This window comes from Mus musculus, chromosome 14 (genome assembly GCF_000001635.26).
Source record: "Mus musculus strain C57BL/6J chromosome 14, GRCm38.p6 C57BL/6J".
Lineage (NCBI taxonomy): Eukaryota > Metazoa > Chordata > Mammalia > Rodentia > Muridae > Mus > Mus musculus.
In genome coordinates, this window is record NC_000080.6 from 55,030,858 (window position 1) to 55,142,784 (window position 111,927).

General features: G+C 49.4%; 4 protein-coding genes, 1 non-coding gene and 1 pseudogene across 11 annotated transcripts; 3 read left to right on the plus strand and 3 right to left on the minus strand.

Moving 5' to 3' along the window:
* Window positions 1–7,604: 7,604 nt before the first annotated feature.
* On the plus strand, window positions 7,605–12,119 carry Gm10364 (predicted pseudogene 10364; annotated as a pseudogene). Its single transcript, NR_073535.1, has 2 exons — window positions 7,605–7,676; window positions 10,867–12,119. The product of NR_073535.1 is annotated as a predicted pseudogene 10364 (transcript).
* A 17,291-nt stretch (window positions 12,120–29,410) lies between these two features.
* On the minus strand, window positions 29,411–61,524 carry Zfhx2 (zinc finger homeobox 2). 5 transcript variants are annotated; one of them, XM_017316015.2, is made up of 10 exons: window positions 61,151–61,524; window positions 42,356–44,427; window positions 41,690–42,117; window positions 41,002–41,242; window positions 39,704–39,778; window positions 39,282–39,340; window positions 37,251–37,451; window positions 36,628–36,754; window positions 32,948–36,424; window positions 29,411–32,714 (listed from the first exon to the last, which is right to left on the minus strand). In XM_017316015.2, exons 2-10 carry the CDS (start codon window positions 44,376–44,378, stop codon window positions 31,747–31,749), a joined length of 7,599 nt encoding a protein of 2,532 aa, XP_017171504.1. In that variant the 5' UTR covers window positions 44,379–44,427; window positions 61,151–61,524; the 3' UTR covers window positions 29,411–31,746. The 5 variants fall into 5 exon arrangements, with proteins under 5 accessions (XP_017171504.1, XP_030103656.1, XP_011243362.3 ...); XM_030247796.1 differs by having other exon boundaries at window positions 39,252–39,340; XM_011245060.3 differs by having other exon boundaries at window positions 39,252–39,340; window positions 41,690–42,207.
* Window positions 42,234–45,017, plus strand: Zfhx2os (zinc finger homeobox 2, opposite strand). Its single transcript, NR_004444.2, has 2 exons — window positions 42,234–43,506; window positions 43,804–45,017.
* Window positions 61,525–63,926: 2,402 nt separating the features above from the next.
* Thtpa (thiamine triphosphatase) lies at window positions 63,927–68,138 on the plus strand. The gene is made up of 2 exons (NM_153083.5): window positions 63,927–65,149; window positions 66,523–68,138. The coding sequence occupies exons 1-2, from the start codon at window positions 64,603–64,605 to the stop codon at window positions 66,648–66,650; spliced, it is 675 nt and encodes a 224-aa protein (NP_694723.1). The 5' UTR covers window positions 63,927–64,602; the 3' UTR covers window positions 66,651–68,138.
* Window positions 67,978–75,736, minus strand: Ap1g2 (adaptor protein complex AP-1, gamma 2 subunit). Of its 2 annotated transcripts, NM_007455.5 has the most exons (22): window positions 75,651–75,736; window positions 75,068–75,272; window positions 74,449–74,573; window positions 74,171–74,312; window positions 73,974–74,070; window positions 73,725–73,801; window positions 73,506–73,601; window positions 72,955–73,035; window positions 72,552–72,650; window positions 72,346–72,401; window positions 72,080–72,193; window positions 71,785–71,925; window positions 71,651–71,705; window positions 71,454–71,576; window positions 70,741–70,830; window positions 70,538–70,665; window positions 70,214–70,318; window positions 69,794–69,920; window positions 69,562–69,712; window positions 68,845–69,008; window positions 68,383–68,481; window positions 67,978–68,304 (listed from the first exon to the last, which is right to left on the minus strand). In NM_007455.5, exons 2-22 carry the CDS (start codon window positions 75,269–75,271, stop codon window positions 68,203–68,205), a joined length of 2,376 nt encoding a protein of 791 aa, NP_031481.2. In that variant the 5' UTR covers window position 75,272; window positions 75,651–75,736; the 3' UTR covers window positions 67,978–68,202. The 2 variants fall into 2 exon arrangements, with proteins under 2 accessions (NP_031481.2, NP_001290431.1); NM_001303502.1 differs by lacking the exon at window positions 73,725–73,801.
* Window positions 75,737–75,968: 232 nt separating this feature from the next.
* Window positions 75,969–86,078, minus strand: Jph4 (junctophilin 4). The gene is made up of 6 exons (NM_177049.5): window positions 85,134–86,078; window positions 84,039–84,588; window positions 82,550–83,321; window positions 79,220–79,338; window positions 78,429–78,961; window positions 75,969–77,538 (listed from the first exon to the last, which is right to left on the minus strand). The coding sequence occupies exons 2-6, from the start codon at window positions 84,415–84,417 to the stop codon at window positions 77,455–77,457; spliced, it is 1,887 nt and encodes a 628-aa protein (NP_796023.2). The 5' UTR covers window positions 84,418–84,588; window positions 85,134–86,078; the 3' UTR covers window positions 75,969–77,454.
* Window positions 86,079–111,927: the final 25,849 nt, after the last annotated feature.

Genomic DNA, 111,927 nt, shown 5'->3' on the forward strand with positions numbered 1-111,927 from the left:
GACAGCGACAGAGCTTTCTTAGTTGGGTGGCAGCTCTGGAGTGACTGACTTTCATTCTCAGATGTGTGAGCCAAAGCTAACCGCCAAACTAAGGAAGGCAGTTAGCTAAAGCCCTGGAGGAAGAATCAGGAGAGGCCTCTGTAGGAGAAGTGGGGGCTGGAGCACCATGGGCTTTGCTGTCTTATTTGAGCCTTGGAGGTTCTGGACTCTTCTTCCTTCCTGCCAAGCCTGCCTTCCTCTAGTATACAGGTAGAGGCCTTCCTCAGCTGCCTGGAGTTCTGTTCTATGTTGGGCATTCGAGTTAGCACAGTGGTCTCATGTAACAGAGATCCCTTGTAAGATCTGTCTTCTCTGCTTTTTTGAGACACTTCTCTGCTTTTGTTGTTGTTGTTGTTGTTGCCCTGGCAGGCCTACTTTGCTAAATAGACCAAGTTGGCCCTGAAGTCACAGAGATCTGCCAGCCTCTGCCTCTGAGTGCTGGAATTAAAGGCATGCACCTCCACATCAGGCAAGGGCTTTCTCTTAAAGCAATAATCGATAACATTTTTTTATATTTATTTATTTAGTTAGTTATTTTTTGAGTCAGGATTTCTCTGTATCGCCCTGGCTGTCCTGGAACTCACTTTGAAGACCAGGCTGTCCTTGAACTCAGAAATCCACCTGCCTCTGCCTCCCAAGTGCTGGGATTAAAGGCGTGTGCCACCATGCCCAGCTTGATAATCTTTTCGTTGCAGTGAATGACAGAGACTTTGCAACTTTAAGACATTCTGGAATAATCATTTCAGTTTCAATTAGTTCTCTAGGTGCTTTAGGTATGGGAGCTAAAACTGAATGAAATTTGTTTTCTGCCCTTCATTCATAGGCCATACATACATACATATAGATCATACACAGGCCATACATACATACATATAGATCATACATAGGCCATACATACATACATATAGATCATACACAGGCCATACATACATACATATAGATCATACATAGGCTGGTATTTGTACCTAGTCTTCCGATAGTCGCATTTTCCTTTACTCCTTACAAACAAATATGGCCATTTCATCCCTGGGTCACTGAAAGCCTTGAAACATGGTCAGGATGTGTGTGTGTGTGTGTGTGTGTGTGTGTGTGTGTGTGTCTCCATGTGCTAACCTAACTTTTAAAGAATGCACCACTCTGGCCATGTTAGTAAACACTCCTGGGGCTGGAGAGATGGTTCAGTGGTTAAGAGCACTGACTGCTCTTCCGAAGGCCCTGAGTTCAAATCCCAGCAACCACGTGATAGCTCACAACCATTCATAATGAAATCTGATACCTTCTTCTGGGGTGCCTGAAGACAGCTATAGTGTACTTACATATAGTAAGTAAATAAAATCTTAAAAAAACCAAAACACTCTTAAGCTTTTGATAACTGGTAATAACTATTTAAAATCTAGCATAGAGTATAAGCTTAGAAAACATTGCTGTGTTTCTACTTTGGCTGAGCCTGTGGCGGCTTGCTGGGGACAGCTTTGTCTAACCCGGCAGCCTTGGGTTAGCCTCACAGGTGGGCTCTGGAGAACAGAAAGCAGCTCTGAGTAGCTCTTGAGTTCCTTCCTTGCTTGCTTCCAATTTTGATTCCCTCACTGCTGGCTCTCATAGGAAGCCCTGGGTGGTAAAGAGATCAAATCAGGCCAGACATAGTGGCTCACGCCTTAATCCCAGCACTCGGGAGGCAGAGGCAGGCAGATTTCTGAGTTCGAGGCCAGCCTGGTCTACAGAGTGAGTTCCAGGACAGCCAGGGCTATACAGAGAAACCCTGTCTCAAAAAACAAAAACTTCAAAAAACAAATAAATCCCCCCCCCTTAGTTCTTCCTGCCACGTGGGGCTGCCTGCATCCTTCCCGTTCTCTGGCTTTCTCCTTCTGTCTGTCTCTTCCAGCCCAAAGCAGCAGCAGGACCGAATGAGTCCGTGGAGACCCTGCCAGCCACGCTCCCCACTTTTGCCCTTCCCTGCTGGCTGTATGTGTAGGTGGGGGCGGTAAACGAGGGCGACAGCATGGTGCCCGCCAACCCAGAGCCACGCGCAGTGCCTTCTGTTCCGAAGTAGGATCCGTCTCTCTCTACCCTCCTCCTCTTCCACTCTTCCTCTCCCATTTTAAATTAGCTGCTGAATTAATTAAATCCCGTTCGCTGATTAACATTCCTACGGGAAAGAATACAATGGGGATACTAAAGCAAGACTTCCTGTCCAGTCAGGCAAAGCGATTCAGAGATGAGAAGACTGGGATGGGGGATAAAGGGCAGACCAGGAAACCAATTTAAGACTGGAATGAAACCTGGGATGTATGAAAAGACAGGAGAATTCACGGGCCGAGTTAGAAAGGGAAAAAAAAAAGCATTGTTAACACCGGAGAAGTGGGAGTCTCTGGAGCCTCCCCAGGATAAGAGGTAGAAGCTGTGTCTGAGCGCTCACACGACAGACAGCCTGGGACAAACGGTCCAGAGATAGCTTGCTGCTTGACTATCTGCTAAAGAACTGAGTTTAGTTTTCAGAGGACTGCTTTAGGCCGGAAATAAGGGTGTCATTCCTCTTTGCAAGGTAGCGGGATACTACACTAGAAGTAATCGAGAGCAAGGCCTATTCGTCCCAAAAGATGAACAGCATCTTGAGGGCAGGGGCGTTGGCACCCAAGGAGACACAACCACTAGTCCCCTAGAGGCAAAGGCTAACTTACTTTGGCCATCTGGGCTCTACCCTGCTTCATTCTTTCTACATCACCCTTTCCTGGTGCTTCTTTCTATCATCTTCTGTCAGAGCTGGATGGGTGGCTCCTTGAAGACAGAAACCTGCTGCCTTAGGAAGATACAAATTGGCTAGGTGCGGTGGCACATTGCCTTCATCTCAGCATGACCTCTGTAATGTAAGTTCATGGCTAGTTTGGTTTACAAAGAGAGTTCACAGTGAGACCTCCAAAAACAAACAAACGAACGAACAAACAAAAAACAAAACAAAAACAAAACAAAAAAACAAGCAAGCAAGGATGCGAGCAAGCAAACAAAATATAAACAACACAATTCTAAAGATTGTATAGTAGCCGCTATTTAGTAAATTTATTGATTAGTATGCCACCATTTATGGAGCTGGGATCATTGCTCTAGAATCTGCGATATTTTTAAGTTGTGGTAAATATCCTCTGAAGAGAGTTGTTGTATGTTTGTCTTGTGCTAGGGATCAAACCCATGATCTTACTTACACACACTATAAGCAGATGCTACCCCTGAGCTGAACCGTCAACCCCCTACCTTGGCCCCCCTCTCTCTCTGTCTCTTTCTCTCTCTCTCTCTCTCTCTCTCTCTCTCTCTCTCTCTCTCTCTCTCTTCATTTTTCAAGACAAGGTTTCTCTGTGTGTGTAGCCTTGGCTGTCCTGGAACTAGCTTTGTAGATCAGGCTGGCCTCAAACTCACAGATATCTGACTTCCTCCCAAGTGCTAGGACTAAAAAGAATGCTCCCCCATTGCCCAGTGCTCGCCCTCTCTCTCTCTCTCTTAAAATTACAGAAAAGTATGATGACGTATAAGGTGTAATTATGAGTAGAGTAGATTCGGCATCTAAGGAGGAAAAGACTCCTAAAGAGGCCCAGGCTGAGGGGACAGGAGAGCAGGTGGAGGAGGAGCACTGTCCCCAGGTCTGGGCTCCTTTGCTTTGTTTCTGGACAGGCTCTTTCCGTCCGGCTGGTCCAGGCTGCTCTGCTTTCACCTGCCCCATCTGCTGGGACTTTGGGAGTGTGCTCCACACCCCATTTCCCTTTCTCTTCCTGCCATCTTACATTCTGGATTTATAATTTAGGACATGGATACAGATGGGCCTTTTACCCATTCAGCATGTTGCACTTTCCTATGCTATTAAAAAATAGTGAGAATAAAAACACACGTCATAAGCTGTGCGCAGTGGTGCATACTTTTAGTCTTAGCACTTGGGAGGCAGAGGAAGTCAGACCTCTGTGAGTTCAAGGCCAGCCTGGTCTACAGAGCGAGTTCCAAGACAGCCAGGGCTGTTACACAGAGAAATCTTGTAGCAACAAAACAAAACAACAATAACAACAACAAAAAGACATAGGTCACAGGCTGAGATAGAGGATTGCCAGATGTTTGAGACCAGCTGAGGTCTCAGTGTGACGTCTTGTCTCAAAGCAAAACAAAACAAAATACACAAGCAAAAATAAACTATTTTGAGTGAACATATAATACTTTATCAGGGATAAATAATAATTTGTAAAAACTATTTGTTAGACTTTAGAATGTTAGGTTTTTGTTGTTGGTTGGTTGTTATGAGATAGGGTCTTACTATGTAGGCTAGGCTGGACTTGAACCCAGAATCCTGCCTTAGTCTCCTAGGTAGCTGGATTATAGTCCGTGTCTGGTTTATTCCTAGTTTTGTTAGGATTTCTTTTCCTTCTGTGATAAACATGTACATCTTTATGTATAAAATTTCCTAAAATGGAGTTTCTGATGTGTGGATTGACTACAGTAGGCTGGCCTCGGGTGTTTCTTACTCTTTAATTTTGGATACGTGAAAATCTCAGACACTACAAAGGGAGTGCACTGAAACCTTTTTCCATGTTTTGTCCCTCACTGTTCTCTGTAGAAAATTCCATTCATGCATATACATCTGTGTTTTTATACAAACAGAGTGGTCAATCCCATGTTCCTAAAATTACAATGCAATCTACAGTGGAGTTGGGGAATGTTGGTATGAGGGATCCGCCTAACCATCACTCAGACATCGGTTCAAGCCAACTGAAAGTCTTTAATTGCCAGCCTGGGACTACACTGGATGTCCAGGATCCAGTGTGGTACTGAGCCTTTCTCAGGTGAGCTTTTAGGCACAAAATCACATCCTGGGTCGACACACCTTAGTTAACAAGAACAGCTGGCCAGAAGCAGAACTATAGAAGCCAAAGAGCAAGGTCAGTACATTTAGAGACCTTCCCAGAACTGTGGACCTTGTTGGATTAGTCTTTGTTCTTATTTGGCAGGTATTAAGGTCTACATGCTGGTGTCTTGGGTCTGAACGGTGTCTAAATGCCTGAAACATGGCATTGGTTGTGCTAAGGTCTGGCCGTCTGTCATGATATCTTTCCCCAGATTTGAGAAATATTTGGTTAGATGAGCTCGTAGGATTCTTTCCAGCTCTAACATTTAATGACTAAAACTTACAGAACTGGTAGTGTAAGAAAGACTGAATAGCCAAGCAGAGTGGCGCACGCCTTTAATCCCAGCACTTGGGAGGCAGAGGCAGGTAGATCTCTGAGTTTGAGGTCAGCCTGGTCTACAAAGCAAATTCCAGGACAGCCAGGGCTACACAGAGAAATCCTGTCTTCAAAAACAAAACCAAAAATGAACAACACAGAATGAGTAAGAAGACTGAGATTAAATTACCATCAAATATAATAAAGAGCATGACCTCACAGATTGTAGTTTTTTGGAATTGTATGTGTGTGTGCTCAAATCTATAATCCCAGCACCAGGAGATAGAAGACTGCTGTGAGCCTGAGGCCAGTTTAGGCGACATGGGAATCCTGTATATACTGGGCTATATGGGAGGCCCTGTCTTAGAAATTTAAAAGAAAAAAAAACCCAGAAGGTTGTAGCCAGAAGGGAGTGTGGTGGGCATTTACACAGGCACAGGCATCAGGTCTGCAGAGCTGAGGAGAGTAACCTGGAAACTCAACCCCATGTGTGTCTATGTAGTTAGACACACGGGGCAAATGGCAGGCTGATCTTGAGAGAACTTAGTCCCTTCGCTTGCAGCTGAAGATGGCAACTACATCCTAGGATGTTAATGAGGAGTAGAAGTGTGTGCAAAGCGTCCCTCAAAGCAAGCCCAGCCTGTGGGATACAGCGTGTACAGCTATCATAGCAAGAAGCCTCATTTTCATGAACAGGAAGTAAAGCGGCCAGGCCTGAGGCCACAGAGCTTGGGAGACAGGTAGCACAGGTGTGTGTGTGTGTGTGTGTGTGTGTGTGTGTGTGTGTGTGTGTGTGTGTGTGTGGTGGGGCTATGATTTCTTTTTTGTAATTTTTAGTCCAGTTTCTTTCATTCCTTCATGCCACTTCACAATTCAATTGGCTTTATTTTTTTTTAATTATTTTTAATTACATCTATACATTCTGTGTGGATGTGTGCATACGGGTCAGGTGCTCACAGAGGCGGGAGGTTCACAGAGGCTCACAGAGGACCTGTAATCCTGGTGGTTGTGAATCAGCTGATAAGGATGCTGAGGATCAAACCCTGGTTGTTTGGAAGAACAATGACTGCTCCTAACTATCAAGCCATCTCTCCAGTGCCAGTTGGCTCCACCCCTTCTTATTTTTATTCTATTTTTTCATTATTTAAAACAAACAAACAAACAAACAAACCAGCCAGGTGGTAGTGGCACGTGCCTTTAATCCCAGCACTAGGTAAGCAGAGGCAGCTGGATCTCTGTGAGTTCGAGGCCAGCCAAATCTATACAGAGGAATGACCCTGTCTCAAAACAACAACAACAAAAACAAACTAGACGTGCCTACAGTTCCAATACTTGGGAGACTGGGGCATGTTGATGATGAAAAAATGCATCCCTTACCTCAAAGGGGTTGAGAGACAGTTTCTTTTTTGAAGCTAAATATATGTGATCATAACCTGGGAGCACAGATTTTAGGTCACCCCGAATCCCATGTTCTGCTTTGGAAGCTAGTAATAGAACAAAGTGATAAATCAAGTCACTTTCCTTAGATGTTGGTGGAGACCTGAGGAAGGCAACCTCTGATGAAAAGCCTTAGATGTTATCTGATGACAGTCTTGCTTTGGGGTTGGTGGAAGACGCTGTTCTGTGAAGTTAAGACGTTCCAAAGAGAAGTCAGGCTCTGTCTGTACATTCCAAGTGATTTACCCAGGGGACACAAAGCTGTCAGTCAGTGACAGGGGAAGGCAGTGAATGGCTATCAAGAGGGGGAAAGGTGGCTGGAGATCTTTTCTCTCTGGACTCGTGTCATTCTCAGCTCTCCACGGTCACTGAAGCTCCCATCTGTCAATCAGCCTTGTGTCCGAAGGTGCAGCTCATTCCTGGGAACATTCTACAGGCAGGAGAATTTACCTGTACAAGTCTCAGGCTAGTCTGGGCTACACAGTGAAGCCCTGTCTCAAAAAAAGAAAAAGCTGGGGACTGGTGAGATGGCTCAGTGGCTGAGGACATGTACCAGTCTTCCAGAGGACCCAAGTTCAATTCCCACCACCCACATGGTGCCTCACAACTGAATGAGTAACTCCAGTTCTAGGTGATCCCCCGTCTGATGCCCTTTATGCTCTCTGTTGGGTACCAGGCATGCGTGGGGGCAAAATACTCATACAATAAGGTAAAAGCAACAAATCCTTTTTAAAAAAGAAACATTTTTCGTTTGTTTGTTTGCTTGCTTGCTTTCAGAGTGAAAAATAAAAGAAAGGAAAGTGAGCCCATTATCCTTGCACACACCCATGTTTTCACCATCTTCCTTGCACACACCCACCTCTTCACCATTGTCTTTGCACACCTTTTCCTTCTTTAGGGAAGTAATTGGAAAAGGAGCTCTGCTGTTGCACAAGCAGGAGGAACTCTTCAGGAGAGGAGACTTAACCAAGGAGCTTACCCGTCTGCTTCCAGCTCTGACCCTGAGCGGTAAGGAATGTGTTTGGAACTCCTTTCCTTGGGGCTGGAGAGATGGCTCAGTGGTTTGCTTCCTAGCACCTACATAGAGGCTTGAAGCCTTCCGTGCCTGTGGTGTCAGAGACTCTGACACCCTCCTCTGATTTCTACAGGGCACCAGCCACGCATGTGGTGCAAATGCATACATTCAGGCAAAATAAAAATAAATCTTAGGGGACTGGAGAGATGGCTCAGTGCTTAAGAGCACTGATAGTACTTCCAGAGGTCCTGAGTTCAATTCCCAGCAACCACATGGTGGCTCACAACCATCTGTAATAGGATCTGATTTCCTCTTCTGGTATGTGTGAAGACAGAATACTCATAGAAAATAAATAAATAAATAAATAAATAAATAAATAAATAAATAAATAAATAAATAAATAGGTATTTTTAAAAAGATCTTAAAACAAAACTCCTTTCCTGACCCTAAAAGTCTACAGACAAGGTTTTGGCAAAGCCTGTAACACTTAAAGGGCAAAGGATGCGCAGCTTTGTAATTACAGCAAGAATAGACAAAGAATTTGGCTTCCCCAAACCCATGGACCTCCTGCTAACTTCCTCTTTCTTGAAATTATTTTCTCATGTGACACACACTTTTTGTGTGTGTGCGTGTGCCTTTCTTGTTTTTTTTTTTTTGTTTGTTTGAAGTTCCTTAGATATCTTATTGCTGTCTTTTTTTTTTTTTAATAAAACACTGAGTATCAAACCTAGTGCATGGTACACAAGTGCTCAACAGATTAAAAAAAATCCTCAGACCTCCTACTTTTTATTTTGAGACAGTATCTCATAAAGTTTCCTAGGATGGGGCTTGGAGAGATGGCTCAGAGGTTAAGAACACTGGCTGTTCTACCAGAGGACCTGGGTTCAATTCCCAGTACCAATATGGGAGTTTACAGAGGTCTGTAACTCCAGTCCTAGGATGTAGGGACCTTTGTCTGGACTCTATGAACACTGCATGCATGTGTTGCACAGATATACATCCAAACAAAGCACACAGATAAATCAAAGATCAATAAACATAAATCTTCTCTAAAAGATACTCAAGATGACCTTAAATCCACTTTGTAGTTCAGACATGCCTTGAACATGGAATCCTCCTGCCTCAGCCTCCACAGTAGCTGGGTTTACACATCTGAGCCACCAGACCTGGATGGTTTTGGCTTTTTTGAGACAGGTCTTACTGTGTAGCCTTGGCTGCACTGGAACTTTGCCTCTGCCTTCCTCAGTACCGGGAATTAAAAGCACGTACCACCATGCCCTGGGTACCTTGCTGGGTTTGTTTCTCAGGCTAGCCTAGAACTCATTGTGTAGTCCAGGTTGCCCTCAGACTTGTGATTCTCAGTCCTCTGATTCATGACAGTTTCAGCCCCAAGCCCTTCCTTTGTTCTCAGTGTCATCTCACTGAGTGACATCATTTATTTTCCATGGTTTTTTAAGACTTATTTTTACTCGTGTATATGTGTTTGTATGTCCTTGTGAGTATATACTGTGTGTGTTTGTTTGTGTGTGTGTGTATGAGGTGGAGGTGGGGTGGGGGTACCAGCAGAGGTGTTGGATCCCCAGGGCTAGAGGTTGTGATTGTGAGCCTATTGTGGTGCTGGGAATTGAACTCTGGTCCTTTGGAAGAACAGTATGTACTCTTAACCACTAAGCCATCTCTCCAGCCCCATTTCTTCAGTTTTAAATGCATCAATTTCCTAACAGCGCCTAAGACTCAGCACAGAATTTTTCCTTAAGAGCCTCCAATATATCTATCTGCTTAACATTTACTTCTACCTGGGCAATTACACTTTATCTTTTTTATTTTTTATTTATTTATTTTTTAAAAAGATTTGTTTATTTATTATATATATATGAGTACACTTTAGCTGTACAGATGGTTGTGAGCCTTCATGTAGTTGTTGGGAATTAATTTTAGGACCTTTGTTCACTCCGGTCGCTCCTGATCATCTGGTCAACCCCGCTCACTCAGTCCCCGCTCGCTCTGGTCAAAGATTTATTTATTATTATACATAAGTACACTGCAGCTGACTTCAGATGCACCAGAAGAGGGTGTCAGATCTCATTATGGGTAGTTGTGAGCCACCATGTGGTTGCTGGGAATTGAACTCAGGACCTTTGGAAGAGCAGTCAGTGCTCTTAACCTCTAAGCTATCTCTCCAGCCCATCTTTTTATTTTTAAGATGCATTTATTTTTATGTATGTGCGCACACTGTTGCTGTCTTTAGACACACCAGAAGAGGGCATCAGATCCCATTACACATGGTTGTGAGCCACCATGTGGTTGTTGGGAATTGAACTCAGAACATCTGGAAGAAATGTTAGTGGTCTTAACCACTGAGCCATCTCTCCAACCCTACACTTTACCTTAATGTTTTTAAAGCCAGCTTCATCATTTTGGTGTCAAACCCGCTTCTTTTAGTCACTCTCTTGCCAGGTGGTTCCATTGTCTTCCTGCTGCCTCCAAGCAGAGAACTTCATTCCGATTTTACCTCTTAACATACACAGTTGAGGAAAGCTGTTACCACCGTTTGTGTTTTTTGTTTTTTGGTTTTTTTTTTTTAAAAAAAAAAAACAAAACAAAACAAAACAAAAAAAACCATCTGAATCATCAATAGCTAAACCCTGCTGATCCGGTTTGCCTCTGCTTCTGTCTTATCTCAATCTGCCCTCCCAACAGCTACCAAATCACCTGCCGTTAGACTCCTGCTGAAAATGTTTGGGTTGTGCTCAGTGTAACATTTAAATTTTTTTAACTGTCAGCTGCAGGTCTCCAGAGACTAGCTTGTTTTCTTTGACATTAGCAATCAAAATAGTGACCACCTTTTACTCAGCATTGCCTCTATAACACTCGTCCTATTGATTCAGCTAGGCAGCGGCTCTGAGAAGTAGAGGCTGTTCTACCCATCTTACATATGGGGAAACTGAGGCAAGGAGAGGTTCATAGTGAGACCAACAGCTGGCATTTACACCAGGCTGCTTGGGCCCCAGAATCCACTTTTTTTTTTTCCTGAGACACATATCATTGTGTAGCTCAGGCCACTATAAACGCTCAATCTTGCTGTAGCCTCTGAAGAGCTGATATTATGGGCATGTGTCACTCAAGGCAAAATGTACTCTTATTTTAAAGACTTATTCAGCTCTCTGCTCCTCCCTGTTCCAGAGACAGCCCCATCTTCTTGTGCAGTGCCAGCCTTGTCCCGTAGACAAAATGATGAAGGTCAGTGTGAACTGATTTGGCCGTATTGGGTGCCTGGTTACCAGGACTGCCATCTGCTCTCCACTTGGAAAGTGGAGATTGTTGCCATCAACGACCCCTCCATTGACCTCAACTACATGGTCTACATGTTCCAGTATGACTCCACCCATGGCAAATTCAATGACACAGTCAAGACTGAGAATGGGAAGCTTGTCATCAACGAGAAGCCCATCACCATCTTCCAGGAGTGAGACCCCGCTAACATCAAATGGGGTGGTGCTGGTGCTGGTGCTGAGTATGTTGTGGAATCTACTGGCATCTTCACCATCTTGGAGAAGGCCAGGGCTCACTTGAATGGTGGATCCAAAAGGGTCATCATCTCGGCCCCTTCTGTGGATGCCCCCATGTTTGTGATGGGTGTGAACCACGAGAAGTATGACAATTCACTCAAGATTGTCAGTAATGCATCCTGCACCACCAACTGCTTAGATTCCCTGGCCAAGGTCATCCATGACAACTTTAGCATTGTGGAAGGGCTCATGACCATGGTCCATGCCATCACTGCCACTCAGAAGACTGTGGATGGTCCCTCTAGAAAGCTGTGGTGTGATGGCTGCCCAGAACATCTTGTCCAGCACTGCATCCACTAGTGCTGCCAAGGCTGTGGGCAAGGTCATTCCAGAGCTGAACAGGAAGCTCTCTGGCATAGCCTTCTGTGTTCCTACCCCAAATGTATCCACTGTGGATCTGACATGCCGCCTGGAGAAACCTGCCAAGTATGATGACATCAAAAAGGTGGTGAAGCAGGCATCTGAGGACCCACTGAAGGGCATCCTGGTCTACACTGAGGACCAAGTTGTCTCCTGTGACTTCACCATTCTTCCACCTTTGATGCTGGGACTGGCATTGCTCTCAATGGCAATGTTGTCAAGCTCATTTCCTGGTATGACAATGAATATGACTACAGCAACAGGGTGGTGGACCTCATGGCCTACATGGCCTCCAAGGAGTAAGAAACCGTGGACCACCCACCCCAGCAAGGACACTGAGAGCAAGAGAGAGGCGCTCGTTTGCTGAGGGGTCCCTATCCCAACATGGCCCCCCTACACTGAGCATCTCCCTCACAATTTCCATCCCAGACCCCCCATAATAACAGAAGGGGCCTAGGGAGCCCTCCCTACTCTCTTGAATGCCATCAATAAAGTTCACTGCACCCCCCAGAAGATTTATTCATTTTTTAATTTACATTATTTTTATGTGTGTGTTTTGTTTGCATGTATGTATATGTACACCATGTGTGTGCCTGGTGCCCTTAGAGGCCAGAGGTGGGTGACAGGTCCCACAGAACTGGACTTAGAGACAGTTATGAACTACCTTTAGATGTTGAGAACGGAAGCTGTGTCCTGGACACCAGCAGGAAGTGTTGCTAACCACTGAGCCATCTCTCCAGCCCCCAGCTCTTTTCTTAATGTGCAGTATGCACAATAATCTCTTCTGACTTTTCTCCTGGGTATCTTTTCCTTACTCTTCCTGCTGCGAGCAGCAGTTTGCTTTTAGTTCCTTGCGTGGATGATGGGGTTTTTTTGTAGGCCTAGCACAACTCCTTGTGCCATGTAGGTACTTATTAATTGTGCATTTAATGACTATGAGTGATACATATGTAAGACTAGACGAGCCGGGCGGTGGTGATGCACACCTTTAATCCCAGCATTTGGGAGGCAGAGGCAGGTGGATTTCTGAGTTCGAGGCCAGCCTGGTCTACATAGTGAGTTCCAGGACAACCAGGGCTATACAGAGAAACCCTGTCTCGAAAAACCAAAAAAAAAAAAGACTAGACGAGAGGTATTCTAGGTTAGAGCATCTAGTGTAGGATCTAGTGTAGGGCACTAAGATACCACTTTACCTATGTGCCTAGAGAGCTTCCAGCTTCATCTAACTGAGTAGGTACATAAACTATGCTAACTTTGTAACTCCTTCTGCTCTTGGTGCAGTGGGGGGAACTCATTCTCTGTACTGTAGCTGTGTTTAGCTATTTTGTGGGGTTTTCTTTCTTCCACCCTTTCCCCACCCTTTCAACTAACACTAGATAAGAAAGAACAAGGATAGAGAGCAAAGGAAAGAGACCTCTGAGTAAAGTCAGGGGTTGGAAAGGGGGTGACTTTAGAGTACTTCCTGCTGATTAGGGGTGTCAGGTTCCTTGGGGCAATTTTTTTTTTTTTTTTTTTTTTTTTGGTTTTTCGAGACAGGGTTTCTCTGTATAGCCCTGGCTGTCCTGGAGCTCACTTTGTAGATCAGGCTGGCCTCGAACTCAGAAATCCACCTGCCTCTGCCTCCCGAGTGCTGGGATTAAAGGCGTGCGCCACCACGCCCGGTCTTCCTTGGGGCAATTTTGATCTACACTGTCAGGATACTTCTTGTTTCTTCTTTGTGCACGACTACTTAACAAACTGCAACCAACAGTGACCAACAACAACAAACACCAACCAACCAACCAACCAACAATCCACCTTGCCTCTCAAGGCCCTAGTACTTATGCACCCTCTTAAAAGTCCCCAGAATTCCAAAGGTCACACAATTGCAGAGACTATCTGCAGCTGGCGAAACTATGCCCTTGTTAGAGCATGAGGCAAACCATAATCAGCTGCTGTGGACAATCTGAAACAGCCTCATAGCCCACACCTGGGGTTAAAATGAAGCCATTCTTATATTTCTGTGTTTTTTAAAGAAATCAAACTTTCCAAAAATTCTCACTACACTACACTATAAAGTCCTGGAACTGGGGATATTTAGAGCTAGCCTTGGGTTTGCTAATTTGGGCAACAAAGTTTCTGTCTCTAGGCCCAGAGTGAGTAAGCACTGTAGGTAAAAGGGTGGCATGATGCTACAGACATGTTCATTCCAGCACTTCGTAGGTGAGGCAGGGGGATCTAGACTTTGGGCCAGCCTGGGAGACACAAAGAAGCAAAACTGGGCTCCTGAGCTCAGATGACCTGGTCAGTGTCTCGTCTGTTTCTCTCAGTGGTGAACCTCTCTGCCTCAATTTCTCCATATGTAAGATGGGCAGAAGAACAGCTCCCGTTTCACAGGACCATTGACTAGATTAGTTATGTTCCTGATGTAGACAAAATGCACAATAAAAGGTGCATTATAATTATTATAACTATTATAATTTCTAATGCTGAAGGAAATGAAGCTGGTCTTTGGAGACTTCAAGTGACAAGCAGTTATGGGCTTACCTCATGGAGGGTGAGGCCCTGGGCCCCACCATTTCAATCTCTGGTCCAGGGATTTGAACTCAGGACCTTCAGAAGAGCAGTCAGTGCTCTTAACCACTGTGCCATCTCTCCAGCCCACCTTGGGACATCTTGATAACCCTCTTCTCCCTGGCTTGTTTTCCTTCTTCCAGGCCTCTGTCTTAGAAAGTTCTGGAGTCTCTCCACCTACTGTGATCTGAATGGTGGATGTGTGTTGCTTTGTCCCTTTAAGGACTTCTTATTCCTGGAGAGTAGTGGTTACCTGTACAGCAGCAAGCTCCATGGTTGGGATATTGGGTCCCTTCCACTTTGTCCACTAACACTGTCTGAGGGAAAGCCTGTGCTATGCCTGGCACTTGGAGGGCTTCCAGCACAGGCCAGGCCCAGCCTGCTCCCCTCATTTATGCCAGCTTTCTTCGTAGAAAATGAATGGAGGGAATACACTTTTTATTGTTGTTTTGAGACAGGGTTTCTCTGTGTAGCCCTGGCTGTCCTGGAACTCACTCTCTAGACCAGGCTAGCCTCAAACTCAGAGATCCATCTGCCTCTGCCTCCCAAGTGCTGGAAGGAAGGGTGTGCTCATTTTTAACTGCCTGCTTTCTAAGACAAGATAGTTAATTTAAGCTCAGCACTACATTTCTGAATGATGCTGTCAGAATATTACAAGGCACAGAGTCATCTGGGGTGGCAGGTTGATCCATACCAAGTTTGCTCCATGGCAGTGGCTTCTTCCACTTTGTCAACTTCTAAGATTTGTTTAATTTATGTATGAGGGCTGTGTCTTTTTTTTTTTAGATTTATTTATTTATTATATGTAAGTACACTGTAGCTGTCTTCAAACACTCCAGAAGAGGGAGTCAGATCTCTTTACGGATGGTTGTGAGCCACCATGTGGTTGCTGGGATTTGAACTCCGGACCTTCAGAAGAGCAGTCAGGTGCTCTTACACACTGAGCCATCTCACCAGCTCCCGAGGGCTGTGTCTTACATGCTCATCTGCATGATAGAAGAGAGCATCATGTGTATATATGATATATATATCATATGTGAGCCTGGTGATTGGTGTTTTTTAAGACAATTCTCTGTGTAGCCCTGGCTGTCCTGGAACTCTATCTGTAGCCCAGACTGGCCTTGAACTCAGAGAGAGATCTGTCTCCGTCTCCAGAGTGCTGGGCTTAAAGCTGTGCTCTGCCTCCAGGCATCAGGTTTTTCTTAATGCTTATGTTAAAGCTCCTTGGTTCTGGACATTGTGTTCTTAGCCTGACCCAGAGTTGAAGGCTGAAGTCTGTGACAGAGTAAGCACCCGCAAGGAACACAAGTTGAGTAGGAGGCTAAGGTTCATCAGGAAATACTCTCTTCATTTTCCAGGGTCTCCTGGTGGGCATAGTTTTGAAGCTTTGGTGAAGACAGAGGAGGGTATAGGGCATTTTCTAACCATCCATCTTTCTAGAAAACTGAATCCTGAAGTGATCACTCCTCTATCTCTTTGCTTCCAACACCAAATAATGAACTAAACAGCTTGGTCCGTCCGAAGGTGACACATCACAGCCTGGGCTTTGTTCATTTAGTAAACGTTTATTGGGTACCTCCTGTAACAAGAACTATTGGTACTTGGGGTTACACCAGCAAACAAAGCAAAGAACTTCACCCTCGTAGCACACCTACCACCAGTGAAACTGAAGGCAGACAGTAGCAGAACTTATAGAATGAATCTCTCTCTCTCTCTCTCTCTCTCTCTCTCTCTCTCTCTCTCTCTCTCTCTTTCTCTCTCCCTCTCCACACACACACACACACACATACAGGGGGATTTATTACGATGACTTACAGGCTATTGACCAACAAATCCAACAACAGCAGGCTATAAACAGAAGATCCAAGAATCCACAAGTTGCTCGGTCCACAAGGCTAGATGCCACAGTTGGTCTTCTATAGATGCTAGAATCCCAAAGAAGTAGGCTGTAACACCAGTAAAGGAATGAACTTGCTAATAAGGCAAGAGCAAGTAGGCAAAGAGCAAGTGCTTTCTTCTTCAGGGTCCTTGTATATTGGCTTCCAGCAGAATACATGCCCCAGATTAAAGGTATGTCCTCCCACCTCCCATCTTCATGAACTAGAAGTATATTTACCAGATTAGAAGTGCAACCAGCAAACCCAGTAGCCCTCCTGTCATGCAGAAAAACAAGAAAAAAAAAAAAAAAAAAAAACCTCACAGGTGTGCCCTCCATTCTGGATTTTGTTGTTCATCCCAAATGTGGTCAAGTTGATAACCAAGAATACCCATCACAGCCAACAAAGACCGGGAAGGCCAGTGGCCGGCTGTGCAGTTATATAGGAAATATCAAAGTACAAAGGCCCTAACATGGGTGCACATCTGGGTGGGAGGGTGAAAGTAGGTAGTTCATGTTGGGAACCTCTAGAAGTAATGGGCACTGAGTACTTTCCATTCCTCTGTTTGGCCCCTGTGCCTCACTCTAGATGCTCATCCCTTGCCAGCCTCTCCTTCCTCGCCGATGCTGATAGGAAGCTTAGAGAATACTAGTTAGGCCGGGCATAGTGACACATGCCTTTAATCCCAGTACTTGGGAGGCAGAGGCAGGCAGATCTCTGAGTTCGAGGCCAGCCTGGTCTACAGAGTGAGTTCCAGGACAGCCAGGGCTACACAGAGAAACCCTGTCTCAAAAAAAAAAAACAAAAAAAAAACAAAAAAAAAAAAAAAAAAAAAAAACCAAAAAAACCTCACCAACCCCAAAACAAAACAAACAAACAAAAAAGAGAATACTTGTTAGGCAGAGTGCTGGTTCCAGAAGACAATATCCAGTTTATCAGTTTGAATTGTATAGCTGACTGCTACTATTGTAGGGAGCTGGCCAGGCTTCACAGGGTAATTTGATAATTCCATAGCCATCGTGTGTACCGTAGCTCTGTAATGCCTCTGCTACTGACAATGGCTCTGTGCTGAGGTGCCTGAGAGGTAGAATAGACTCTGGAAGGGAAGGTGAACTGGGTTGGAATCCACGATTCCAGTGAGCTAGAGTTTTGCCTTCTCATTCACAGGAAAAGGAATAATTTAGCAGATAGCTTTCTTTAAAACTCTGTCCTGAGGTTTGGGTTGTGGTTAGTGGTAGAGCCCTAGACTATCATGCCCCCATCTTGGTATGAGTGCTCTTCAAGGATGTTAATGAAACAGCTCTCCTAGCTGCTCTTAGCTTGCACTCATGTCTTTATCGGGGTGACCCAGGGACTATATATGAACTTTGGAGAGTGAGAAGGCATTTTCAGGTTGAATGAAACAGTTGGCTGGAGTTTAAAGTCCTGTGAATGCCTATTCATATGGAGAGATAGGTATTCTAGGAATCCCAGGTACTTGCTGGGCAGGCTTAGTGGGAAAGAGGAAGCTGAACTTGTAGGTTTGCCAAGGACTATGTGACATTCCTCTTCAGGTAGAAGATTATGGGTCAGGATCCCCAGATCAGGCAGAGAAATGGAAGCCCCACTAAGAAAAGAGAGTCCTCCATTTTACACGGTGCTCAGAGAAACTATCCAGACATGGTAGACTGTAAGTAGCTAGGTATAACACCCATTTTTTTTCGTGTGTGTGTGTGTGTGTGTGTGTGTGTGTGTAGAACAAACAACTGTATCCTGTGAGAATTTCTAGTTTCTAATTTCTTTTCTCTCACTTCTGAGAAAGGGACTTCACTTTGTCCCCCTTTATCCATGAATGGGCCAAGAAAAGATGAGCTGTACGGAATTGGGTCTTCATGAGAGTGATGTTCCGAAGCTGACAGAGGCCTGGCTTAGTGTCTCTTTGTGCCAGTGGGTCACATGTCCCAGCTGACATAAAACGTCTTCTGGCTGGAGGGATGGCTCTGTGGGTTAGAGCACTTCCTGCTTTTGCAGAGGTCCCAGGTTTGATTCCCAGCGTGGCAGCTTGTAATTGTCCGCAACTCCAGTCCCAGAGGATCCAATGCCATTCTGGTTTCTTTGGGAACTGGGACACACATGATACACATGCATGCAGGCAGGCAAACACACACACACACACACACACACACACACACACACACACACACACACACACTCTCGCACTCACACGGGGTGGGGGCGGGGTTGTTGAATCCTGAGGTCAGTGACACAGAGGTGAAATGGCCTCAGGGATTTAGCAAAGTGAATAGAGAAAGGGAAATTGGTATGAACACGTCTGGAGTCTCAGATACTGTGGGCTTGAGGTTGGGGTAGAGGATAGAGGTATAGTATGAGCCATTCCAGAAGAGAGGTCGCAGAGAGCTAGAACAAAGTTCTAGGTCAGGATGTCCAGGACATTTGGGGGCACTGTGTGAAGCACAAGCTGCTGTTACAGCCTAACACACTCAAGGCGTGTGGGGTAGTCTCCTGAAGCCCCCAGACGCTGTGGGGTCCAAAAGCAAGGGAAGTTAAGGGCAGGCCAGAAAAAAGAGGGGCTGTGGAGCCTCTCAGGAGCTGTGTGTAATTGACAAACTCTCTCCTGAGGCTGAGGTCACTGAGGTCAAGCAATACCCACCCAGATTCCCAGCTGACTCTGTTAAACCTGATGGTTGCTAAGGACTCTGTCCTCTGAAAGTGTTGGTCTGTCTGTGCTGGCTAATTCTTTTTTTGTTGTTGTTTTTTGTTTTTTGAGACAGGGTTTCTCTGTGTAGCCCTGGCTGTTCTGGAACTCACTCTATAGACCAGACTGGCCTCGAACTCAGAGATCTGCCTCCTAAGTGCTGGGATTAAAGGCATGTGCCATCACTGCCCGGTGCTGGCTAATTCTTATGTCGACTTGACACAAGCTAGAATCATCAGAGAGGAAGGAACCTCAATTGAGAAAATGACTACAAGATCCGGCTGAAGGGAGACCTGTAAGGCATTTTCTTAATTAGTAATTGATGAGGGAGGGTCCGCTCCACTGTGGGTGGTACCATCCCTAGGCTGCTGGTGGTCTTGGGTTCTGTAAGAAAACAGGCTGAGCAAGCCATGTGGAACAAGCCAGTGAATAGCACCCCTCCATGGCCTCTGCAGCAGCTCCTGCCTCTAGATTTCTGGATCAAGCCAGTGAATAGCACCCCTCCATGGCCTCTGCAGCAGCTCCTGCCTCTAGATTTCTGCCCCTGCTTGAGTTCCTGCCCTTATGTCCTTTGATGATGAACTATGATGTGGAAATGTAAGCCAAAGAAATCCTTTTCTCCCCAAGTGTCTTTGGCTAAGGTGCCTTGTCACAGCAGAAGTAGCCCTAAGTCACTGTAATTCTAGAGAGTGACAGGCTTCAATGGGATCTGGCTTGGTGCCTCTGCTTTACATCTGAACAACGGAGCCCTGTGCTGTTCCTTTATAGAGCCTTAGAATCCTCTTCACCAGGGGCTGGTGTGATGGCTCAGCAGGTTAAGAGCACTGACTGCTCTTTGCAACCACATGGTGGCTTACAACCATCTGTAATGAGACCTGACGTCCTCTACTGGTGTGTCTAAAGACAGCTACAGTGTATTTACATATAATAATAAAGAAAAATCTTTAAAAAAAAAAAAGGAAAAAAATCCTCTTTACCAAACTGGGAGTAGGGGGTAGGGGATGGGGGGGTGGTGATGGTGGTGATGGTGGTGGTAGTGGCACATGGTAGTGGCATGGCACTGCCCCCCACCCCGCACTAGGGAGGCAGAGGCTGGTAGGTCTCTTCCAATTTGAGGCCAGCCTTGTCTACATAGTTCCAGGATACTCAGGGCTACATGGACAGACCTTGTCTCAAAACAAACAAACAAACAAACAAACAAACAAAAAACCAAAAAACAAAAACAAAACAAGCAAAAACCCAAAAACAAACAAACAAACCAAAACAACAACAACAACAACAAAACCCAAAGAAACAAGAATCCTCTTCACCTTGAGACAGTGGGTCTCCTTCTGCCAGCCTCTCCTGACCGTTTGTTGGTACTTTCCACAAAACAGACTTCTTTGTGGGAAGAAAGGAAAATTAAGGGCTGCAGGTATAACTTATGGCAGAGCATTTATATAACATAGGTGAGGCCATGGGTTCAATCCTCAGAGCTGGAGGAGGAGGAGGAAGAAGAGGAAAAAGAGGAGGAGGAGAATTGCCGTGAGTTTATGGACAGCCTGGGCTACATACTGAGTTTGAGGTCAGCCTGGACTACATAACAAGACCCTGTCTCAAGAAAAGAAACAAAGAGGGTTAGTGAGTTGGCTCAGCAAGTAAAGGTGCTTGTTGCCCAACCTAACAACCTGAGTTCCATCCCAAGGATCCATGGTGGAAGGAGAGAACTGATTCCCTCAAGGCGTTCTCTGGTCTCTAAACATCACACACACACACACACACACACACACACACACACACACGGGGTCCCATGAGTTTGAGAATAGGTAGGTAAAACACTGTTAACAGTATTGTTGTTGCTATTGTTTTAAATGTCACTTGTTTTTAAAAGATTTATTGATTTGAGGACTGACTCAAAGGTAAAGAGCACTGACTGCTCTTCCACAGGTCCTGAGTTCAACTCCCAGCATCTACATGATGGCTCACAACCATCTGTGATGGGATCTGATGCCGTCTTCTGGTGTGTGTCCAAAGACAGAGACAGTGAACCACTACACTAATAATAATAATAGTGAGATTAAAGATGTATTGATTTTTATGCTTGTGAGTTCTTTGTCTGCATGTGTGTATGTGCACCATGTGTATGCCTGGTGCCTATGGCAGCCAGAAGAGGACGACACAGGCCTTGTGGAGCCCAGGACTTTCTTCTGATCAGGTCTGAGGGTCAATGTCAGGCAGACACATCGTAGCTCTTGATACTGATTTGAACCCCCCCCTTTCTCCTTCCTTCTTTCCTTCCTTCCTTCCTTCCTTCCTTCCTTCCTTCCTTCCTTCCTTCCTTCCTTCCTTTTTTCCTTCCTTCTTTTCTTCCTTCCTTTTTTTTCCCTTTGTATTATTTTTTTGGTTTTTCAAGACAGGGTTTCTCTGTCTTGGCTGTCCTGGAATTTGCTCTGTAATCCAAGCTGGCCTTGAACTCAGAGATTCTCCTGCCTCTGCCTCCCAAGTGCTGAGTGGCACATGCCACCACCGTGCATCCTTTTCTTTCCTTTGTTATATTACATTTATTTATGCGTGTGTGCATGCGCACATGCACATGGGCACATATGTTGTGGTGTACACATGGAGGCCAAAGGACACTTGCTGGGGTCCATTCTCTCCTATCACCCCATGGTTCTCAGAGACTGAACCCTTCTTGTTCTGTTTGGCAGCAAGCACATTTATCCACTGAGCTATGCCACTGTCAGAGTCCCTTGTGCGAGGCTCTGAGCTGGCCTGTGGTTGGGACAGAGGTTAGTGTGTTGACAATGGGTGTCATCTCACTTGTGTAGGAAGGAGTGTCATTCACTTGCATCTCCGTGTCTAACACCCCATCTCCATGCCAGTCCCTCTACCTGCAGCTCTGCCCTGTCTTCACCACCTTGCCTTCTTTCTCCTTCATCCCTCCTTTGGGTTCCTCCTGTCTCCTCTGTTCTAAGCAGACAGGCTCCCTCTCTGCCTCCAGATCTCCCCTTGCCTTTCCATTCCCTCTGCCCCCAGCCTGGCAGCCTGCCCTGTAGGAATGTTAATTAGCATTCACGATTTAATTAATTCAGTAGCTAATTAATGATTGGGGACTGGAGGTGGGGAGCCAGGATGCTGGGAGGGGTGTGGGGGGTGCGAGCTGAAGGTGGCAGAGAGAAGTAGCCAAGGCTGCAGAAGGCATCGCAGATGGCAGTGTGGTGGTTGGCACGGTGCCCACTGCCATGGATGCAAGCACACTTGCACGCACGCACACGTACACACACAAAACCGGAAAGGGTGATCGAGGAATAAAATCAAAAGCGGGGCGAGAAGGATGCAGGGGCCCTAGGAACCAGGGCTGAGGGGCTGGGGTGGGGACCAGGGCTGGGGGGCTGGGGGGGCTGGGGGTGGGGAGGACTCTAGATCTATTTGAATCTACTCCGGAAGTGGAAGAGTACGAAAAAAAAAAGAAAGAAAGAAAGAAAGAAAGAAAGAAAGAAAGAAAGAAAGAAAGAAAGAAAGAAAGAAAGAAAGAAAGAAAGAAAGAAACAACCAGAGGCGCAGAAAGAAGAAAGCTCTCCCGGTACCCCACCCCACCCCCGCCCCACCCCAGCCACCCCTCCTCCCTGGCATGGGATTCATGGGCACCAGCTGAGGACAGGGTCCCCTCCCTCTGCCTGCCACATAAATATTGGCACCGAGGACCTAGACTCTGAAGAACAGGGCATTCCAAAGAAAATAGTTTTCATTTTAAGTTGCCTTTTAATGTATATATATATATGTGTGTGTGTGTGTGTGTGTGTGTGTATATATACATACACATATTTATAAAATGTACATATATATATATACATATATATATATATATATATATATATTTAAATTGCACCTGTTTTGGCATGAGGGTGAAGGCGAGTGAAAGAAGGTGACCGAGCCAGAAGGAGAGAGCACAGATGACTTGGTGATGGTATGGTATGGTGAGTTGTGGGGAGAAAGACGGGGGTGGTACAGAGGTTGGGATGGGTGGAATGAGGACTCTGTCTTCCTCTTTTCATTTCACTATGGATGAAGGAGAAAGAGAGAAAAAGAGAAAGAGAAAGAGAGAAAGGGGGTGGGGAGAGAAGCGAGACAGATGGCAGAGTGGAGAGGCGGCAGCCAGTGCCGGCACTGCCCAGCTTGGGCGGACCCAGCTTCCCCCGCCTGCCAGCTCTCCAAATGCCACCCTTCCCCCATCTTCCCCTCTCCCCATCCCCCCAGCTTGGCACTGATCTCAGGGAGAGAGAGGGAGGGAGGCTGGGCAAAGAGCATCTGTTCCCTCCATTCTCCTAGCTCCATCGGCTGCCAACCTAAGGCCATCGCCTGCCTCCATCACCCCTTCGCCTGCCTGCCTACCACCCAATCCCAAATGGGTGCTGGATCAGGTGCCGAATCTGGCTGCCTCCTCGGGTACCAGTCACTGCGTTGCTGTGTGTCTGCCACCGCTGCCTGGCACTCATGGGGCCGTGTGTGTATGTGTGTGTGTGCGCGCGCATGTACATGTACGCATACGCATGTGTTGTATGTGAGCCTCCTGGGCATGGGTGGGGGTTGGCATTGTGGTTGCCACTGTAGCATCCAACTAGAAGGACAGAAGGATGGAGTGGAATAAAGAGGGAGAAGCGCGGGGCCTCGGAGGGGAGAAGAGGGTGCACGAGTTGCTTCATGCTGTATGGTTGCAGGCATTGGCACTGCAGCTGCCACCCTTGTGCCCATGGAGATGGGAGGGGACAAGTGGAGGGGGCAGCGACAGGAGTCCTTGTGCTCTGGGGGGAAGATGCGGCACACAAGAGCTGTTGGCATCACAACTGTAGGCTTGTGCCAGGTCTGGGGTTACAGGAACTAAGGGGACGAGGAGGTAGAGAGGAAGGAAGGACTGGCTGCTGATGCCGCTGCCCCCCTAGGGCTCTGAGAAGTGTGTGGAGAAGGAAGGAGTTACCTCTGCTCCTGTCTGAGAGTGGAGAGAGTAGATGGGGAAGTGCCAGGAAAAACTGGAAGGGGTAGGAGGAGGGACTGTGCCACTACTACCCAGGGAGGACTCGTCTGGGCTGGCCGTGGGGCCTTTTTGTGAGAGAACACTGAAGAAGACAACAGGGAAAGTGGTGCTGCCCATGGAGCCTGGCATGGCTGTGGTGTTGTGTGGATTGGGAAGGGTGACAGTGACCCTCTCAATGTGGTTGGGAAGGCTGTCCTGCCAGGAGTTAGATAGTGAAGATGAAGGGTGTTTCATTTGGGAGAATAGACTGTTTTTTTTTTTTTTTTTCCCTGCCAGGTCCTCCTTCTCATCACTTCTTAGGCATGGAGAGATGAAGGACAGATGGAGTACCGCACAAGGATACAATGGAGGAAGCAGGCCATGACTAAGACCCCAAGGATGAAGAATGGAGAGCCCTGACCGTCCTCCTGGCCTCCAGTCATTTCCCCACTGAAGATGGCCGTACCCTCTAGCCTGGTCTGTATGTCCCCAGCATTGCAGGTGTTGGGGGAGGGAAGGGGCTGCGTGTGAAGCTGAGCTGTGAAACGGGAAGGGTCCCCTTTTGTGGATCCTGTTTGTACTGTCCACTCTTACAAGTGTGGCTGATTTTTTTCTCCCTGGTGCCTCCCTCTCCTCCCCCGCCTTTCTTTTGCCTCCCCCCTTTCATCATCACCATCTGGGTCCTTCTGCTTGGCACCCAACCAAGTAGATGCCGCCACACTTGGCAGTGTTGTGCTGGCATGTGACCAGTGACTCAGATTCTGGCACTGCGGCAAACCCAAAGCCTCGAAAGTTGCTCATGATACCGCTTGGCGGCAATGAGGGAGAGGGGTCATGGGCACATGCGCTGGGTGGAGCTCCGTGTTGTAAAGTGGCACATGACGCTGCCCTTCACAGAGGGAATAAAGCCAGTATTCACTAGAACATCTCCCCTCTGCTCTTCTCCAAACTGGACCCTCAACTCCTCCCTTGACTAATTCCAATAAGGGGGTTGAGTGGGCACCACACTGTTTGAGCAGCCATGCAAAAGCCATCTAGAGTAAGGAGGGATAAGGACGCCATTCACAGCCACAGTGGGCGTGTACTTCTCTCTGCAGTTAGGGCAGAAAGACACCAGAGTGTGAAAAAGGCCTGGGGAAAGGCTTGGCAGCTATGCTGCCCCTTGGGCTTCACTGGTAGGGAGTGGGCTAGGCCTTACATATGTATTTCCTGCTCTCTCATGGTTGAGATGAATTGGTTCCTTGTCCTTTTGTTTAAAACGGTCCTAGAAGGATAAGAGGCACTCTAGAAGTGGAGAGAGGTGTGGTGGTGGTGGTGGCGGGAAGACAAAGGCATCTGGGACTTATACAAAGACGCTAAGAGTTTATGTTTAGAGATTTCTCAATGGCACACCAAATAGGACTGGATTAATTTCTGTCTTTGAAATCTACTCTTGGAAGGGAGGACCATGGCCCAACAATGGCAGTGGGAGAGAAGATGACTCTGTGGAGGACACTCTCCGTTATCTGTGATGACATACACCAGCCCCCGAACAATTTAACCTCAAGCTGCCCTCTGCAAGACTTCGGTAGCACTGGACTTCCCTCATTCCTGGTAGGCAGAGGTTGTTAGCCATCAGCCTGGAAGATCTGAAGGAAAATTTGGCTTTGGGTAAAGTCAAAGGGGATGGCTCTCAGAGATAAGGCCAGTTCATGAGAAGTAAGCAGGGCTTTGCTACCTGTGCAGGGCAGAGCTGCCCTGGGCTGGGGGGAGTTCTGATGTCAACATCTCTGGAGGCAGATGACAACTTCAGAAGAGGCAAAATTTCCCCAGGAGAAAAGAAAACAGGAGGTCTTCAGTCAACATGGTAAGTGGATAGTGTTTAAGAACTGTTTTCTGTTAGATAAAAGCCACTATAAACACATGATACCATCAGATTCTAGTAGGTTGGAAGCTTAAAAGTGTGTCAAGGTCATGAAGATGCTACATCTGAGGAGGAAAGAAACCCAAAACATTTGGTTTGGGTATAGCTTAGTGGCAGAGCACTTGCCTAGCATGTGTGAAGTCTTGGGTTCAAACCTCAGCTCTAAAGAGACAAAAAAGTCCAAAGTGAAGCTAGTGGCTGTGTGGGAGTGTCTGCTGTAGGTCCTAGGGACTAGAGAGCTGGGACAGGTCACAGAGAGATACTGGGGGCTGAGCTTGTTAGGACAATAGCTGTCAGTCAATAGCATAGATCATTTCAGCGGGAGTTTCTGATTCACTTGGTGTAGAGTGTGGTTCAGAAACGTATATTTAATTAATTACTATTTGCGGTACTAGGAATAGATTCAAGGACTTGTGCATGACAGGCAAACACTCTGAGTTATGTCCCCTTTTTGCTGTTATTTTGAGATGGGGTCTTGCTATGTTCAAGGCTGGCCTTGAGCTGACTCTGTAGCCCAGGCTATCTTGAATGTGTGAACCTCCTGTCTCTAGAAATTGGAATTATGGGTTTTTTTCCACTAGATGTATCTTAGGATACATTATAAACATTCGGGAAATCATGATACAGGTGGGCAAACTTTGGGACAGCCTGTTCTATAGTATGGTATTGATCTTGTAGGGCAGTCAGTCTCATAGGAATTTTCCTTCTCTTTGTTGTTTCTTGACCACCTTCATGTCACAGTGATGATATATATGTTGTGGGATTAATGTGTGTGTGTGTTAAGTGAGGGCAGTTGGTAAAAGGCGTGGGGTCGTGAGGTCCAGTTAGGCACATGTAACCTGCTAGAATGGTGACTGTAATGGACAGTAGTTATCACAGAGGCCCTTCCTCGATAGCATCTTCAAAGTCCCACTTCCTTCTCCCCCTAGTTCCAATTGTTGGCTGCCATATGTTTCTGAAACCTTCCTGTGGAGAACCATGAGTTTAAAAGTGTTGCTCACTCGATGTCCTCCATGTCTCTGCGAGATCTACATGGATTTTGTGGTGATAGAGAGATAGATCTTACTCATCTGTCTTTTGGAGACCTGGGTTGTGAAGCAAGAGTCATCAGTGTGCAGGGCAGGACCCATGGCAGGATTGGCAAACACCCCAGAATCTGTAGATAGATTCGCTGCTGAGGTTTGAGTTGTTTGGTGGGATATGTCCAGTATTCTTCAAGGTCAGTGGAGAAGATATTGTGCAGGGTTTGTCATTATGAGAAAAGGACTATGGAGTTATAGATGCGGGGCAACATCTGTGAGCCTCTGCTGACCACTCATATCTGTATGTTAGCCATGGGGTTGACAAGACTGTATGTATGGCTGGATAAGGCTGTATTGCTGCCTCCACTCTCCCCACTCTTGGACAGGTTCATCTTCTTTCTGTCCTACTTATAATCACCCAGGCTGCGTGTCTACTAACTTCTAGCCAGACACCTGTCTGTCACTGGGGAATTGCAGGCAACCCATCTCATACTGGCAGGGAATAAAGCTATCAACTCCATTTTGGTTTGGTGTTTTGGTTAGAGGATTAGCTGGGTCCTTCTGTATCAAGGAAGGTCACAGGGTGGTCACACAATTGAGCTCTAATTTTGTCACTCGATGTTATGCTTTTGGGAAGTATAATGTCTTTACTTGGGTTTAGTGGCACAGGCTTGTAACCTCAGCTGCTCAGGAGGCTGAGGCAGGACGATCTTAAGCTTAAGAGCTGTTTGCACTACAGAGCAAGTTCAGACCCTGTCTCAAAGAATGAATTGAGCTGGGCAGTGGTGGCAAAAGCCTTTAATCCTAGCACTTGGGGAGGCAGAAGCAGGCGGTCTACAGTTTGAGGCCAGCCTGGTCTGTTGGCTACTTCCAGGATAGACAAGGCTACACTGAGAAACCCTGTCTTGAAAAACAAACAAACAAACAAAAATCATGCCTGTAATTTCAGCAATCAGAACATGGAGGCCAGAAGACCTAGAGTTCAAGATCATCCTGTGTTATACAGACAGTTCGAGTCTGGCTTAGTCTACGTGATTTTATATATCAAAGGTGGTAATGTGTGGAACTGAGGCCGTGGCTTTGTGGCAGAGCTCTTGCTTAGTGTCTATGGGACCCTGGATTTGATCACTAGTTCCATAAGAGTTGTAGACTCTCCAAAGAGAATCATACTCCTGGTGTTGTTCTTTTCTCCTTTAAACTTGGCAGACATTGGCCCAGCTTTCCCTAAATGTCCTCTTTCAGTGTTTCTTTATTTCATCCTTTCGTATTGTATCTACACTTTGCTCCTGGCTCCACTGTCCTTATTTGGTAGTAACTGCTGCTGTAGTACTCTCTTTCGGCTTCTCTTCCTAATTCAGTCTCTTAGAACTGGTGACCTTATAGCTCTACAGGTTTCTGATATGTGCTCCTCACCTTCCCAATACCAGGCCTTCCTGTAGAGTCCCAGCATGGCCCACCCAGCTTCAGGGTGATATAACTTCCTTCTCTTCTTTAGAGGACAATCAGTTATGGCCTTTCCCCTACAAGTTGATAATGTTCAACACTGATAGTAGTCCCATTTTCCTGAGACTTGCTGTATTTGAGCTTTCTCTGGCTCCATTCACATGAGGAAAATTAGCATAGGTTGCAGGCAAGTGCCCTTCTGCTAACCTACAACCTCAGTTCCTAGAAAATATGGCTTCTTAAGGGCGTGAAGGCTGTTATCTATCTCAGGACATGTTCTTGTGCAAGTGTAAGCCTGTGTGTGTGTATACATTCATCTACCTAAAGACATCTTGACATCTTGGGTGGGGTCTGTTTCTTTTCAGGATGAACTTGTTTTGTTGGTGGGGTGTTAGGTATTACACACAGAACTGTGCTTCTGTTCATATGTTGTTATTATTGTTATTACTATTATTAATTATTATTATAGACAGCCTCACTATATAGACCTGGTTGGCCTGGAAGTTGTAGGCTGACCTTGAGCTCTACTTCCTGTGTCCTCTACCACACCCAGCCTTATGTTTTGTTTCTAAACAGGGATGAATGGCTAGCTGAGCAATTGTCTTGAAATAGGAGGGTGATAAGAACTTGACCTATTCTAACACGAAGGAACAGAAAGAATGAAGCATCTTGGGCTATTATGCCTAGAACCTTTGGCTTTCTTGCTTCTATGTGTTTCTGTAAATTCAGCCAAGGGTAGAGTTTTGGGGCAAGGACCAGTTTGTTCAATGATCCTGCTGCATATCTTATCTGGCTACGAAGGCTTCAGATTTTTTCCCCCGTTCTTCCTGGTTGAAGGCTGAGTACCTTTCAATCCTCTTACAAGGTTTTGAGCAAAGACAGGCAATACCATCCACACCTCCTGCCTCCCGGCGACGTGGAGCAAGAGATCTGTATTGGGGAGCTTCTTTAGGATGGTGTAGGCTAGAAATCTGAAGCCATGATGGACCCGCCTTATGAGAGCCTAGTTCCAGCTCACTTCACAGCCAGGAGCACTTGTAGGTACCATTGTGCTTGCTTTCCATCTGTGATTCCATAAGATCCTGCTGACGTGCTGGTTGCCTCTAGCATCCTTCAGACACAAGGTCCCCTAGTGCACACTGCTTGCTGTCTGAGGGATTAGCACGGCTCAGTGAGGCCTAAGAGACTTTGGACTGGTGTGCGCTGACCTGTCAGCAGCTCTGGGGCTTCTGGGAAAGTGTAGTTGCTCAGTTTCTGTCTCGCTGAAACTTAATCCAACTTAGTCAGACTAGAATGCATAACACAACACTTCTAATTATCCCAAGGCAGATGTTTACCAAGATTTTCTTTTAAAGTTCCTTTTCTTTTCTTTGTCTTTCTTTCTTTTATACATAAGTCACATTCCCAGAAAGCAGAGTGAAAAAGAAATCCAAAACAAAACAAAACCCAAAACCAACCCTTTTCCTTATACACATGCTGCTAAGAAAATACTTTTATACATAGAATTTCAACAAGTGAGACAAAAGGATGTGGGTCTGTGTAGCTGTAAGAGGCGCCAGAGTGTCAGGGACCAGACCATGGCGGCTCACTTTTCTTCCATTGTCGACATCTGTTAACTGGCATTTTTGGTATCAACAGGACTGGTTTCATCCTACCCTCAATTGGCTGGAGTGAGGAGTTTCTTAATTTTCAAAGTGAAAGTCGCAGGAGTTTAAGATTTAGAATGTGTGGGAACTAAGGAATAAAGCTGACCCTTCCCCCATCTCCCTTCTGCACATAAGCATTGCTCTAGTGTTGACACGAGGCCAGGGAACTCTGCAAAAGCTAAGTTCTAGGGCAGACTGATGGGTATTAAGTGGGCAACTAACTTAGGAAGCCTGGAGGGACTCTTCGGGGTTAAGGGGAGAGATGAAATATCTGGAAGTTATAGGAAATTTGGAGGGCTTTTCTTTGCTAAAATAAAACATCTATTACATCTATCCTGGGCCGCTCCAGCTAGATTTGGGGATTGCCAGGATTATCCACTGGCACTGAGATGCGCATTGGGGGGACTTCCTCTAGGACACTGCTCTCCTGTTGCATCCTCAAGAGACTTTGCTGTGCTTCAGACATTCCTTCCTATACATCTCACTAGACCCTTATGCCCTCCTAACAGACCGGAACTGGCCTTGGGCAACACTTCCAGGAGACGCTGATTAATGGAGGGGCTGGGCTGAGCCGGAGGTGATGAGGGCAATGGTAGAAGTTAGAAGGAGGAAAAGTAGATGGGGAACAGGGGACCCTGCAAAGGGAAAAGAGGTTCCAGACAATCAGAAACATGCCAGGAGCTCTGGGGAGGAAGAGAGTCAATGGGAAGAAAATGGGGCAGGCAAAAGGGAATTTCAGAAACTAGCAGTGGCGCTAAGCATGAAGTGTGCCCTACTTCCTGGGACTCCGTGGACGCCAGGCTTTCTGACAGCTGAGAAGGGGGGATTCTCATCTGTCCAGATACATCTTACCTTAGGGGACAGAGATCATCTGTACCTTACTAGTCCTGTCTGGGACCTGACACAGCACGGGAGGCTGCGTTGCCTCTGCTCCTGCAGCTCCCCGGTACCCAATAAGGACTTAGAGACATCAGAACTCAGATGGCCAGAAACTCTCAAACAGGGAAGTGAGGGAACAAACAGTAAAACAAAGAGAAAACAAAACAAAAAGAACACTTGTTTGATGAGAGTTTTCTTTTTTTTTCTCTCTCTCTATGTATATTCAAAGTTTATGTTTTTCTTTACTTCATTCCTCTGGTCTCTCCATCTCTCTTTTTGTGTCTGTGCACACTCTCTCTTGCTCTTGTTTATTTTGGTGTGTTTCTTTCTTTTTTTTTTTTTTTAAAGAACTTTGGATTTGCCATTGGTGGGCAACGCTGATCCCCGGAGGCTGGACTGCCCTTAGCAAGGCTAGGGCGAGGGGCAGGCCCATGGCTGCTGAGAGGGCCTCTGTGTTTAAAGCCTTTGAGAAAAAAAAGTTACTGCAGTTTCCAGGGGAGGGGTGTGGGTTGGTAGAGGGCTTTCTGGCAGCCGCTTCCCCAGGAGTCCAGGCTGCTAGGGGTCCCACCAGGTGAGGAGAGGGCAGGAGGGAGGGGAGCAGGGGTGCTTCTCCCCCCGCCCCCCAGCCTCCCGTTTGGTTAGTTTTATGGGCTCCTTGCCCACCCCAGGCTCCAACCATAGGAACCAACTGGGTTTTTGGAGTTTGTGAGCGGTCTGTGCTCTGGACAAGGGACAGGAAGAAGGGGGTGGCAAAGTTGATTTTCCACCCCCACTTTTTTGCCTTGGGTTTTCTTTTCTTTTTTTCTTTCTTTTGGTGTTTTCTCAGTCAATATAGTAGTATGGAAAAGGTATGTGTTTACAAGGGAAGGAAGAGGGCTGGGAATTCAATGGGGGAAATGGGGGAACAAAGCAGACATGTATGCCAGAGTGGGGGTGCATCTGCAAGGGGCTGAGAATGAGGGTCAGTGTGTTTGTGGGGCGGGGAGGAGGCAGGACTCTGCTGGAGGTGGGGTGTGTGAAGCCCACGGAAGGTGGGAATTGACAGACTCCCATGAGGTGGGCAGAGCTGAAGGTTGGGGTGAGGGAACCCTGAGGCCCTCTCTTGTCCCCATCTTGGTTTATCTGTTTATAAAGCTAGAAGTGTAGAGGTAGTAGTAGTTTTTGGGTTGGGGTCCGTGTGAGGTAATCTTGCTTCCTCTTTGGCAAAAGCCACAGCAGCCGGGACAGCAGTGGCGCTGTTGGTAACGGTGATGGGAGGGCCTCCTGGGGGCGGGGCTGCCTTGCGCCTGTGGGCTGAGGAGCGCAGATGGGAGGCTAGGGCTTCACGCCCACTCAGCAGCACCTCGCAGGCCAGGCAGTGGTAGGTGCAGATAGGCACCCGCAATGGGGCGGGCATGGAGGCCCCAGAGCCCCGCCCAAAGAAGCAGAAGGATCTCTGGTGGGCAGTAGCTGGGGCCTCGCCGTCAAATGCCATCTTGCACTGGCGGCACAAGTAGCGGTGAGTCACATCCACGGTGGAGATGCCAGTGCTGCCTGTCAGCAGCTCATCAGCCTCACTACTTTCCCCTTCCCCCGAAGCCGGCAGCTCGGGGGGCTTTGGAGGGGCTGTGGCTGTAGGCTCGGGGGCTTGGGGTGGTTGCTGGAGGAGGGCATTGGGGAGCAGCCCAATAAGGGTCTGAGGTATCACCGGGTTCATGGGAAATAGCCCCTTCTTCATGCCGTAAAGCTGTTGGAAGTATGCCCCCTGTAACTGAGGACCAAAGACAGCTGGTGGTGCTGCCCCGCCTGCAGGGGGCAATGGGAAGGGCAGGAATTGGCCCCCCAACAGGGCTGGGACAGTGGCTTTCAATGCTTTCAGGTTCTTGAGGGCATCAGTGGAAGAGTTGGGAAGGGTTGCAACTGGCTTTCGCTCACCAGAGACTTTGTCTCCTGAGGGCTCAGTAGCTGGGCCAGGGGTAGGGTCAGTAGAACTGTTGGTTTGGTTAGATACAGGTCTCTGAGGTAAGGGGCGGCCTGGACCAGCAGTCTGGACCACTGTGGTAGCAGGCAGGACCGAAGTGGCAAGGCCAAGAAGGCCTGAGGAGGCTGCAGGGCCTAGGAAGATGAAAGCCATAATGAAGGGTTAATGGTGTCCAGCCTCACAGACCTTTCTGCTCCAGACTACATGTACTGCATTCTCAGCCTCCCCCCACCCAGCGGCCATACTCTCCAATCTCCTTTTTCCTAGAGCCCGCTACAAGGATAACAGCTTGAGGAGAGCCATGAAGGGCTTGCAACTAGAGGAGATGCTCTCTCAAGCCTAGCTCCTCCCAGCCTCCCCAACTCACCTGAATTGAAAGAAGCTATGCTTCCAAGTGGTGGCTGGGCCAGAGTTGGGCCAGGCAAGAGGACTGGAGCCAGGCGAGGCAAGGTTGGGGAAGCCCCCAAGGGCACGGAGGAGGCAGGTGTGGTGGCAGGTGGCCCTTTGGGGGCCAGTGGGGTCTCGGGTGCGGGAGCTAAGTCATAGCATTTGCTTTCGCTCTTCAGCTGGGCTCGGACTGCCTCCTTGAGCTTGGCAAGGTGCTGCCGAGAGAAGAGGTGGCCTCTGCAGGAGACGTAGAAGTCATACTTAACGTCACAGTAGGGACAGTCGGTGCGCTGGGCTGCCGAGGTGCCCTCACTGCTGCCCCCGCTCCCTGGTGGTGCTGTTCCCTGCAGTTTGGCTTTTTTTTCCTTGGCACGGGCATTCTGGAACCAGACCTGAATGACTCTCTTGGGCAGTCCAATTTCCTCCCCGAGGACTTCACACTCCTGCATAGTAGGGGTGCGGTAGGCTTCATAGCAGGCTTTCATGATCTTCAGCTGAAGGCTGCTCATTTGGGTCCGATATCGCCGCTGCCCCATGCTATCTGGAACTCCGGTCCCACCGCCTGGTCCCCCACTGGTCCCCCCGGCCCCAGGGGATTCTGGTTCAGCCAGGCTGGAAGCAGATGAATCACTTAGGTCTCCTGCCGATGGACTGCAAGCCTCGCTTTCTGGAGACGCTTTAGATGGTTCCTCTGGACCCTCGTCCTCACTGAGTGCTGGGGGCGGGAGGGGTGGTGGGGGCTCTGGTGTTGGTACAGCGGCCTCTTTCCCAGGTGGTAGGAATGGCAGAGGCCCAACAGCAGGGGTGACTGTGGGGTAGGGAAAGGCAGGTGCGTCTCTCTTTGGGGCTTCCTTCCCCGTTTCGTCTTCAATCTTGCTCAACAGGAGGTTGAATTTGGGGAAGGGAGCTGGGGAGGGCGGTACAGTGGGCTTGACTGCTGGACCGGCAACTCCCCCAGGGGTGCTTCGAAACTGACCTTTCCTCTCCCGGGCTCTGGTATTCTGGAACCAGACCTGTACTACTCGTTTTTTGAGTCCCACTTCCTCAGAGATACAGTCGAGCATCTTCCGTGTGGGGTTGGAGTCCTGCATGTACCAGCGGTACAGGATCTCCAGCTGCTCAGGCAGGATGGTAGTGCGCAGGCGTTTGTCTTTGGGGGGTTCACCCTCTCCTCCGCCTCCTGCTTCACTGCCTGTGGGAGACAGACTGCCGTCATCGTGCTTCCGCTTGAGGGGTGTCCCGGTCACTGATGAGGTGCCCGATACTACTGGGTTCCGCTCCCCAAACACCAGCAAGGGTAGATCTAGGAGCTGGGACGGTGGCGGGGCGCTGGGCTGCACAGATGGTAGCAAATGGAGTCGATGGTGAGTGGTCAGGAGGTCCTGGCTGGGGAAAGAAGCGGCACACTGGTCACAGGCATAGACGGGAGGTGAGGGCGGTGCCTTCCCTTCAGACTCTTTGCTTTCTGGCCTTGTTGGCTCCGTTTGGCTCAAGTCTTCCCCATCTGCATGTTCTGGTGATGGGCCGCCAGGTCTTGCTGCTGCGGGTTCCAGGTTCCGTTCCTCCGCCTCCTCTTCCTCCACCTCTTCCTCCTCTTCCCCCCTCTCTGCCTCCTCCTCCTCCTCAGGAGGCTGGTCATCATAGCACTTCTTGAGGTGCCTAACTAACTCAAAAACACAGGCGAAGGTGGCGTGGCAGCGCCTGCAGCCAGAGGCCCCTCCAGAGGCTCCTCCGGCTGTCACAGGCCCACCCTCACAGGCATTTTTACGGGCTTTCTGGCGGGCATTCTGGAACCACACTACCACCACGCGGCTAGCCAGACCCAAGAGGCTTGCCAGGCGCTCCACCTCCCCGTCCTTGGGGTAGGCACTGGTCTCAAAGAAAGACTGTAGAGCCTGGGTCTGGAACTCTGTAAACTTGGTTCTAGAGAACCGGCGGCCCACAGGTACTGCGGGAGGAAGACTCCCTCTAGAGCCTTCTTCTTCCTCAGAGGGCCAGGGTCCTCCTCCTGACAGGCTCCGCTCTTCAGAAGTGTGGATCCCCCCTACTTCAGGTTCTGGGACCACGAAAGGTGGGCCTAGCTGGGGAGGTGACTCCAGGCACCCGTCTGGAGGTTTGGGGGGCTCTACTGGGGGTGGGTATAGGCTATCATAGCTCTTTCGAAACTGAGCGGCGTAACGGCTCAGAGCCTCAAAGGGCAGAAAGCGGCGGTGGACATGTTCCTCATGAGTCTTGAGGATGAGCATGTTGGAGAAGAGTTTCCCACAGGCCCCACAGGCCAGCTTGTCTCCGCCCCCCAGAGACTCTGGAGGCGGAGGAGTTGGGGGAGGGGGCACTGCCTGCTTCCCTTCGTTGTACTGAATCACTAACTCAAAGCCAAAATTTTCTAGAAGGGCTTTGGCTGCTGTGCGGGCAGCTTCATTGGGTGATGTGTGGGTTGGTGAAGAAGGCCCCGCTTCAGTCCCCTCTTCAGCCATGAGGGGCCGTTCCCATTCCTGCTCAGCCAGCTCAGCCTTGGGGGGTGCAGGGAGAGGAGGTGGGTTGGCAGCGGGCAGGGACAGCATGGGCGTAGGGCTAGCCAGTGCCAGCTTGGGCCCCACCTTGAGGTCATGGAGGTAGAAGGGAAGAAGCAGCTGTTGTTGCTGGAGCTTGAGTAGTGATTCTGGAACCAGGGGGAACGGGGGCAGGACTGGTGGGGTGAAGAGAGGGGCTGAGAATCGGTGTAGATCCAAGGGAGGAGGTGGTGGGGACAAGAAAGGCAGTCCAGACATGAAGCCACCAGGGTCAGGGCCTTTCTTCTCAGTACCTGCCTCGCCCTCAGTCTCGCCTTCCTTGAACTCTTCTTGGCCCCGCTCTGCTCCTTCAGCCCTGGCGTCGATCTTGGCCCCCCTCGAGCGTGTCTGGTGCAGAACTGATCGCATGTGAATCTCCAGTGTGGAGCTCTGGTTATAGGACACTCGGCAGACTGTGCACTTAAAGGGCTTGTCTGACGCAGTGGCGGCGGGCGGTGGGATGCCCGCCTCGCCTCGGGCAGGGCCCGATGGGTCAATGGCTGCCTTCTTCATCTTATGAAGGTGAGAGACGGAGTTGTAATGAACCAACAGGATGTTCTTCTGGGTGAAGGACTCCTTACACACAGTGCACTTATAGGGCCGAGCAGGGTCAAGAAACTTGTCCAGGGCAAAGTTTGTGGTCTTCCGATAGGTTAGAGGGTGGCGGGAGTCAGCTGGGGTTGGTTCTGCAGAGCGGGGCTCCCCCATAGCTCCCTCTTCCTCTTCAGACATGGTGGGTAGAGGAGCCAATTCTTCAACCTGGGCATCAAGCCGAGGGGCTGGAGATGGGGCTGGAGAAGGCGGCTGATCAGGGCTTTCTGAGGGCTCCCTGGAGCCCTCGACTGGCGCCAGGGGAGGCTCAAGAGGAGGATCTGGGCTGACTTCTGGGGCCAGGTTAGAGCTTTCTACAGGAGACAGAGAGAGAGAGAGAGAGAGAGAGAGAGAGAGAGAGAGAGAGAGAGAGAGAGAGAGAGAGAGAGAGAGAGAACTATTCATGCTGAGCTCCAACCATTCACTATCCAAAGCTACTGACTTAGTGTCAGCCATCTTCAGACCCCCTTGATCCCCCTTTCTGCCACCTTGGGAGGTATACTGTACACTTCCTTACCTGCTACTTGGTCTCTGTTGGGAGTGGGCTCTGCTCCAGGAGCTGGGTGGTCTAGGCCATCCTCCACAGGGTTTAATGTGGGTCCAGGAAGCATTTTGGTTGCGAAGGTCATCTCTACAGTTGTGGCCTATAATGCAGAAAACATCCCTGTGGCTTCATCACTACCTGCCGCCTCCCAGTGCTAGCCCGGACCCATTTACTGTGTGCCTACAGCTGTGCCAAGCTCTCTGGATCCAGCTTCCTGCCTAGACAAACCTCCCAGTGAACTGATGCTTTTCTTTGGGTGGGGGCTGGGTAGCAAGCTGCCTGCTGTCCCGTCCCTCCTGCCTCAGGCTAAAAGTATCTTACCTCAAGGCTACGTGGTTCTGCTATTAACAACTCTTTTCAGGGTTAACGATAGTAAGGTAATTGTATAGTCATCTCGTCCAGTAGTAAAGGGAATGAGGCAAGCTTGGTGCCGAAATTTTAAAGACACCGATTTTAAAGTCAACTTCAATTCTCTAGAATATTATTTTCTTCACACACCTCCCCACACCCCCTGGCCTGGAGTTCGCTTCCTCTCCCTCTCGTCCTGCATTGCTCTGACAGGACTTTCAGACCATGTTTCCCCAGCCTATACGTACCACAAGCAGCAGCTTCTCGACGCACTCGGGCACCACATTGTGAAGGTGGCTGAGGTGGAAGTGCAAGGCAGGCCGGCCCACCAGCTGCTCCTGGCAGAGTGGGCACCTGTACTTGGGCTGCACGGCATGCTGGGAGAGTGTATGGACCCTCACCTGGTCACACTCTGGGCTCAGGAAGCTACAGTAGGGACAGCAGAAGACCTGGGGAATACATAGGGGTGGAGAAGGAGTCAGGGGAGAGGTGGGGGACCCACTATCTCACTGTTCATAGGCTTCAATGCCACACTGCTCCCATATCCAGAGTTAGGAGACGAAGTCAGAGAGGAAGGCACCTTAACCCACTCGGCCCCCAACTAGCCTTCGAGGCTGGCAACTCCCTTGGGCTAGGACAAAGGCCTACCCTAAGTTGCTACTTGGACTTCCTTCTTTGTCAGTGTCCCCTACCTCATCCCTTCACCCTGGTTTTTGCCTCCCTTTTGGTGTGCCGTTCCCTGTGTCTGATACCCTAGTCAATTTTCCAGCTTTCGAGATGGCCCTCTGCCAGCCTCCACCTCAAATCTAGCTTTCTTATCCACATCCCACTGCCTGCCTTCTCTGTGGAATACCTGCTTTCTTCTGTGCCTTCTCTGGGTCAAGGTCCCTTGTTGCTCCTTCAGGTCCCTCAACGCCACCTCCAGGAGGTCCTGCTTGTCTGCTCCTGACGCTGACTCATGCCTTTCAGGCTCAATGCTCTCTTCCCTCACTACTTCTTGTCCTGGTCTCACCTATAGACCAGGCTGGCCTTGAACTCAAGAGGGAATAGGTCTGTGTCTGCCTCCCGAGTGCTGGGATTAAAGGTGTGCAGATGAAAGTGAGCGCCATCCCACTTACTACTTCTTAATATAAGCAAATGCCACACTCAGGTGGCCCAGGTTAACTCTGGCCTGTCCCTTAGCACATTATGGCCTAGACTTCCAGGTAGGCAGGAGGCAAAAGAAGCCTGCTATCACATGACTGGGCTGATAGTGGGCATTTTCCCTGCTGCCTCAGACCAAGCTTCTCTATCTAGCCTGCTCCTCTCCCGTTGCTCTGCACTTTCCTAGGCCTGCATATCAGAGCAAGGGATCCAGGCATTCACCATAGTGCACCTAACTTTCAGAACAGACACCTGTAACAGACAGACTGTGGGGAACTGGATTTGGAGGAAGAGAAACTGAGGGCAGAGATATCTCTGCATGCCGCAGTGGAGTCTGGGAAGACCAGAGATGTGGGGTCGCCTCAGAAGCAACCCTTCAGAGACTATAAGGCTAAGCTGCTCCTGAGTCTCCTCAAGTTCAAGTCCTGGGGTTCAGAGGCCTGTGGGACTTGTCAGCGAGTCACTTGTTTGGTGCCTCTACTCTAAAGAAGGGGGCGCCAGGGCAGTGCTCTCCAGACTTAACGGCTGAGAGAGCACCTCTGAGGAAGGTGCAGCCTCCTAGCGAGCGTCCCAGGAAGCTGTTCTTGACTTCGCCTTGTTCTTTTCCTTCCTCCGCTCTTCCCTCCCTCCTTTCCTGGCACCGACCACCAGTCTTTCCTACCCTTAATATGATTTCTCTCAACTTTTCCTCAAGTCCCTGCCATCCCTTCTTGTCACCCCTGTGTTGAAGTCGCTCTCTCCCATACGTGCTGAACATATAGACCCGGCCTTGCACGGCTTTTCTCCTGTGATATTCTGAACTAAATCAGCTACATGCACGACAAAAGCCCTCAGAGCAGTGGTTCTCAACCTTCTAATGCTGTGACCCTTTAATACTGCTGTGACCTCCTGTCATAGAGGAGGTCCCACAACTGTAGAGTTATTTTTGTTCTTACTTCATAACTGTAACGTTGCTACTGTTAAGCGTTGTGACATAAATACCTGTGTTTTCTGATAGTTTTAGGCAACCCCCATGAAAGGGCTGTTCAGCCCCCAAAGGGGCCGTGACCTGCAGGTTGAGAACTACTGCTTTGGAGTAAGAGATTTCAGTAAAGTCAGCCCCCCACCTTCATCATTCCAGTCACCCCAGTTCTGACCGTGATCTGGTTGGCACTATCTCTGGGAGGGCCGCTTCTGTCCTCTGTCACTTCGGAAGCTGCAGAGGAGAGGAAGGAGGTTAGGAACTCCTTAGCCCTGTCCCCTTCCTGCATAGCCTCGCTGCTAGCAGAGAGCTTTCAGGGTAGGAAGTGGGCTTCAGCAGATGCAGAATGGGCCAGAAACTCAGCATCCAGGTGAGGCTGGGCAGGGATCACTGCTGGGCGAGCCAGGGCTGGGGTTTCAAAGAGGACAGAAATGCCCGGCCAGATGCAGCCTGTTCTCCCTTCCCCCTCCCTTGGCCAGTTTTGTTCCTTCTGGGAGGGAAGCCTTTTGGGGTGCTTGGGTTTCTGAAAGGCCCCATCAGCATGCCAGTATGCACAGTGAGTCGGGTAGGGGGAAACAGGTCAGAGGAGCAGCTTACCCTGTTGTTCCGTCTTGTTCTGGGCATCTTTCTCAGAGGTGGGTGGTTGAGCTAAGGGGGTGTCAGAAGCCTTCCCTGTGTGGGATGGGGAGAGAGAGAAAGAGAGAGAGAGAGAGAGAGAGAGAGAGAGAGAGAGAGAGAGAGAGAGAGTCAGTGTAACCATGGTGAAACATGGGAGGAGGAGGGAGGGAAGAGGGCAGAGGAGGCAGGACAAGCAGCCAGGTAGTGGAGGAATGGATGAGTGAACCGTGAGGTGGGAAAGGATGGAAAGCCACCAGAAGAAACAGAGGGTCAAAGTGCAAAGTCCCAATACTGGGACCGTAGGACAAGCCTAGCACCCCATCCCTAGGAACAAGCCTCACAATAGTACTGGTCTAAGTGTGGCTTCCTGGCCTGACTGACCCTGGGAAAGGGCGGCCCCACAAGTGGAGTGGGAGGGACACGGTAAACACTGAATGAAGTGGCCGCTGTGGTGGACAGAGGCGATGGGCAAGGAGATTACCACTCAAGTAAGAATTGACAGATGTGTAGGAATTTATTTTCGGTGGCAGCCTAATTAAAGTGTTAAAAGTTCCTTAACTCCATTCAGCCTTGCGCCAGGATCGTTAGCTATTGATCTGGGCCCCTCCAGCACTTAACTCCAGCCAGCGTATTGGCAATTCAATTAGCACCAGTCAATGCTGTTCCTGGTTCCTGCTGCCCTGCCCTTGCCCTCGTCCACCGCTGGCCTCTCTAAAGTCCAGATGCCCATGTCCACCTCTGATGGGCCCTTCCAGGCTCTTCTCCTGCACCCTCTGGATCAATGGTGCCTGACTGGCTGTTCCCAGCCTCTGCTGGTATAACCTCTGCTGCCTAAGGGGCCGGGGGGTGGGGGTGGGTGGGGGTGGCGGTGGGTCTCTAAGTCCAGCCTTGGGGCTGAAGACCTCCTAGGAGACAGAGGCTGGGAAACTTGTTGGGGCCTCTTCCCATCCCTGTTGCCTTTGTACCATGCCCGCGGCTCCCACTGCCTTCTGACAAGTCTGGCCTAGCATGATTGTTTTCTTTTTGCCTGTCACCCCGCACAGCCACCAGGTGATGCCTCCTGTCTTTTACTCAGCAAGATCTCTGCTATTCACTCTCTCCCATCTTCCAGTCGTCTCCTGCCCGCCTCCTTATTCTTCTGCGCCTTCCTCCTTGCTGTTGATGGCTCCCTCGCCGCGCCCGCCCTCCGGTTTCTGCCTCCTAGGTTACTTTGCTGTTAGCCCCGTGCATCTGCTGCCTCCCATCCAGCCCTTACTCTCCCGTTTCCTCTTTCTCACCAGGAGTTTGAAGCCGCCCATGGCTGAAGCTCAGAATACTCTGGAGAGCTGAGAGTCCTTCTTCAGCGGCTGGGCCGTTCTGCAGCAGCTGCAGCCGCCTCTGGGCCTGGGCGTCCCGGTGGGCAGGCGTGCGTAGGTGTTGCAGCAAGGCTAGGCGGGAGGGCGTGTCCCAGGCGCACAACAGGCAGTGGTAAAGCCCGGGCTCCGGCCCTGCCTCTGCTCCCTCCATTTCCAGCAGAAACTAGAAGCATGGAAGAGGCCAGCTCAGATGTAGAAGGCACACCTCCAGACCTCTGGGGGCTGTTCCTCCTCGCTTAGACTCTTTCATGCCTGGGTGGCCTCCCTCCACCCTGCTATGGCTTCCCATCTGCTTCTCCTCTCCATTTCCTTCTTTCTCCCATCAGTCCTGGGTCCCCCAGTGTGTGGCTGGGAGTTGCTTCTGTCCTGGATACCATGATGGCTGGACTGAGATGGCCTCATCCCTATAGCATGCTAGAACAGCTAAATCAAGTCTGTTTCTCCTCCTCGGAGCCCACTGCCCTTTGGCCTCTCTCCAGGTCTGCCCAGCACTCTGCTACCCTGTTCTTCATGTCCATCACCACAGGTTTCTCCTCCACCTCTCTGCGCTGCGTCTCCCACCCTACCCTGTCCCTCCTCCCTCTCCCGCCCCCTCCTGCCTGAACGTCACCTTATAGATCTGGCTGTTTTCTTCGTGGGCTGAACCCCGGGTGTGCAGCTGCATCTTCTCCTTGCTGTTGGACTCGAAGTCACAGATGTTGCAGCGCAGGTGAAGTGGGGAGATGGAGCCGTAAGAAGCCCCATCCCCCAGGGCCAGTAGGGAAGGGGTGCCCATGGCTCCGCCCCCCTCCCGGAGGTGGGCTGCTAGCTGGTATTTCTGAGTGTGTTTGTCGGTCTTGAGGTGGAGCTGGAAGTTGGCCTTGAGCTGGGTGCCATAGCAGCAGAGCTTGCAGCGGTGGGTATCCCCAGCTACCTCCTTCCATTCGGCCTCCGGCAGGCTCCGGCCAATGCTGCAGTGGTACAGCAGCAGCTCCAGGCTGTCTGTGCTGAAAGCCTGGCACACCAGGCAGCGGAACACCTTCAGGGCTGGGCTGTCATCTGGGGATGGCGAAGTGGGCAGCCCATCAGATGAGGAGCCCAGGAGCTGACTTGGTGGCAGATGGGTCTCAGGGGAGAGGCTGCCAGGGGCTGGGGGGGACAGAGACAGATTAGGAAGAAATGAGCGGGGCACTTAGGATAAGCTGTGTTTACCTAAGTGGGGAGATGACCTTTGGGAGAAGGCAGGGAATACAATTGGACTTGGGTACGAAGTGGCAGGAGCAGAGAGGGGACTTACCAGCTGTGGGGAACTTGCGGGCAGGCGCTCCAAGGTGGTGGAAACCATTTAGGAGTAGCTGGGCTTCAAGGGGCTTGTCTGGCCTCAGCCCGGGCCCAGGCATGGGTGTCTGAGGCTGTCCTAGGGCCTGGGGCCCAAAGTACTGGAAGAGTTCAGGAGGGTTGGTGGGGGCAGCCCCTGGTGGGGGAGGAGGTCCTGGCCCCACCAGCCCTGGTGGCAGGCCAAGTGGCAGCCCCTGGTGCAACATCAGGACGTTCTGCATGTGTTTCTCAGAAGTCATGTGGATGCGCAGGTTTCGGGAGATGTTGGTTTCGTAGCTGCACACTTTGCACTGCCAGGATGACTTGGTCTTGGGCTCTTTATCCCCGACAGAGGTGGGTGGGAGGGATGCCTCCGGGGGACTCGCCTGCCCGCCAGGCCCTGCCTGGAAGCCCTGCAGGTTGGCCAGGTGCTTGTCGGACTGCATGTGGATGCTGAGGTTGCCTTTGGTGGTGGTGGAGTAGTTGCAGACATCGCAGCGGTAGGGCTTGTAGCCGCAGTTGTAGCTCTCTCCGCGGGCCAGGCGGGGGTGGGCGCCCCCGGCGCTACAGTAGCTGCAGTGGCTGTTGCTCTCGGGGTGCTTCTCCCGCATGTGCACGTCCAGGGTCTGCTGGTACTTGTAGTGCCAGTTGCACTTGGGACACTTGAGAGTCTTGCAGGAATTGCGTGAGTGTAGCAGGGACATGTGACTGGACAGGCTGAGGCCCTGGAAGGCGGCAGGGGCTGGAGTGTAGTCATCGGCCAGGCGACAGGACGGAGGTGGGTCACTGGTATCTTCGGGAGAGCCTGCTGGAGCTGGGAGCACGGCCACCTCCTTAGAGGTGGGTGAGCTTTGGTTGAGCGGGAGGCAGAGCCCTCCATCCTCTTCCTGCCCCTCAGGGAACCAGTCTGGCCCCGCCTCGCCTCTTGGTACTGGCGAATCTTTGGCTTGGGTTGGGCTGGGGTCCCAGGTGGCTAGGGCTGTGGGTGGGGATGGTGGGCTGAGGGCTATAACCTCTTCAGCGGGGAGAACAAGGGCTTGACCATCTGCCTCTGGGGGGCCGTCCTCAGCCTGGGCTCCATTTGTCTTCACAGTCACTGTGCTGGTGTCCGGTACTTCGGGAGAAGGACGGGTAAGAAATTTTGGTTCCAGAAAGCTTAGGAGGGCCATGCCGCCATCATGACCCTCCTGAAGTACGGCTGGGCTGCCCAGCAGGCCCTGGTGGTGGGCAGGGCTCAGCTTCACTCCATGAGAAAGTGTGTGACCTATGAAGGTCTGGAGCCTGCCGAAACCCAGGCGGCAGAGAAGGCAGATCCAAAACATCGCCCTGTGGTCTTCCCGTCGGCTCCCCAGGGGGCCATCTTTGGGATCTTCGGTTGGGTTTGGAACCAGCTGGTAGCTCCAGAAGGATCCATCCCTTCTCTCACAGGCAGCCAGAGACGGCGCTGAGGTATCGTGGGACAACATTTGGTCAGAAGAGCTAAAGCCTTGGATTGGGTCGAAGCCATGTTGGATGTGAAGGGTGGTAAGGTGTGAGGAGGGGAAGTGGGTGAGGAGGGGCAGGCTGGGCTCTTCCTTGGCGCTTGCCTCATCCCAGGGGAAGCCCTTTGGTAACGAGAGTTCACTGCCCCTAGGCAGGGGCAGGTTGGCCAGTAGGTAGGCCTGGCCTCCAGCTGCGAAGAATAAGTGGCTGCTGAGGTCCAAAGGAAGGATCTCTTCCTCCTCCTTTGCCACCCCAAGGTCCTTTGGTGGGATGTGGCCACAGCCAGGCTCTTCTTGGGGCTCTCCAATCTCCTTTGGTGGGTCAAGGTCACTGCCTGACTCCAGACGCTCTCCCCCCGGCTCTGAGGACCTTATGCTCTCAGAGGTGGAGGGGGCATCAGGGGGATCTTTGGTGACAGGATCAGAGGTGCTGGAGGAGGAGGTCTCTGGAGGTGGTGACCGAACATTGTGCCCAGGGGAAGGAACGGTTCCGGAGGGAGAGGCTGAGTTAAGGGTAGCCATGGTAGACGGAGGACTGCTGAGGGTTCATTTCAGCGTGACAGCCAGTACCCTGCATGGAGGCATGGGGAGAGCAGTGCCGTAAGATCTCGGGGTCCCCAGCAAGGCTGAATGTCTGGACTCTTTAGCCCTACTATGCTCAGACTCAGGTGCCCCCATGCCAACTTGAAGCTCTACTTAGTGTGTCTAAAACCAGAGTTCACGATCGCTTTCCAAACCAGCTCTTCTCCATCTTGCAATCTCAAATGTGGTACCACTCAACCCTCGGCTTATATGTCTATGCTATGCCCTGTAGCTTCCATTCCATAACCAGTTCCAGGATGCATCAGACCCTACACTCACATCTTCCTCACCAGCAGCACCCTGGTCGGACCCACTGGTATCTTTTTGAGCTGATGCACCAGATGGGATACTCTTTTCCTTCCCACCTCTGCCCTCTCCAAGCTGACAGCCAAAACAACCCCTTCATGTTCAACTACAGAAAATGCCCAACATGTGTAGGGAGAACCTCTGTCTGCTGCCCGCTGTCAGTGGCAATCAGCGCATGGGCGGTCTCGTCTTCGTTTGTGCCCTCACCAAAACTGCTTTACTCCCCGCGGTGTTTTAATTTTAGGTTAGAATTAAATATAAATTTTAGGTTACAATTTTCCTTTCTTTTTTAAGACGGGCTCTCGAGTAACCCAGCCTAACTCTGAACTTCGGATGCTCTTACCTCCACATCTGCTGTTTAGGGAGTTCTGGGGATTGAACCCAGGGCTTTGTGTCTCCTAGCTATGGCCTTACCTCTCCCTCATGGCTGTCTTAAAAAATTACTTGTGTGTATATATATGTGTATGCCATGGCACACACGTGGAGACCAGAGAACAACTTGTGGGGGTCAGTTCTCTCCTTTTACCATGTGGGTCCCGGGGATGGAGCTTAGGTTGTCATGGCTTGGCAGCAAGCACCTTATCACTGTGCCATCTTGTTAACCCTCATAATTGTCTCTAAACATGCAGCCCATATTACAGTCTACTTAAAAGCCCAGTAGTGCTTTCTCATCACATGCAATAAAATCGAGACTCCTTTCCCTGATCTGCAAAGGCCTGTAGCTCCCAGAACGTCTGCTTTTTTCTCCCAGTTTTAACCCACTGGCAGCTAGCCAGCCTTCCCGCCTCTGTCTTTCTGCCCACAACACCCTTTCGCTCTTTTTCTTGGTCCTTCCTGTCTCTCACACAAGCCAACTTCATCCCTTGGTCCTTGCCCAAGTGTTCAGCCTGCTGGGGAATCCCTGACATTCCCGTCACCCCCCAGACCACCTGCTCAGACTTCTCACTGGCTAGTGAAAGATTTTTTTTCTGGCTAATTCTTCTAAGAGAGCCTGTCTGTTTTCTTAGCTCTCTACGATTACACAGACATTCCAGTTCACACATAACCCAGGCTATAGCCTTAAGTTCAGCTAGTTGAGAGTAACCCTGAATCCTCCTGCCTCTACTCTCCAAGGTATGTGCTGTCATGCTAATGAATGAGTCCTGGGGAAGATCCCCAGGTCCAGCCCCTCCGCAAAGTCTTTTTGCTTTTCTTGGCACGAACCTTTCTCCACTGTATTCCAGATCCAGACTAGTAGGGACGTGCCAAGTTTAAGGAAGTTCTTTGGCTAGTTGGAAGACAGTAGCTCGCTCCTTTGTAGCCCTCTCTACTCTCCAAATTGAAGATACAAATATTAGTAACAAGTCCTAGTAATAATGGTACTAGCAGCTGTTCAAGTATTTATAGCGTGGTCTTGGCACCAGCTAAAGGACTTATCAGGGTCTCACTGCATTGCACAGCATTCTCAAAGGTTACTGATAGTAACTGGGCTCCAAAATGGGGGAACAGCTTAGCACACAGTAGGGCTGCTTAGCATGCAAGCAGTCCTGGGCTCAGTTCCCAGCTCTGCATCAGTTGGGGGCTGGGGGTAGGTTCATGCTTGTAATTCCAGTACTCGGGCAGTAGAGGCAGGAGGATCAGAAGTCCTGCCTACACAGCAAGTTCAAGACTAGCCTAGGATACATGAGACCCTGTAGAGTTAGAGGGGGTTAGGAGCGGGGAGGGAGGTTGGTTTGTGTGTGGGAGGAGCTGTCAGGCCTTCTTCAAAATTATCAGTTCCCCATGAATCCATCTAACTCCTCTTTCTCTCTGAATCAACAACAATCTCTAATGATAAACTGTCTAACATTCAGGCCACACTGGTTCAGAGAAAGGGCGAGGGGGTGGCCTCTTACTCCTTGGGCCGTCCTTAACCCTCATCTCCAGAGTCCCAGATTTGATATGGGTCCTTGGTCCAGGAGCCTGGTTGCTTTCCCACTTCCCTCTTCCCTCCTGCCCCTGGGAATCCAGCTTGGCCTGAGTCAGAACCTTCAAGAACCTTGAGGGGCAGAACTAGCATGCTAATGAGATGCAAATAAGTACCTGGAAATCAAAGGAAAATGACGAATCTGGGTGGGGCTGGGGGTGGAGCCCTAGCATTGATGGAGAAAGGCATTCCTTCTGAGGATCCTTGGTGGGACAGAGGATGCTAAGTTTGTTGGTTTGTGAGGGTTCAGTCATTTCCACAGGCTGGGCCCCACTAGATAGGGAGAGCTGAGGGTTGACATGGTGGGCCCTTTAACTCACCTGCCGGGGCAGCAGACGAGCCCCGCTTACAAGCATTCAGCTCCCTCTTGGCTCTCCACTCACAGTGCTACATCACAGCTCAGAGGCAGCCTGAATAGGACCCGACCCTGGAGTAACTCCCAGATTCCCGCTCTCTCTAAAGCTTAATTCTCCTACTAGAAAAGGACTGCTGGGTTGCTAAGTAGAAACCAAAGGGGCTCAGCTTTTGGCCAGCTTGTGGGTGAGACCCGTAACACAGCCGGGTAGGTCAGCTGGTGGCTTATTTAAAATTGCAAATCTCTTCCCTACCTCCCAGCCTATCCCTCCTCTTCAGGAGAGAATTTCCATTGCAAATTTATCTCTCCCCTACCTATTTCCCTCGTCCCTTTCTCCGAAGTTTCTCCCACCGCGCACTAGCGATTAGACTTTTGTGGCCAGGGTGTTCCCCACTTTTAATCCTTCTGCCTCCCGCTTCTGACTTCCCCCTCTGAAGCTCTAAGCCCCCTTTTTGTTTTGCCCTTCTTGCCTTGAACTGTTGATGGCACGAAAGCCTCTAAAAAATCGGGGCTCATCTACCTGCTATCCCTAGCCAAGATTCTCAGTCACCCCTGTCCCACAGCCATTTCTTCCTGTGGTTCCCAGCATTTCTTAAGAGCAGCTCTCCCGTGGGCCTGGTCTCACAGGAGGGTAGAGGCAGAAGGCAGCCGCCACAGACCATGACATTACAGCTCAGAAGGAATTGGAGCGAAGGCGGCTGGTGTTCTGGAGGTGGGGGACAGTAGAGGAAAGGGCTGGGCCTCCGCAGAGCAGGCAGTGGCAGCCGTGTGATTAGAGCGGAGATTGATGTGAAGGGGCGCCACAGACCGCAGAGCGAGTCAATAAAACCGGAGGATCGCATTAGAGGCGACAGGGAGAGCTTTAAATTACAAGGCTGCTGCCACCACGGGGAATGGAAGGAGGGAGCCCTGGAGCCTAGGGAGGGCGGAGAGTTCTGAGGGTGCAGTCGCCCCGAAAGATGGATGGATCGACAGCTCTAAAGCGGCCCTCAGTCCTGGGAGCTCCCTCGTGGCCTTCCATTCTTCCCTCCCGTCCCAGCTCCTCACTAGGGTGAGGTGGAGAGGAAGGGATAAGGCAAGGCTGTGGAGAAACAGGCTTTTCGTTCTGGGAACTGTCTCCTTCCCCCTTCCGCCAGGTTTTCCTGTCTGCCTGTTACTCAAGAGAGGGAAGCCTGGGAGTGCTTTCAAGGCTCGACAGGAACTGCTGTCCCGCAAACAGAAGGCAGTCATAATTACTGACCTGAAGAGTAAGGCATATATGTACACACACACACACACACACACATATATCAGGAGGCAGAAACTGAAAGGCTTGAATTTGAGGTTCAGCATACAAGTGGAAGATCTTTAAGGTAGTCTTTGAGACCCTGTAGGATGGGAAACTGACAGACAACTAGAGAAGTCCTGGAGCCAGGGGGCAAGGGCAGAGCATGGAAATGGAGTTAGAGGCGCCACAGAATTTGAAGCCACGGTGGCCCAGGGTGTTTCCCTCCAAGCCCCACCTGGATCAGATTAGGAGAAGCACCACTGCCCCCTGCTGGTCACAGAGGGAACACCACCAAGCCCCAGCTCTGCAAACCGAATAAACAAAACCTGCCCCCCTCCATTTCCTCAGGCCCAGTGAAGGGCAAAAGATTTTGTGGCAACAGCTTGGGCACCAAGACTCTACCAGCCCTGAGCTTTACATCTTCAAGTGTAAGAGACCAAAGTCATGCTGGCCCGGGCCCTCACCAGCACTCAACCTTGCTTATCCAGACTACTTCCTCACGTGGAAACCTGGGAGTAATGGGGTGAGGGCCATAAGGGCAATCAATATACAGAGTGCATGGCCTGGGTGTCAGTGAGGGCCATGCTCTACCCCCTGCTTGGCCATCCCCTCCCTCGGGGCAGAGCACAGTGTTTGGAAGGAGGCTGGCATTCCTCCTGCTCCGCCTCTCAATGGGGCCAGGTTCACACCTAGTCCTCCCACCATTTACTGCTTTGCTTGGCGATTATCCCTCTTTGCCCCTCCTCTAAAGCCCAGGCTGGCAGTAGATTACCCATGATCCTCCTGCCTCAGCTGATAGGTCGAGATTCCCTAGGAGGTTGGCAGAACTCAAGCCTTACTTACTTGGCCTTGGTTTATTGTTCTGCTGCTGGCGATTGAACCGGGGGTCTTGCATATGCTGGACGAGGCTTTACCTCTGAGCTCCTCACTCAGCTCTTGGCTGCTGGGTCTGGAGACACTCATCACCTCAGAGCAAAAGGAGGATGTTTCCCCGGCTCACACGCAGGCTAGGGAAGCAGCTAATACTGAGCCCAAACTGGTATGGCCTCCCCCTGCAGCATTTACATTCCCTTTGGATCTGGAGTCACAGGCAGTTGTGAATCACTAGACATGGGTGCTGGGAACTGGGACCTCACAAGAGCAGTAAGTGATCTCAACGGGCCGGGCAATCCCAGCACTTGGGAGGCAGAGGCAGGTGGATGTCTGAGTTCGAGGCCAACCTGGTCTACAAAGTGAGTTCCAGGACAGCCAAGGCTACACAGAGAAACCCTGTCTCGAAAAACCAAAAAAAAAAAAAAAAAAAAGTGATCTCAATGGCTGAGCCATTTCCCCCGCCCCCCTTTTCCCCTTTGAGACTCGGTCTCATAATGTAGCCCTGGTAAGTCTAGAACTCTCTCTGAAGACCAGGTTTGTCTTTGAACTCAAAGTGATCCTCCTGCCTCTGCAGCCCTAGTACTGGAATTAAAGGTGTGTGCTACCATATCCAAACAGTCCTTTGATCTTATTTTTTTTTTTAAGAAAATATCGATCTTCTAAAAATAATTTTTATTTACTCTGTGTGTGTATGCAGCACACAGGCACTCATTGTGGGTCAACAGGCTTGGGCACAGGTCCTGTGCCTTTATGGACCGAACCATACTACTTTCTGGTCCCTCTAGTGCTTTGAGATGGGATCTGACGAAGCTGCTTAGGATGGCCTTGAACTCTGGAGCCCAAGCAAACCAAAACACCTGTGCTACACCCACTTTAGCCTTCCAAGTGTCGAAGATGACAGGCCGGTGCCATTAGGCCCAGATTCCCTTACATTTAAAATAATAATAATAGTAATAATAATAATTCTCTCTCTCTCTCTCTCTCTCTCACACACACACACACACACACACAATCTTACCTTGAGTTTAAAAGGAAAATTGCAATGCACTATCCCAGAGTCCATTTTGATTCTACCTCTCCTACTGACCTCTCTCCATCCTCATGAATATTTAGGAAGTGCTTACTTTGTGTAAGATTAATTTTGTGAGCACTGAGGAAAGTGAAATAAGCAAGCAGAAGAAATGCCACAGAGGACAAAGAGAGAGACAGTTAAGGCTGGGAAAGAAGGGGCCCAGGAGTGAGGAGGAGCCGGCAATGGATCGTGATTTGCATATGTAAATACTACAGTCTTGCAGGCTGGGTGGTTCGACGTCCCTAGAGAGAGGAAGACTACCAGGAGGCTATTTTATTCCTTGCAAGATGCTTAAGGTGGACTTGAGGGGACCCGGTAGGTTGTGAGGAGAAAAAGGGAAGACTCAGAGAAAGATGGAGGTGGGTGGTAAGGAGCTGGGTGAAGCCACACACACTAATATGCGTATGGGTTTCTAGGCATGTTCACTGCTAGCAGAGGTGGGTGTCCATCACTGAGTTCAAGGACAAACCTGGTCTTCAGAGTTTTAGACTTATCAGGGCTACATGATGAGACCAGAGCATCCTGCCCAGGCATTTTGTTTGATGACTAGACATTAGATGTCCGAGGGTGGTAGCATAAGACTGCTTTGGTTAAATAGGAGTGTTTAACCATTTTAAAAAACTACTTATTATATATATGTGTGTGAGGTTGCTCGAGGGAGCCAGAAAAGGGGACATCAGACTCCCCCCCGGGAGTGGGAGATCTAGGCAGTTGTAAGCTGCCCAATGCAGGTACCAGGAACTGAACTCTGGAAGAACAGCAACTGCTGGGCTTGAACCCCTGTGAGACTTAGAGCTTAGAGCAGCCTGTGTTCCACGAGCCTCAGGCTTGGATGGTTGCGTGAAGGCAGCTCAGAACCTTTCTTTTGTAGGAGCACTTGGAAGTGAAGGGGCAGAGGCTGATCTGCCTTAAATCTGGACTCACCATCTTATTTGATCTAGGCACAGGCTATCCCCGGAGGATTCTCTGAATTTGGAGGACTACCACAGTAAGGTCTGTTAAGTGTCCCTGGTTCTCCAATTTGATGTGAGCTTCTATGATGTAATGATGTCATTTTAATACTATTGTAGCAGCCTTGCCTATGATCCCAGCTACTGGGAGACTGAGACAGGAGGATTATAAGCTTGAGAATGTCTGGGCTACAGACTGTGGGGCCCTGTCTTAAAATAACAAGTGCCAAGCGGTATATGCATGTAATCCCAGCACTCCAGAGTTGGAAACAGAAGGGCCGGGAGTTCAAAGCCAACCTTGGCTATACAGAGTTACAAAGGGATCTGGCTTACAGCTCAGTAGTAAAAACATTTGCCTAGCATGTGTGAAGCCCTGGATTAACCCCAAATACTACTAAACAGACAAACAAACATGAATAAATAAATCATATTAGAACAACTATTGCAGTTTGAACATCTCTATTCTAAAAATTCAAAGTATAGGCTAAATGTATACCGTAGTGGAGTGTTTGCCTCATATGCACAAGGCCTTGGGTTAATATTCAGCACTGAAAGACATAAACAGATTAAACCCTCCTGGGCTTGGTGGCTCATGCTTATAACCCCAGCATTCAGGAGGAGCAGGATAGCCGTGAGCTGGGGACACCCTGAGTTTGATAGTGAGGTTAAGCTAGCCTGGGCTACAGAGTAGTAGGACCTGTCTCAAACAAAGAAATAGGAACCCAAAAGGGAAAGTCCAAAATGTTTTAAAATTAATTTTGAGCAGCAATATGATCCTTGTACTTTATACACCCTATCTATGTTTACAAATCATAGACATAAATAACACAGGTACACTCAAATATTGTAGGAAACTTGCCATTTCCCTAGGGGGCTGTGGAGATGGCAAAATGGTTAAGAACACTTGCTATCCTTCCAGAGGGTCCCAGCATCCACATGGCTGCTACAATCCTCTGTAACTAGCTCCAGGGAACCCAACACACGGATCCCATACATGGACACAGAGGCAGATGAACCCCAATGAGTTTAAGGATAGCCTGGTTTACGCAAACCAGGGTTACATAAGTGAGACCTGTCTTGAAAAACAAAACAAACTTCCAAAACTTAAAAAAAAAAAAAAAACAAAAAAAAAACCCCAAATCCCCTGACTACAATGTTAGGTAACTAGATAGGCATGAGCAGGTGAGCAGGCCTGGGGGCTTCTGACGATGGACTCCATCTCCCATTCCCTTATGGAAGGGTGGAGGGAGCACTTTGTTAAGGGCCACACAGAGGAAAGCTAATTCTCCCTGGTTAGAGGAATGGAATCTGAGTTCTTCTCTGGCCCGTGGTGGAGAGGAAACATTCTGGTTTGCTTTAAATACTAGGACACCACATGCAACTGCCCTCTCCCTTTACAGTTAATCCAACCTAGCCAGACAGTCGCTTAGCCAGGATGCCCCTCCCTTAACCAGGATACCTCTGATTCGCCTGAAGACAAGTGAAGGAAATGGAGAGAGAACTTTCCCTTTAAGGAGACTCCTTAGGTCTCATAAGCCTCTCTATTGTGCAGTTGTTGCACAGGTTCATGGTTCATCCGACTGTGTTCCTGAGTTCTGGCTCAAAAGTCTAACTTTCTTTTCTCCTTCCAGTCTTTTCTTGGGTACTTGCCAGGATGCTAAGCAGGCTTGCTCTAGCTCTCCCCGCTCTCTGGCTGATTTCTCTGAAGTCTTCTAACATCTGCGGCTCCCTGCAGACCTATGGCTGATCTATGTAACTCAAAATGCACAATTTTCTTTCTTTCCTGTCTTTCTCTTAAAGCTACTCGAATTCCAATTTGCCTGTCTTGTTATTTTCTCATATTTTAATAAAACGGCCCTCAAGCTTCCTTTAAGGCCATTACAAAATTTTTTCTTTCTTCCCCAAAGACAGAATCTTACTGTGTAGCGTTGGCTGACCTGGAACTCCAAATGCAGATCAGGCTGGTCTTGAACTCCTGGAGATCCAGTCTGCTTCTGCCTCCTGATGGCTGGGATTAAAAGGCATGTGCCAACACACCCAGCTTCTATCAACGACACCAAGAACCCATAAAAAGGGAATCAATTCCCCAGTAACACATGTTTAAAGGATACATATGCAACATGATTTTCATGTTAAGACTGTGGGTCTCTAAGATAGCTCTTGTGTGCTTCTTGTGTCTCTGATTCTCTTGCACTGGGGACAGAAGATACTCAGCCTGGAGCTATAGCAATCACAATGGCTCAGTGGGTAATGGCACTTGCTGCCAAGCTTCATGTTTGAGTTTGATCTTTGGGCCCCACATGGTTAAGAAGACAGAACAGATGACTTCTGTATTTATGTGTGCACGTACCCCCTTGTATGCTCATATACACAAATGTAATGTATACCTATAAACATAAATTATAAACATGTATTTTATACATATGTATATATACATACACACACATATATGTATATATAATAATATAGTATGTATATACAATAATGTGTATATGCAATAATGATAGTAATAATAAGTAGGAACATAGGATGAGCTTGGAACTTGGGTGCCCTGCCACAGGGCTCTTGCCTAGCATGTAGTTTGAAATGTTCTGTTGCCCTTGTGTGTGCTGCTGTGCTCCTCTTTGAGCTTGAAGGTGCAGAGGAGTTGGAGGCTGGGCGGAGCTATTTGAACGATAATGTGTGTGTCTATGTCTCTTAATGTTCAGAGTTGGAGAGATGGTTCAGCAGGTAAAGATGCTTGTGCTACAAGCTGGACAGTCTGAGTCTGATCCTGAGAACCTACATAAAGATGGAAGGAGGGAACCAACTCCACAAAGTTGACCTCTGACCTCCATACACACATAATAAAAGATAATTTTTTAAAAAGCTAACAGTCTATATGTATATCTATATTAGTGTATAGACTCCAAAGAAGTCTGATGTTACTGAAAAATGGAACGAGACAGAAAATAGACTTTGCGCTGGAAGTATAGGCGTAGCAATACCTCAGCACCAAAAGAGAAGGGAAACCTCAGCTTCTGTAGTCAGACGGGCCCAGTGTCAGGTTCTGGTTCTGTTCTCTAAATATCTAGAGGAGCTGTGTGACTTGGAGCCTCTGCTCAGGTCTTCTTGTGTGTCACAAAGAAAACAGGAAGTAGTATGTCATGGAGTTTTGTCCCTCTTTCCCTTCCTAGCCTAACACTTTGGATGTGATCAATCAGTTGAGATGTACTGCTCTTTGGGGGCTAGTGAGTATGCTCACCTCAGGCAGGCATGCTCTAGGGTCCTCGGCCTACACCTATCTATGCTGGCCCTAGTTTTCCATTCTGCATCATGTGGCACACTGCAGTGTGCCTGCAAGTGCTTGGTGGCCGGCTGGCGGCTGGCTCAGAGTGTTTGGGGTGGTGGTAATTACTAGGATGGCCCATCCCTAATGAGTGTGATCTCGTTACACTCTTGCTGCTTCTAATGGAGCTAACCTCATTTCACAGCCATTAGCGATGGAGATGAGGCTCCGCCCACAGGCCCCACCAGCTGCAGCTCTCATAGCTTTGGCCACGTTCTTCCCCACTGCTCGCCATTACAGTTCACCTCTCCGGCTCCCTCTTTTTTCCCTGCTTTCCTCTGGACTCCTCTCTCCTGGTCCCCATTGTTCACCCCTCTTCTCTCTCCTCTTCTGTCTCCTTGCCTCCACCTCTGGGCTGCCTTCCATTCATCCTCCTCCACATGGTGTCTGTCCTCCCCTTGAGTTTTGTTTCCTTCTCTCTGTCTTCTTTGGCACCCTTCCCCTGCCCTTCACCTCTGCTGTCCTTCCCCTCCCCCACACTGCCCTGTCTGGCCAGAGGACAGATCTCCAGGGGAAACCAGCAAAGGCAAACAAAATGCAGTGACTTCATTATACTGGTTAATTTGCCACTTCAGTTCCTCCCATAAGGGTCATAACCAGCAAGGCTTGAACTCAGGACTGACCTGGTGCTGAGTTAAGCATTGCTGTTTTCATGCAGGACCACACCCTCTCCTTCATCTTGGGCTGTCTTTCTTGGACTGGAAGGGTAGGGTGTCTTTTTCTCTGTCTACATAACCTTGCCTCCCTTTTCATGTAAAATGTGGAATCCCTCTCATCTCAAAGCCACTTCCTCCCTCTCTATCTCTGTCTTCTGGCCCAGTCTTGTCTAGACCTTTTTAAAGGGAGGGTCTCAGGCTGGCCTCAAACTCCCTTTGTAGCTGAGGATGACCTTGAACTGAGTCCTGCTTCCACCCTGCGAGTGCTGAGATGACAGGCGCACATGTGCCACCACGCCTAACGGCCCAGCACCTGTCTCCCACTCTTGTCTGCTCTGTTCTCTCTACTCTCCAGTGCCTTACGTTCCTAAAGCACCAGGATGTATCTCTGGGCTTTCAGAAATGACAGAATGTGAAGAAGCCAGAAGTGGAAGAAGGGTTCCCACGGCCTGCCCAGGCCAGTTTTCTAAACATGGGATGGAGGCAGCAATAGATGGATGAGGCCTATGGGTGGAGAGAGGAGACTGGAGCTAGAGGCTTGGAAGAGAAGGGCTGAGGGCCTTTGGCTTGGACAGCCAACAAAGCAAGGAATGAAAATTTTCAGTATGGAAACAAATTTACTCTAATTTTTTTTCCTCCAAGGAAACAGTCCAATCATCTGTCTTCCTTCATTAAGAAGCCAAATGACTGGCAACTGACCCTTGACCTTTCGCTTAAACTGAATCCCAAAGGGAGAGGGTAAGGGTAGTTAGCTGTGACCGGAGGCTGCAGAGGGGAAATGTCTACACTTGAAGTAAAAATGTATGGCCCACACCCATCCTGCCCCATCAGTTTGACACCTCAGCAAGCTACAAGCCCTATACACATATACCCTGTCCTACACTGGGGCTTCACACACCCCGGGCAATAACGGTCTCCCAATTGTATATTGCATATGTAATTCTGGTGGATGGCTCTACTGCAAATTCCAAGGCCCGAACCTTAGCTCTGAAATAATCCTGTGTTCATGCCCAGACACAGAAGGAATCTCCAGTTCTCTCACTGGACTTTTGGAAGGGAAGAGAAAGTGTTGAGTGCTGAGTGGCCTTGGTAGGAAACAGAAGAGAAACCAGACATGATGCTACATGCCTGTGAGCCCAGGTTAGGGAGGGAGAGGCAAGAAAGGATCAGGAGTTCAAGACCAGCCTTTGCTATGTAGTGAGTTTGAAGTCTGGGCTTATGCGCCCCACCCCCACCCCCACGCCAAAAAAAAGATAAAAACTAAAAAGAATGTCTTCTCAGCATTTAGAGGCAGAGGCAGAAGCGAATCACTGTCAGTAAAGGCTAGCCTGGTCTTTGTAGCAAGTTCCAGGCTAGCCTCTATATAGTAGAATCTTGTCTCAAAACCAGACTTCCCCACACCCCTATTCCATAACCACCATTAAAAACTTAACACAGTAGGTCCACCATCCTTACAACGTCTCCAAATCTTTTACCCCTGCCTCCCCAGCCAGGGGTGGGTGGAAAAGGGATAGGCAGAGCAATTAGCTCACTAAGCTTTCCCAGGGAGCAAAGTGGCCCTGGGAAAGCGGGTGGTGGGATGCCTGAAGCTTAGCGTGAGGAGTCTGCGAAGAAAGATGGAAAAATCAATGAAATGAGTTTCTAACACTGAGGTAAAGGACTGCCGTGTCGACAGCCTGTCACCTGCTGCAAAATATGAGCTGCCCAAGTCAGTGGCGGCTGCTGACAGTACACAGAGCTACCATGTCCCCTCCCTTCACCCCCTTCTGCTGCCAGACTTGCCCCAGAGCTCCTTGCTCTCTCTCTCCCTTGTCTTTTCTGCTAGCTTTCTGAACTCATGAGAGTCTTTTGGTTCTTTATTACAAGATCAGGCTAGGCCGTAAGCCCTGGTTGGCACACCTTTCTCCTCTGAGGTTTATTTCTGCAGATTTGCTCTGAGACTCATAGTGAGCTCTGTATCTCAGGTCTCAGGAATTTTTTTTCCCCCAACAGTGGGCAGTCAATGTGAAGGTCATTTCCAACAGGGTTGTTTACACCACAGTTTGGGCAGCAGCTAACTCCTATCTCTTGCTCTGTGACCCACTCAGCCGAGGCTCACGTCACTGCGATCCCTTTAGACGGGTGTTTAGGATGGGTCTCATGTTCATTTATGAACTTTTGTGGTCATTGTGGATGCATGTATGCGCACATCTGCACACCTGTGTACGAGGATGGCCGACTCAGCTTTAGCTTCACGACAGGGAATGGGGTTTGCCTGCTCTTTGAAAACCCTGATCCTTTTCTGGAATCTGCCTCTTCGTCCTTTGTATCTTCCCGAGGCTCCTAGGATAGTTCATTCTTGCTATCCTCATGTTATTCCAGGTCCACCCTCAGTATTAACCTTACTACCTTCAGGCCCCCCACCCCCCAGCACTGTCTCTCTTCTCTGCCCCCAGGTCTGGCGGCCTTTCCGTTCTGTTTCTGATTTCCTAACGTAATGTATGCAGTCAGGTCTAGGCGATAGGATGAGAGTTGGGATAACTCTTATAGACTCTGAGCACCTGCTCAACAGGTCTGTATACAGCCTGTTCGGTGTGACAGACACTCTGAGGTGTTACAAAACAATTAGAAACTAGAGGTATATATGGTGGCTCAGACCTAAAATTCTAGAACTCGAGACTGAAGCAGGAGGATTTTCAAGTTCTGGGCCAGCCTGGGCTACAGAGACTCTGTCTCAACCCCCAACTCACTCTCCCAGCCAAAAAGAAACTGGATGGAAGCATCCCCGGCTCAGAAGATAACTGATCAGTCCTGTATCTCCCACAGGAGATGCCTTGATCTCTTAAACTCTAGGGACCCTTTCCCCTCCTTCATTTCAGCCGAGTATTACTGTGAGCTGGAGCATTTCAAAACTCTCCAGTTCAGGCATCTGTTTACACTCTGCCACTTCTCTTCTGGATTTCCAGCTTTGGCATTCACTCCTAACAACAAAACCAGCTTCTTGGGCCTCTTCCGACAGCTCTCTTCCTGGCTCACAAAGCCTTTTCCTTTCCTGTTCTTCGATATCATTTTTAGTTCTCTTCCCTTCTCTCCCCCCCTTCCCCCATGCCTTTCTATCCTACCATCCCAACTTCACTGCCTAATGTCTCTTGAGGTCACTTCCTCTTGTTTTTGTTAGGTTTTGACAAGCCTACAATATTCACAAAGTAGTCTGTGACAATTGTCCGGAGCTAAGAATAGCTCCAGAGAAGCAAAGTCACTACCAGAGACAGGAGTCCTACAGTTATGACTCCTTCCAGAAGCCTGTCCCACACGTGACGTGACACAGAGGGGCAAGGTGTTCCTGTACGGGTCTCAATATGGTAACGCCAGCTGCCTCTGACATCATGGAGGAGGGACTCTGTCAGGTTGCCAAGGCAACCAAGCAATTTATGACATCAGAGGCTTGAAGTGTTTGGTTCTCTCAGGGGGCTGGGAAGATTCAAGTTCCTGTCAGTTGCAGTAAATGGGAATTATACTTTTTCATCTCTTTTCTGTGTTTTCCTGGCTTGGCAGTAAAATAGGAAGAAGCTGACGGAATGAACGCTGGTGAGAGTCTCTTCCCTCTCTCTCCATCTCTGCAATTTCTTTCCTCATAAGCATCTCTCTTTGAGGGCCTAGTGGTAGTCTGCCAGGCCATTTTTTCCAAATTGCTCACCCCCTGCAGTGCTCGCTCGCTGCCTCAGTCTTCGTGCTGTGTCCCCTTACACTAGAGGCGTCTGTCTCCTTTGATGCCCCACTCTTTCCTCTTCTCCCTTTCCAGGGCTCTCTGTGGCTCTGATCTGCTCCAGCACTCCTGTCTTTGCCTGTCCACACCTTCTTTGTGCCATACTCTCTCCCACCTCATCTTACTCCTTAGTTCGTCCCTCCCCCCACGGTATTAATTTAATATTGCTTTTGTTGACCCCTCCTCATGAATACTCGCTCATCTTTCTCTCTCCTCCTGTACAGCTATTAACTCATATTTATTTAATTATTTCATTTGCTCAATTTTTCATTAATCGCCTTCTTGGTTCCCGACCTTCCCTACTCTCCCTTCTGCACAGATTTTCACCGTTCTCTTTGGCCAGACATTTCCTTAACTTGTGTTTTTACTGAACCTGGTTCCTCCTTCCATCATCTGCCTCATCTTTCTATCCGTCTAAGCTGCTGTGGTCTGGAAAAACAATGATGGATTTAAACCCACGGATAAACTCTCCAATCCATTATCCACCTTTACCATTCTTTAGACGGAATGAGCACAGCCCTTGCACAAGATAGGTTTTCTGAGAATAATAAAGCCTGTCTCATAAAGAATGTTACTGAATCCAAAGAGAAGAATACCAGGATCCCATGAGGAAAATGAGCTAAAAAGTGAAGAAAAAGCCACGGGGTGACCTGGTAGGGTGGAGCTTGGAGTCCTAGAGAGCATCCCCTTACAGAATTAAAGTTGACAGTTAGCTGGGGCACTGATGGGGGAAGAGTTGTCTGACCCTGGAAGACCATTAAATTGATTTCTTGGCCTGCTTATGAGCCTCCACAAAACATAACCGCTACCTCTCACCCAGCCCTTTGCTTGTGACATCTTCTCCTTGGGTTAAAATGCTGGATGACAGGATAAAGGATAAACAAACAAGCAAACAAAACCCTCAGCAACTTTGGTTGACTAAGGAGGAAAGGAAACAAAGATGGAGAATATGCAAGGAGAATATTCCATATCAGATAAAAGGATATGGAAACAGGGTGAAATAAACTGGTGAGATAATAAATGTATATACAATGGCAGAGTGGGGGAAGGGAGGAAAATTAAGTCAGCATGGATGAGGTTGGCGATGGAAAGCCCCTGGAAAAGCAGAGGACACACTGGAGACCCAAAGTCTCCAAACAAGGGGATCAACAATGTCAGAAGTTCCGAGGCTTTCCTGCCCAGGGTGAATAGCAGGCTGTTGTGCCCACGTTGAAAGGGCACTAGGGTCTTCAGGGGGAGGCACATCGGCTCCATGCCCCCACTTCTCAGGTCCCTGACCCCAGACTACCACAATCATGGCTGATAAGCAAACTCCAAAGTAGCTGAAAAGGCCACAGTTGTACAGACAGACCCTGAGGGAGAGCAGTGGATGGCCAGTCAGGCAGTCTAGGCGTGACACACAGGGACAGGGGTACTCGGAAAGGATCACTCGGATGAGAGGTGTCACTGTCACAGAACTGGATATAGATGGGGTGGGGAGCCAAGTGAAAAATGGCACAACCACAGATCAGTGGGGGCGCAGGCACAGTGAGAAGCGTGGTCCAGAGCTCAAAAAATGAGAGCGGATGGAGAGTCCGGGTGGCAGGAGAAGCAGGGCAGGCATGCTTCGCCGCCAATGGGGCTCCCCTCACCTACTTCAGGCAAAAATGAACATTAAAGATATACACTCCCCCTCCCACACGGCACCCCGGCGCGCTAGCCCATCCATCAGCCCTTCCGCCCGGGTTTCTCCCCCATCTCTCAGCCAGCTGAGATCCTATGCGCTGCAGGCCCCTCCAGGCTGATAGCTCAGAGCCCTCGCACTCACCCGGCCTCCCTTTCCCTCCAGGAACCCCGCTCCCGGTAGAGCTCGGCGCGGTACGTCTAGGCTCTCGCTGCCCTCTGTCCGGCTGGCCCTATCTTTCCCTTCTCCGTTTCTTCCACCTCTGCCTCTTCCCCATCCCCACTCGCGCGCCCTTTCTCCCCAGTACTCCTGTCCCCTTCTCCCCGGCTGTCTGTCCGTCTGAGTCCCCTCCCCCAGCCTCTTCCCGTCCCTCTCCGTCCCCATCCAGTAGCAATCTCCCAGCGCCTCCTCTCTTCTCGATCTCGAGATTCGGAAGAGCATGGAAGGGAAGGAGAGTGAGAGGCAGAGAAGAGGGGGGAAAAAAGAAAAAAGAAAAAAAAAGAAAAAAAAAAAACACACCAACCCAGCAGCATCGGAAATCGATGCACTTACACCTCAGCTGGAAGCAGGGACGGGAGTCGAACCGCGGCCGCCAAGCAGCGCGAGGCGGGGAGGGGAGGGGGCGGCTCTTGGAAGGGACTTCTCCGATGTGTTGATTCCTTTTTTGCCCCTCCTCCTCCCTCCCTTCAGCGCTCGCTCCGGGGCGTCAGGGACGGAGATGGAAAAATAAATAAATTCACGGCGGTGAGGGAAGTGAAAGAAAATAATCAATGCTATTTGGCTGCGGCTGAAGTGTTTTCCCGGCTTCGTGAGTGGGTTTCCATTGATTCACCCTGGGCACTGGCTTGCTCCCTGTCTCCTCCTCCTCCTCCTCGCCCTCCTCCTTCAAGCCCTCACTCCTCCGCCTCATTCACTGGCTGGAGCCAAGGCGTCCCACACAATGGAATAATCAATACCCAGGCGCCCGGGGCAGCCCCACTGAGCAGGTGCAGCGACCCGCCCGCCGCAATGCATACTGGGAATTGTAGTCTATAGGTGTCCGCCCTCTATAGACAGCTAGCGGAGTCAACCGGTGTCCCAGGACGCAGGGACCTGGGTGGGGGCCAAGATCTCAGGGCGGGGCAGACCGTCCATATCCACAGGCTTCTTCCTTGACTCAGGCAGTAGGTCTACCCTATGCCTGCAAAAAGGGCAGGTCCCTTAAAACTCTTGTTCCCTCCTCTTTATCCTGCTTACAGAAGTGTGTTTTATTTTTATTTAAAAAATTTTTTTTCGAGACAGGGCTTCTATGGGTAGCTTTGGCTGTCTAGAACTCGTTTTATAGACTAGATTTCTGCCTCTACCTCCCAAGTGCTGGGTGTTGTTTTATTTTAAAGCACTATTGCTTCGCAGAGCCTTCAGGAGGTTCATCCCTATTTCACTCCCTTCTTCTAGTCTTATCGTCCCCCCCCCCCCCGTTTGATTACTAGAACATTCTGTTTCATAGCAGTTTCATAGTGTTTCTCTCAGTGTTGTTGTGTTCTTAACTCAGTGTTGGGAAGGGAGATGGGAGGCTTTGGTTCCTTCTCCTTAACAGCTCATCAGTGTTTTATATTCTAAATTTTAAGATTCTGAAGCGAAGCTGCGCGTGGTGGCACACGCCTTTGATCTAGCACTTGGGAGGCAGAGGCAGGTGGGTCTCTGAGTTTGAGGCCAACCTGGTCTACAGAATGAGTTCTAGGACAACCAGAGCTACACAGAGAAACCCTGTCTTAGAAAAAAAAAAAAGATTGTAAAGCAGAGTATACAGGACTTTATTTTATATTTTATATTAGAGGAAAATAAGGTTTCCCAGCTCAAGATTGCATGGCCGATAAGTAATAGTCCCATGATGTAAACCCTCAGTGGTCTCCAGAGCCCAAGCTTGCTGCGTGGCATATTTTCTTATGAAACCAATATTTTGAGTTTCTACCATGTAACAGTAAATAAAGTTTGTAACTGGTTCTTCAATCCTCATATAACTGAAGCGGGAGAGGGTGGTTGTACCATGGCCAGGAGCAAGTGGGTCTACAAAAGAGGACGGACGGGTGAGGTTTGGGCTAATGAGAAGAGATGGGGTCTCGGACTTGTTCCCTCCCCACTCAGATCCTTGGCTTTACTTTTCAGTCTTGTTGAAGCACTGGTATTTTCTGTGTTCTATAAGATCCAACCCATAGACCAGAAGCAGGAGTTTGTTTAATGCCTTCCTAAGCTCAAAATGCCATGTCTGTAAGTGCCAAGTTCCCATGATGCTCCCTGCCTGTCTCACTCTTGGCCCAGGAGGGGCTGTAAGTCAGTCTGTAGCTCAGGCTCTCCGCAAGCTGTCACCTCTTGCCTCAGCTTCCCCGATGGTGGGAAACCAGCAGCAGCACAGCACTCTGCCTGTCTACTGCTCGTACTCCCAACAATGCCACCTCCGCGACTGTTGAACTGAGTCTGCCACTCACTCATGGCTTTTCAACCCGCCACTCAATTGCACTTCAAGCCATCGTCAGCTTAGATACTGGCTAGGTGCTGTAGCTAGTTTCTGGGCTTTTACCCAGGCGGTTATTCCCACCTAGGTCTCCAGAAATCCCACCATATTCATTCATTCATTCATTCATTCATTCATTCATTCTCTCTCATACACTCTCATGTACCAGTATTTTGTCTGTAGTACAGTACAGGAGGATGCCAGAAGAGGGCGTAAGAACCCCGCTGTAACTGGAGTTAAAGAGGTTGCCACCTGCGCTTTAAGTGCTGGGAAGGTAATCCCAGCTCTGTAAGCACAGCAAGTGTACTTAAGTGCTGAGCATCCATCACTCCAGCTGTCCCATTACATCTCTAATTCACATTCAAAACATCACTTCCTCCATTGACAGAAAGTTTCCCATTTATCCTCTCGAAAATCCCAGGATAGAGGTAAGGGCATGGCAGCTCACACAGGTAACCCAGCACTCACTCGAAGAGGAATGAGGAGTTCCAGGTCAAATTGGGTTACATGAGATCCTTGTGTCAAAACAACAAGAAGCAACAAAAGACAAAACAACTATAAAAAATATTCCAAGTGACCACTGAATTACTCCACTAACCATTACAACTCCCCACTTAGTGGGGAGCCATAGCTTGTGTTTTATCAGTCGCATTCACTGTCTACACTGGGAGGGGTTGGGAACTACTCTTCCCGTTCGCCACCCCCAAAAGCCTTCCTGTAGAGCTTGAGGTAGAGTCCCGCTTGCTGAAACTAATTCTGATTTCCTTAGTGATCGGTGGGCAGGAAAGGTGAGGTGGTCCTTTGGAAACTACATCTCCCATCATGCACCAGGCCCAGGATGCCAGGCTCACGCTAAGGCTCGAGATCTTGGCCGATTCCTGGGCTCCAGGAAAAATGCAGGATGAACAGCGGGCAAGAGGAAGCTCTCTCTTCTCTTGCCCACCGGGTTGGGTCGCACGTAACCTAACAGACCTCTCAGGCCTAGCTTGTCATCGGCACCGCCACACCGGTCTAATATGGCCGCTAGTGCTGGGACCGGTCTCGCGCGTAAAGAGCCTGGACTAAGGTCCGGAGCCGGAGACCGCTCCCGGCATTCCTCGCGGGTGTAGCGTGGGCACCCTTCCCCCACTTCCGGGTCCCGGGAGAAGGAGACCCTGGGGTCTTGAAGAGTGTCCCGAGGTACCGCTGTTTGGTGCTAGGCGAAGAATGGCAGATCATCCTGGGCAGTGAATCACTGGCCTTGGGTAGCAAGGTGTAGCGAGAAGATAGGTCATCAGCATTACGGCCTGTTTGCTAGGGAGCCTTTTGGGTTATCAGTAGTAGGATTTAACTGGAGACTTGTCACCATTGTTGCAGCCCGCAGAGACCTCCAAGTAGAGCCCTGTGAACCTGGAGCAGAGCTCTGGGACAGTGTATATGCATCTTAAATTGATCCAGGACTAGTCCGTCTTTGCTGACTAGTCCTCACCTTGAGCACTCAGTGAATACCTGGCAAACAGGGTTGCAGGTTAATATGGCCCAGGGCTTGATTGAAGTGGAGCGAAAGTTCGCTCCAGGGCCTGACACGGAGGAAAGGCTGCAGGAGTTGGGGGCCACCCTGGAGCACCGGGTCACCTTCCGAGACACATACTATGATACCTCTGAGTTAAGCCTTATGCTGTCTGACCACTGGCTGCGACAACGAGAAGGTAGTGGATGGGAGCTCAAATGTCCTGGAGTAACAGGTGTCTCAGGACCTCACAATGAGTATGTGGAAGTCACATCGGAAGCTGCGATTGTGGCCCAGCTCTTTGAACTGCTCGGGTCTGGGGAGCAGAAGCCTGCAGGTGTGGCTGCTGTCCTGGGCTCGCTGAAGCTGCAGGAGGTGGCTAGTTTTATTACTACGCGAAGCTCCTGGAAGCTGGCCTTATCTGGAGCCCATGGACAGGAGCCTCAGCTCACAATAGACTTGGATTCAGCGGACTTCGGCTATGCTGTGGGTGAGGTAGAGGCCATGGTGCACGAGAAGGCTGAAGTCCCGGCTGCCCTAGAGAAGATCATCACCGTCAGTAGCATGCTTGGTGAGGGAGACAGGTCTTTGTGTGCGCAGCATGGTGGGGGAGGGAGGCAGGCCCTTCTATGCTCAGGAACATGGTGGGTGAGGAAGACAGGCAGGCCCTTTGGGCTGTCCTTTTTTCTCACTTAACCTCACTGCAGGTCCTTACTGAGCCATAGAGGAGTGGAGGGAAATCATTTTTGTAAGGAAAATTGGTTTTTTGTTTTGTTTTGTTTTTTCGAGTCAGGGTTTCTCTGTGTAGCCCTGGCTGTCCTGGAACTCACTCTGTAGATCAGGCTGGCCTCGAACTCAGAAACCCGCCTGCCTCTGCTTCCCAAGTGCTGGGATTAAAGGCATGTGGCACCTTTTAATTATGTGCTTTTGTTTTTTGTTTTTTGTAGAGATTTTCTTGAAAATCTAATTTGTTTACACTTTGATAAGAATCCTTTCCAATTCTTTAGTAGCTAATTTGGATTTTATTCTTCCCGGTTCCCAATCTTCATCCTGGTTATCACTTAATTCTCCTAGTTCTATTTATTAGGTCTCTGCTTTGATCCTTCCCACAAACTTCTCTTTTCTCTTTCAACTTCCTACATGGTTATTATTCCCTTGGCTCTTTCTGTGGTCTTCTATGTAGCCCAGGAAAGGCCTTAAGCTTGTGGCATTACAGGTGTAGGTAGCCACACCTCGTTGTCCATGCTTTTGGCTGAGCATGACACTGGTATGGGGGGCGGGGGCAGTGGTGAACTCTTTGTCAGATGTTTCTGTTTCCATGCCTAGTTCTGAAATAGCTCATCTGCACACTTCTGAGATTGTGCACTGCACTGGGCCTGACAGCCCTGGAGGGCTGAGCCTCCTTGGAGACCACCCGTGGAGTTTCCCTGCTGTGGGTCAGCAGGCTGCTGTCCATTAGCGATGTGTGCATCAGGCCGTTAGAGTTGAGGTTCTGTGAACGCCACTCGCCACTCCACAGCCCCTGCTTTCCTCTGTTTCCCATAGCACTTGGTTATCTTCTGTACTCCGCTGCCTGTGCTCCATTACCAAGCTAATGAGCTTTGGCTTGCCTAGATGGGCTTGAATCTTGATTGGGAGAAAGCGGTAATAAATGAAGTGAGTTGGCTCCCCTGTCTCCGTGGCACAGGATGCTTCTCTACCATTTCTCATTGCTGGAGGAGAGGCGCTTGGGTGGCTTTCCAGCCACACAACCCGAGTGGGTTTTTGCAGGGAGGTTTTCACTTCTGCAGGGAATGGGTGGGTTGGAGAAACTGCCCTGATGGCCTCTGGATTTTTAGTACTGCCTTGCAGACTTTGGAGTCCTGGCTGGGTAGGCAGGGAACAGAACCGAAGCATGTCCGAGGGCTCCACCTGCTTCTTTCCTCATTGTCCTCTTGCCCGCAGGAGTGCCAGCACAGGAGGAGGCACCAGCCAAGCTCATGGTATACCTACAGCGCTTCAGGCCTCTGGACTATCAGCGCCTGCTAGAAGCAGCCAGTTCTGGTGAGGCCACAGGGGACTCAGCATCCTGACAACAGCGTTCACTTTCCAAAAGGGAAGGTAACTCTGAAGCCGCCATTCACATCCGGACCCACGGTGCTCCTTTCCCTTACAACGGAGCCACTTTCCCCTCCAGCTCTGCCTGGTCTTTCGCCCACTCTGAGCTATCCTTCCTGGAGCCCTCCCTGGCTGCTTCCCTCATCCGTCAGATGCAATCTGTGGGCCGCCCCTCTCCCCTGGCCGCTAAGCAGCCTCCATTGATTTCCGCTCGTGTTTATAGGATTTCCACTTAGCCGTGATCAGTAGTTAAGCACAGGAAAATCCCTTGCCACCCCCCCCTCCCTTGGTCGATGCCATTGATTCTGCCAGAGGCTCTGAAGCCGCCTTACAGCTGAGTTAGAGATGAGGGGAAACAGCGGGGATTTCCCTGCCCTGGGGTGTAGGGAAGAGCAAGAAGGTGGGGAAAAGGTTAGGAACTCCTTAAGGGATCTAGAAATTCAGGGCCTGCTGCTGTGCCGGGAGGGTAGAGTGCTCAGTGTGGCAGTTTAGAGAGAACATTTGCTCTCCAACCCAGAGAGGGGTAGAAAGAAAATGGTCATTGTTGAGACCGGTTCCTAGGGTTTCAGGAAGTCATACTTCCTGTGGAGAAGGCACCACCCTTGCTCTTAACACATTTTTTTTTCTCTCAACTAGGTCAAAACAGGCCTCTCTTCCCTTCTCACGCTTCATAGACTTTATTTGTTGGGGAGGAGGCAGGCTCTCTATATTGCCTTGACAAATATAGGGTCTGAGTGCCACCTGCTGGTGGCCCTCAGGGTTGTGTCCCAAGCTGAGGGTGCAGAAAGATTTGAGAGGAGCCGAGGCAGTTATGAGGCAGGCAAGCTTAGGGAACAGGTTAGCAGCCTGGAACTCCACTTGGTTTGAGCTATGCACACCTCTCATCTCACTGCCACTTGGCATCTTAGGACCCTCAGCTGCACGCACCATGCACACACATTCTTCTAACAGTGCAGCCAGGACCCCGCCTGTATCGAGTAGCACTTAGAGCCCACTTCAGACAGTAAATCTCTCTTTCCCCAGCAGCCATCAAAACTCCCCTTCTGTGGACAGTTTTATTCAAACACTTTAGGACATACCCCAAAGTAGGGAGCTGATTAGGCCTAAACGGGTTTGGGGTAACCTGTGATCTTTGGGTGACCTTTTGAGGAGAACTCCCTATGGACCGTCCTATGCCTGTGCAGAATGAGTTAGCTTATGATTAAAGTCAGCTGCATCATGGGAAGGGTTACGCACAGAGAAGAAAGGCTGACAGAATCCAAGCCTGTCAATGAAAACAGAGAATCACTCAAATTATGCCACTTCACAGCTAACACCTTCGTTCCCTGAGACTTTATTAAAGGAACACCGGGTGACTGCCCTGGGCTCTTAAGACTGTGGTCATCACCCGTTTACAGAGCACTTCTAATTTGTACGCTCAGTTTGCCTTTAAATAAAGTTTACTTCGCCATTTACGTGGGTCTTTATTTCCGTTCCTTGAACACCAGGAGCCTGGAGACACCCAGGCCAGACACTGACCACAGTCGGTTACTGCCACGTCTCCACAGGCAAGTTATCCACCTCAAAGATCTCCTGTACTGGCTGGCCAGAGTGGTTGTAGGTGAGGCGCAGCTTAAGTCGCAAAGGTGCCTAAAAACAGGCAAGCAGAGACCAGGGTCAGGTCTCCTATTGCTTCGTCCCTCTTACCCGCAGCGTCTGACAACTCACCTGGTTAGGATTGAGGATTCTGAAGACCTGGGTGATGGGAAGACCACCCTGAGCTGGAATTGTGTTCCCACTGGGGGCCTGTAACTGCAGCTGGAAACTCTGAACATGGGAGATTTGGGCAGAGCATTGTAAGGCCCCTGGGCTCAGGCAGTCCTCCACATCCCGTGGCTCCCAAACATTTTTGGATAACACCCCAATAACACAATCACTCCTTTCCCATTATACTCTGCCTCCCACCCTCCTCCATTTCTTTCTGGCCTCTTCTCCTGAAATTCCCTGGCTACCTCTGAATGCTATTTTTTTTTTTTTCTTTTATTGAAACAGTGTAGCTCAAATTGGCTTCAAAGTCACTATGTTAAGGCAGGTTGGCCTCAAACAATGAGTCCCCCTGCCTCAGGTTTCTAAGTTCTACAATTACAGGCACCAACTATCACACCTGGCTAAACCCCACTGTTTTCAAACCTTGGGCACAGCTGCCTGGCAAACGAAGTGGGTAACATCCTCCTTTGAGGAGTTGGTGGTGGTGGCAGTGACTAAGAGCAAAGCAGGGGTCTCCAAGGGCCGCATGAAAGAAAGATCCAGCTGTAGGCCCTCACGCTCAAACACTCTGACACTGGGGATGGGAGCTGGAGAAGGGAGAGAGGCAGCTCAGTGCATGGGCTTAAGATAAAACACCCAGCCACTCAGCCAGTAAAAATGGAGTGAGCCAGTCTTGACCCTGCAGCTGCCCCGGATCTAATGATAAAAGTAGACAAGCTAAGGCTTGGGCTGGCCATCTAGTTGGGGAAAGAGAAACATCGAACGAAATACAAGATAATCATGGCCGTGATGAACCAAGTTAAACAGGAGAGGGTAGACAGATGGCATTTAGCTGAAGAGTGAGTAGTATCCGCTAGTAGCAGTCCTTTTGGTGTTGGGTAAAGAACGTGAAATGTTAAGGGTTTGAGGTGGAAGGCTTTGGGGAGTTGAAGAGACCAATAGAGTGGGCAGTGGGAAGTGATAGTGCAGGCTGGAGTGGAAACAGGCCTGCAGACTGGGGTGAGAAGTACAAGTACATTAAAGATGGGACCGCCATGGACCTTTGCCTACTGAGATGGGTGTCCCTATCCTTGGCTCAGAGAGAGAAAAGACCCATTTCCACCCCACTTCTATAATGTTTCTCCCTTAGCTGAGGCCTACCTGGGGGTGGCGGTGTACAGGGAAGGTCAAGGAGATGAATTAAGGCTTCCCCTGGGGAAGGAGTCTGAGGAGGAAGATGCTGGGCATGCCCAGAAGAGAGAGGCTCTGAAGTGTCACCCAGGAGATCCAGTAGATCTAAGAGTTTGGTGGCCTGGGAAAAAGGGCAGGAGGTCACGGCAGGGTGTGAACACCCACATAAGTCTTCTCTACCCAGGTCCTCCCACCTCCTCACCTGGGGTTCTGTGGGGGCAGGGGCTGTCACTTCCAAGGGCTGGGCTTCCGTTTGCTTCTCCTTCCCTCCCTCTTTAACGTGGGGGTCACCACGCTCTACAAGAGGCATCTTTTCTAGGATGGCGGCTCTGAAGGGATGGAACGCAAGGGTTCCTGTATGAAGCACATGCTCTCACAGAAGCATTTGGGAAGAAGACCAAGGACACAGGGCGGTGGCACACAGGGTCACAAGTGCCGTCCTGGCTTCCTAAGACAGGAAGCCAGTTGCTGGTCTTCCGACAACAGATGAGGATGGGAAACCAGCTTGCCATCCACTATGGATGGGAGGTGAGTCGTTCCCCCCCCCCCCCCCAAGAGAGGCTCTGAAGAGCGCCCTGGGAGTAGAGAGTCTGAAGTTCTACCTGCAGGCCTCAGGACACACCTCATGTGGTCGTACTTCTGGAAGAGTGTGTTATACTCCACAGCCCGCTGTTGCAGCTCTAAGTCCACACAGCTCCCGTAGATGGACACCACCTGGCGAATACGACTGGGCCACCGTGTGGCCTGTGAGAGGCAGTGGCGGTCGGCCTGCTCTTCCACTCCAGGATGAGAGGGAAGGGAGAGGCCTCACAGAGTAAGGAGACCCCTGATATATGTGGCTCAAAAGCAGATTCCTAAGGCTAGGCGGGGAGAGGGATGCGTGCCTGGGGACTTAGTAGGCCTGGCGGAAATGACATCTTTAAAGGGACGGGAGCTCCCTTCTTACTTGTTGTCTCCCCGGAGTCGGGTGCTCAGCTTCATGAGGGCTGTGATGGCGTAGCCCCGAGTGGCTGGCAGGGACATATGGGACTGCAGCACCTTTTCCAGCAGTGCTAGCACGTCCTCTTCTTCCACCTTCAGGTGTGGACAATAGGTCATGTCTGTCCTGGAGAATCCTCCCCAGGGTATCACTCACTCCTCAGGTCTCACCTGAAAAGGCTCCGTCTCCTCACAGTTACCTTCCAGCAGGAGGTCCCCATACTCGCCAATGCACCAGGCTGCCACCTGAACCAGTGGTTGCTGGATGGGAGATGAGACACTGAGGGGCTGGTCTTGGGGTTGGGGCAGGGGGTGAGGTCCCCTCTTCTAAACCCTACGATGTCTCTTTACTGCAGGGCAAAGAAGGTTGGGTTGGCAGGGTAGAGGAGGGAAATTTAAGTTTGGTAGCAGGCTCCATCTTAGCATTTTTGGCTACTAATGCCCTCTGGTGGGCGAGTACCAGAACTACATGGCTTGACCACATGACAGAGCCCTGAGAGGCTCTCATAAGAAAACAGGGATGGTTTCTACTTACTCTACTTAAGTTGACAAAGGGAGTTATGGATATCTTAGGGTGGCCCCTGTTAGTCCACTGGACACTGAAGGTAATAATATAAATGACTGTATGTGCCAAACTTAATATATCTCATGTGATCTCAAAGACAGCCTGAGAGGTAGGCATTCTAGAAAGTTGAGGACATGGAGCCTAAAGGAAATAAAAATTATTTATCTGGAGATGCAGCCTGTAGTCACCAGGGGCAGGACAGAAGCTTAAGTAAAGGTGGGCTTGGTCTTTGGCCATCTTCTGTCAATTCCGCATGTGGGGAAAAGCATTCAAATTTGAGAAGGCTGGCCAGCTGGACCTAGGGAGACAGGAGTGATACCTGGGAGATATCCTCTGCTAAGGCACTGTAGAGACGGCGCACAGAGTAGGTATGCAGCTCCTCGGCCTCTCCAATCAGCTGGGTCAGGTTGGCCACTGCGTCATCCCTCACATGGGCTCCTGCCTGGAGAGGGGTGGATGTGGCCAAGTCAGCGTTCTGCCAACTCCTGCCCGACTCCCTGCCTGGCCCCCTCTTACCGTGGTCAGCACGTGCAGGATGGTGTCTATGTGCCATCGCTTGCTGGGAGCAAACCTAGGGGACATGGCTCATCAGTGCTGTCACTGCCCCTCCCCAGGCCGCAGCCTCTGACTCGAAGCCATTTGTCACTTACCTCTCCGCAGCCAACAGAATGCCTGAGGCACAATCAGCCCGAAGATCAGGGGGGCAGGACTCCAGAAAGGCCTGCAGCTCCTGCATCATGGCTCGTACATTGGAGCTGTTCACCAGAGCCAGGCTCAGCTCCAGGGCCCGCCTGGGGAGAGAGAGGCATCCCTGCAGATGGCTCCCGGGTTTCCAGGCTTCTTTTCCTCTAGTTCTTATGCCAGATGCTCTGAGCTGGTTTGAGTTTCGGCCACCAGTCACTGTGTCCTCTGCCCTGTCCCCTTCTCCCTTCTCCCTCTGCCTACCTGCTAAGGGAGGCGTCCGTTTCCTGTAGACACTCCACCACAGTGGACCGGTGACGTTGTACAGCACTGTGGTCAGACTGCACCAGCTGCAGCAATGATGTCAGAGCCACATACCTGGTCAGGGGAAGAGAGGCCATATCACACAGGGTCATCTGCCTTGATACCCTGTGTTGCCCCCTCCCCAGTATACCTAAGAGGTAGGTGGGTCAGAAGGGAGGAATGCCCAGGTGTCTAGTGGTACAATCTAGCCAGATCCTGGCTGTTACCTAATATTCTTGTCATTGTTGAGCAAGAAACGACCAAGAATGTTAACAGCTAGAACCTATGGGAAGAAGAAGATGGAGACAGTCAGGGAAGAAGCCACTTGTTCAGTGGGATCTCCTCCATGATGGGGGTTAGGGAAACGCCAGGGACCAGGACCAGCTGAGGAGGTGGGGCCCCAGCAGAAGAGCACATGAGCACGGAATGCTACCCGGAGGCCAGCAGCAGAGTGGATGGCCATGATGGTAAGCACTGTTTCCAACAGGACAGCGTTGCCTGCATTTCGGCTGGTGTCTGTGTTGGTGGCGACCTGTGGGGATGGGGAAGAGGTTCATCTGTATAGGGCTCTAGTGGTGGCTGGAAGGTGACCACTGTGCTCTGTTTATCTTCCAGCCCCTCACAAAGCTCCCTGAACCCCACTAGATGTTAAGGACTGCCTACACACCAGGGCAGCAGCACGATGACAGACTATAGCCGTCCTTCATGGAATTCATAGGTGTGTGTGTGTGGGGGTGAAGGCAATTACATGGCCTCTGTGTGGCAAATGGTCATGTGAGGAATGTCCAGGGCTGATGGAGGCTAAGAAACCACAAGGCCTAAGGTGTGCCTCCTACCTGGGCCAGCAAGTCGTTCATGGTCTCGCTACTTTCTTCATGGTTCCGTCCCAGGATCCGAAGTAGGCGGAGTATCTGGACCTGAAAGAGATTGGATCAGAGTGGTTCATAGGGTAGGGTCGTGGGTCCGAGGCAAAAAGACCTAGCATTGTAGACAACACTGCAATGGGTCTGACTCCCTTTTACCTCCACAGGTCCCTTGGATGGGAGGAGGTCAGAGTTACATAGAGTCAGGGGAGTTTAGAACAGGAGGGTTTTTCTCTCTGTAGCTGTGGCTGTACTGGACTCACTCTCTAGACCAGGTCTCTGCCTCACATAATTCACCTGCCTCTGCCACCATACCGGGCTTTGGAATAGGCTTTTTTATATGGCTACCAAACTGGACTTTCTTGTAGCCACCTTTCATTTCCCCAGTCTTACGATGACTAGAGCAATCCTGAGTTTGCTCCCTTCTTACAAGGACTGGGCCAAAATGGGAAGTGACCACTGGCCATGGTCTTCCTGGGAAGCCTTCTTTGTTCTGGGAACACAGCAAGTAAGGCTCAGCCCACCTGCAAGAAGGGGTCGCTGACTCCAGAGATGCTGTGCTCCGTGGAGTATCCTGTAGTCACCAGAGTCCGGAGGATCTGTACCAGCTGCGGCACTACCTGGAAGAAGGGCGCATCCAGCTTTGTCTGGGCTCTCCCCGTCTCTTCTCAACCATCAGCCCCAATTGCGCGCCCACCATCCACCTCTGCCTGCCCCACGGCCCCGCCCCTTCGCTAGCCCACCTTGCGAAAGTGCCTGAGGGCTGCAGGGTTTCTTTCACAGAGCTCCGTGATCAGCGTGACTGTGCCCAGCTGGATGCCTGGGGTCAGGGTGGGGCAGTGAATGGTGGGCCAGGCCATGGGACACTACTACACGTGTGTTTGTATGTGTGCACCGCCCTTAGCCGACGAGCTGGGTTTCTTGATTTGCTTTTCATTTCATCTATTAATAGCCAGACCGGAAGTGGACAGCGGACATCCCTGGGCCCTTACCATGATGACGCTCACGAAGCAGTTTGGTACAAGGTGGGAGGAAGATGCCGGAGAGCTCAGGGTCCTTCCGGATCATGTGCACTGCAGTCAAAATAGCCTGCAGAAGTCAAGGGCCTCAGAAAGGGCCACCAAGTTAGAGTCCACACCTCTTCCACACGGTGGAACAAGTTCTGGAGAGGTAACCGCCCACATCTCACCTTCTTCCGCACATAGGGACTGGGCTGCAGAAGCAGCTTTTCCACCTCAGGGGCTAGGTCCCGGCACATCTCAGCAGAGCCCATGGTACTCAGAGTACACAGGGCCAGGCCTTGAACTGGCTGGTTCCCTTGGCTCAGGTCACTGTAAGGTTGGAAGGATGGTCAGTCAAGTCTGAGAAAACCAGTTTGTTGCAGTACTGATAGCAGGTAGCCCGCTGGAATTTTGCAGTTCCCCCTCTCCCAGCGCCCTGATTTCAAGTGCCCCAGAACCCTCTCACTTCTTGATGCTGTTGGTGATGAGCAGATGGGAATCGTGCCTCTCATCCAATAGAAGCATGGCCCCAAGGTAGCCCACCCTCTTGTCTGTGAATCTGGGGGAGGCGATCAGTTTCAGGCACTCCATCTATAGGGAAGGAGGCAGACCAGGAGGGCAGTGTGAAACCACAGGGCACTAACTTCCGGGCTACAATCTCCTTTAGGCCAGATTAACTTGTGAGGGATCATATTTCATCACTCTCTCTGTAACCAGAAGCTTAAGTGTGGATCCAGATGACAGCAGGCAGGTTTCAGGGACCTGTGTAGGAGTGGAGTCTGGAAAGGGGATGGGGAGGTGCTGAACGGGGCTGGCAAGAAATCACTAGTAGGGTGATAAAAGGTTCAGAAACTAAAGGATTTAGCTGGGTAGGGCGGGGCATGCCTGAAAGTCCCTACACTGAAACGGAGGCAGGGTTTTCTCGAGTTCCCAGTCCGGGCTATAGAGAACCTGTTTCGAAACAAAAAAACTGGAGGAAAAAAACAAAAACAAAAACAAAAAAACAAAAACCACAGCCTGGGTACAAACACAAAGGGGCGCACTGGCCATCTTCCTCAAAATTTGTAGCCATCCCAGGCCAGTACCTGTCCAAAGTGGGCGGGGTAGCCCAACATGTGGACGTAGAGCAGTTTGGCCAGCTGGCGATGCCTCTGCAGGGGATCCCCATCGCGGAAGGAGGCCCGAATTTGGGCGCACTCCTTCTGGATCACCTCCCGTTCCTGGGCCTGCGTCTTGGCCCCGCGAATCTCTTCGATTAGGTCCTGAAGTCTCAACGAATGCACCACCATCCTGGGGACAGAGCCCGGGAGTTGAAAAGACTTTATTTCAACACGTTCTAGCCGGTTGGATAGAATTGCCTTGTGCCAAGATCTCGAAGGGATTGCGTCCCACCGCCGCCCTAAAACTGTGCCCACTTTTACCTCCCACATGTACCCGGGGGCCACCCTCCCGCCTCGCAAGGACATCCCCACTACGCATGCGTCCTTGCTCCACCCTGTGGCTGTTTCTACTGAGCCTGCGCTACAGACCAGTCTATTTCTCGCTCTTCTTCCCGGACCAGTTTCTCCTCTCTAGTTTTCCTTCTGGTTCTCTGTACTATTCCCTTCGCGAGATTTCTTGCCCCCATTCCCACTTCAGAAGGCACTAGTTTCCCAGTCCCAAGCTCACCTGGCTTCGGTGTCAACTTTGCTCCTCTACCCCCCACCCAGCACTTCCTGGTATGGGACAGAGCTGGGGTTGGTGCTCGGTTCGGGGCCCTTCCCTCTTCCCCGCCTCTATCACGGGACCCCGCCCCTCTAGGGCCTCCCTGCTGAGTCGTCTTGACATTTCTGACCTCTGGCCTGTCTCTGGCACTTTGGTAAAGGAGCCTAGAATTGTTCCATGATTGTGGCTCCCCCAGGGGCCTCACTTTTCATCCACCCCACCAGGTGGCACTCAGAGAGCTTGAGTCAGAAGCCATCGCACCCCAAAGGAGATGACAGTCCCCCCCTTTTTGGAACTTTTTTATTAATATACTTTTTTTTGTTAAATTTCTTTGTTATTTTTTTTTTCCTGCAAGACTTGATGTTGGCGGCACTGTTGTATAACTTCAATCCCAAATTCCATGAAATAGAAATCAGAAGTAAAGATTGAGAAGGAAGGAAGGAAGGGAGGCAGGAGGAAGGCAGGCCAGGGAGTAAACAGAGGTTGACTAGAAAAATAAGAAGAGTGTGTGTGTGGTGGGCATTCCTGGGCAAGGCCATTCCTTGAGGAAGGGATTGATTGGCAGGCAGCTTGCCTCTGCCTCATGCAGGGTAGGAAAGTCCCCCGGGGTTCCACAGTCCCCTCTTGTACAGCTTTCTGTCCCCAGAGGGAAAGTTAGTCCCAGGGATCAGCCATAATCTCAAACAGGCTCTCCCCCCAACTCTCGTCCGGGGTTGACACCCACCTCTGCCCTGCCCTGTGTGGGGCAGCGGCTTCCTCTGATTCCCCGTTAGCTCCCATCTCGCAGGAGTCTACGCGAGGGGTTAGAAACTAGACTTGTGACAGCATCTGCTGCCCTTCAGCCCTCAACGTGTTCGCCCCACAACTGTCAGAGCTGAGGACTGGGGTCCTCGCTTGCTGCAGCGCCTCTAACCCTCTGCAGAAATGTCTTCTTCAGTCCCCTTAGGAATTTAATCAAAGGCCACAAGTGAGTCCAGACCAACCAAATAAATTTTCAGGGGGGCAGAGAAGGGTAGAGAGGTGAGTGGCAGAATCTGAAGAGGGGCGGGCTTGGTTGCACCAGATGGTTTTTCGTTGCTTTTCTCAATACTCTTGGCTTGGCGTGCCATCCTTGGTGGTTGGGAGAGGGACTGGTTGAGGAGGGCAGGAGAGGGAGCACGGGGAGTTTCCTGTTGTTCGCTCCCCTTTTCTCCCTCAGGGAAGATCAAAGTAGGCAAGAACTTAGGTAGGTTCTGGGAGGTAAGAGTGGAGGGTACTTTTCCTGCAGCTTTCCCTTGGGGCCAGTGAGCCCCAAGTGGCTCAGGCAGTGCCTTGTCTGGCCACCCAATCACTTCTTATGCATTTCCTTTCTCCCCTCCACTCAGATTCCAGGAGATTCCTCAGGACACCAAACCCCCACCCTTGGTGAAGTTTTGATTCAAAGAAAAGGTTGGGGAGGACATGGGGGGGGGCAATGGTCTGACTTAGATTTGTGTATCTCAGAGGAGAGAGCAACTCTGAGAGAGAACAGCCCTTCATATGTAAACAATCTAGAGAGAGAAGGGGTCAGGGTGGGAAAGAAAAACCAGGAAGACCAGAGACGGGTCCAGAATAAATGAGACCATCTCAAAGAATAGAGGGAAGGAAGAAGCGAGAGACCAAAAGAAAGGGGCCCCGGAGATAGGGGAAAACACAAGTGGGTGGAGGAGGAGAGAAGAGAAGGCAGGTCGAAGGTCAGAGTGGGTGCAGAGGCAGGCAGCCAGAACCCGAAGGAAGCCAGGATGTTGCCTCAGGTGAGGAGCTGGGAGAACAGGAAGGCCAGGCTGAGGTCCAGCAAGGCCACGGCTCCCACCACCAGGGGGTTGGCAGCTCCCTAAAGAGACAGAGAGTGAAGCAGATTCAGTCCCGGAAGGCAAGCATAGGTCCCACCTCCCTGCTCTGGCTTTATCAGCAAAGCTGAAGGGTCCCAGACACCTCCCCACACAGGTGAGAGCAGAGGAACACACCCTTGTTTCAGGCTCTGAAGGACCTCGCTTCTATGCAGGGCCCTGCCCTCATACTCTGAAGATAGCAGGCAGTGCCTCCACCCACCCACCACCACCACCGCCGCCGCTCTCCCCATCCCTCAGTGTATCATGTGGGCAAGGCAGAAGGTGCCTGGCCTTAGCAGCAGACATTGGCAGCAGCAGCCAGTACTGCAGTAAGGCAGAGGGAGGAAGGGGTGAGGGAGGATGTGGTTGCTAGGAGATGGGAGAAGGCCTGGAATCCAATCAGAGCAGAGGGTTCTGGAGGAAAAACTCCACCTCTCTCGATTTTCTGTCTGCACCCCCCCCCCCTTTCTCAGGAGAGGGAGGGAGAGTGAGGGTTGGGAGGAACAATTTTTTCCTATTTCTGGGCACCAAAGAGAGAAAGTATGGAGGTGGGGGGTGGTGGGGGTGGAGCAGGAAACTGGGGCTGGAAATGATGTGGAAGGAGAACAGGAAAAAGTGCTCTGATTCTACCATTAATTATTAGTTTGTAACTAGGGCCAGGTTACTTAAGTGTTCGAGGTCTGATTCTTAGCTGTCCTCTGGGAGGGCTGGACGCCAAGGTTCGTTTGAGCTGGAAAGTTATCTTTTTTATAAAGTGGATATGGTCCAAGACCGGCCAGGCAGAGAGGAAGCTGGGTGGAAACTGAAGCCCCTCAGGGGATTATACCGAAGTCTGGAGGGATGCTGGGCAGGCGGGGCTTTGAAGAGGACACAAAGGGGAGGGGTATCTCACCGGCTGGGCAGGCCTCTCGGTGGGAGCAGGCTCCTCAACCTCTTCTGTCAGGCACCCAGCATCAGGACCCCTTGAAGACAGGCCCCTCAAAACTGGCGTGGTGACAGGCTCAGACTCTGAGCCTCCTGGGGCCCTCAGTTGGGGCAAGGACTCTTCGTCTTCCCCCTCCTCCTCTCGAAGACTTCCTGAACTGTCACTGCAGCCTCCGAGAAGTGGGGAACCATCTCTTGGTCCTGGACCCTGCACCCCAGCCTCATCCTCAGCCTCATAGCCAGCTAGTTCCTCTGCCTGCTCACCAGGACCCCCCCACTCCTCGGGCCAAGCTTTAGGGCTGGAGAAGGGGCCCCAGTTCCCTCCAGGAGGCAGTGGACTCCGGCAGGCAGGGGCTCGCCAAGGTTGGTGGGAGGAGGCGGGGCTGCTGGGTAGTTCCGGAGAGCCCTCTGAGGGGGTCAGTCCATTCTCGTATACCCCAGGGCTGTCCTCATCCAAAGGCTCTGTGTCAGAACCTCCTGAGTCCTGTCTGGGTCTGCGGCCTGGGCGGGAACAGCTAGGAATCAGTGGGGGCCAGGAGCCAGAGAGGCTGCAGCGCTAGGATTAGCACTGTCCAGGGTTCTGGATACCTCCAACCTTCCATTACCCTGCCTCATACATCCTTGGTTCTACCTCCAAGACACCCTCCACCCTTGTTTTTCCCCCCCCAACCTCCAGATCTCCATGCCCCCAACCCCATCCCGTGAGCCTCTCCAGCTTCGCTGGGAACTTGCCCCTCCCACAGGATACCCACACCTCACCTGGGGCCTCTAACATGGGTTGTAGATCCTGGGCTATCAGCTTGGCCATCCGCGCAGCCTCCACAGCCTTCTCCGCGACGCTGCTGGCTGCCACTGCTTTTAGGAGGGCGTCTGCTGCCCTGTTGGGTCCCAGGAACAGGGTCTTGGCCGACCTTCCCCCACATCAATTTACTCATGCTCTGATGTGCCAGCCCCTTACCCAGTCCCACTACATCACATTTGACTGGTTTGAGCTACCTCTGGGGTCCTCATCCCTCTGCACAAAGCCAGCTGTTGTCATCCTTCAGGGCTGGGTTCTTCACTTAGTCCAGGGCTGTACACTGTCACCCCTCCACCCCCTTGCTCTCACACTGTTCCACCCTTATGTCCCGGTAGTAACACTTCTTCCAGCGGCAGGGCCCGCTCCCCTCCCAACTCTGTGTTCCACTGATGCTGTGTTCCACTGTTTCTGTTTACTGAGCTGTTGCTTTCTCGGCAACTCCCTGGCAGCCCTGTTACTGCCTTAGCACCTCTGACTTCTACCAACCCCTCCGGCCCGCTGGGGAGTGTCAAACTCCTTCCTGGGGGATGTGAGACACCATCCAGTCAGTACCTTATCCTGTTCTAGCAGCACCCACCACAACCACCTTCTTCAACCATCCATTCCTCTGTGTCATCCACTCCCCACTGCAAGCCCTGGTTATTTCATTCCACTTAGACCAGTCTAGATTTCCTGGAAGGAAAAGTTTTCATCTTGCTTTTGTTTGGCTTCTGTTATCACATTCTTCTCCTCTGTTCCTGTCCCTGCCTCCCCCAACTCCAACACATCTCTGAGATCTACAAGTCCCTCTTTCTCAAACTCACATAGACTAGACTGGCTTCAAACGCACTATGTAGCCAAGACTCCTTTTTTTTTTTTTTGCCTCTATTTTCCAAGTGTTGGGGCTAAAGGCGAGCTGCTATGTCCAGCTTAGAGCTGGAATAAGAGAAGTGCTCTCTCCTCTCTCTCTCTCTCTGTCTCTCTCTCTGGCTCTCTCTCTGTCTCTCTCTCTCCATATGATTCCCTTCCCTACCAGTGCATGCCCTGACACCCAGTGTAGATGTTAGCTTCTCACATTACACCTGTGTAGAGCCTCAGCCTCCTTCTGTGCCCCGCTTTTTTTCCTAGCCTGCTCCCTGTGCTCAGTTCACTTTAAAGGATGCTTGTCCTTGCTCCATTACCGTTTCTCAGTTCTTTTTTTTTTCAGATGCTTCCTCAATCCTCCTCCCGTTTCAACACCCTCTGCTATTAGGTGGTTTAGAATCATCCAATTGCTTTTATAATCCAGACTGAAGTCAGGCACAAAGGAGCAGAAACAATCAGGTGCATTTGCTATGGTCTGACTGGATTAAGACTCATGGCTCCTTTTGGACATGGGCTTTTTTTTTTTTTTAAATCCATTTAAGAAAGGCAGTTTGTAACTGGTGGTTGGTGAGATCCACTGTAATTTTTGGTGAACTTCCTATTGTATACCTTGGACATATGGACAGCCCTCTTCCTTCATAGCTGGTGTGTTAAGTGCTTTAAAGCTTACTTGGCGGGACATCAGATAACCCTGTTGTACTAAGGGTTTTTATAACGTTTATGACTAACCCTGACCTGGAATTGAGCTGGGTTCTGAACAGATCTGAGCTTCACTCTTCGGTTGCACTGAGTTCTGTTGATGGCCACAAAAGCCTGTGGCTTTAGACATTGAGGATGTGGATTATTAAGTCTAAGCAGTAGATTTGGTATGTGCTCAGGCATCAGGCTGGACTCAAGCTACCTGGTGGATGCACCTGCTGCTGAGGCTCTGCTGTTTCCATGGCAGCCAACAGCCAATCAGGGTTGCCAAGCCTGTTGCTGGGGAGACCAGCCAGCATCTTCTTCCCACTGCCTGATCTTCTAGTTAGTGAGATCAGTATTCCCCCCACCCCCTGCACATGCCTCCACCCTATCTAGCCCAAAACGTTCCATGATGCTCTGATCTCCCTCTGCCCTGGCTTAAGGCCTAGATTCTAGGATCCATACAGCCAGACACAACTACAGACACATTCTCTGGCCCAGTCATCTACTCAGGATTTGACATGGTCATACTTAAGCATATTCACACATGGGCACGTATACAACAACTTGCCCATCGTGCAAGTTCTTGACTCATATTTAGGCCTATCCTCATGCCCTCTGAAGTACCCTCAACCCTCATTACCTCACTAAAGAGCACAATACGTAAACATTCAAATGTGTGAATTCCATAAAGCAAGGGTCCTTGACTCTCATTCCAAACCAATTTTGGCTATTTTTAGATCTGTGCTATCTCACAGAACTATTACGCACTTAAAATGTGGCTGCTCTCAACCAGAAATGATATAAGTGAAAAAACTACATGCAACATTTTAAAGAATCCAGAAGGAATGCAAATTACATTGCTGTTTGAAAGGATAAAAATTTTGGAAATATGGCTTAAATAATAATATGTTATTAAAAATCATTTTACTTGTTACTTAAATTTTTTTCCTGATACAGGGTTTCTCTGTGTAGTCCTTGCTATCTTGAAAGTAGCCCTGAAGACTAGGCTGGCCTCGAACTCAAGAGATCTGCTTGCCTCTGCCTCCTGAATGCTGGGATTAAAGGCGTGTGCCACCGCGCCGGGCCCCACACCTGTCTTGTAGTCTTTCTGGACTTTACTGCTTTAGCTAACAAGACTCTGATGCGTGGAAATGTAATCTTATTTACTGAAAGACAAATCTTCTTTAGAGGCAAGACTCCTCCCTTCAGATCTGAGTAAAAGAAGCCAGAGCAGGCAAAGTGGGTAGAGAATAGATTTCAGCTGTAAAAACCAGACCTCCTCAAAAGCTAGAAATAGACTACAGCCAAGGCTGAAATAAAGTCAGGCTGGAAACTAGTGAGGAAAGGTCTATAGTGTTTTGTCCAGGATGGAAGCTAGTAGTCTGAGGCCTGAAGGCTGAATGAGCTAAGCAAGAAGACCAGGGCAACCAAGAGGTTTCAGGGCCTGTACAAAGCAGCGTTCACTGTGCCAGTCACGCACCAAGGAGTCTATAGGTGCACATATTCACACAATAGACTGTGGCATTGTCTTACTACCCCGCCCCCCGCCCCAACACTCAGCCACCCACGGTTACACCCACACCCACCTATAGCCTCAGTTTTAAACACCCTCAGTCCTAGGGCTACAACTATCTGGACACAGGCCTGCTCATGTTTCCCCAATAGGCTGTAGAGCTTGGGTCTTGGTTCTCTCTTAAGTGTGGTTAGTACCCAGAGGAACCTCTCCTCTCAACCCAAGTTGGATCTGTGCACCAGATGCCCACCTGGCAGCCGCAATTTCCTGGCGCTGGCGGGCAGCACTCACAGCTCGACGGGCACCTTCGACAGCCCTGTCCACTTTCTCCTTGACTTTGCCCCGTCTAAGGGCCAGAGGCAGGAGGCTGCGGACACGTCCCCCGTGTACCAGCCGGTTACGCTTGTACTTGCCCTCCTCACGGGAGCCATCGGGCCGGGTGGTGCGCCCGTATCCGTGGCGTCGGTTGCCCAGCCACTCGCCTTCGTAGCGCAGCCCGTTGGATCTCTGGCTCACTCCATAGCCACTGCGCCGGTCCGCACGCCACTCACCGGCGTACACCTCAGTGGCTGAGCCCTCGATGAGGGCAGGTGGAGCTGGGATTGGGGGCCCGCTGGCCTCGGAGCCCGGGGGTCCTGTACTGCCCACTTCGCTGCTCACCTCGCTGCGTAGAGATCCCCTCTTGCTGCCCAGGGAGCTGCGGCGCCCACCAGCCCGGAGCCCGCTGAGCAGCAGTGAACGGCGGAAGAATCCACCTGCTGCTGGGGTGCGCTTACGGGAAGACGCCCCGTCGGCGTCCCCTGGCCCCGCCAGCACGAAGCCGCCTCGGGAGCCGGAGGCTGGGCTGCCTCCTTCATCTCCTGGTAGGGGTAGGGGTGGAGGCGGCGTCGGGGGGTCGCTGTGGCCGGAGTCCAGGGAGGTGCGGCGGGGTGAGCGCAGAAGCGCCGCCTGGTGGTAGGGTACACTTTGGCGCACCCCGTAGCCGTGGCGTTTCCCGGCTTGCCACTGGCCTTGGTAAGTGCCTGTGGGTGTATAGGAGTGAAAGAGTCAGAACATTTCAGTGGGCTCCCAAACCCACTAATTCGTAGCCCCAAAGCCCTTGGAAGCTCAAGTGACAGGTGGAAGCAGGGAGTGCGGAGGTCTGGGAAAGAACAGGCCAGGCTTCGTTGGAAGGTGTGGAAGAGCAGATGAAAACAACTAGAGTAGCATAAACACGTGGATTTTGGCAATGTCAGTGGACTGGGGAAAGGCAGAGAAACGGGCAGGCTGGAGTATATGAAGGACAGGTGGCTCAGAGACCGTGATGCTCAAGCTGACAGGTGGCAGTGTGTAAAAAAGGCACGTGACAGGCAAGCAGGACAGCAGGCTACAAGCTGACTTGAAGATTACAGGTTAAGTGGCGAGGGGTCAGGCAGGTGGAAAGGGCAGGCAGGTTGGAATGAGAGAGAAGCAGGAAGAAAAACTGTCAAATGAGTTTGTTATGAGTATGGTGGTGGTGGTTGTGGTGGTGGGAGAGGCAGGAAGATGGAGGTTGGGGTCCTGAGCTGGGGGATGGTGTGAGGGACGGACGGCAATACTGGAAACAGAAGGCTGGCGCACCGCACGCATATGGCTGGGGAAGGAGGATGGAGGATGGGAATAGCAGGGCGTGGAAGGCGGAAGGCTGGGGAAGCACACGCGCCCCAGGCCGACGGGAGGCGCACGCGGACGGGCAGACAGTAGTGGGCCGGGCCCCGCACCTCCATCCGAGTAGGTCTCGGTGCCGTAGCCGTCCTGGAAGCCGTCCTTCCAGAGCCCGGCGTAGCGCAGGCCGGACACGCTCTCCCATACGCCGCTGCGCCCCTTCAGCCCGCCCAGCCACTCGCCGCGGTAGGTCCAGCGGCTCTTGCGCTCCACGCCCAGCCCTTCGCGCTTGCCCTGCTGCCAGTGGCCCTGGTAACTGTGTCCGCCGGGCCCCGTGAAGACACCCAGCGACTCGAAGCCGTGAGCCCAGCAGCCGCTGTACTCTCCCTGGGCGCCGGGCCCGGTGCACACGCCGTAGCCATGTGCCCGCCCCGCCTCCCAGCCCCCCACGTAGCAGCCCCCGTCGTCAAAGTCGAACTTGCCCCCGGGGGACATGCATGTAGTTGGCGCGGCCTCAGCCCCCCGGCAGCTCAGCGCATCATGGGGCTGGAGAGCCGGCTGGGGGCCTGGGGGCCGGGCGAGGCTTGGGGGCGGGGGCAGTTAGACCGGGGCTGGGCGGAGGGGCCCCAGCGCGGGCAGGCAGGGCCGGACCCTCATCCTGAGTGGCTGCGGAGAAAGAGGGGTGCAAGTGGAGAGCGAGGCAAGTGGAAAGCGAGGTCCCCTTCTTTGCCAGCCGCTCCCCTGCCGGTAGCTTTAGGGCATCAGCACCGCCCTCCAGCCCTCCTCCCATCCCCCCTAGGCAGCATCTTTTAGCAGCTCCCAAGCGGTGAGGGCAAGGGGGCTTTCCCATCCCTCCCAACTTGTAGAGGGCGCCTCCCGGGACTTGGGGTCCCAGCGCTGATCCCGAGTCCTACTTTTCCAACCCAGAACCCCAGAGTGTGGAGCGTGGATGGCAGTTGGAGGTGGGGGACCTGGGAGGGGCCAGGGCAGGGTCTTCCGACACCTGCTTTCCTGGCGATTTGGACCCCTCTGCCTGGATTCTTTGGCTCCGCTAGCAAACCCGGGTGCGGGGGAGGCAAGGGGGTAAAAATGTAGCTAGCTAGAAAGCCGGCCCCAGGTGGGCCGATGGTAGAATGGGGATGTTGGGGGTGGGGTGGGGGATGAGGGTAGGGATGGGCAGACTGGCGAAAGGGAGGGGACAGGTTACTCACCATGTGTGCTGGGGCTCAGGCTGCCTCCCAGGCGCAGTTTCCATGGCAGGGTCCCTCCACTCACACCTCACCAGGACAAGCCAAGCCCCCTTCCCTTCCGGAGAGACTGCTACAACCCAGAGAAGGAAGGTGGGGGAGCTATGGGAGAGTCCCTTTTCCTCGGCTGAAGGTGCAGGCTAGTGTGGGGGGTGAGGTAGTGGCAGGGTGGAGGGGATGAGAATAAGTGTAGGGGGAAAAAAATCTGTCTTGAACGGAGACAGCGAAGAGGAGCTGGGGGCTGGATGGGAAAGGGGAGGGGGCTATCAAGAAGGGGTGTTTTTATTTTTTTCTTCTTATGGTTGGGAGAGGAAAAAAAAAATCAAAATTCCAATTCCATCCCAGCACAAATCAATGTTTGCTCCAAACCCAGCATCAAGGGGGAGGCTGGGCCAGGCAGATTTAAAGGGGCAGAGAGAAGCGGAGAGGAGAGGGTGGGGAGAGAGTCAGTGGCAGTGGGGGTGGTGCGAGGATGCTCAGGCAGAAAAAAAGGGGGTTCGCTACCCCTGAGGTGAGGGAGAAGGCAGGCGGAGAGGAGAATGGAAGGCTCAGAGACCCCCACGGTGGAAAGAAACCGTGGCATGCAGGCAGGGAGTGGAGTGAGGTGGAGGGAGGGGAGGGGAGAGGAGCTAGGGGGAGGAGTCTTAAGATGGGGAGGCAGGGGGAGGCCAGAGCCAGGCGGGGGAGGAGAGATGCTGGGGAGACCGGGAGTGCGAGAGGAATACAAAGAATGAGGTGCAGGGGTGAGAGCTATGGCAGGGGGAGATATAGCCGGCATGGGAGATGGCGAGGGAGACCCATTCCAGGACTCTTGAGAGATAGCTAGGGAGAGAAGTCAAGGGTGGAGGGAAGGAGGGGAGCAGAATCACATAGGGAGAAGAAGAGAGCGAAATAAGGCTCGCGACGAGCGGGAGAAAGCTCTGCAGAGAAAGGGCAGGCATGAGAATAGAAATCCCGGCAGGAAGAGCCCACATGGAGACAGGAGGTCCGGAAGTGGTGTTTATGAGGACCCTGGGGAGAGGGATGAACCTGCCAGCTGCTTGGCCGGAAGCCAGGAGGCATTTGAACGTGGATACCTCTGCCCATTCAGCTCAAACTCCTCCACCAGACAGCGCCCACCCTGTCACAGTTTTAGAGGTAGCTTGAGATGGGGCCCTGTCTGGAGGCCCCACTAAGCTAATGCACACAATATTCCGCGGACACCAACAGTTTGTCTAGGATGGGCCCTCTGAAGGGAGTGTTGGTATGTTCATTAAGGGGGCTCAAATTTGAGGAGGCCACCAAGATCTTAGGGCTCTGGAGTCTTCTCTTTCACAACACAGCAAATTACACAAGTTTGCTTGAGCAGGCTTTTGCTGTGGCCCCTTAAGCCCATCATCGACCTCTTCGAGTCCACTCTCCAGATTGACAGCACAAGTAGACCACACAGGTATTCACGTACTGCATTCCCTCCCTTCTCAGCTTCCTCTGGCCTGCCCCTGCGTGTTTACAGGGAAGGAGGCACCAGTGTGCTCAATTGCCTTTCTTTCCCCATAGGACCTAGTCCCCGCTGCCCACCCCTCATCCCCACACCTGATTTAAAGAGATCCAGAGCCCCGAGGGGGAAGTCATTCACCAAGGGGCACACTGGCAAAGTTGGCAAAGCTAGAAGTAGAACACTAAACGCAGACTTTTATTTTTGTTGGTGTTGGGAACGGAATTCTGGTTCTTGGGATAAAGCGCGTGCTCTATCACTGGGCTCTAGCTGGCAGCTTGGTGTCTTTCGAGCCCTTCAGTTCTTCCAGATGTCTGTGCTTGGGAGCATCCCCTAAAGTCAGGGTTACATTGGGTACTTTGGTAAAATAAAGAGTATGAAGATCGAAATAAACAGGGATTTCTCTTGTACACACACACACAGGCACATGTGTGTGCATACTACACACTATGTATATATTAGTGGGGTGGTGGTGTGTGCATGTGTCAGAGAGAGAGAGAGAGAGAGAGAGAGAGAGAGAGAGAGAGAGAGATATCAGAGGAAGTCCTTGTCTTCTGTCTTGTTGAGATAGCTCTTGTCTCCTCTGTGTAATGTACTCCAGGCTAGTTGGCCTGATCCTCTTGTGGACTCCCATCTTTCCTTAGGAGTGCTAGGCTTAGATGTGGGCCACTGCATCTGGCTTCTCACCTAGGATCCATGGATTGAGCTCAGGCTGTAGGCTTGTGTGTCTGCTGAGCTATATCCCTAAATCACATTGTGTTTTTCTAGAAGTTTCTCCAGGGCAGAGACTACTCTTTTTTTTTTTTTTTTTTTTAAAACAGGGTCTCATTATGTTCCCCAGGCTCCTCCTTCATCCTCCCCGAGTGCTGGGATTACAGGCACAGCCACCTTAACATCATACTCAGCAGGGAACCACATATTTAAAGCACTTTTGAGAACAAAGCAGGGTAGCCATCAGGTACTGGGGATGTGTAGCTTAGTAGGAGAGCATGTGCCTAGGATGTGCAAGGCCCCCAGTTCAATCTCCAGTACCAAAACCAACCATCACCAACAAAAATCCCAGAGTCCATTTGGGGTCCACTTAATACAGGATAGTTGGTTCATATATTCATTCATTCATTTCTCATTAGACATCTACATCTTTACTGGTGAAGTCCTGAGAAAGTCTTGTAATATATGGGACACACAGCCCTGGCTGTGCTCCTCCCCCATTTCTCTGAGGGAGCTAGCCTTTTGGCCTGTCCCTAATGGTTGCTACAGTCATCTCTTTCAGAATAGGGACACTTGTTATTTTTATTGTTTTCTTTCTTTCTCTCTCTCTTTCTTTCTTTCTTTCTTTCTTTCTTTCTTTCTTTCTTTCCTTCTTTCTTTCTTTTTTTCTCTTTTTCTTTTTGAGACTGAACTGGTTTGTTTTGTCACAATTTACAAATGTAAAAGTGTCATGGAGAGAGGAACTGGTGTTAGCTGGAGCTAGGTTCTGTGCTTGGCACTCTGTCTGCATTAGCTCATCGGTCCCCACACCAACTGTAACTGAGCAGTCTAGGCCGGGAGCCAACACTGGCCTTCCTAAACTGACAAAGCAGAGCACATTACCTGATGTGTCTGAGCTGTAGCTGGCCTGTCTCTACAATGGGGATATTACAGCGCAGCAAGGGCTGAAGTGACTATATGAACAGTACAAACGATAATATACAGAGAAAAAACCATTTAGTATGGTGCTCTCCCAGTGCATTGTAAATGCCCAACAAATGGTGGCTTCAAAACTAACTTGGTATTATTTCAGTTTTATAATCTGGATCTAGAAGTTACTTAACATGCTAATGTGTAACAGCCCTTAGAACTCCACGTATGTCAGATTCCCAACTTAGTAAGTGTGTTTCTCATTGCTAAGATAAAGTACCCAACACAAGGAACTTAGTGGAAGAAGGGTCTCCCCTGCCTCACAGTCTGAGGGTCAAATCCATCATGGTGGGAAAGGCATGGAGGCTGATAACCACTCTCTGGGATTAGCTGGGGAGCAGAGGAAACAGAAGTTCTCAGGTTGCCTCCTCCTTTAGAGTCATGCTAAGAGGCAAGCCTGTGGCTGTGGTGCCACCCACACTCAAAGCGGGCTTTCCCTCTTCAGTCTCTGGAAAAAGCCTTATAGACCCATCCAGAGGTGTGTTTCCATGGAGATTCTAAATCCTGTCAAGTTGACAAAATTATCCATGCTCTAACAAATGCATTGGGGGAAAGTAAGACAGCTGTTGTAGACTTGTGAAAGTCAGACACAATATCAAGAAGAAAATAAGAATTCCTGTAGTCTCCTGTGTAATAAACACCTTAATTTATTTTCTTTTGCAAATCTATTTATTTTTACGTTTTGTGTATGAGTGCTGAATTGAGTCTATGCACCAGGTGCTTGTAGAGCCCAAGAAGGCCAGAAGAGGGCACTGTGTGCTTTGGAACTGGAGTCACGGCTGGGTGCTGGGAATTGAACCCAGATCTTGTGAAAGAGCAGCCAATGCCCTTAACTGCTGAGCTGTCTATACAGCCCCCTTTAATTTCATATAATATCTTCTCTATAGCTTTTATTTAACAGGTTGTTAAGTTATACTTAACCTGTACTTAAGCGTGTACTGTATTTGTTCTCTTGGCTTTATATAATAAACATTTTTGTCCTATCATTAAAATATTATTGAATCCTGAATGACTGTGCAATCTTTAATTGTCTGAGTGCATTAAGCTTTGTGAGCTATCCAAGCACAGCATTTTTTTAAAAATCCTATTTGTTTGCTTGTTTCTTTCTCTTTTTTTTTGTGGTCTTTCAAGTAAGGGTCTCACTATGTAGTCCCTGGCTGGCCTGGAGCTCACTATGTAGCCCCAGCTACCCTGGAGCTGACTATATAGACCAGGCTGGCCTCAAACTCCTAGATAACTGCCTGCGTCTGCCTTCTGAGTGCTGGGATCAAAGTTCTGCGCCACCATATCAGACTCCATATTACTTTTTTTTTTTTTTAAGATTTATTTATTTAATGTTATAAGACACACCAGAAGAGGGCATCGGAGCCCATTACAGATAGTTGTGAGCCACCATGTGGTTGCTGGGAATTGAACTCAGGACCTCTGGAAGAACAGTCAGTGTTCTTAACCACTGAGCCATCTCTTCAGCCATCCATATTACTTTTTAATAGCAGAAATATGCACATATAAGCTGGGTGGTGTGGCACACATCTTTAGTCCCATTGTTCTAGAGGCAGAGGCAGGTGGAGCTCTGTGAGTTCAAGGGCAGCCTGGTCTACATGGTAAATTCCAGGACAGCCAGGACTACACAGAGAAACAAACTACCAACAGCAGCCCCCCTCCCCAAACCCACCACCACCAAAACAAAAACCCAAAGCTAATGTTTGTGGAGAAATCTTTCCATTTCTGTCTGACATTTAAAAAAATTTCCATGAAAATTAAAAAAAAAACCCCAATGCGTGTATTTTCGTGTGCTTGTGAGTGCACATGTCTCAGGCTCATGCGAGGTTGGAGGACGTCTTTGTGGAGTTGGTTTTGTCTTTCCACAGGAGATTTGGGGCTCATATGTAAATCATTAGGCTTGCAAGGTGAATACCTTGATCTGCCCAGTCTTCTCACAGTCCCTGTCATGAAAAATTTCAAACACATGCCAGGGACAAAAATGAATGGAAGAACTTCCGTGTACCCCCTTACCCAAGCGGATCAACAATTACTCTAGCAAGCAATTACTCTTGCCTAATTTCGTTTTCTCTTTTCTGATGTCAAGTTTTGGGATACTTACACTGGTCTGTTGTTTTGTTACTCTGAGGCAAGTTTTTCCACCTTTGTAGCTCCTGTTGGCCTTGACGGTGTTCCTCCTGCCTCAGTTTCCGAACCATGAGGTACATGCATATAAAACCATCAGGCCGCATTCTGAAATAGGATTTTCCCCCTCAGCTCCAGCCTGAAGATAAGTCCTTAACTGTATAATTACTGGATTCTGGGTTAGAAATACCTTTTTAAGATTTTTGGCTTTATTTTGCCAGGAATGCTTCTAGAAAGGTAGTGTGAATTTGTACCCTCAGCAACTATGCAAGAGAATGCTGGTCTGTTCTGATTGCACCCTGGATTTTATTGGCTGTTCTGCATAACACCTATGTGCCTATGTATATTAATTTACATGCTTGGAACTCCCCCCTCCTCCTCCCCCTGCCACCCTTTTTTTTTTTTTTTTTTTTAAAGATTTATTTATTTATTCTATGTAAGTACACTGTAGCTGTCTTCAGACACTCCAGAAGAGGGAGTCAGATCTCGTTAGGGATGGTTGTGAGCCACCATGTGGTTGCTGGGATTTGAACTCCTGGCCTTCGGAAGAGCAGTCGGGTGCTCTTACCCACTGAGCCATCTCACCAGCCCACCCCTGCCACCCTTTTTTGATTGCTAGGCTTCTACTGAGAAAATATCTGATGGCTACAGCAGAACAGACTCTCCTGAAGAGGCCACAGGAAACCTGTCATTCTTAGGAATCCCAGCTGGGCTTAGGGCCGTTTTTCTAGAATCAGGTAGCTATGGCTCCTAGCTCAGGGAGGAACTTGGCAGTCCCATGCCTCATCTAAAGGGCAGCCACCAGGGGTCAGGATGGGGCTAGAGATCCTGACTCTGGGAGAGAGCAGGAATGGCTGGCAGCCAGACACTGCATTTCCTCCGTCTGACCGCTGCTGGCTGGTGGCACAGCTAAACCTCTACTTGCCAGATCACGATTCCAGAATGCTCTGCAAAAGGTATCCTTCCCTGTTTGGCTGCACCAGTGTTTATCAGCTTGATGAGCAGGGAGCTAGATAGCCCGGACTCTGAGAAACCCACATGCATGCTCTGGCATGCATCCTTCTGAGTGCTTCCTTTTCTAACCCCCATGCTTCACATCTGTATTAAAAACACCTTTAATAAAACCAGGCTCTGTTTAATTGGCTGGCAGAAGCCACACTGCCAAGAGAACGGAATTTGCTTTGTCTCTGTACATGTTTCTGTAGGACCGAGCTCACCGTACAGCAGGAATTTTAACTTGACAGCCTTGAGCTGAGGGAGCTAAGGATGGTTCCGACGAACTGTGAACCCTTTCAATTTCTGTGAATAGTGAACGCATAGAGCCTTCCTCTCTGGGGAAAAAACAATAGCTTTTATGAGATTCATGCCTCAGGCAGCCCAGGATTTTATCATATCTTTCCTCCGTCCTAAGCCTCTTCATTTCCTGTGGCGATTGTAAAGAGCATAGGGGGTTGGAACATGGTGTTCTTGGGGGCCAGGCTAAGGGACTGGACTTTTCTAACCACCCAGAGGAACTAGGAAAGAGCCTGGGTTTTCCCTGGGATTCGATGGAGAAAGGAAGGGATATTCAGTGGGGGCTAGGATGGATTTGGATACTTACCTATATAGGTACTGGGGCAAATTAAGTGGCTGGTGTGTAGTGGAGGATTAGGAGGGAAAAGGCTGATCTCAGGCTAAATGGTCTTGGAGCCTGTGCCTTTGAGTCCTGAGTGTTGGGCCAAATGCCAGAGGTAGCAGCCAGCAAGACCACTTACTACCAGGATAAAGCTTTAAATCTTGCTCCATCTAAATCTTTCACCCTGGGCAAGTATGGCTGGGAGGTAGCCTTAGTTGGTGTAATACAAGTTTGCTCTGTAGAAGAAAGAGGATCTGGGACCTAGAGTGCCTGAAGGCTCAACATATCAGAAAATGAAGAGAAAAATTCCAAACACTCCAAATCCCAATAGGAGGGTTTAATCTTATTTCATACTAGTCGTTTGTATTTGTACATGTAGGTAAGAGGAAGATTCAGTGAGTTTTGATCATTACTCAAGTTCACTTAGCAGCTGGAAGGAGAGGAGGAGGTAGCCAGAGAGGACTGGTGTTAAAAACACAATTATACAGAACCAGAGAGATGACTGAACCAGGAAAGGGACTTACTGTGTAAGCCTTCCATGTCAGCTTGAGTTCCCAGAACCAATATAAAGATTGAAGGATAGAATTGCTGTTACAAACGTGTTCTGTGATCTCCACACATACGCCACCACATACACACCCACCCCCTATCATGTACACATAATAATAATAAAATACAAGTTAAAAATCTAGAAACTTCAATTATGCAGGGATAAATGTAGAAATGGCTTCAGACTTCAGATTCTGGTTTCTAGCATTTCCTATGGCCCTGCGGTTCACCTATCTGCTTTCCCAGGGGGGAATTTTCACCTTTTGCAGCAGCAACTGCTGCTCCTCGCAGAATTTCCTTGTTAAATGAAAAACAAGCAGGTGTTAAGACTGATTACCATCTTGTTGACTTGCAGATGAAAATAGAAAATTGGGAGGGGGGGTGACATCTTCGAAGAAAAATGAGAACAACTGTTTGAAGTGGTATGCCAAGAATAAATGAATACAGGCATGGTGATACGTGCCTGTGACCTCAGCACTTAGGAGGTGGAGGCAGGAGGATCAGGAGGTCAAGGCCAGCCTCTACTACACAAGAGTTGAAGGCCAGGGAGCTACAGGAGACCCTGTATCAAACCAACGAACCAACCAACCAACCAACCAACCAACCAACCCACCCACCCACCCACCCACTCACCCTAAAGCAGGAGAATATGTTTCTAGGTTAGGAAACCTTTCCTTCTGTCCTAGGGGACAGTAGAGACCTATTCTCCCTTTGCCTTGTGTGAGTCCTTTGTCCAGAGACAGCAATCACAGACTCTATTCCCACTGTTTACACACCAAGTCCTGTGCAAGGCTGCCCTTGGCCTGGATTTGTTTTTGGACAAGAGTAAGAATATTCACATAAGGAGGTCAGCTCCATTCTCCCACTTTTAAGAGGAAATCTTTGCATAAGCACATAAACCTTCCACCCAATTTCTCATCATCCATTGCTTGCCATGGGTGTTGGTGCCAGATGCAAGTGGGAAGTGAGAAGGCTGAGGTCAGTTTTAGTCTTCACTGAGGACCAGGAAGCCAGAATCCTCTACTGTTCCATTTCCCGGGAGATCCAAGAAGGCTTCACACATAGCCTGCAGCTCCATGGGGGAAAGGGGGTCTCCAAAAGGGCATAGATGCCTACTGCCAGGAGAAGGTATACCTGGTGTCTTCACGTCAGTACTGTGGGTGCCAAAGCTTCATGATCTCTGACAAGTTCCTATGGGTCTGCTGCTGCTAGACCAGTGACTGAGGGCTGAGTCATGTCCACAGGAGAGTTTCTTTGTCACTAAAGCCTGTAGTTAAACCACCATAAACACAGCCTTATTGTGGGCTTGCCTATGGAGATTCCCCAACACCTTGCCTTTGGTAGCAGCCATCTCATCTATTGGTTGTAATGGCACCCTGAGCTTTCTTGTCACCAACACAGATGTGGCTTATTCGTAACCACCCAATCTTGGTACTTTGCTTCAGCAGCCGGACAGGCAAGATGCTCTCTCACTCAGTCAGAGATGTCTTCCCTAATGACACCGTTGTATTTTCTCCTCAGCTCTGGATTCTAGGAGCTACCCTGGTCCTAAGCAACAGCTATGAAGAAACCACAGTGGTCTCTTGTGAGTGTGGCTTCAAGATCGTGGGACTGCTGGCCTTGCTTCAATCTAATGCAGTCTAATAGTATGTGACACTCCAAAACAGCTCTAGGTCCCACCTTCATGATCTACCCCAGTGGTTCCCAACCATACTAATGCTGTGACCCTTTAATGAAGTTCTCCATATTGTGGTGACCCCAGCCATATCATTATTTTTGTTGCTATGTCATAACTGAAAATTTGCTACTGTTATGAATTATAATATAGAGATCCGATCTTAGGCCACCCTGTAAAAAGGGTTGTTTGACCCCAATGGGGACATGACCCACAGGTTGAGAACCACTGCCATAGCCCACATAATGACTGTGATGGTGATGCCTGGTCCCTCATATCATTGGCCAGCCTTCTGTTTTACTGACCGTCTGTACACTCTGGTGTTTTGCCAGCTCTCTTCCTGCCTATAGCAATATCCTGCCTATGCTGGGCAGGAGCTAGTCTGATTATGTTCAGAACGACCTGGGATATTTATGCCTTTGTGGTATGTATCTAAAATCTCCATCCTGACCTTGAGATGAGCTTCTCTTCAACTGCCATGAGACCCCCTTGCTGGCAAACTTTAGGAAAAAAGAGAATGAGGTAACTTACACTGCCCTAATGTTTTATAAGTCCCGTACCCTCAGACCAAATATCAGGACTAAGCCGAGGAGATTGTGTGGCCCTGTTTTCTAGTGGCAGCAAACATGGTAAGAGTGTGAAGGCTGTGATCCTTGCTCCACACACAGCAGTGCTGTGCTGAGTGAGGCTCTCACTGTGAGAGGGTACTGTTTCATCTTTAATAAATTCAGCATTAGATTAAGCACATTCGAAGGCCAAGTGACTCATTTCTATTTCTGGCTTTCAGACACGGGTGACAGTGGTGACCTCAGACTGTGGACAGGCAGGATTGTTTGAGAGTTGGTGACAGTGAAACGAGTCTTATTATCTCCCTGGGAGACTCCTGGATGCCTTACTGATTACCATTATTGGTACTTTTATAATTAAAAATTTTCCTTTATTTCTGTTTTATACGTATGGGTATTTTGCTGCATGAATATCTGTACACTATCTGTCTGTGGTGCCCAGAAGGAGGTATTGGATTCCCTGGTACTGGAGTCACAGCCAGTTGTGAGTTGCCATGTGGGTGCTGGGAACCAGACCTTGGTCCTCTGGAAAAGCAGCCAGTGCTCTTAACTGTTAAGTCAGCTTTCCAGCCTTATTGTTAGCAATTTTGAGATAGGATTTCATGAAGCCCAAGTTGGCCTCGTAGTTAGTCTATAGCTAAGGGTGACTTAGACCCGTTGAGCTTCCTGCCCTCACCTCCCAAGTGCTGGGAGTACAGATGTTACCACCACATGTGGTGCCAGGGATTGAACCTATGGTTTCATGCATTGTAGCTAAGTATGCTGCTCAGTCCCCACCCCTCCCTACTACTTTAGAAGAACTTCTGGCAGGGTTCACCTTGATGGTGACACACGAACCCTCTGGTCCTTGCCCTGAGTGCATTTCAACTCCTGGGCTTTTGTCATTGTGAGCTTACATTTGAGCACTCCGGTTTTGTTACATCTTTCCTTTTCCAAGCAGAACTAGCACTCTCCCGGCTGGATGCCTGTGGTCCAGCTGCTGCTGCAGGGTTGCCTGGATACAATGTTGCCTGTGGCTATGGATACAATGTTGCCTGTGGCTATGTGCTTCCATCCCATCCTTCACTACCGAAAGATGCCACCCAAGCAAATGCTACCATGATGGATAAAAACATAAAGGCTGTCACATGAATCTGTAGGCGGCGGCCTCCTTCCCAGGCACCTTTAGACCGCCAAAGTCTAGATGCTAGCCACCTACACAGGCAGGGTGATGGGAGCTGAGGAGTTATTCCTTAAACTGGGCCCCAACACAAGGAATGTGAAGGGAGAGGAATATTTGTGGGAGCTAGACAAAGAGGCTCGGATATATCCAGCCAGGAGCATGCCTCTGACAGTAGAATACTTAGGCCCTGGCAGCCTATCTGGGCTGGATCCAGCCTCTCTTGGGACAACACTTATGCTAACTAAATATTAATATCATGTGGTAGTAAAGGAAGTAGGTACCAACGCAGGAGACCTGGGGCACCTGAAGCACAGAAAGCAAGAAGGACTTTGCAGGTTGTTAGCTAGCAATCATCTTCATGTTCTAGTTGTTCTTCTCCATAAACACAGCTTTGGTATTAGGCCTGAGTTTAACTACAGGTTCCTCACAGGCCACTAGGTCCCCTCACAAGTTATAGGGCATTCTTCCTAGTACCTGGGAGAAGGCTTGGGTCAGCCAGACTGTAGAATGTCTTTGAGAAAGTTGTATAATCTAAGACTCAGTTTCCTTATCCTTGAAAATGGGTACAATATTACTTCACATTGCTTGAGGAAACTCAAAAGCCAGGTAATCCTTGAATTCTGTACTGTAGATATCTGAAAAAAAAAACTGGGATACTGACTTGGTGTCATGCTTGGCATATATCAGGCTCCTGGCCATGTTTCGATGCTTCCTATGTAGTGGGCAGCCCAGGTAGTGTGCAGGCTACCTGGGGAAGTCACGGCAGGAGGGAGTTGAGGCAGCTGGTCCATTGCATCCACCTTCAGGAAGCAGAGGGGGATGAATGTTGGCACTCAGCTTGCTTTCTCCTTTTCATGTGGTCCAGGATTCAGTGCATGAACCAGTGGTGGATTCTTTTACCTCAATGAACCTAATCAAGACAATCAGAGGTGTGCCCAGAGGCTAACCTTATCTAAATAATCCCTCATAGGGGTGTGTGTGTGTGTGTGTGTGTGTGTGTGTGTGTGAAGGCTTGTCCCCTAGCTGAGTCCAGAGCCTGTCAAGTTGACAATGAACTCCAACCCCCATGGGACAGCCACACAGCTCACAGTAGGGTCTGAGAAGGGCAGGGACAGAGGTCTTCAGGAATGTCACAAACTGTCACTTAGAGTAGGAGTGAAGAGCATCTCCTTTGGACCCGGCAGGGCAGATTTTACACGGCAAACCCACTTCAGCATTCCAGTGTCCCGAGCTTTAAAATTTCTTCATCAGAGTTAAGTCAAAAGAAAGTAGACATCTCCAGTTCACTCACAGGAGGTCAACTTTAAAAAATAGTTTATTTTATTTATTTGTTTTTGAAAGATTTTTTAAAAAATTATTTCACCCTCCTGTATGTCTGTGCCTCACATGCATGCAGTACCTTTGAAGGCCAGACGAAGGCAACGGATCCCCTGAAACTGGAGTTACAGGTGGTCGTGAGCCCCATGAGGGTACTAGGAATCAAACTCAGGTCCTCTGCAAGAGCAGCCAGTGCGCTTAACTGTTGAGCCCTCTCTCCAGCCCCTTTCTTTGCTTTATTTTAAATTATGTGTATATGTGTGTATATAGCATGTGTATGTGGGCGCCCGAGGAAGCCAGAGGCAAAGGATGCCCTGGAGCTGGAGCCACAGGAGGTTATGAGACTCCTGACCTGATGCTGGTGCTGGGGAGCGAACTTGTGTTCTGTGGAAGAGTGGTGGACTCTCTTCACTGCTGAGGTCATCTTTTGACCCACATCAAATAAACTGTTAGCAACTCTGCTATTATTGTTTTTGTTTTTATTCTTTGAGAATTTCAAACATGTAAACAATGACATATGATCACATCCACTCGGTTTTCTCCCTCCAAATCCCCTCATAGCCACCGATACATCCCCCTTCAAACTTGATGCCCCGTTCTGCCCTCCTCCTCGTCTTCCTCTACTTCACTTCCTCATCAGCATCTTCTGTAACCCAGTAACTCTATTAGTGCTGCACATTTATGTGCACGGGTGTGAGGCCATCCATTGAGCACAGGAAACCGACCAGTGGGAGCATCCTCAGAGCTCAAAGAAGACCCATCCTCCTCCTCTGCACCGCCCCCCGCAGTTATCCACTGCCAATCATCCCTCAGTAAGGATGGAGCCTAGAATTTTGTCTGGTTTGATCTTGTGCAAGTAACCAAAGCTTCTGTGTGTTCATCAGGGCAAGAACCATGTTGAGTCCAGAAGACAGCATCTGACGGCTCTCCTTTCCAGCCTCTAGACTTTACAATTTTTGCCTCCTTCATATTCTTTCTGTTTCTTCCCCCCGCTTACTGCTCCCTGAGTCTTCGGGAGAAGGGGATTGAGAAAGATGTTCCAGTGAGGATAAAGCATTTACAGACATTTATTCTTAGCACTTTGAACAGTTTTCAGAGTCTGTATTGCTGTCCAATGAGGGGGAAAAAACTTCTCTGACCAAGGTTGACAGCAGCAGTCCAGGTCTATGGGTAGAAGCATACATATTTAACAGGCCATTAAACAATATGATCATTTAGCAGAATAACAATAGCAAGTTCTACCCTAGAGCCTGTGACCTCCTCAGCCATGGGCTTTTGACCAGGATTACAGTATCAGGCCTGGATACCCACCTATGAATCAAACCTCAATCAGAAACAGGTGGCCATCCCCGAACAGTTGTGCCACCTTTGCAACACGTGAGGTCACATGTGGAAGGTCAAAATTGTAGCGTGCAGGAACCATCACTGGGTAAGGTCACTACTGATGTCCTTGTTTTTTTTTTTTTTTAATTATTTTTTATTTTATTTTAACCAGCAGCCTGTATAGCATTTTCCAGCACTATGAAAGGTAGCCAGCAGAGGAAGTTTCCCGGTCTGAGACAGATTTCTCTGTTTCCTGTAGCTAGTGTGTGGTGTCTTCATCAATGGGTGCTTAGCATGTAGTTGCCATGTGTAACCAAGAGTAATGACAATAGCTCTTGTTGCTTTGGACAACACCGGGCCCTCCCTAGGAGCTGTCCCATGCCCTGCGCTGGGCTTTTAGTTTACTAACTCCTGTCTTCTGGAAGTGGCAGTGTCCATACAAGCTTTTTCCATTTGAACTCTATTTGTTAAGTTGTGTTTGGAAAAGAGTTTATTAGTAGTGGCTTCCAGGAGGCTTTCCGGATGTCTTTAGTTCTGGTGCTCTCCTGCTACTCCCTGCTTTCTGTCCTTCCATCCCCAATTAACCCTTTAGTCCCCAGCACCCCTCCCTCTTCTTACATACCACATGTAGTCTACTCTCCCTCCAATTTCAGTTTTGAATTGTGAGAGAGTTGGCTTCCATATGGATTTTTCATAACCATCCTTTCGGGCTGGCCCCGCCCCATCTCCACCATACTCCCGTGTTCTTGTCTGGTTAGGTCTTTCCACCTCCAGCGTTCCAATTCTCTACTATAATTTTTTTCTACATTCTATTGCGCACCCTCCCTCACTGTGCCTCTCCTCACACAAAGGCCCTTTCTAATTTCCTGGCTTCTGCTTGGTTAGCACCCTTTTCAACTTTGAGATCCTCAATATTAAACCTGGAACCCCTGCTTATATATAGCAGTACACCCAGCCTGGTCTAGATTTGTTTGTTTATTCTGAGACAGGATCTCACTATGTAACCCTGGTTGGCCGGAACTCACTGTATAGACCAGGCTGGTCTTGAACTCAGAGATTCACCTGTCTCTGATTCCCAAATTGTGGAAATACAGACATGTATTACCATACCCAGCTTCAACTTGTTCTAGTTTTATGTTCTGTTCACTCTTATTCTCGGAACCCTTAAATCCATCCCTACTTATGTTTTCCTGACTTCAGGTTGTCAGAGCTAGGAAACTCAAGAAGTTCAGTAGGGACAGAGGGTCACCTTCTGGGTCATACTATGCTCACCTATAGGGATATGGCTGAATTTTGGGTCTGGCTATGGATCTGGAGGTAAAGATGGGCATTGAGGGTGGGTGGGCTCTGAGGGCTATCAGCTTTGCTTGCTCGGTATCTATTTCAGGGAAGATCATTCATTGCAGGTTCCATAGATAATGCAGGGCTAATTCCTGTGGGCAAGGATGGAGAGGTCAGTCCTGCGGGGAGTGGAGCTGTTCCTGCCTTTAAGGGAAGGAAGACGACTTCTCAGGCAAAGTCAATCCTCTGCCTCATTAGGCCTCTCCTATATGCCTCCATCTCAAGGCACAAGATCAGAACTCTTTTTCAATCATCTTTCTCTTTTTAATTTCCCACCCCTTGGAGTCTGGGCTTTAAGCTTGTGGTGTATATCAACCAATCACATAGTGAGAACTTGTGTTTGGTTTTGGCAACTTGAGCCCTAGGGCTGCTAGAGAGAAGATTCTCAGGATACACTTAGAAGTCTTTACAGAGTTTGTGCATATCTGGAGCTGGGAAATCTCATCTTTGAGACCTTTCTTTTCCTTTGCTACCTTAAAGGTGCTAGAATTAGTTAGCAAGTATCATTAACTACTTTTCTAGAGATGTTGAAAAGTTTTTTTATAGTCATATATATGGTGTATATGTGAGTGTCTTCATGCATGTATATGTACCATTTATGTGTCTGGTGCCTGAGTTGACCAGAAGAGAGCAATAGATACCCTGGAGTTAGAATTACAGCAAATTATCAACTACCATGTTGGTGGTGCTGGGAGTTGAACCTGGGTCCTCTGTAAGAGAGCAGCAATCACTCTTAACCACGGAGCCATTTCTCCAATCCATTTTGTATAGTAATTTAAACAGGTCACAGTATCTACTAGAGGAGTCTTTAGTTTAGTCAAATTGGTACCACAATCTAAATTAGGCAGGGATGTCTAGAAGGAATGAGCCAATATAATGAATATATATTGTAAAAGATGATTTAAAAAAATTTGGCTTACAGACATGTCCAACTTGTGGCCCATAGATGACATGGGCCCCAAGATAGTTATATAGCTATAAATGCAGATCAAGACAATATGGTAAAGTTACTTAAAACATTGTGAGAGTCTTCTTCTCCCACTTCCCCTCCCTCTATCTCTCCTCCTTCTTCTCCCCCCTTCCTCTTTCTCCTTCTGGTTTTTCAAGACGGTGTTTTATTGTGTAATCCTGGATGTCCTGAAACTCAGTCTGTACACCAGGCTGACCTCAAACTCAGAGATCCCCTTGCCTCTGCCTTCCGAGTGCTGTTGTTAAAGGTGTGTGATACCTACCACTGCCCTGCTTTGTGTGTGTGCAATATATATATATATATATATATATAGTCCTCAATTGTGCCATTTTTGAATGTGAACTTTGTATATGACAGTTTTGTACAATAATGTCAATAGGTTGGACACTCATAGATTTGGAAGGGTAACCCCAAAATGTTCATCTTCATACTGGGGAGGCTGAGAACCTCAGTCTATGAGGTTGAATGCCTTAGAAGCTTCAATATGACACCTGAGAGATTCAGTATGAAAGCCCGAGAGATTCCTGAAGAACCACCCTGAAGGCTGGCAAGGTTGAGTTCTGATGTCAGTGATGACAACTAACGTGTTCCTCAGGGGGCAGCAGAGTCAGGCAGCGCTGCCTTTGCCTTGGGCCTTTTTATATCTGAGATGCTAGAAGATGCTGCCTACCTACCCTGACGAATGGACTGCCCTCAGTTACTGCTTCTTGGAAATGTCCTCTCAGACCCTCTCGGACACATTTCTTCCAGGACCATGCATGCTCACACTCAAGATTAACCATTACAGCCACCATTCTCCCCATGACACAGGCCAGAAGCCAGCCTTTGGTTAGCACCAGATTCATTGTCTCTTTCTTCAATATCAAAGCAACTACCACTTGTCCACATTGTAGCTTCAGACTGATCATGAATGCTAGCATATACATATTTCATGCCACTTCATTCCACGTGAGGCTGCCAGATCCATCCTCTAAACCACTGCTCAGTGCTCCTCTGGGCTTTTATTGCTCACAGATCAGCTAGGTACTCAGTGATATCCATATAGTCCCAGTGACTGTAATTTGCCTTTCCAACCATTCCCCAATTATTTTCTGTACTCTTCCAGTTTCCTCCCACTTTCTTGTTCTTGCAGGTTTTGTGTGTATTGTTTAATGCTTCCTCTGTCAGGAGCACCTCTGGTACTTGCAGGGTAAGATTTGGGTTCTCCTGCGGGCATCTGTCCAATTAATCACTGTGCAAGCTAGTTATATACCAACTTGTCACGAGCTAGGATTATTTGAAAGGAGAGAGCCCCCAATTGAGAAAACACCTCCATAAGACTGGGCTGTAAGAAAGCCTGGTGGGCACTTTCTTAATTAGAGATCGATGGGGGAGGGCCCAGTCCATTGTGGGTGGTCCTGGGTTCTATAAGAAAGCAGGCTGAGCAAACCATGAAGAGCAAGCCAGTAAGCAGCACCCCTCCATGGCTTCTGCATCAGCTCCTGCCTCCAGGTTCCCACTATCTTGAGTTCCTGTTCTGGTTTCCTTCAAGGATAGACTACACTGTGGAAGTGTAAACAAAATAAGGCCTTTTCTCTCTAGATTGGCTTTGGTCATGGAGTTTCATCAGAGCAGTAGAAACTCTAAGACAATCACTTGTATATGAAATTTTGTCTAAGCTTCTGATAACCCAATCCAAGACACTAATGTAACAAAGACTTGAATAAAACAGTGGAAGGCCTCCTGTGATGTCTTCACTATTCTAAAGAATATGAATGTCATGTTATAGTCCTCAATCCTCAATATGTGCCTTCCTCTTCAGGTCAGAGAGGAAGCACCACACATTCCAGGCAGTCCAAGGAAGATAAAGGAAGGAAAGGCCAGTCTGGCCTGGTATGCGCACCTTTAAAAACAATTAATTATTTTATTTATCTACATTCCAATATTGCCCTCCTCACGGTCACCCCTTCCAGAGTTCTTCACCCCATCTCCCACATTTGACTCTGAGAGGGTGCCTCCCCTCCACTACACACCAGGCATCCCCTTTCCCTGGGGCATCAAGGCTCTACAGGGGTAGGTGCATCTTCCACTGAGGCCAGGCATGACAGTCCTCTACTAAGTATGTGCTGGGGCCTTGGACCAACACCTGTATGTTCTTTGGTTGGTGGCTCAGTCTCTGGGAGCTCCCAGGGGTGTTAGTCCCCTTCAGTTCCTTCAATCCTTCCCCTAACTCTTCCATAGGGGTCCCTGACTTCAGTCCAATAGTTGGGTGCAACTATCTGTGTCTGTCTCAGTCAGCTGTTGGTAGGGCCTCTCAGAAGACTGTTGGGAGCTGACTCTTAGCAGAAAGCAGTTATCATCTCTGAAGCCATCTTGGGCTATTTACTTACAGGTGGTACTTTTCCACCCTGATGAGAGACTTGTTTTCCTAGCATGATGTTTTTGCAAGAAGCCCACCACAGCTGAACACACTCTGGTAACATCTTGTTTTTTTTCCCTACACATCTTGGACTTGTGATTAAGTGTCTCCAGCTGCACTCCCCAGCGAGTGCATATATACCCATAGGTGCCTTCCAAAAAAGACTTGAGCCTTGATCAGACAGACAGTCTTGTCTCCATTCTTCACATCTCTTGGCCCCCAGTCCCCACTCTCTCTCTTGCAGACCCTGTTGACTTTAATCCCAGTGTTGGAGACGAGAAGCAGGTAGATCTCTGTGAGTTCGAGGTCAGCCTGGTCTACAGATCCAGTTCTAGGACAGCTAGGGTTATAGAGTGAAAGCTTGTCTCAAAACAAAACAAAATAGAATAGAATAAAATAAAATAAAATTTAAAAAGGGCACATTTTTCCCATTTAGGAACACACCCTACTTCTCCATAGTTTATCCAGAAATTGGCTATATGGCCATTCTTAGTTTCAAGGGAGGCTGGGAAATATAGATTTAATTTTAGTTGGTGAGTTACACCGCTAAAAACGTAAGAGGAGAAGATGGAGAAGGTATTAGAGGACACCTATAAGTCTTGGCTACATCCTCCTCCTCCTTAACTCTGCCCAGATCTTTAAAACTCAGCACAAATGGTACTTTCTGCTCAGACCCTTCCTAGACCTCACAGCTACAAGTTACCAGGTCCTAGGGGAGGGCCTGTAGCTCCCTGACACCCACGGCTAATCCAGGGCAAGGAAGGCTTTCTGTTTTGTCTTAATCATCCTTGTGGTGACAATTTTGGCATTATAGCTTTAAAAAAACACAGCAATATTATGAGAATATGTTTTCATTTTAACCCCAGGTGTGGGGACATGGAGCTGCTTCAGACTGTCCACAGCCACTGACTATGATTCGTCTCATGCCCTAGCAGGGGCATGATTTTGCCTGTGGCAGATAGTTTCTGCGATTGTGTGACATTTGAAATTCTGGGGATTTTTCAGAGGATATATAAATGCTAGGGCCTGGAGAGATGGGGTGGGTTGTTGGTTAGTGGTTGGTTGGTGTTGGTCAAGGCTTGCTAAATAATCATGTGCAAAGAAGAAACAGCAAGAAGAAATTAGGTATCCTGATGGCAAAGATCAAACTTGCCCCAAGGAACTCGACACCTCTAATCAGCAGGAAGAAGTCTAACAATAACGCTGCCCCCTTTCCTTTCTATCATTTTTTTCTCTCTTATCTGCCATTAGGGGGTTGACAAGGTGGAAAACTGGGAAAGAAAAGCCCATGAAGTTGCAAACACCAGCTACATAGCTTCATATGTATTTTCCCTAGAGTTGTGAGCTTTTTCAGAGTAGAGCCCCAAGGAATTTCTGATTTGAAACTTGAACTCTACCAAGCCCCATTATCTGGGAATGCTGGGTCAGAGTCTGATCAACCTGGCACAAAGGTAGGCTTTCTCTTTAAGCCAGCTATATGGCATTTTACAAACACTTCTCATTCATTGCTCTCTGTCATTCAGGCATTGCTATCAACGCTAGGAAACATGACAGAGGACAATACAACGAGGACCACTCTTGTAACGATTGTAGAATGTGCCGACTGAAAGCACAGACTCTAAGCTGGGAACGAAATGTCAGATTAAGTTACTCTTTAAAAAGAATTGATGCGTATGAGTGCTTTTGCCTGCATGGATGCCTATGCATCCCATGTGCATGCTGTGTGCACCGAGGCTAGAGAGGGCATCGGACCCTTTCAAACTGGAGTTAGAGTTAGTTGTGAATTATTGTGTGGATACTTGGAACCTAACTGAGTTTCTCCTTCAGAGCAACAACTGAGCCATCTTTCCAGCCTGCATCTCTGCCCTTGAATGCAGCAGTTCAGGACTGTGGTGACAACCGCATGAATTTACACGTGCAAAGTACTTAGAACAGTGACAGTCTCAAAATAGGAGCTAAATCAGCATTAGTTATTATTATTAACCTACAGAATTTTCATTCTTGCAGGAGAGGGACTAGCAAGTAAGTGGAGGGGAAACAGACAGTAAGTGCTATGAAAAAAAACAGAGAGTGAGGCAGGAGAGGGTACGGCTGAAGCGCTGCCATAGACCCTGTGGTTCAGGAAGCAGTGCACGCAGAGGCAGTAAGGCGGGCAGGGACGATGGGAGGCGGGGGTGGTGTGCACAGGTTGATGGGGAGCTTGGGAGATAGTCTGAGAGGCTCTAGGGCCAGATCTTGCTAGGCTTTGTATATAACATTTATATTTGATTCCAGTGTAGTGGCAAGCCTGGGAGGGTAGAGATGAATGATGCTGGTTGCAGAGGAAGGGAGACTGACTTAGACCTGAAAGTGGACTGGGGGTGGGTGGGCATTAGCATGCCATTGCAGTAGCGGGTGAACAGTGGCAGTTTACTTTAGATGGGGAGACATATTTCCCAGAAGTCCCTGTTCATTTTATTTTTTGAGACAAAGTCACAGGTTGATTGTGATCTCACTCTGAGCTTCTGGTCCTCCTGTCTCCACCTCCTTGGAGTGTTGGAATAAAGGGATCTATCACCACGTGCAGTTTAATGTAGTTCTGGGGACTGAACCCCTAGGTTTCGTGCATGCTAAGCAAGTGCTCTATCAGCTGAGCCACATCCCAGTGCTAAGAGGCAGAAAATCCAGTGTGTGTTTTGGAGGTAAAATCAGTGGATATGTTAGGATGCAGAAGGTGAAGTGAAGGCTCGTGGGCGGCTCTCAGGCTTTAGTTCCCTGAGATGGGGACAGAGAGAAGGGCTAGGGGGTGAGTGTGAACTGGGAGTTCCATTGCTTCTGCTCATTGGAGCAAATCCCATAAACTCTCCAATATGTGGTTTCCTCATCTAATATATGAAAATAATGTGATCATAAACAGAAGAACATTGTGGGGGAAGAAATCAGATGTCCGGGTTCCATCAGCTCTGCCATTCACTGTGTGGTCCACAGGACAACTATTTTATTTATTTCTCTATGCCTCACTTAATTCTTTTTGGGGGGGGAGAGGGGGACTTTTTTTGAGACAGGGTTTCTCTGTGGAGCCCTGGCTATCCAGGAACTCACTCTGCAGACCAGGCTGACCTCAAACTCAGAGAGATCCTCCTGCTTTCTCCTTCCGAGTGCTGGGATTAAAAGCATGAGCCACCACCACCACTGTTCTTATTTATAAAACAAGAATGATCACAGAACCTTCTTAAATGCATCACATTTCCTTATTGCTAGTGTGTGTGTGTGTGTGTGTGTGTGTGTGTGTGTTGTCTGCAGAGGTTGGAAGACAATTTTTGAAGTTAGCTTTCTCTTTCTTCCTTTCATGAGTACTAGGGATTGAACCCAGGTTGTCTGGGTGGCTTTTGCTTTTACCTACTTGGGCCATCTTGCCAGCACTCACAGTACCCACTCTTTACCAGTACACGAATACCACAAGAACTGATGTTTACAAAGTGCTTAAAATAATCTCTAGCACACACAGAAAGCCATAGCATTGTTTCAGACATGCATAAATCATTAAGGTAGAATTGTCGTGAACCTTATGCCAGCAAAGTGGTTTATCTCAGTCAGTGACTGTTGTGAACCAGGAAGGAAAAGAGGAGAGGAGGGAAAGGAAAGGAAAGGAGGGAAGGGGAAGAAAGAGATTAGAAGGGAGGAAAGAAGGAAGCAAGCAAGCAAGCAAGCAAGCAAGCAAGCAAGCAAGGAAGGAAGGGAGACCTGTCCCCTCGGGGACACTGGGTCGATTTGCTCTCTTTTCTTTTCTTTCCTTTTCTTTTCTTTTCTTTTCTTTTCTTTTCTTTTCTTTTCTTTTCTTTTCTCTTCTCTTCTCTTCTCTTCTCTTCTCTTCTCTTGTCTTCTCTTTTCTTTAAGTTACATTTTGTTTCTTTTTTAAAAAATATTTATTTATTTATTATATGTAAGTACACTGCAGCTGTCTTCAGACATACCAGTCAGATCTCCTTAAGGATGGTTGTGAGCCACCATGTGGTTGCTGGGACTTGAACTCAGGACCTTCAGAAGAGCAGTCGGGTGCTCTTACCCGCTGAGCCATCTCACCAGCCCAGATTTGCTTTCTTTAGCCTAGTCTTTTGCAGGAAGTGGAAGAAGAAGGAACACGGCTCAATGACTCCTAATTAATTTTTGTAAGACTAGTTTTCCTCCTATATTAAAATTAAACATAGAATCAGGAAAAAAAATCCAGGAAAAAATAAGACTATGGTGCAAAATTTCCCATGATTACAAACAGAAAATCCTTAAGGTGTTGGCAGTTAGGATTCAGCGACATAGAAGAACCGTCAGGAGGCGTGACCACCGGGGACACAAAGCTTATTCAATAGCCAACCTTCCATCCACGCAGGTTACCGTTCTCTTTTTTATTTTTATTTTTAAAATTAGGTATTTATTTCATTTACATTTCCAATGCTATCCCAAAAGTCCCCCACACGCTCCCCCACCCACTCCCCCAACCACCCACTCTCACTTCTTGGCCCGGGCGTTCCCCTGTACTGAGGCATATAAAGTTTGCACGACCAATGGGCCTCTCTTTCCACTGATGGCCGACTAGGCCATCTTCTGATACATATGCAGCTAGAGATACGAGCTCCGGGGGGTACTGGCTAGTTCATATTGTTGTTCCACCTATAGGGTTGCAGATCCCTTTAGCTCCTTGGGTACTTTCTCTAGCTCCTCCATTGGGGGCCCTGTGATCCACCCAATAGCTGACTGTGAGCATCCACTTCTGTGTTTATTAGGCCCCGGCGTAGTCTCACTAGAGACAGCTACATCTGGGTCCTTTCAAAATCTTGCTAGTGTATGCAATGGTGTCAGCGTTGGTTACTGTTCTCTTACGCTTTTTTTTGAAATTTTTATTTTAAATTAAGAAATTAAAACCTCACTATAAAACATTGCAAATAAAAAGAAAATCACACACTGAAATTTGCCAGACCCTGAAAAAACTGATATAACTCAGTGAACTTCTATTCAGTTAGAAGGCAGGTGGTAGGGAACGTCTGCTCAAGAAGTGCTTTTCCCAGGGGCTGGGACTGGCATTGGTGATGTCAGACAAGGGCCCTCCGGTGCTCAGCCATCAGTCCTGTCGTGCATTCCTTTACACGTCCTAGAGTCTCACGTTCTTAGTTTGCACTGTTTTGTGTTGGTTTCTGTGCATTGTATGATCTGTGGGAGGTCGACTCGGTCAACCTTCCTAGGGTTGGGCTCACAGGAGGGCACAGGAGGAAGTAGGAGGGTGGGAGGAGCCCAGGGGCTGGAGGAGCGTTCTGTGGACTGGCTGTGTACAGAATGGTGAAACAGACACCTGCTGCTGAGTCTTAGAAAAATAATTACTGGCTAGGCAAACAGCTATTGAGTCACTAGGTAGGATTAACAGAGAACCACACTCTGAGAAGGCAGGGGAGCGGCCAGGCTCCTAAGGTCTTTGGCTGTGGCCTGGGAAGCCATGTTATCAATCCTCATTTGAATTAACCTGTCATTTTCTAGATCCTGGGCTGTGATCACCTGGTGTGGCCTGGGGGGTGGGTGTTGGAGAGGGATTGACAGCTCCTTAGTGGAAACCTAGAGGGGGACCTTGGGAGTGTTTCCCCATGGGGTGTGGGAAGTGGAGACTGCATGGGAGCCTGATCTCAGTGAATTTCCCAGGAACAGAAATTGGCGTTATTGATGTGAGACAAAGAGTCTCCATAGGCCTAGAGTAGTCCAAGCAGTCATGCACATTCAGGTGTACAGGTATACAGGTGCAGGGGAGTGGGCTCGGGGGGTCCCAGGTAGGCAGGAGAAGTAAGTTACAAGATCACGTTCTCTTCTTTGATCTTTTGTGGGGGACAGAATACATCGCCCTATCCCAGCATCACCCTTGTGGCCCAGAGGGTATGATGGCCAGGATGGGCCACACAAGTGTATCTAGAACTAGGTCTCTCCAGGATCTGGCATATGACAAGAAGTGAGCTGTGTCGCGTCAGGGAGGAGAAGGGAGAAACGGCTTTTCTATGGGATCAATGTCTGGCACGCTCCAGGCGCACTGCAGTGAGCCTCACCACACCTTGCTGGGTGGCATTGCCACCTCCATCTGACAGGAGAGCAAACATGTGTGCTGAGAGTACCAGTGTTCTCACTGTGTGCCAGCAGTGCTAAGCCTAGTTCTGTGGGCCTTGTCATAGTGGGTCTGGCTCAGCCTTTCTGACCAGGCTTTGACAGCTAACCCAGGTGTTTCCTGATGTATCCACCAGTCAGAGTCAGCTATTCCTCTGCTCCCCTCCCCCCAGCTATTCCTCAAGGCTGTGCTACGGCTCAGAGCCAGAGTACTTGCTTAGCATAGCTGAGGCCCTGGGTTTGATCTATAGCACTGAGAAAGGTTTTTTTTTTTCTTATATTTTAGTCAAAGATACATATCATAAGAGCATTTTCTGCATATGTATGTGTGTGGAACTCGTGTGTTGATACTTGGTAGTGTCTTCCTCAGTGGCTGTCCACCTTATATACTGAGATAAGGTCTCTCTCATTTGAACTCAGAGCTTGCCAGTTTGGTTAGCTCAGCTAGCTGGATTGCTGCAGGGATCTTTCCTGAGCACAGGTGGGTCACTACACAAGCCTGGATTTACAGAGGTGCTGGGGATCTGAAACTCATGAAATGTGGCAAGCATTTTACCCACCGAGTCATCTTTTCATCTATCATCTGTCTGTCTGTCTGTCTATCCATCTATCATCTATCTATTATCTATCTTTCTATCTACTATTTGTCTATATCTAAAATATTAAAAAGAGATCATTTAGGGGCTGAAGAGATGGCTCAGAGGATAAGGACACTTCTCTACTCTTCTAGAGAACCCAACTTTGGTTCCTAGAACCCATGTCAGGGAGCTCACAACCTTCTATAATTTCATTTTCGGGGGATCACATGTTTCTCTTCTGTCCTCTGTAGGAATCTTCACACATGGTATACACACAGAGAGACACATACATATACATAAATAAAATAAGTCTTAAAAAAAAGAAACCATCCAAGTGTGCATTAGTCAAATACACCAGGGCAGGGTTCTTAGTCTTTTTGCTCTCAGGGCCCGTATATATTCTTTTTTTAAATTTATTTTATTATTTTAAATTATCTGTAGGGATGTGTGTGTTTGAATGTGTATATGTGCACGTGAGTACAGGTGACTATGGAGGTCAGAGGCGTTGAGTCCCCTGGAGCTAGAGTTCTAAATGGTTGTGAGCCACCTCACATGGATGCTGGAAACCAAACTTAGGCATTCTGGACAAACAGCAAGTGCTTTTAACCTCTAAGTCATCTCTCCAGTCCCATGTATGTTCTTAAGAATTATCAACCGTTGCAGGGCACTTGTGTTCATTTTGGTTCTGTCTATCAACATGTTCTGAAATAGGACTTAAATGCTGAGGAATTTAAAAGTTGTTCAATAAAAACAATATACTTATCTCATGTTCACATAAATCAGATTTTTAAATGAAAAATAGTTACATATTCTAAACAGGAAAGTTAGAAGAGATCTGAGTGGGATCCAGTCCAGCATGCGAGGTCAGTCCTCTGCCCACGAGCTCAGGCTGCCGCCTTCTCTCCACTTCTCACTGTAAGTCATGTTCTCAGGTCTTATGCAAAGCCAGCCAGTGCTCTTAGCCACTGTTCTAATGGGAGAACCAGACAGGAGCGTGTATGGTCTCATACAAAGATAGGAGCGTTAACTTTTTCAGTTATACATCTTAAAAATCATACATAAATTATACCGAGCAGTGAGTGTCACCATGACGTTTTCATGCTTTTTGATCAGTCACCTTCCGTCACTCTCTTGTCCCCTTTCAGCTGATTCCCTTCCTCTTTCTCCTGACTCATCCTCTAACCTCGGGTCTTATTTTCTGTTCTGATGACCTAGTGAGTTTTATCTGAGCTGCTTATGACAGCATGGTGAAAGGTTATTTACAGGGCCACCTTACCTGTGGCTGCACCATTGGAAAAAGTGTCTCTCTCATCCCAGCAACCATTAAACTGTCTTTAGATCCTCAGAGAGATCTCGGACCTTGTGAGCCCCTCCCATTAGCTACTGCAAACCTCCCATAAATCCTCAGAGAGAGGAAGGTCCTTGTGAACCCCTCCTCCCTCCATGACAAGGTGTTGATGGGCTCACAGCTGCGCTGAGCTGGACAACACACTGCCTCACCCTCTGGCTCTTACAGTCTCTACCCTCTCTCCAGTGATATTTCCTGAGCCTTGGGGAAGGTGAGATAGATGTCCCACTTATGCCTGAGAATTCCACCGTCACTTATCCTCAGCAGCCGGACCAGTTATGAGTCTCTGCAGTTACTACTGCCCACTGCAAAAAGGAAGCTTTGCTATTGAAATTATTTACAGGACAATTTAATGGGCACATTATATCAACTTAGCAAAACAATGGCTGTAGCTTCCCCATCAGGGTTTATGATCTCCTCAACCATGGGCTTTTGATAAGGTTAGAGTATCAGACCTGAATCTTCTCTTGTCAAGTGAGCCTTAGTTTAAAGCAGAAAGTGGTTGGTTGTTACCCCCATAACAG

Excerpts from the sequence above, each read along its gene's own strand:
- Thtpa (NM_153083.5), top strand. The coding sequence starts at position 64,603 with ATGGCCCAGGGCTTGATTGAAGTGGAGCGAAAGTTCGCTCCAGGGCCT. Across the intron at positions 65,150-66,522 it reads CACCGTCAGTAGCATGCTTG|GAGTGCCAGCACAGGAGGAG; the intron begins GTGAGGGAGACA and ends TCTTGCCCGCAG.
- Zfhx2 (XM_011245060.3), bottom strand. The coding sequence starts at position 44,378 with ATGGCTACCCTTAACTCAGCCTCTCCCTCCGGAACCGTTCCTTCCCCT. Across the intron at positions 41,243-41,689 it reads AAAACAGCCAGATCTATAAG|TTTCTGCTGGAAATGGAGGG; the intron begins GTGACGTTCAGG and ends CCATGCTTCTAG. Across the intron at positions 37,452-39,251 it reads GGGTGACTGGAATGATGAAG|GTCTTCTGCTGTCCCTACTG; the intron begins GTGGGGGGCTGA and ends TGTATTCCCCAG.
- Jph4 (NM_177049.5), bottom strand. The coding sequence starts at position 84,417 with ATGTCCCCCGGGGGCAAGTTCGACTTTGACGACGGGGGCTGCTACGTG. Across the intron at positions 83,322-84,038 it reads CGAGACCTACTCGGATGGAG|GCACTTACCAAGGCCAGTGG; the intron begins GTGCGGGGCCCG and ends ATACACCCACAG. Across the intron at positions 77,539-78,428 it reads CCGAGAGGCCTGCCCAGCCG|GGAGCTGCCAACCCCCTGGT; the intron begins GTGAGATACCCC and ends CTGTCTCTTTAG.
- Ap1g2 (NM_007455.5), bottom strand. The coding sequence starts at position 75,271 with ATGGTGGTGCATTCGTTGAGACTTCAGGACCTAATCGAAGAGATTCGC. Across the intron at positions 71,926-72,079 it reads ACGGACGCCTCCCTTAGCAG|GCGGGCCCTGGAGCTGAGCC; the intron begins GTAGGCAGAGGG and ends CTCTCTCCCCAG. Across the intron at positions 69,713-69,793 it reads CTGCCCCCACAGAACCCCAG|GCCACCAAACTCTTAGATCT; the intron begins GTGAGGAGGTGG and ends CCTTTTTCCCAG.